General features: G+C 34.4%; 8 protein-coding genes and 1 pseudogene across 10 annotated transcripts; 3 read left to right on the top strand and 6 right to left on the bottom strand.

The window, feature by feature from the left end:
• Positions 1 to 42057: 42057 nt before the first annotated feature.
• On the bottom strand, positions 42058 to 43028 carry LOC125818222 (uncharacterized; annotated as a pseudogene).
• A 12974-nt stretch (positions 43029 to 56002) lies between these two features.
• LOC125818358 (uncharacterized) lies at positions 56003 to 56930 on the bottom strand. The gene is given in 3 exon segments (XM_049497881.1): positions 56003 to 56442; positions 56445 to 56531; positions 56852 to 56930. Coding segments are annotated over 3 exon segments (606 nt in total).
• A 13905-nt stretch (positions 56931 to 70835) lies between these two features.
• On the top strand, positions 70836 to 75108 carry LOC125818227 (uncharacterized). Of its 2 annotated transcripts, XM_049497774.1 has the most exons (4): positions 70836 to 71126; positions 71245 to 71365; positions 72903 to 73088; positions 74844 to 75108. In XM_049497774.1, exons 1-3 carry the CDS (start codon positions 70836 to 70838, stop codon positions 73073 to 73075), a joined length of 585 nt encoding a protein of 194 aa, XP_049353731.1. In that variant the 3' UTR covers positions 73076 to 73088; positions 74844 to 75108. The 2 variants fall into 2 exon arrangements, with proteins under 2 accessions (XP_049353731.1, XP_049353730.1); XM_049497773.1 differs by lacking the exon at positions 74844 to 75108 and having other exon boundaries at positions 72903 to 73175.
• Positions 74124 to 78425, bottom strand: LOC125818195 (serine carboxypeptidase-like). The gene is made up of 8 exons (XM_049497740.1): positions 78070 to 78425; positions 77037 to 77205; positions 75940 to 76059; positions 75670 to 75813; positions 75429 to 75579; positions 75234 to 75322; positions 74859 to 75120; positions 74124 to 74519 (listed from the first exon to the last, which is right to left on the bottom strand). The coding sequence occupies exons 1-8, from the start codon at positions 78417 to 78419 to the stop codon at positions 74299 to 74301; spliced, it is 1506 nt and encodes a 501-aa protein (XP_049353697.1). The 5' UTR covers positions 78420 to 78425; the 3' UTR covers positions 74124 to 74298.
• A 6705-nt stretch (positions 78426 to 85130) lies between these two features.
• On the bottom strand, positions 85131 to 91514 carry LOC125818224 (vacuolar protein sorting-associated protein 24 homolog 1-like). Its single transcript, XM_049497770.1, has 6 exons — positions 91184 to 91514; positions 90810 to 90886; positions 89170 to 89272; positions 87299 to 87420; positions 85552 to 85743; positions 85131 to 85456 (listed from the first exon to the last, which is right to left on the bottom strand). Exons 1-6 carry the CDS (start codon positions 91293 to 91295, stop codon positions 85400 to 85402), a joined length of 663 nt encoding a protein of 220 aa, XP_049353727.1. The 5' UTR covers positions 91296 to 91514; the 3' UTR covers positions 85131 to 85399.
• A 13263-nt stretch (positions 91515 to 104777) lies between these two features.
• Positions 104778 to 107354, top strand: LOC125818214 (xyloglucan endotransglucosylase/hydrolase protein 31-like). The gene is made up of 4 exons (XM_049497761.1): positions 104778 to 105052; positions 105495 to 105598; positions 105738 to 105955; positions 106584 to 107354. Exons 1-4 carry the CDS (start codon positions 104851 to 104853, stop codon positions 106948 to 106950), a joined length of 891 nt encoding a protein of 296 aa, XP_049353718.1. The 5' UTR covers positions 104778 to 104850; the 3' UTR covers positions 106951 to 107354.
• A 7089-nt stretch (positions 107355 to 114443) lies between these two features.
• On the top strand, positions 114444 to 120239 carry LOC125818207 (uncharacterized). Its single transcript, XM_049497753.1, has 11 exons — positions 114444 to 114768; positions 115663 to 115743; positions 115857 to 115952; positions 116047 to 116130; positions 116268 to 116337; positions 116477 to 116559; positions 118290 to 118369; positions 118595 to 118693; positions 118798 to 118897; positions 119692 to 119781; positions 119917 to 120239. Exons 1-11 carry the CDS (start codon positions 114523 to 114525, stop codon positions 119953 to 119955), a joined length of 1068 nt encoding a protein of 355 aa, XP_049353710.1. The 5' UTR covers positions 114444 to 114522; the 3' UTR covers positions 119956 to 120239.
• Positions 120240 to 120670: 431 nt separating this feature from the next.
• Positions 120671 to 132566, bottom strand: LOC125818202 (probable inactive purple acid phosphatase 29). Of its 2 annotated transcripts, XM_049497748.1 has the most exons (5): positions 132487 to 132566; positions 124863 to 125010; positions 123469 to 123863; positions 122888 to 123338; positions 120671 to 121156 (listed from the first exon to the last, which is right to left on the bottom strand). In XM_049497748.1, exons 2-5 carry the CDS (start codon positions 124999 to 125001, stop codon positions 121122 to 121124), a joined length of 1020 nt encoding a protein of 339 aa, XP_049353705.1. In that variant the 5' UTR covers positions 125002 to 125010; positions 132487 to 132566; the 3' UTR covers positions 120671 to 121121. The 2 variants fall into 2 exon arrangements, with proteins under 2 accessions (XP_049353705.1, XP_049353704.1); XM_049497747.1 differs by lacking the exon at positions 132487 to 132566 and having other exon boundaries at positions 124863 to 125269.
• On the bottom strand, positions 129877 to 132699 carry LOC125818203 (probable inactive purple acid phosphatase 29). Its single transcript, XM_049497749.1, has 3 exons — positions 132339 to 132699; positions 130790 to 131184; positions 129877 to 130659 (listed from the first exon to the last, which is right to left on the bottom strand). Exons 1-3 carry the CDS (start codon positions 132628 to 132630, stop codon positions 130192 to 130194), a joined length of 1155 nt encoding a protein of 384 aa, XP_049353706.1. The 5' UTR covers positions 132631 to 132699; the 3' UTR covers positions 129877 to 130191.
• Between the last annotated feature and the right edge of the window lie 11480 nt (positions 132700 to 144179).

The raw sequence follows: 144179 nt of genomic DNA, 5'->3' as shown, positions 1-144179 counted from the left end.
TGGGGAGGATAGAGTTTATGCGGACCTTACCATTACCTTGTGGAGATAGATTTTGGCCATTTCCGAATTCTTATATGCTGTGAACTTGTGCTAATTTTCTCTTTGATTTTGCTAGAGCCATTGGGTTCTATACAACTCTTTTTCTTATATGTGGGGATCTATTTTCTATATTATAGTTCTGCTGCATATTTCTGATTTTGGAGAGGTAAATGTCTCAAGCTTATTTTTTACCTTTGCCTGTCCCGTATTGGTTTAAAACTTAGGATTAAATTTGTTGGTGTATTTCTTATGAGAAGAAATAATTGCAATATACACCTCTTGAGCCGAGGGTCCTTCGGGAACAACCTTTCTACCTACACGAGGTATTGGTAATGTCTACGTACATTCTATCCTCTCCACACCTTACTTGTGGGATTTCACAGGATATATGTAGTTGTTGTTTCAGCCGTTTTAGTTCCCAGCATTGTTATGCATAATTATAATTGCCATCAAATAATTGATTAAACCAACATTAGTCTTTCAACTTGAGATATTTACATGTCTTTATTATTCAGTTACTTGCTGCTCTGCTTTGATGTGTTCTTTGAATTTATTTTTGTTACCCTTAGTGCCAGTTGATGAAGTTGTGCAAGTTAGAGATCTTATTGATCAATGTATCAATAAAAGGCTCGGCTAACCTCATTTTTTTGATTTGAGGGTTTATCAAAAATAGTCTCTCTACCCCCAAAGGTAGGGGCAAGTGCATGTTGTTGTTGTTGTACAGTTTTGGTGCACATGCTTGAGTTCTTAAAGGTAAATATCTGAAGCTTGTGTTTTTTCTTGCATGTCTTCTTATTGGTTAAAACATAATATAAGATTAAATTTGTTGGTGTATTTCATATGAGAAGAAATACTTACACACCTCTTGTTGGCCTTTTTAGTTCCTAGCATTATGCATAACTATAATTGCAGTCGATTAATTGTTTAAACACCCTCTAGTCTTCAGCTAGCAATATTCACACTATGTTTTTGTTGTTAAGTTACTTACTGCTCTCCTTTGACATATTCAAGGAATTTATTGTTGTTACCCTTAATTTCAGTTGATGTAGTTGTGCAAGTTAGAGATTTTGTTCAGTTGTTTCGTTGGTTAAACTTCAATTTGATCTTTTTGAAATTCAGTTTTACTTCAGTAGAACTTCAGCTGAACATCTGTAATGATTGTTTGAAACATCTTCTTCTCTGATATTGTCATATTTTGTTCTCGTGGAATGCTCCAAAGTTCTTCTATCTACAGTTGTAGCTGTATTATTCGAGTTTTGATTCATACATTATAAAACCCTAGAGTTTTACTTGGATTTCTTGTTTTTGAAATTTATGCCAAGTTTCCTTTGAAATCTTCCAAGTCATATTATAGATTATTATCATCCATTGAAATCTTAATCTTGAGCAGCAATTTTGCTTCTAAACTGACACCTTTCTTGTTTACGCGAGTGTTTCATGGATCAAGCTCAGATCAAGCGTTAAGTGCAAGAACGAGACTTCAATTCAAGTTTCAAATATGGTTGGAGATGTTTGCTTGACCATGCTTTCAGATGATGAGTTTTCTGACAAACATCTCCAGCGATATTTGAAACTTAAATTGAAGTCATCGAGCAAGGATCCAAGAGGAAAAAGCTAGGTTTTCAAGCCAATCTCTGTGTTTCCCAAGAGCTTTGTTCTTCCAGGTATGTATGGTTATTCCTAGTGATAGACTGAGTTCGTCCTCATGCCCTACATCTTAATTCAGGCAGTAAGAGTTAAATCTAGGATTATACCCTTAGCTTCAAGAGTCTCTTATATGAGTCGAGTTATTATTTATGAATTCTAAATTCTTGATTATGAGTAATTGCACTATATTATGCTTTGAGATCTTTGAGTAATTATTCATGTTGATAATCCCACTTGAACCCTGCTTTCTGAGTTTTGATTGAGAATCTTTAAAACAAGTATCTTTCCTTAAATTGATTTTTGAGAAGTTAGCATGAGTTCAATAGCAAGTTAAAGTATCAATGTCTATTTTGATAAGAGTTTAAGGGAACTAAAGTATTCCCAAAAGTACCATTTTTATGTTGAAAAGAAAGTACTATTTTTCAGAATGGTATAAAGAGCTTTCAGGGATTACAAGAAATTGAGTACAGAGCAATTACCTCTTAAAGAGGCCCTTTTGAGAACTTACCTCAACCCAGAGAGTATTTTTACTTGGGCATTGAGTCATATATTTGGGAATAGTAGTGAGTACCGATATGGGGAAGAGTTTAGTCAATTCACATTCCCCATAAACCATGTAGCTAGTGTGGGATAGGATCGTATCGACATTTGGGCGACTCCTCACTGCCTCTGAGAACGCCTATTAGATGGATCCATGAGTTGAGTATGTTCAATACCCCGACAAGGTACAAGACAATTCTGACAACGTGGGCGAGATGCTATATCATCTCAAAGCTCATAGTGATGGTTGTCGGTTAAAGAATCTCCCTGATTGAGTAAAGAGTATTTCATTATCATATTTATATTTAACACTTCATTGAGTTAACATTTTATTTGTAAATCTTTTAAATGGTTTTATTTCTACTTATGCTTTACATTCAGTTGAGTATGTTGCTTCAGCCTCTTCAGTTCAGTTATTTATTTTCCTCAGCTACATTCAATGTACTGATGTTATTCGACCTGCATCTTTTCATGATGCAGGTACAACTGTAGCTGTATTATTATTCCAGTTTAATTCAGACATTATAAAACCATAGAGTATTACTTGGATTTGTTGTTTTTGAAATTTACGTCAAGTTTCCTTTGCGAACAGCCTTCCTGTTAGGGTTCTCTTTTGGGGATTTTAGACTTGAGATTTCAATTTGCTGGTTCTCCTAAATCATTCTGGTGGAACTGGTATGACTGATACACCTGCTGGAGCTTGGCTATTTGTGGTTGCTCTAATCCTGCAGCATGACATATGAGTAAACATTTTACTAGTTGGTAAGTTGACAAACTCTCTCCTACCCTGTAAACATGGAGTATAGGAACTTTTAAGGTTTTAGTTGTGCTAATTAAAGTTGTGTGTTCTATTAATGTGTAGAAATAATATATGCTGACAGAATCATAAAAATGCTGATGTATTTTGCAATTCATGATTGTAGCCAGTTTGTATCATGTTTATTTATAGGACATCGAGTCACTTCTGTCCCTTTGGTATTTGCTCATTTCCTGCCAAGCTTGCTTCGTTATAATTCTACTAAATTATCCTGTTATGTGGCGGAGAAACTTTAATAATGATTATAACTTGTTCGTCTATACATGATTAATAAGCAATGATCTTAAATAAAGGTGTTTGAGAAGAAAGCCAAAATGATGCACAAGCCAAGGTTTCTTTCCCATTGAAACATGGAAGATTCTTTTGCTAATACCTAGGCATGATGCATGTGCCTCAACAATTATTTCTGAAACAAGGCATTGTTAGGTCGGATTGATACTGCATTTGCCTTTCAAAATTATAATGTGCAGAGGTAGGTCAAAGTTGATTAGGCTTTCAGTTCCATACTCAGATTGACCTCTTGGAAATCTTTAAGATGTTGTTAGGAATTTGCTTTTTCAACTGCACTTTTACTTTTACTGCATTATATTAGATAAGACTTAGTCAATTAGTTGTTAGCCATTTATTCCTATTATTTAGGAGTAAGTTAGTTAGGAATATGCTAGTAGTGGGTTTACTGCTTCTGTTTTTTATTCCAGTCTTATAAATGAAATCTGAAGACATCAATAAAAATGTTCTTCTACCAATATTCTTCTTGACTTCTCTGCTTTCTAAAACTCATACTACTAAAATTTACCAACAATTGGTATCTAGAGCTTTTTTATCTTGCGGGATCTGTGGGTATTTCTGTGAGTGATTGTTTCAAGTGACTCAAGCACCACAACCAGAAACAGCAAAAGATTTAAAATGGAAGAAAGCTCAAGTTTCTCGGTAATGGCACCTCCTGTCTTCAATGGTGAAAATTTTCACATGTGGGCAGTGAGGATGGAAGCTTATCTCGAAGCTTTAGATCTTTGGGAGGCAATCGAGGAAGACTATGAAGTTCTTCCGCTACCCGGAAACCCAACAATGGCTCAACTCAAAAATCACAAGGACAAGAAAACCAGAAAATCTAAGGCAAAGGCATGTCTTTTTTCAGCAGTCTCTTCAACAATTTTCACTCGCATCATGTCTCTAAAATCAGCAAAAGCCATCTGGGATTATCTCAAGGCAGAATATGAAGGAGATGATCGTATCAAAGGTATGCAAGTGCTGAATCTCATTAGAGACTTTGAGTTACAAAAGATGAAAGAATCGGAAACCATCAAAGAATACTCTGACAGGCTTATGAGCATAGCAAACAGAGTAAGATTACTTGGTTCTGAGTTTAAAGACTCGCGTATTGTTGAAAAGATTCTGGTTACTGTCCCTGAAAGATTTGAAGCCACCATTACCACTTTGGAGAACACCAAGGATCTGTCAAAAATCACTTTGGCGGAATTATTGAATTCCTTGCAGGCTCAAGAACAAAGAACAAAGAAGGGTTATGAGAGAAGATGGAATCAGAGAGGGAGCATTGGCGGCCAAACATGAAGAGAGTGGAAGATACAAAAAGAAAAACAATAAGAAGAACCAGCCAACAAATAGAGAAGGAGCAGCTCGCTACAACAACAAAAGCAAAACAGGTAGCTTTAAAGGAAACTATCCTCCTTGTAAGCATTGTGGAAAGAATGGTCATGCGCCGTATAAGTGTTGGAAAAGGCCGGATGCTAAATGCAGTAAGTGCAACCAACTCGGGCATGAAGCAATTATTTGCAAGAGTAAATTGCAGCAGCAAGACACAGATGCCCAGGTTGTTAATGAACAGGAAGAGGATCAACTCTTTGTGGCATCGTGTTTTGTAAGCAATGTTTCAACTGAGGCTTGGCTGATTGATAGCGGATGCACAAACCATATGACTCATGACAAAGAGATCTTTAAAGACTTGAAGCCTACTGGAGTTACAAAAGTCAGAATAGGTCATGGCGGTTATATTCCGGTAAAAGGAATGGGAACTATTACAATTGAAACACAATCAGGTACTAAAGCAATTTCCGATGTTCTTTATGTACCAGATTTAGATCAGAACTTGTTAAGTGTTGGTCAATTGTTAGAAAAAGGTTTCAAATTGTACTTCGAAGATAAACATTGCTTGATCAAGGAAGCCTCAGGACATGACTTGTTTAAAGTCAAAATGAGAGGCAGAAGTTTCTCATTAAATTCATTGGAGGAAGAACAAGTGGTGTATTCGGCAAGAGAAAATGCTTCCGAGTTATGGCATAAGAGACTCGGACACTATCATTATCAAGGGCTTCTCAAAATGCAAGAATTGGTGATAGTCGAGAACCTTTCTAAACTGGGAGCGAGTTCTAAAAATTGTCGGGCTTGTCAATTTGGAAAACAAAGTAGACTTCCATTCCCAAAGGCAACTTGGAGAGCAACAAGAAAGTTGCAGCTGGTTCACACCGATATTGGAGGACCCCAAAGGACTCCCTCACTTAAAGAAGCAGGGATTGAACGTCAACTTACTGCTCCTTATACTCCAGAACAAAATGGAGTTAGTGAGAGAAGAAACAGATATATCATGGAGATGGCAAGATGTATGTTGCCCGAAAAGAATTTGCCAAAAATGTTTTGGGCAGAGGCAGCAAATACAGCTGTGTTCCTACAAAATCGACTTCCCTCAAAAGCTGTGAAAGATCAAACTCCTTTTGAAGCATGGTATGGATACAAGCCTCCGCTGCATTTTCTTAAAGTGTTTGGTTGTCTTTGTTTTACCTATGTACCTCAGGTCAAACGGGATAAACTAGATAAGAAGGCTGCCCCGGGCATTTTTATTGGCTACAGTAATGTTTCAAAAGCATACAAAATCTTTCAACCTGAAGGTGAGAAGATAATTATCAGCAGAGATGTCCACTTCATGGAGAATGAAGAATGGGATTGGGATGACTCAAGGAATTCCATCCAGAAAACAAGCTCGTGGTTAAATGAAAGGGACGATGATCCACCAGTTCGGGGAACTCGATTGCTCTCTGATATATATGAGAGATGCAATGTTGCGATTCGTGAACCTGCTAACCCTAAAGATGCTCTAAAAGACCCCAAGTGGAGAAATGCAATGGAGGAGGAGTTGTTTAAGATCGAAAAAAATGATACATGGCAACTTGTTGACAAACCTCAAGGCAGAAAAGTAATTGGGGTAAAGTGGGTGTTCCGAACCAAGCTAAATGCTGATGGTTCAATCAACAAGCATAAAGCAAGGCTTGTAGTTAAGGGTTATGCACAGATTTTTGGTGTAGATTATTCTGACACTTTTGCTCCTGTTGCTAGGCTTGACACAATCAGATTGCTTATAACTGTTTCTGCACAACGTGGCTGGAAAGTGCATCAAATGGATGTCAAATCAGCATTTCTTAATGGCATTCTTGAAGAAGAAATTTATGTTGAGCAACCTGAAGGATTTGTTATAGATGGAAAGGAAGATAAAGTCTATCGACTACATAAAGCTCTTTATGGCTTAAAACAGGCACCAAGAGCTTGGTATAGTCGAATTGATGATTATTTGCTCGGTCTCGATTTTGAAAAGAGTCTTTCAGAATTCACGTTGTATGTTAAACATAATGGCAGTGAGATTCTTGTTGTTTCTCTTATGAGGATGACCTTTTGATTACAGGGAGCAGTGAAAAGCTAATTGAGGAGTTCAAGCAAGATATGATGCAAGCTTTTGAAATGTCTGATCTTGGTCTTATGACATATTTCCTTGGAATGGAGATTACACAAGGAAAAGATGAGTTTTTCGTTTGCCAGAAAAAGTACGCAAAGGAAATTCTCAAGAAATTCAAAATGGACAATTGCAAAGAGATTAGTACTCCCATGAACCAAAAAGAGAAACTAAGTAAAGATGATGGAGCCGAAAAGGTGGATGAGACTTACTTCAGAAGTTTCATTGGGTGTTTAATGTATCTTACAGCAACAAGACCTGATATATTGTATGCTGTAAGTGTTTTATCAAGATTCATGCATTGTCCTAGTGAAGTACATTTGCAGGCAGCCAAAAGAGTTGTGCGATACATCAAAGGAACCATCACCTATGGAGTCAAGTTTCAGAAGAGTCAACCTGTGAAGCTTTGTGGGTATTCCGATAGTGATTGGGGCGGTTCCGAGGATGATGCAAAGAGTACTTCAGGGTACTGTTTTAGTCTTGGTTCTGGAATTTTCTCATGGAGTTGTAAGAAACAAGATATTGTAGCTCAATCTACTGCAGAAGCTGAGTTTGTGGCAGCTGCAGCAGCAGTAAATCAAGCATTGTGGTTGAAGAAAATTCTGGTTGATTTGCATATGGAACCGACTGGAAGCATCAAAGTGTTCGTGGACAATGAAGCAGCAATGTTTCATGGAAGAACTAAGCACTTCAAAATCAAGTTCTTTTTCTTGAGAGAAGTGCAAAAAGATGGAGATATAACTCTTGTCTACTGCAAGACGGAAGAACAATTGGCTGATATATTCACTAAGCCTTTACTAGTCGGCAAGTTTCAGCTTCTCAGACAGAAAATTGGAGTTTGCAGTTTCCAAAGCAAGGAGGAGTGTTAGGAATTTGCTTTTTCAACTGCACTTTTACTTTTACTGCATTATATTAGATAAGACTCAGTCAATTAGTTGTTAGCCATTTATTCCTATTATTTAGGAGTAAGTTAGTCAGTTAGGAATATGCTAGTAGTGGGTTTACTGCTTTCTGTTTTTTATTCCAGTCTTATAAATGAAATCTGAAGACATCAATAAAAATGTTCTTCTACCAATATTCTTCTTGACTTCTCTGCTTTCTAAAACTCATACTACTAAAATTTACCAACACATGTGAAGTAGTGTCTTTCAATGGAATTTCATGATATTCTTTTTGCGAGTTCATTTTGCCAATCTAGGAGATCTGCAAATATAAATCCAAATTGACTCCTGGTTCAGCTGATTCTTCAACTTCAGATGTATCGTTTGTGAAGGAGTCAATTGTTGACATTGAATTTCTGGAGATGCACAATCCTCTAGGGATTATATTGGACAATTTCAATGTGTTATTGCAGAGACAACATGAGGCTCATTAAATCTTGAGAATCTTGGACTAGAGGGATCTGACATTCAAGGGGATATCTTCTTTGAACTTTGATGCACATGGCAGAGTAAGGTTGGCTCAACTTGAACAATAGACAAGATTCCATTATTAGCAGCGTCCTTGCTTGTTGGTGAGTACAAAGGTATCGATAGGGCTATGAATGACATCCACCAATCCAGCAAGCTGGGACGGAAATGCTAAAATCTTAGGGCCCCTACATGATGCCCAACCATACATGATCAGCAATGGAGATTTATGTAGCTGAGGTAACTTTTCAAAAGTTGAGACACATTTATACAAGTGTGTATGAATATTTCCAATATTTGAGACACTCTAAGCTTCATCAAGATTTCATGCACTTGGAGCCTAGTAATATATTGAGTTCGTCATTTCTTTTGATAATTGATTGCTTTTCTTGCAACAGGCTATCAGTGCTCACAACCATATTTACTGTCTCATCAATCTAAGGTACATGTTGTCATTGCTGACTGCCAATTTCTATGTATTTTTTTATTTCTGACAAACCCAAAAAAAAGAGAATGGTAGTAACAATGTATTACAAATAAATGAAGAAGCTTAAAAAGTTCCTACATAATATTCATAATGTGGAAAAGACAGCTACTTTATCTTATTGTGGAATGCAATACACAAAATGTGCAAACATATACTGAAAGAGTAGCACAAGAAATAAAAGCGGAGCGGTTCCCCTTGTTGGTGTATAATAGTATTGAAATTCTTTATTTCTCTGTTTCCTTGTGATTGCAAGTCATGTTTTCTTTAATCATTCAAATGTGCATTTAGATTCAGACGTTTAAATCTTAATGAAAACAAATGAGGCTTAAATGACACGTCTACCTAATGTTGTTGAGAGTCCAAATTGCCCTCAATATTGAATTTTAATTTGATAAAACAATCATGTTGATTCTAGATCCTCACTCACTCATCTAATATAGCAAATAATATATAATCCGACAAATGTTGAATTTGGAATGTATTAATAAAATTTATTTTCCTTAGAGAAGTCATTTTTCTAATTTTAAAATAATTTAGTAGATGTTTTCCTAAACAACTCAAATATCATGTATTCACAAACCCCCCTTGAGAGCTGTCTATATAAACCACTCTCCCTTTTCCTTTTTTGCTCATTCATTCTTCTTCTCTTCATATAAAAGGTTTCTTCTGTGTTTCAAATAATGCAGAGGAAAAATAAAAGGCGGCGATTCCATCAAGAAACCCCCCCTGAGAGACATCTATATCAACCACTCGCCCTCTTCTTTTTTAGCTCACTCATTCATTTCATCATATAGAAAATTTCTTCTATCGGTTTCAAATGATGCAGGAGGAAAATCAGCAAGGCGACGATTCCATCAGGTGAGATGCGTTTTAGGGGGTGCGAGGAAGATGCCACGGGGGAGGTACACAACTGAGATCAGTGATCCTGGCCAGAGGAGAAGTGTTTTGCTTGGAACTTTTGATACACTGAAGAAGCTGCTAGGGCTTACGACCGGCGGTGAGGAGGTATCACGGCTACATGAGGTAACTAATATTACTCTAGATAACCTCCAAAACACCCGCGATTTTCTCGAGAAGCTTGTTTGCAAAAAACCAACAACAAAGGAATGGAGCTCCAACATTCTTATGGATATTCAGAGCATTAAAATGATGATTCAGCGCGGAACCAAACATTGACTCACATTTTCGTGTTGATCCATGAATAAAATCTATACATCGCTATCAAAAAAGAATCAAGGATCTATATATCTCGATCGGGAAAGAATCAAGGATCTATACATCTTGATCGGAAAATAATTGAGGGTCTGTACATCTTGATCCGAAAAGAATCAGGGATCTATTCATCTGGATCAAAAAAGAATCAAGATTGGAAAGAATCAATAGAACAAGAAAGAATCAGAACTGATCCATAAATTTCTCGAAAAAAATGAAGTCGGTCCTATCTTATTTTTTTTTCCTTTTATATTTTTTGAATTTGAAAGGAAATTAAAAGAAAAGGGACTTATGAAATGTCATACATTCAATATTCGATGACGGTTTCACATGCTCTTTGACAGTGCAAGGGTGATTTCTGAGGTTATCTTGTGGAAATTTAGTTACGGCTCTGTGGCTGTGATACCTCCTCGCTGTTGTATCATAAGCCCTAGAAGCTTTTTTCGATGGATCAAAAGTCTTGAGCCAGAAACTTCTCCTCTGTAAAGGATCTTTAATATCAGCTGTGTTCCTCCTCCGCGGCATCTTCCTCACACCTCCTTATAACGCATCTCACCTGAGGGAATCGTCGTCTATCAATGACTATTCAATAAGTATGTGGTGCCTTTAAAACCATCTAAATTCAAGTGACATTTGAATCAATTCTTTGTGAATATATGACAGTTTAGGTGATATGCATTTGTTTACCAGGTAATCTCTTTGTACTCTTTAATGTCACTTATCACTTTATCCAACTGTGCAAATTAGTTTTAAATTTGATGGGCCTTCGTTGTTTATGATATCGGACATGAATGGAGAATTGAGCGGGTTCATCAGTACTTCACTGACGAAGGACTATATCTCCAATTAGAAATTATCCATCTCAACTTACAGTGACACATGAATGGTATGAGTTCGTTCATTTCATTGTGTTATTTTCCCCCATTTTGGTGATGTTGTTGCGAAATGAAAGTTCACAATTGGTGGAGTAATACCGAGCATATCGTATAGGTTAGGTGTTAATTAGTTAGTGGTAGTATAGTGATAAGTTGTAGTGGTTGAATGAGTAGTTCTCAGCAGGCTCTAATATTAACTTTGTATGTTTTCTTTCATTATTGTGACAATTTCTAAAATACTGATAATCTCTATTCACAAGTTCTTTCTTTTTTTTTTTTTTTCTTTTCAATTTTGGTGTGGCCGCCTCATGTGATGCATAACTCCAGAGACATATCGAATTAAAAGAGAAGACACCAAAGATAATAGGGAGTTTCTGATTTCTACTGCAGGGTGCGACATCAACCGGCACAGTATGATATACACTGAGCATGCCATGTAACGGCTATGGATGTTGTGTATGCCTTTAAGAGGCAGGGAAGGACTTTATATAGATTTGGAGGTTAGGGTGTTAGTGTTGTAGATTTAGTGTTTTAGTTTGTGGGGTTAGGGTATTTTGAAGTTGGGGTTACTTTTGTTTCTGATTGTTATGGTCTCCATAATGTAATTCCTTGTTACCCGATTAATGGAAAGAGATCTTTTTTCTAGTAATTATGTTTATAAAAAATTGTTGGGTGCCTCATCTTGGGAAGTTTGGTTTGTTCTTAGTATATGTTGCTATTCAAACCATTTAAACTCAGTTGATGACTGAATCAACTCTTTGTGAATGACCATTCAGCGAAGTATGTATTATTATTAAAAACATCTAAGTTAAGTTGATAACAGAACCCACTACTTATGGTTGAGAAGCTAATGATTTTTTTCTCTCTTGATTTTGCTAGAGCCATTGAATTTCTTTACAACTCGGTTTGTATTATGTGGGAATCTCTTTTCTGTTATTACAGTTCTGCTTCACGCTTCTTGGTTTGCTGAAACTTGTGCTAATTTTCTCTTTGAATTTGCTTGAGCCACTGGGTTTCTCTACAACTCTGTTTCTTATATGTGGGGATCTATTTTCTATATTATAGTTCTGCTGCGTATTTCTAATTTTTGAGAGGTAAATGTCTCAAGCTTATTTTTTTCCTTAGCCTGTCTACGTATTGGTTTAAAACTTGGGATTAAATTTTGTTGGTGTATTTCTTATGAGAAGAAATAATTGCAATATGCACCTCTTGAGCCGAGGGTCCTTCATAAATAGCTTCTCTACCTACATGAGGTAGTGGTAATGTCTACGCAGGGTATGTGGTTGTTGTTTCAGCCATTTTAGTTCCCAGCATTGCTATGCATAATTATAATTGCCGTCAAATAATTGATTAAACTAACATTATTCTTGCAACTCGAGATATTTACATGCCTTTATTGTTCAGTTACTTGTTGCTCTGCTTTGATGTGTTCTTGGAATTTATTTTTGTTACCCTTAGTGTCAGCTGATGAAGTTGTGCAAGTTAGAGATCTTATTGATCAATGTATCGATAAAGGCTCAGCTAACCTCATTTTTTTAATTTGAGGGTGTATTGAAAATAGTCTCTCTACCCTGTAGGGCAAGTGCTTGTTGTTGCTGTACAATTCTGCTGCACATATTTGAGTTCTTAAAGGTAAATATCAGAAGCTTGTGTTTTTTCTTGCCTGTCTTCTTATTGGTTAAAACTTAGTAAAAGATTAAATTTGTTGGTGTATTTCATATGAGAAGAAATAATTGCACAACCTCTTGATTTGGCCTTTTTAGTTCCCAGCATTATGCATAACTATAATTGCAGTCAATTAATTGTTTAAACACCCTCTAGTCTTCAGCTCGCAATATCCACACTATGTTTTTGTTGTTCAGTTACTTGCTGCTCTCCTTTGACATATTCGAGGAATTTATTGTTGTTACCCTTGATTTCAGTTGATGTAGTTGTGCTTGTTAGAGATCTTGTTCAGTTGTTTCGTTGGTTAAACTTCAATTTGATTCTTTTGAAATTCAGGTTTACTTCAGTAGAACTTCAGCTGAACATCTGTAATGATTGTTTGAAACATCTTCTTCTCTGATATTGTCGTATTTTGTTCTCGTGGAATGCTCCAAAGTTCTTCTATCTACAGTTGTAGCTGTATTATTCAAGTTTTGATTCGGACATTATAAAACCCTAGAGTTTTATTTGGATTTCTTGTTTTTGAAATTTATGCCAAGTTTCCTTTGAAATCTTCCAAGTCATATTATAGATTATTATCTTCCATTGAAATCTTAATCTTGAGCATCAATTTTGCTTCTAAATTGACATATTTCTTGTTTAAGCGAGTGTTTCAGGGATCAAGCGATAAGTGCAACATTGAGTCTTCGATTCAAGTTTCAAATATGGCCGGAGATGTTTGCTTGACCATGCTTTCTGATGATGAATTTTCTGACAAACATCTCCAGCGACATTTGAAACTTAAATTGAACCCACGTGGGTCCGCCCCTAATAGTGATGGTTGTTGGTGAGTATGTTGCTTCAGCCTCTTCAGTTCAGTTTTTATTTTCCTCAGCTATATTACATACGCGTACATTCAATATAATGACGTCATTCGACCTGCATCTTTTCATGATGCAGATACAAGTGCATCATACAACTGTAGCTGTATTATTCCAGTTTAATTCAGACATTATAAAACCATAGAGTATTCTTGGATTTGTTGTTTTTGAAATTTACGTCAAGTTTCCTTTGCGAACAGCCTTCCTGTTAGGGTTCTCTTTTGGGGAATTTAAACTTGAGAGTTCAATTTGCTGGTTCTCCTAAATCATTCTGGTGGAACTGGTATGACTGATACACCTGCTGGAGCTTGGCTATTTGTGGTTGCTCTAATCCTGCAGCATGACGTATGAGTAAACGTTTTACTAGTTGGTAAGTTGTCAAACTCTCTCCTACCCTGTAAACATGGAGTATAGGAATTTTTAAGGTTTTAGTTGCTCTAACTAGAGTTGTGTGTTCTATTAATGTGTAGAAATAATATATACTGACAGAATCATAAAAATGCTGATGTTTTTTGCAATTCATGATTGTAGCCAATTTGTATCATGTTTATTTATAGGACATCGAGTCACTTCTGTCCCTGTGGTATTTGCTTATATCCTGCCAAGTTTGCTTCGCTATAATTCTACTAAATTATCTTGTTATGTGGCCGAGAGACTTTAATAATGGTTATAACTTGTTCGTTTGATACATGATTAATAAGCTATGATCTTAAAAAAAGGTTTTGAGAAGAAAGCCAAAATGATGCACAAGCCAAGGTTCCTTTCCCATTGAAACATGGAAGATTCTTTTGTTAATACCTAGGCATGATGCATGTGCCTCAACAATTATTTCTGAAACAAGGCATTGTTAGGTCGGATTGATACTGCATTTGCCTTTCAAAATTATCATGTGCAGAGGTCAAAATTGATTAGGCTTTCAGCTCCATACTCAGATTGACCTCTTGGAAATCTTTAAGATGTGCAGTAGTGTCTTTCAATGGAATTTCATGATATTCTTTTTGCGAGTTCATTTTGCCTATCTAGGAGATCTGCAAATATAAATCCAAATTGACTCCTGGTTCAGCTGATTCTTCAACTTCAGATGTATCATTTGTGAAGGAGTCAATTGATGACATTGAATTTCTGGAGATGCACAATCCTCTTGGGATTATATCGGACAATTTCAATGTGTTATTGCGGAGACAACATGAGGCTCATTAAATCTTGAGAATCTTGGACTAGAGGGATCTGGCATTCAAGGGGATATCTTCTTTGAACTTTGATGCACATGGCAGAGTAAGGTTGGCTCAACTTGAACAATAGACAAGATTCCATTATTAGCAGCGTCCTTGCTTGTTGGTGAGTGCAAAGGTATCGATAGGGGTATGAATGACATCCTCCAATCCAGCAAGCTGGGACGGAAATGCTAAAATCTTAGGGCCCCTACATGATGCCTGTTATTTGAAATATGGGAATAGAAGAACTTGTATTTTACTATGTTAAGAAGTACATGTATATATACAATCACTAGAGGTTCTATCAAAGGTAAGTAAATATCCTACACATCTTTATATGATTTAGCTAGCTATATAAGGTAAGAGAATATCTTTACAATATCATATAATATTCTGTAACACTCCCCCTCAAGCTGGAGCATAGATATTGATCATGCCCAGCTTGTTGCATAGATAATTAACTCGAGCTCCATTTAGTGCCTTTGTGAACAAATCAGCTAGTTGCTCTCCGGTCTTCACATAGCTTGTGGAAATCAAGTTTTCCTGAATCTTCTCACGTATGAAATGACAATCAACCTCAATATGTTTAGTTCTTTCATGATACACCGGATTCGAGGCAATACGAAGAGCAGCTTGATTATCACACCAAAGTTTTGCTGGTGCATGATGTTTCAATCCAATTTCAGTTAAAAGATTGTGTATCCACATAATCTCACATGTAGACTGTGACATAGCTCTGTACTCAGATTCAGCACTAGATCGAGATACAACATTTTGCTTCTTGCTCCTCCATGATATTAAGTTTCCTCCAACGAATACACAATAGCCCGTAGTAGACCTTCTATCAATTTTGGATCCAGCCCAATCAGCATCGGCAAAACACTCAACACGAGTATGTCCATGATTATTATACAATAAGCCGAGTCCAGGAGCTCCTTTCAAGTAACATAGAATTTGTTCCAAAGCTGCCCAATGTTTGACCGTAGGTGCGGACATGAATTGGCTAACAATACTTACAGCAAATGCAATATCTGGACGAGTCACAATGAGGTAGTTTAACTTCCCAACTATCCTCCTATATCTCTTTGGATCATCAAAAAGATCACCATCATCTTTCATGAGATGCACATTGGGAATCATTGGGGTATTGCAGGGTTTTGCTGCCAACTTTCCAGTCTCTGCAAGTAGGTCAAGAATATACTTTCTCTGAGATAGAAGAATTCCGTTCTTGCTTCGATTTACTTCTACTCCTAGAAAGTATTTTAACTGTCCTAAGTCCTTCGTATGAAATCTCATATGCAGGAAAGACTTGAGGGATGAGATCCGTGCATAATCACTTCCTGTAATGACAATATCATCTACATATACAACAAGGAGGACAATGCCAGCGGTTGATTGTTGATAGAAGACTGAGTGATCACATTTGCTCATTTTCAAACCAAACTCTTGAACCACCTCACTAAACTTTCCAAACCAAGCCCGGGGGCTTTGTTTCAAGCCATACAAAGACTTCTTCAAATGACAGACTTTCCCATACTCCCCCTGAGCAACAAAACTAGGTGGTTGCTCCATATACACTTCCTCTTGAAGATCACCATGAAGGAATGCATTCTTGATATCCAATTGATGTAAAGGCCAATTCTCGGAAGCAGCTAGAGAAATGAACAAGCGGACAGAAGTGAGTTTGGCAACCGGAGAGAAGGTGTCTAAATAATCCACCCCATAAGTCTGAGCATACCCTTTAGCCACAAGTCTTGCCTTAAGTCTTGCCACAGAACCATCAGGATTAACTTTAACGGTAAAGACCCACTTACATCCTACTGATTTCTTCCCTTTGGGTAAATCCACCAAATCCCACGTGTGGTTTTCATCTAAGGCATGTATTTCCTCAAGCATTGCATTAGACCATCCCGTATGACTCAAGGCCTCTTTCACTGTTTTGGGTACAGAGATGGAGTCTATAGAAGCAATCAAAGATCTAGAAATGGAGGACAAGCGATCATAGGAAACAAAATTAGCAATTGAATATGTGGATTTGCAAGTACGTGTACCTTTACGAAGAGCAATAGGGAGGTCAATGTTTTCAGAAGGATCAAGCAAAGGAGGATCTGATGATGAAGAGACTGGTGCAGGACATGTATCACCAATATCTCTTCTCCTCGAGTAAACTTGAACAATTGGTGGTTTTGCTAGCGCAGCTGGAGCAGGGGGTAAAGGCACAATACTCGATTGGTGTTCAATAGGCAAACTGGGAGATGGAGAAACAGAATGGGTAACCTGATAGACTAACCACTCATCTTCTTCCTCTTGACTCGTACAAATGGGAGGTGCATAGAAAAATGGTGTAGTTTCTGAAAATACCACATCATTTGATACCATATATTTGCCAAGTTCAGTAAATAGCACCGATACCCCTTCTGGAGGCGAGAATATCCCAGAAAAACACACTTCAATGGCTTGGGATCCAGCTTGGTAACAGATGGTCGAACATCTCGAACATAACATGTGCTTCCAAATACCTTAGGTTCCACCGGAAATAATGCCTTGTTTGGAAAAAGAACACTATAAGGCATATCACCATTAAGCACAGTACATGGCATGCGATTAATCAGAAAACAAGCCGTTGAGACTGCATCGGCCCAAAACTGTTTAGGCACCTTCATTTGGAATAATAGGGCCCGAGCTGTCTCAAGTAAATGTCTATTCTTCCTCTCAGCAACTCCATTTTGAGAGGGTGTATCAACACATGAAGACTGATGGAGAATACCGTGTTGTCTCATATAGGACAAAAATAATTCTGACATGTATTCTTTTGCATTATCACTCCTCAGAATACGCACAGAAGCATTGAATTGAGTCTTGATTTCAGCACAGAAGGCACCAAAGTGAGTAAATACTTCGGAGCGGCTCTTCATAAAATAAATCCAAGTCATTCGAGAGAAGTCATCCACAAAAGTGACAAAATACTTGTGCCCAGTTTTGGAGACGACAGGACATGGTCCCCAAACATCAGAATGAACTAACTCGAATGCCGACTCAGCTCGCTTATTAACCCTTGGACCAATTGAGTGATGATGATGTTTTGCAAACCGGCATGACTCACATTCCAATGATGGAATATTCTGGAATTGAGGGCAGAGCTTCTTCAATAGAGGTAGAGAAGGATGTCCCAATCGACAATGTGCTTCAAATGGAGACATGACACTAGAGCAAGCAACTGACCGAGACTCCCTTTCATCAAGGATGTAGAGATCATCAGATACATGTCCTTTACCAATAACCTGATTTGTCGTAAGATCACGAAACAAACAATGATCGGGAAAGAACGAGATATAGCAGTTAAGGTCTCTTGTAACTTTGCTAACAGAAATCAAATTGAAGGCCAACTTTGGTAGACTTAATACAGATGACAGAGTAATAGTCGAGGTTGGTTTAACAGTCCCAAATCCAACACTGTTACAAGTTGATCCGTCAGCTACAGTAACGGGAGAGGGTGCTTTGTGTGATCGAAAGCTAGAAAAAATATTGGAATTACCTGTCATGTGATTTGTGGCCCCCGAATCAATCACCCATTTATTTGATGAGGTGATAAGACATGTTTTATCCGACTCAGTGAAGGCATTAAATGAAGTGGATTCCTTCAATGATTTCTGATATTGAGAGAATTTAGCGAACTCTTTAGCCGAAACCAAAACCATTTTATCAGCTAATGGACTAGAAGCCGTCATTTTCCCAACCAATATATTCACTGTATCAAAATAAATCGATAAAAAATCCTCCAAAATTACCCAAACTAGGTGGTGTCTACCGGACACAGCTACACAATCCAGTAAATCACTCAAATAGATCACAAAATTATCACAAAATTGAAGCCCTGTATCAGCCAACAAATATGAAACACAAGATGACAACCGGGAAATCAACTCCAACACTTCACTTGAAAGGACGAATCTTCTCAAATAAAAACAAAAGACTCAAACAGGTCTCAAACAAACAAAGGACTAATCTGATCCCTCAATTAAAATTCTGCTCAACCAAATCAAAATAGTAGTCTAACACAAAATAGTAGATCCTTTGAGAGAAATAACCACTTATAGATCAGAGAAACGATCAGAGAACGGAAGCAAAAATGAATGATCTCACCAGATCTGATCAAGAGCACTACAAAGTGTATAAGCCAGAAAAGGCAGGAAAACGTCGGAGAGGACAAGAAAGTTAGACCGAAACGGAGTCTGGTGAGGCAGTAAGCCTAACTCCGACGAAGCCAATGGTCTGGCTCTGATACCATGTTATTTGAAATATGGGAATAGAAGAACTTGTATTTTACTATGTTAAGAAGTACATGTATATATACAATCACTAGAGGTTCTATCAAAGGTAAGTAAATATCCTACACATCTTTATATGATTTAGCTAGCTATATAAGGTAAGAGAATATCTTTACAATATCATATAATATTCTGTAACAATGCCCAACCATACATGATCAGCAATGGAGATTTATGTAGCTGAGGTAACTTTTCAAAAGTTGAGACACATTTATACAAATTTGTATGAATATTTCCAATATTTGAGACACTCTAAGCTTCATCAAGATTTCATGCACTTGGAGCCTAGTAATATATTGAGTTCGTCATTTCTTTGATAATTGATTGCTTTTCTTGCAACAGGCTATCAGTGCTCACAACCACATTTACTGTCTCATCAATCTAAGGTACATGTTGTCATTGCTGACTGCCAATTTCTATGTATTTTTTTATTTCTGACAAACCCAAAAAAAAGAGAATGGTAGTAACAATGTATTACAAATAAATGAAGAAGCTTAAAAAGTTCCTATATAATATTCGTAATGTGGAAAAGACAACTACTTTATCTTATTGTGGAATGCAATACACAAAATGTGCAAACATATACTGAAAGAGTAACGCCAAGAAATAAAAGCGGAGCGGTTCCCCTTGTTGGTGTATAATGGTATTGAAATTCTTTATTTCTCTGTTTCCTTGTGATTGCAAGTCATGTTTTCTTTAATCATTCAAATGTGCATTTAGATTCAGACGTTTAAATCTTAATGAAAACAAATGGTGCTTAAATGACACATGTTGTTGAGAATCCAAACTGCCCTCAATATTGAATTTTAATTTGATAAAACAATCATGTTGATTCTAGATCCTCACTCTCTCTTCTAATATAGCAAATAATATATAATCCGACAAATATTGAATTTGGAATGTATTAATGAGATTTATTTTCCTTAGAGAAGTCATTTTTCTAATTTTAAAATAATTTAGTAGATGTTTTCCTAAACAACTCAAATATCATGTATTCACAAACCCCCCCTTGAAAGCTGTCTATATAAACCACTCTCCCTTTTCCTTTTTTGCTCATTCATTCTTCTTCTCTTCATATAAAAGGTTTCTTCTGTGTTTCAAATAATGCAGAGGAAAATTAAAAGGCGGCGATTCCATCAAGAAAACCCCCTTGAGAGACGTCTATATCAACCACTCCCCCTCTTCTTTTTTAGCTCACTCATTCTTTTCACCATATAAAAAATTTCTTCTATGATTTTCAAATGACGCAGGAGGAAAATCAGCAAGGCGATGATTCCATCAGGTGAGATGCATTTTAGGGGGTGCGAGGAAGATGCCATGGGGGAGGTACACAACTGAGATCAGTGATCCTGGCTAGAGGAGAAGTGTTTTGCTTGGAACTTTTGATACACCGAAGAACCTGCTAGGGCTTACGACTTGCAGTGAGGAGGCATCATGGCCACATGAGGTAACTAATTTTCCTCTAGATAACCTCCAAAACACTCGCGATTTTCTCGAGAAGCTGATTTGCAAAAAACAAACAACAAAAGAAGAGAGCTCCAACATTCTTATGGATATTCAGAGCATTAAAATGATGATTCAGCGCGGAACCAAACATCGACTCACATTTTCGTGTTGATCAATGAATAGAATCTATACATCGCTATCAAAAAAAGAATCAACGATCTAGATATCTCGATCGGGAGAGAATCAAGGATATATACATCTCGATCGGAAAATAATTGAGGGTCTATACATCTTGATCTGAAAAGAATCAAGGATCTATACATCTCGATCTAAAAAGTATCAAGATAACAAGAAAGAATCAGAATTGATCCATAGATTTCTCAAAATTAACGAAGTCGGTCCTCTCTTATTGTTTTATTTTCCTTTTATAATTTTTGAATTTGAAAGGAAATTAAAAGAAAAGGGACTTACGAAATGTCATACATTTAATATTTGATGACGGTTTGACATGCTCTTTGACAGTGCAAGGGTGACCTCTGAGGTTATCTTGTGGAAATTTAGTTACGGCTCTGTGGCTGTGATACCTCCTCGCTGCTGTATCATAAGCCCTAGAAGCTTTTTTCGATGCATCAAAAGTCTTGAGCCAGAAACTTCTCCTCTGGAAGGGATCTTTAATATCAGCTGTGTACCTCCTCCGCGGCATCTTCCTCACACCTCCTTATAACGCATCTCACCTGGGGGAATCGTCGTCTATCAATGACTATTCAATAAGTATGTGGTGCCTTTCAAACCATCTAAATTCAAGTGACATTTGAATCAATTCTTTGTGATTATATGACAGTTTAGGTGATATGCATTTGTTTACCAGGTAATCTCTTTGTACTCTTTAATGTCACTTATCACTTTATCCAACTGTGCAAATCAGTTTCAAATTTGATGGGCCTTCATTGTTTATGATATTGGACATGAATGGAGAATTGAGCGGGTGTTCATCAGTACTTCACTGACGAAGGACTATATCTCCAGTTAGAAATTATCCATCTCAACTTACAGTGACACATGAATGGTATGAGTTCGTTCATTTCATTGTGTTATTTTCCCCCATTTTGGTGATGTTGCGAAATGAAAGTTCACAATTGGTGGAGTAATACAGAGCATATCATATAGGTTAGGTGTTAATTAGTTAGTGGTAGTATAGTGATAAGTTGTAGTGGTTGAATGAGTAGTTCTCAGCAGGCTCTAATATTAACTTTGTATGTTTTCTGTCATTTTTGTGACAATTTCTAAAATACTGATAGTCTCTATTCACAAGTTTTTTTTTTTTTTTTTTTGCTTTTCAATTTTGGTGCGGCCACCTCATGTGATGCACAACTCCAGAGACATATTGAATTAAAAGAGAAGACACCAAAGATAATAGGGAGTTCCTGATTTCTACTGCAGGGTGCGACATCAACCGGCACAGTATGATTTGTGATACTGTTACATACACTGAGCATGCCAGTTAACGGCTATGGATGTTGTGTATGCCTTTAAGAGGCAGGGAAGGACCTTATATGGATTTGGAGGTTAGGGTGTTAGTGGTTGTAGATAGTGTTTTAGTTTGTGGGGTTAGGGTATTTTGAAGTTGGGGTTACTTTTGTTTCTGATTGTTATGGTCTCCATAATGTAATTCCTTGTTACCCGATTAATGGAAAGAGATCATATTTCTAGTAATTATGTTTATAAAAAATTGTTGGGTGCCTCATCTTGGGAAGTTTGGTTTGTTCTTAAGTATATGTTACTTTTCAAACCATCTAAACTCAGTTGATGAGTGAATCAACTCTTTGTGAATGACAATTCAGTAAAGTATGTATTGTTAATAAAAACATCTAAGTTAAGTTGATAACAGAACCCACTACATATGGTTGAGAAGCTAATGATTTTTTTCCCTCTGATTTTGATAGAGCCATTGAATTTCTTTGCAACTCTGTTTGTATTATGTGGGAATCTTTTTTCTGTTATTACAGTTCTGCTTCACGTTTCTTGGTTTGCTGCATTTTTTTCCTGAATAACTCACTTTTTTAGCTGAGGGTATGTTGTTGTATAGTTCTGCTGCACATGTTTGAGTGCTTGGAGGTAAATATCTCAAGCTTGCGTTTTTCTTTGCCTGTCTGCTTAGAGGTAAGTTTGGTTTGTTCTTCAAAGCTTATGCATTCTGTTGATGTTTATAAACCTATTGTGAATGAATTACTATTCAATAAGTATGTGTTTCTTTTCAAACCATCTAAATTCAATTGGTAGAAATGTCAAGAAGAGTGCTTAGTGAGGAGACAACACAGAATGGAGGAAATTTTTGCTAACAAGGAAGCATGTCGACTCAGAAAGGAAGTTCCCGATAGGGAAAGAGAAGAAACGAACCAATGACATCATCCCAGGCCGATTGCTTCTCTCGAGATAGTAGTGAGGAAGGAAAATTGTTTGTCTATCAATGCAGTTCCAAGTCTTCGATATCAAGGTAATTGTCATCAAGAGCAATGCATACTTCAATTCAAGTTTCAAATATGGCCGGAGATGTTTGCTTGACCATGCTTTCAGATGATGAGTTTTCTGTCAAACATCTCCAGCCATATTTGAAACTTCAATTGAAGTCTTAGAGCAAGGATCCAAGAGGAGAAAGCTATGGTTTTCAAGCCAATCTCTGAGTTTCGCCAAGAACTTTGTTCTTCCAGGTATGTAATACATAGTGATGGACTGAGTTCTTCCTCACACCCTACATCTTAATTCAGTCAGTAAGAGTTAAATCTAGGATTATACCCTTAGTTTCGAGAATCTCTTATATGAGTCGAGTTATTATTTATGAATTCTAATTCTTGATTATGAGTTTGTCATGATCCTGGATGGGACAGATTTTTGATAATCATCATTGGGGTCAAGGATTGTTTGATCTGGGCGGGAATGTCATGACCTGAATAAATGAGCTAAGTGAAGAATAAAGAAACGACGAATAGAATTATAATACCTGGACGCATGGGATTTAATTGGAGTTTATGAAGCTGAAGGGCTGTGATTGCACGTGAGCATCAACATCCTATAACTAAGTCCCGGAAAGAGCAAAGAGGGGCATCGATCAATTGGGTATTTTCCTCACCTTCCTCAATTCTCTCTAAACTATTCTTCCTCTTCTTCTCCTATCCCTAAATTCTCCTCTTTCTTCTTCTGTTACAGGTTACAAGTTTATCTCATCTATGGAGATTCCGTATTTCAGTTATTTCCATTTCATATTAGTAGTTTCTATTCTGTAATAGAGTTCAGCTTTGCTTAATATAAACCCGAGAAAATTCCCCAAAAAAACTGTTAAGAGTTTGATTTGCTTAGTTTAAATTCTGAGTTTAATTAGTTCGATCATAACAATTGGTATATGATCCTTGGTTCTGCGACCTGTGCGTGAAGATTAACAATGGACAATCCACTTAACAAACAGGGCGAGATTCTAGAGAGATTGACCACTGGCGGCAGAAAACTCAATGAAGCAGAGGTGGGCATTAGGGGAACACTAGAATTGATCCTAGAACGATTGAACGCCATAGCAAGGAGGTCAACACCAGTACCAAATCTGAACTCTGATGAAACTGAACGTAGTGTATGCAAAGTCAATTGCAAGTGCAACATTTGTATCGGAATTGATGCTACATCTTTGCGAAGTATAATATGTTGTGTATGCAACATTGATTTTGAGTGTACAATTTGTATCAAAACTGATCTTACATCTCCAGGAAGTGCAGGAGGTTGCTTACACAGCATTGATTGTGAGTGCGACATTCATAATGGAAGTGATACATCTCCTACATCTCTAGGAGATGAAGACCTGAACTGCGATGAGACAGAGATAATTTGGCCTCACGATTTTCATATACTTGACGATCCACAGGTAAAACTCGATTCTCTTATCTTTGAGTGTACTCGAGAGCTTGATCTGTCCAGTGTATGCCTTAATACATTACTTGAATATGTGGAAATTAAAAAAACTAGAGTTGCTTCTACTTGTTTGATAAAATGTCCAAAAGGGATCATGTCCAAGTAGTATATGTATTCGTAGGAATTAAGAGCAAGTTCTCTCTTGAATTAATTGGAAATGGACTGGTTGTTCCCATATGGGATCCAGGGATAAGTCTGAAGACCCTGAAGTTAACTGGTCATACAAGTAATGTTCGAGAAATTTTGATGGATATGAGTAGAATGTTTTGTTTGCATAGATCTTCTGATAACATCAATCGAATGTGGGATACGGGATGGCAGTGGTTTATGCATTCCCCTGCTGTGCATATTGATTCTATATGTTCAGTTGCTACCATTCCAACATATAGCCATGTTTACAGTGGTATAAGAAGTCTCTCCTTACACGTAACAACATGGTCCAGTAAGAAGATTATGTTATTTTGGAGCTCCACTTTGCCATTAACCTTGCATGATGACTCTAAAAGGATAGCCACAATTTATTTGTTTGTACATTATTGGTCAGTTGATGGGTGTACAATTTGGAAAGCTTCTCAAAGAAGAGGTTCAGTCATGGCTAGAAACTTGTCGACTGCTAGAGTAAAGGCTTCCTTGGAAGAACTACATGTGTGATAATTCTAGTTCTATCTGTCTTTCAAAAAACTCTATGCATCATTCTCTTGCTAAGCACATTGATATTAAACATCATTTTATTTGTGATCATGTTCTTAATGGAGACATTGAAATATCTTTTATTAGCACAAAAATTTCAACTGATTGATATTTTTACGAAACTCCTTCAGAAGAAAGATTTTGCACTCTCTGAAAATCTTTAAACATCATTGAAAATCCCTTAAATTGTTGAAGTTCTTGCGTGTATTGAATGTTTTCCTTTTTCCATTTTTTTCTCACGCCTGGTATATTGGGTTTCCTTACTTTTAATTACGTTCCTTCTGAATGTGACTCTTTATTTATGCAACTCTCTATTTCTTTATTTTTTGTGCAAACCTCCATTCTTCTAAGGCAGGAGAAATTGAATCTTTAGTACTTGGTAACCTCATCTTTTTTGACTGCAAAAAAATTGACTCTATCTTTGATATCTCTTGTTCTGGTATCATGGATCCTCCCAAAAATTGTTGGCCTTCTGAATGCGATGTCTCTTTCGAACAGGCCTGTTATTCGATAAGGTTTGGAGAGAATAACTTGTTTATTGCTCAATGATTACAGTGATATAAATACATAAAGAGTACTACTAACTATGGTAACTAAATAATCAAATCCCTACAAATCAGCTAGACTACCATATATACAATATTGTGCAGCTGTAAATTGATTCTGTAACACTCCCCTCAAGCTGGAGCATAGATATTGATCATGCCCAGCTTGTTACAAAAGTAATCAACTCGAGTTCCATTTAACGCTTTTGTGAACAAATCAGCTAGTTGCTCTCATGTCTTCACGTAACCAGTGGAAATCAATTTCTCCTGAATCTTCTCACGAATAAAATGACAATCGACCTAAATATGTTTAGTTCTTTCATGATACACCGGATTTGAGGCAATATAAAGAGCAACTTGATTATCACACCAGAGCTTAGCTGGTGTATGATGCTTTATGCCAATTTCCATTAAAAGATTATGTTTCCACATAATCTCTCAAGTAGACTGTGACATAGCTCTGTACTCGGATTCTGCACTAGATCGAGATACAACACTTTGCTTCTTACTTCTCCATGAAACTATGTTCCCTCCAACAAACACACAATAGCCTGTAGTCGATCTCCTATCAATTTTGGATTCAACATAGTCAGCATCTGTAAAACACTCAGCACGAGTATGACCTTGATTTCTATACAATATGCCAAGTCCAGGGGCTCCTTTCAAGTAACACAAAATCTGTTCCAAAGCTTCCCAATGTTTAATCGTAGGCGTGGACATAAACTGGCTAACAACACTTATTGCAAAAGCAATATCCAGATGAGTCACAGTAAGGTAGTTTAACTTCCCAACTAACCTTCTATATTTCTCTGGATCATCAAAAGGATCACTATCATTTGTCATAAGATGCACATTGGGAACCATTGGAGTACTACAAGGTTTGGCTCCCAACTTTCCAGTGTCAGCTAGCAGGTCAAGAATATACTTTCTCTGAGACAGAAAAATTCCCTTGTTGTTTCTATTTACTTCTACTCCCAAAAAGTATCTTAACGGACCCAAATCTTTCATTTGAAATCTGGTATGCATCTATTTACTTCTACTCCCAAAAAGATTGTGCTTTATTGCCCCCATTACCCTGCCTATTCCTTGGACACTCTCGCATGAAATGTCCATTCTAACCACACTTGAAACAACCAATGGAGCCCTCTCGACAAATACCTGAGTGATTCCTACCACACTTGGCGCAGGCAGGAGACTTACTACTCCCTTGCGCCACACTACCTGAAGATTGCGCTGGTCTAGCCCTGAAGTCCCTCGAATTCTGGACATTAAATTCACCTCTGTATCTGGGTGCAGGTGCTCTAGTAGATGATGGAGCAGGTCCATTTTGCCTTTGCTGAGAGGAGGAACGGTTTGAATTACCTTTCTGCTGCTCGGACTCATTACCGGACTTCGCTCTCTTATTTCTGAACTCTTCTCTGTCCCTCAGCTTCTCTTCCTCAACCCGTTGCACATAGACCATCAACCTAGATATGTCCATGTCCCCGATAAGCATTGCAGCCCTACCTTCCTTACTTGACAACCGAGACAACCCAGCAACAAACAAACTCATTCTATTCCTCATGTCCGCAACCATCTCCGGAGCATATCGGGATAGTTAGGTGAACTTCAAACTGTACTCATGAACACTCAAAGACTCCTGCTTAAGTGTGAGGAACTCACGTACCTTGGCCTCTCTCAATTCCCGAGGAAAGAAATGCCCCAAGAAAGCTTTCTCAAAAGAGGCCCAACTCGCAGGTGGTGCATTCTCAGCTCTGCCCTCTTTCTACTGGTCGAACCAAGTTCTAGCAACATCCTTCAATTGATACGCAGCTAGTTCAACCCGCTCAGTATCTGCCACATGCATCACATTAAAAATCTTCTTCAACTCCTCAATGAAGTCCTCTGGATCCTCAGTAGTACTCGAACCCATGAAACTCGGAGGATTCATCCCCAAGAACTCGCGGATCCTAGAAGTGTCAGCTCCTTCCTGTCGAGCTCCCCTTTGCTGACCAATCTGATTAGCTACAGCTTGACTCAACATCCTAATTGCCTCTTTGAACTCGGCATTAGAAACTTCCCCTTGATCTTACACTCCCGGTGCATAGGGTAACTCCTGCTTATCAACATAACGTCTAGAAAGACGCCCGCTACCAAATCTCCGTGGAGGCATGGCTATCTGAAACATGCGCAAGCACGAATTAGAAAGAAACTCCTTAGAGATAAACTCTAACGCACGAGATGAGTGTGAAAGAAAAGAGAAATCTTCTAAATGTTGTAGTATCCCAATTATAGATGTGGCGCGCTTCACACCGATAACTAGGACTCTACAGACACGGCTTCATAGACTCCCTAGGACTCCTGAACTCTGTGCTCTGATACCAAGTTTGTCACGCCCCAAGTCTACACCCTGGGCGGGACCGACTCTCGGTGACCATTGCTGGCCCCAAGCGAACCCTTGGCCTGGCTTTCTTAACTCAGTGGAAACCTAACTCAACAGAATAACTTCATGCAAAGCAAAGTCATAAGACAACTTAACTGATACAAATCTGGCCAACAAGGCACCTTGGGTCTCAAAATAGAATATTTACATATACATAGATAAGAGACTTAAAACTAACTGACTGACTGTCTATGAAGCCTCTAAAATACTGAGATGGATATTGGGACAGACCCCGCAACATCCTAATAGAACAAAACTAAGTACACAAAATAATTGAGTCCTCCGGAAAGCAAGGAGGCTCACCACTGACTCTGGAGTGCTCAGCTGGATCAACGATGTGCAGGATGCTGATCTGGGGTACCTGTATTTGTATCGTCATAAGATGCAGGCCAACTGGCATCAGTACATGGAATGTACGAGTATGCGAGCTGGAAACTAAGCAACAAAGGCTAGAAGGAAATCTGGAATAAACTGAAATAGCTTACCTAGCTCAACTCAACTCAACCTGACTGACTTCTTTCAATATAAGACAAATTTTAAAACAAGTGTGATATAAAGAAAGACTACCTTAAACATGCTATAAACTCTGTGTGTATACAAAGATACAAATGAACTGATGTATATAAAATACAATACTTTCTATGTATGAAAATACAATAACTGCTGTGGGAGTTTCTCTAACCGACAACCATCACATGAGAGCTATAGTGATGATACAACGATCGACCTCACGCTGCCAGAGCATCTTATACCCGGCCAAAGGTATAAGACCTAAACTGCCTAATGGATCCACTAGTCTAAATGGAAATGGATTCATCTAAAAAGTATGATCTTTTTCTACCCATGGTGGCTAACATGGTTCTATGGGGGCTGTGGGTTCTTTGAACGCTTCCCCAATTCGGTGCTCGATACTACTCCCAAAAATATACTGGCTCTTATGTTTTTAAAACATATGTTTCTCCTGCTGATTGAGATAATTACTCAAAAACTAGCCCGAAAGCTCTTTTGAAAATCTCAGTTTCCAACCTTGTTTAAATGTAAAAACATTTCTTTAAAATTTCCTTGGGAATACATAGTTCCCTAATAACTTTGAGAAATGAACTCAACTTGGAACTATTTACTCAACTTGAAACTCTTAACTGAACTGGAAACTCTTGACTGAACTTGAAACTCTTGACTTAACTTGACTGGAAACTTGAGCCTTAAATGAAGTTAAAGCATTCAATAAAGATTCTTGAATAACTTTAAAAACTCACTTGAACTTGCTTTTAAACCTTGCTTGACTTGACTCTAACTTCCCTTAACTTTGATCCTAACTCGGCTTGAATTGGATTATGCATTCAAGACATATAATCGCATGTTTATAGATGAGTTAGGGAGGTTTAGAAACACTTTGGGGTGTTGGAAACAACTAGGGAACATAGGTATAACACCTAGGAACATGCATGAGAAAGCATGGAAAGAATGGGAAAACTTGACGCTCTGAGAGGCGCGGAGCGCCAGACCCAAAACTTCAGAGAAGGCCTGCTGGCGTACTGAGAGGCGCGCCGCCCCAAGGGGAAAACTTCAGAGCCCCTTTTGGGGCGCGACGCGCCGACCCCTTGCCCCGAAAACTCGACTTTTCTCCATCTTTTCTTCAACTCTAAACCACCCTAACCTCAAGGGTTCCAATCCCAACCACTAAGGATCATAAATTCTCTCAACATACAAGAGATTTAACTTCAAACACACAACCAAATCATGTCCCACAACCAACTATAACTTCAACAACACAATCAACAACATCAACAACACAACACAATAACTTCAACAACATATCCAATCTTTCTAAATAATGAAAATGAGCTTGGTGTGTGGGGTAAAGGATCAACCCATCACTAAGAGCTCACATACCTTGTAGGGATCACCCTCGACGATTCCCACGACGATCTTTGACGGAAACTCCTTGATCTTCTCTTCTTCTTCTCTTCTTCTCTTCTTCACTCAAGAACCCTAACTCTTTCTCTTTTAAAATGGGATAAAAATGCTCCAAAATCAGCCTAACACACAATATAATCCCAAAAGAAATGGCTAGGGAAAAGACCAAAATGCCCTTAAAATTTTCGGACGGATTCCCTGCCAACTGCCCATCTTTCAGTGGCCATAACTCGCTCATACGAACTCAGAATCGAGCAAACTCGGCGGCGTTGGAAAGATCATTCCACAAGCTTCACAACCATAACTGGAACTACTCCTAACTCATCCTGAGCTAGGAGTTACGACTGCTCAACGTTGGCCAAAAACTCACTGATTTCCACACTTAGCCAAATTTCCAGATTTTTAAATTTTTCCAAAAGAAATGACTATTTCCAATTTCAAGTTTTTTTTTCATAGTTATTTCAAATTGCCGGATTGTTACAATATCTCCCCCTTGGGAACATTCGTCCTCGAATGAGGTTACTCTTACAAACCATCAACTCAACACCCAACAAGCAACTATGCAAACACAACAACAACCACAAGATGCTCATTATAATTAAAAGAGCACTAAGAAGGGAATTAATACCTTAATCTGCGTTTCCTCCGGATTCAAAGAGATGTGGATATCTCTTCTTCATGTCCTCTTCGGCTTCCCAAGTGGTTTCCTCAACAAATTGGTTTCTCCACAGGACCTTGACTGAGGCTACATCTTTCGTTCTCAACCTACGAACTTGATGATCCAAAATCTGAACAGGAACCTCCTCATAAGATAAATTATCCTTGATCTTAATACTTCCAGTCGGTAGGATCAATGAAGGGTCGCCTATGCACTTCTTCAACACAGAAATATGAAATACTGGATGAACTGCTTCTAGTTCCTGTGGTAACTCCAACTCATAAGCAACATTGTCAATCCTTTTGGCTATGCGGTAAGGTCCAATATATCGGGGACTAAGTTTCCCTTTCTTACCAAACCTCATAATCCCTTTCATGGGGGAAACTTTCAAGTATACCCAATCATCTACTTCAAACTCTAACGCCCTTCTCCTAACATCGACTCTGTGCCGTTTTTAACCTCTCTTGAATCACTTTCACCTTCTCCATAACTTGGTGAACTAAATCTGGTCCTATCAACTGTGCTTCACCAACTTCAAACCATCCAATAGGATATCTACATCTTCTCCCATAAAGAGCTTCGTAAGGAGCCATCTGGATGCTAGAGTGATAACTGTTATTGTAGGCAAACTCAATGAGAGGTAGGTGATCATCCCAATTACCTTTGAAATCGATCACACAAGCCCTCAACATATCCTCTAAAGTATGAATAGTATGTTCTGCTTGCCCATCAGTCTGAGGATGAAAAACAGTACTCAAGTTCACCTTTGAACCCAAGCCTTTCTGAAAAGATTTCCAGAACTGTGGAGTGAACTGTGCACCTCTATCTGAAATAATAGAGATTGGAACTCCATGAAGTCTCACTATCTCTTGAACATATAACTTGGCATAATCTTCTGCTGTATTGGTAGTCTTTACCGGTAGAAAATGCGCTGACTTTGTCATTCTGTCGACAATCACCCAAATGGAATTATGCTGTCTGCGAGACCTTGGCAACCCTGTGATGAAATCCATATTGATCATCTCCCACTTCCATTCCGGAAGTTCTATCCTCTGAGCTAAACCGCCGGACCTTTGGTGTTCAACTTTCACTTGTTGGCACTTTGGACACTTAGCAACAAACTCTGCAATGCCCTTCTTCATGCCATTCCACCAATAAACTTCTCTCAAGTCACGATACATCTTGGTGGAACCCGTATGAATGGAGTATCTGGAGCTATGAGCTTCCTCCATAATTCTTTCTTGGAGTCCATCTACCATAGGTACGCACAATCTACCTTGATACCTCAAAACACCATCTCCCCCTTGTTCAAAAGCTAATACTCTTTGCTTTTGAACATTTGCCTTCAACTCAAGCAAAATGGGATCTTGATCTTGTTTCTCTTTCACTTCTGACACTAGTGATGACTCGGCCCCATTTGCCACTGCTATTCCTCCTTCTGCGGAATCTGTAAGTCTGACTCCCAGGTATGCCAGTCTGTGCACATCTTTTGCTAACTTTCTCCTTCATTCTTCAATATGGGCGGTGCTACCCATAGACAACCTACTAAAAGAATCAACAACAACATTAGCCTTACCTAGGTGGTAAAGAATACTCAGGTCGTAGTCCTTGAGTAATTCTAACCACCTCCTCTGTCTGAGATTAAGCTCTTTCTGAGTAAGCACATATTGAAGGTTCTTGTGATCAGTGAATATATCAACATGCACACCATACAAGTAATGACGCCATATCTTCAAAGCGAACACTACATCCGCTAACTGTAAGTCATGGGTCGGGTAGTTTTTCTCATGAACTTTCAACTGTTTGGAGGCATAAGCTATGACCTTGCCATTCTGCATTAGGACACAACCCAAACCAATTCTAGATGCATCACAATACACCACAAGACCTTGAGTACCTTCTGGTAGCGTCAAAACTGGAGGTGTAATTAATCTCTTTTTCAATTCCTGAAAGCTTTTCTCACAAGCTTCAGACCATTGAAATTTCACTGCTTTCTTAGTCAACTTTGTCAAAGGAGATGCAATAGACGAGAACCCCTCAACAAACCTTCTATAATAGCCAGCTAAGCCCAAGAAACTCTTAATTTCAGTTGGAGATGTGGGTCTAGGCCAATTCTGCACTGCCTCAATCTTCTGAGTATCTACTTTAATTCCATCACTGGACACAATGTGGCCTAGGAATGCCTCAGACTTAAGCCAAAACTCACACTTAGAAAACTTGGCATACAACTCATTGTCTTTCAAAGTCTGAAGAACTGTTCTGAGATGACTAGCATGATCTTCTTCATTCCTTGAATAGACTAGTATGTCATCAATGAAGACGATAGCAAACGTATCTAAATAAGGTTTGAAGACTCGATTCATCAAGTCCATGAAAGCTGCCGGTGCATTGGTCAAACCAAATGACATGACTAAACTCAAAATGACCATATCTGGTTCTGAATGCTGTCTTCGGAATATCACATTCCCTTACTCTTAACTGATGATAGCCTGATCTGAGGTCAATCTTCGAAAAACAGGTGGCACCCTGAAGCTGATCGAAAAGATCATCAATCCTCGGAAGAGGGTACTTGTTCTTGATGGTAACCTTATTCAACTGGCGGTAATCTATACACATCCTAAGGGAACCATCTCTCTTTCTCACAAACAAGACCGGAGCACCCCAAGGTGAGACACTCAGTCGAATGAAACCCTTATCTAGGAGATCTTTCAACTGCTCTTTCAACTCTTTCAACTCTGCTGGTGCCATTCTATATGGCGGAATAGAGATAGGATGAGTATCTGGAATGAGATCTATGCCGAAATCTATTTCTCTCTCAGGAGGAATTCCGGGTAGATCATCAGGAAACACTTCTGGAAACTCTCTTACTACAGAAACTGACTGAAAATGAGGTATCTCAACACTAGAGTCATGAACTCGGACTAAGTGATAGACACAACACTTCGAAACTAACTTTCTTACCTTAAGGTATGAAACGACCCTTAGGCACTGCTGAACTACTACTCCACTCTAAGACTGGCTCATTCGGAAACTGAAACTTGACCACTCGAGTTCTACAATCTATCGATGCATAACTAGCATGAAGCCAATCCATACCTAGAATGACATTGAAATCTACCATGTCTAACTCAACCAAATCAGCCATGGTGCTCTTGTGATTGATAGAAACAGGACAATCACGATAAACTCTTTCCGCTAGAATAGACTCCCCAACACGTATAGAAACGCAAAAGGGGTCACAAAGTCTTTCAGGAAGAACCTCAAATTTATTTGCAACATAAGGAGTTACAAAAGATAAACTCGCTCCTGGGTCTAGCAAAGCATACACATCAAAAGCAAAGACTTTGATCATACCAGTGACAACATTCGGAGAATTCTCTTGCTCATGGCGACTGGTGATAGCATAGAAGCGGTTTGCTCCTCCACCTGTGCTAGAGGTAGCTTCTCTAGGTTTCGTCCTGTCAGGTGGAACAACTGAAGAAGACTGTGCTTTATTGCCCCCATTACCCTGCCTATTCCTTGGACACTCTCGCATGAAATGTCCATTCTGACGACACTTGAAACAACCAATGGAGCCCTCTCGACAAATACCTGAGTGATTCCTACCACACTTGGCGCAGGCAAGAGACTTACTACTCCCTTGCGCCACACTACCCGAAGATTGCGCTGGTCTAGCTCTGGATCCTCAGTAGTACTCGAACCCATGAAACTCGGAGGATTCATCCCCAAGAACTCTCAGATCCTAGAAGTGTCAGCTCCTTCCTGTTGCGCTCCCCTTTGCTGACCAATCTGATTAGCTACAACTTGACTCAACATCCTAATTGCCTCTCTGAACTCGGCATTAGAAACTTCCCCTTGATCTTGCACTCCCGGTGCATAGGGTAACTCCTGCTCATCAACATAACGTCAAAGAAGAAGCCCTCTACCAAATCTCTGTGGAGGCATGGCTATCTGAAACACGCGCAAGCACGGATTAGAAAGAAACTCCTTAGAGATAAACTCTAACGCACGAGATGAGTGTGAAAAAAATGAGAAATCTTCTAAATGTTGTAGTCTTCCAATTATAGATGTTGCGCGCTTCACACCGATAACTAGGACTCTACAGACACGGCTTCATAGACTCCCTAGGACTCCTGAACTCTGTGCTCTGATACCAAGTTTGTCACGCCCCAAGTCTACACCCTGGGCGGGACCGACTCTCAGTGACCATTGCTGGCCCCAAGAGAACCCTTGGCCTGGCTTTCTTAACTCAGTGGAAACCTAACTCAACAGAATAACTTCATGCAAAGCAAAGTCATAAGACAACTTAACTGATACAAATCTGGCCAACAAGGCACCTTGGGTCTCAAAATAGAATATTTACATATACATAGATAAGAGACTTAAAACTAACTGACTGACTGTCTATGAAGCCTCTAAAATACTGAGATGGATATTGGGACAGACCCCGCAACATCCTAATAGAACAAAACTAAGTACACAAAATAATTGAGTCCTCCGGAAAGCAAGGAGGCTCACCACTGACTCTGGAGTGCTCAGCTGGATCAACGATGTGCAGGATGCTGATCTGGGGTACCTGTATTTGTATCGTCATAAGATGCAGGCCAACTGGCATCAGTACATGGAATGTACGAGTATGCGAGCTGGAAACTAAGCAACAAAGGCTAGAAGGATATCTGGAATAAACTGAAATAGCTTACCTGACTCAACTCAACTCAACCTGACTAACTTCTTTCAATATAAGACAAATTTTAAAACAAGTGTGATATAAAGAAAGACTACCTTAAACATGCTATAAACTCTGTGTGTATACAAAGATACAAATTAACTGATGTATATAAAATACAATACTTTCTATGTATGAAAATACAATAACTGCTGTGACAGTTTCTCTAACCGACAACCATCACATGAGAGCTATAGTGATGATACAACGATCGACCTCACGCTGCCAGAGCATCTTATACCCGGCCAAAGGTATAAGACCTAAACTGCCTAATGGATCCACTAGTCTAAATGGAAATGGATTCATCTAAAAAGTATGATCTTTTTCTACCCATGGTGGCTAACATGGTTCTATGGGGGCTGTGGGTTCTTTGAACGCTTCCCCAATTCGGTGCTCGATACTACTCCCAAAAATATACTGGCTCTTATGTTTTTAAAACATATGTTTCTCCTGCTGATTGAGATAATTACTCAAAAACTAGCCCGAAAGCTCTTTTGAAAATCTCAGTTTCCAACCTTGTTTAAATGTAAAAACATTTCTTTAAAACTTCCTTGGGAATACATAGTTCCCTAATAACTTTGAGAAATGAACTCAACTTGGAACTCTTTACTCAACTTGAAACTCTTAACTGAACTTGAAACTCTTGACTTAACTTGACTGGAAACTTGAGCCTTAAATGAAGTTAAAGCATTCAATAAAGACTCTTGAATAACTTTAAAAACTCACTTGAACTTGCTTTTAAACCTTGCTTGACTTGACTCTAACTTCCCTTAACTTTGATCCTAACTCGGCTTGAATTGGATTATGCATTCAAGACATATAATCGCATGTTTATAGATGAGTTCGGGAGGTGTAGAAATACTTTGGGGTGTTGGAAACAACTAGGGAACATAGGTATAACACCTAGGAACATGCATGAGAAAGCATGGAAAGAATGGGAAAACTTGGAGCTCTTGGCGGTCTGAGAGGCGCGGAGCACCAGACCCAAAACTTCAGAGAAGGCCTGCTGGCGTACTGAGAGGCGCGCCGCCCCAAGGAGAAAACTTTAGAGCCCCTTTTGGGGCGCAACGTGCCGACCCCTTGCCCCGAAAACTCGACTTTTCTCCCTCTTTTCTTCAACTCTAAACCACCCTAACCTCAAGGGTTCCAATCCCAACCACTAAGGATCATAAATTCCCTCAAAATACAAGAGATTTAACTTCAAACACACAACCAAATCATGTCCCACAACCAACTATAACTTCAACAACACAATCAACAACATCAACAACACAACCCAACAACTTCAACAACATATCCAATCTTTCTAAATAATGAAAATGAGCCTGGTGTGTGGGGGAAAGGATCAACCCATCACTAAGAGCTCACATACCTTGTAGGGATCACCCCCGACGATTCCCACGACGATCTTTGATGGAAACTCCTTGATCTCCTCTTCTTTCTTTCTTCTTCTCTTCTTCACTCAAGAACCCTAACTCTTTCTCTTTTAAAATGGGATAAAAATGCTCCAAAATCAGCCTAACACACGATATAATCCCAAAAGAAATGGCTAGGGAAAAGACCAAAATGCCCTTAAAATTTTCGGACGGATTCCCTGCCAATTGCCCATCTTTCAGTGGCCATAACTCGCTCATACGAACTCAGAATCGAGCAAACTCGGCGGCATTGGAAAGATCATTCCACAAGCTTCACAACCATAACTGGAACTACTCCTAACTCATCCTGAGCTAGGTGTTACGACTGCTCAAAGTTGGACAAAAACTCACTAATTTCCACACTTGGCCAAATTTCCAGATTTTTAAATTTTTCCAAAAAAAATGACTATTTCCAATTTCAAACTTCTTTTTTTTTCATAGTTATTTCAAATTGCCGGATGTTACAGATTTTTTTCCCTTTGGTAAATTCACCAAATCCCATTTGTGATTTTCCTCTAAGGCATGTATATCATCTAACATTGCATTAGACCATCCTGGATGGTTCAAAGCCTCCTTCACTGTTTTGGGTACAGAGATGGAGTCTAAAGAAGCAATCAAAGATCTAGACGTGGAGGATAAGCGGTCATAGGAAACAAAATTAGCAATAGAATATGTGGATTTGCAAGTGTGTGTACCTTTGCGAAGAGCAATAGGAAGGTCGAGATTTTTTGAAGGATCAGGTGACCGAACATATGTATGACAAGTATCATCAGTCTCTCGCCTCCTTGAATAGACTTGAACAATTGGTGGTCTTGCTACCACAAATGGATCAGGTACTGAAGGTACAACATTTGGGTGGTGATCAACAGAAAGACTGAGAGCTGGAGGAACAACATCAGATTGTTTTGTCAAAACATGAGTGACTTGATAGACTAACCACTCATCTTCTTCCCCTGACTTATAGAATTAGGAGGTGCATAGAAAAATAGTGTAGTCTCTGAAAATACCACATCAGTTGACATAAGATATTTGCCAAGTTCAGTAGAATAACACTGATACCCTTTCTGAAGGCGATAATAACATAGAAAAACACATTTCAATACCTTAGGATCTAACTTGGTAACAGATGGTCGAACATCTCGAACATAACATGTGCTTCCAAACACCTTCGGTTCCACTGGAAATAGTGATTTATTAGGAAAAAGAACACTATAAGGTGTATTACCAACAAGCACAGTAGATGGCATGTGATTAATCAGAAAGCAGGCTGTAGAGATTGCATCTGCCCAAAATTGTTTAGGAACCTTCATTTGGAATAAAAGTGCCCGAGCTGTCTCAAGTAGATGTCTATTCTTCCTCTCAGCAACTCCATTTTGAGAGGGTGTATCAACACATGAAGACTGGTGGAGAATACCATGTTGTCTCAAATATGATTGAAACAACTCTGACATATATTCTTTAGCATTGTCACTTTTTAGAGTGCGAACCGAAGCATTGAATTGGGTTTTAACTTCAGCAAAGAAGGCACAAAAGTGAGTAAACACTTCAGAGCAACTCTTCATAAAATAAATCCAAGTCATCCAAGAGAAATCATCCACAAAAGTGACAAAATAACTATGTCCCGTTTTGGAAGTGACTGGACATGGTCCCCAAACGTCAGAATGAACTAACTCAAAAGCTGACTCAACCCGCTTATTAACCCTTGGACCTACTGAGTTGCGATGATGTTTTGCAAATCGACATGACTCGCATTCCAGTGAAGATATATTCTGAAATTGAGGACAAAGCTTCTTTAACAAAGGTAGAGAGGGATGGCCCAATCGACAATGTGCTTCAAACAGAGACACGACACTTGAGCAGGCTACAGATTGAGGCTCCCATTCATCAAGGATATAAAGATCATCATATACATGCCCTTTACCAATAACTTGATTTGTTGTAAGATCACAAAACAAGCAATGATCGGGAAAGAAAGATATATAGCAATTAAGGTCTTTGGTAACTTTGCTAACAGAAATCAAATTAAAGGTTAACTTCGGTAGACTTAATACAGATGACAAGGTAATTGATGAGGTTGGTTTAACAATCCCATATCTAACGTTGTTGCAAGTTGATCCATCAGCTACAGTAACCAGAGAGGGTGCTTTGTGTGATTGAAAGCTAATACATTAGGATTACTTGTCATGTGATTTGTTGCACCTAAATCAATCACCCATTTATTTGATGACGTGATAAGACACGACTCCGTAAAAGCATTAACTAAAGTGGGTTCCTTCACTGATTTATGATATTGAGAGATTTTAGCAAATTCTTCCGCCGAAACCGAAACCTTTTTATCATATAATGAACTTAAAGCAGTCATTTCCCCAAACTCACTATATCAAATCAGAATAATAGAGAACTTGCCAAAGCTCTCCAATCAGAATACTAAAGAAACTGCCAAAGCTTTGCACCAAAATTTTATCCCAACAATTATGTCCACGCCAGCAAGTTAGATTGTTTGAATCAACTCAAAAAGAGCTCCACTCACATATAAAGGTTTTAACAGTGAAGCAGCCAACTCTCAGCTAAAGGGTTCAAACTTAAATAGACTGAAACATGCAGTTGTTCTGGAGATGGTCCAGAAAATAAAATATGAAATACCCAAATGATCCAGATGTGAAACTAATTGAACAATGGAGAATAAAACTTGAACATCAACAACAAAATTCAAACAGCGTTGCAGCTCAAAACAGATCAAAGCGGCAGACAGAAATTCAAACTCAATTATGACCAAAAGAAATCACAGAACCTGGTTGTTGATGCTTATTCTTCAAAAACTTGGTCCAATATCCAGAAGACTACCATAAGTAGGCTGAGAATTTCAAGGCGACACCAAATCAGTTCATCTGGCTAATTCCGGCGACGACCAGCCATGAAGTTCGACATACTACACTTTCTAATCCGACAAAGCTCTGATACCATGTTATTCGATAAGGTTTGGAGAGAATAACTTGTTTATTGCTCAATAATTATAGTGATATAAATACATAAAGAGTACTAACTAACTATGGTAACTAAATAATCAAATCCCTACAAATAAGCTAGACTACCATATATACAATATTGTGCAGCTGTAAATTGATTCTGCAACAAGGCCAAACATGAACTCGTTATTTACCCTTCTGCTACCATTCCTTCTCATCTAGGTCCCAAATATCTATCTTTTGAGACACGTGGTATTGCCCATATTATTGCTACTACCCTCCATCCTAGAGTTGGTTCTCATTCTACGTTCACTCAGCGTGACACTCTGCTCACATACTGTCTTGTTTCTCAGATAAAATTTCATCTCTTCCCATTTATCCTCTCAGTCATGGTGTATGTTATTTCTTAACCCTCCAGTCTACCCTTTGGTATGCTCATAACTCGCATACTGGAATCTCACTTCCTGTGTCTTAGTGACTTCTCTCCTATTTTCATCAAACAATGCTACAATTCTCGTACCTTTGTTAGCATGGGATACTCTCGTAATGATTCCTCTTGGGTTCTTAAGAATGATTCAGAAGATGTTGCTGCAAAGAATCTGAAATCAAAACCCTCATCTCCCACCTCTGTATCCTCTGCAAAACTTAATGCTGCTCTGGAGAATCATTGCTTATATGAATGCAAAATTGGATGCTATGTCTATCACTTTCACTCAGGTAAGCGACCTTATGACCATGATGACTGCCATGGGGAACAGCCGAACAGGTGGACTCTCTTAAAGATCTCCTACTTGCTGCTCACCTCAAGATAGATAATATGAAGGATGTAACTAAGAAAACAGGTGCAGATGCGGCTCACATATGCTAAGGCTCGATCAGATTGTCAAAGAGGATATCAAAATTGTGACTAAGGTTCAGACTCCTGCTGTCTGTTTTGTTTTGCTACTCTATTTTGTAATAAGTTGTGTTGCCCTTCTTAAAACTGCTGTGTATTTTCTGCTTTTGTTGGATACTTTCTCCTTCTTTTTTGCTGATGACAAAGGGCGAGAATGAATACAACTGATGTTGGTTTGATTGCTTAATGGTTGTTGCTTTAGATTCATCAATCAAGGAAGATGACAATCAGCAAGAATTATATAAAGAGATCAAGGACAATCAAAAAGGAAATCAAAGATTAGCCTTAACATTATTCTTGGAAAATAAGGATCTCCATTGCCTTCTTTTACTAGGATCAAATCTATTGGGTTGTTATCTCTTCATTTAGAAGATTCAAGTCTCAACACTTTAAAAGTTGCGTCTATGAAAGAAGAAGGTGTACAACGAGTCTGAATCATCCTACATTATCTACTCTGCTTTTAACAAGCATTGTATTACTTAGTTTCTACAGTTTAAACAAAAAAAAAGTGTAGACATATGAACTATACTCAAACTTGTACTCAATACAAAGATTCTAAAGGCTAGAAGACAACACCCTTGCAACCCAATGGGACTGGACGTAAGATCCACACTGGATCCCTACCAGTATAAAGACATCGTGTGTCAATCTTACTTTCTGCACTTTCAAATTTGTTTCTTTATAGCTGGAAACAACAGTTGACTAGTTGGGAAGGTACGAGATAATCAGTATCTTTGCATGTTCTATAATAACTTTTGTTCTTTGATTTTCTTTTTTCCTTCTTTCATATTATATTATTCCTTCATAAAACATCAATAGAAGAAATCACACCAACTTCTTCACAAAAAATAAAATAAAATAGAAGAAGGCATGATGCGAGCATAATGAAAATTGATTAAAGAAGGTGATCCATGTCTTATGAGTAAAGCATACACACAAAATAAAAAATAAAATATTCATACAATCATTTCATATTCAAAAGAACAAAAGTTAAAGATTGTTTGAGTTCTACAATAGATCAATAAAAATTGTTGAACAACTAGGAATGTATGAGTTGACCTTTCCAAAAGGGCATGTAATCTAGCAAGTTGTAGGATCTGACACTCTGATTTACTAGCTTAATTTCAGCTCAAAATCGTCAAGTTGTAGAAATTCATTAATCCAATCATCGCACTCGTTCAAGGAAGAATCGTTTGAACTTGGTAAAGCTACATAAGGAACTTCTGGTGGTTGAGGTATGTCTGCTCCTTGAAATGATTCATTGACATCCGCAGAGAAGTTACTTGAATTCAACACATTGGATTGTTGTTTGTCGTTGAAGTTCGTTGAACGAACTGGTTGAACATTCGAAGCTTGTCGTTTTTGGAATTGGTATTTCTACATTAGATGAAAAATATTAGGAAAAATTGATAAAACCTTGAATCATAAATGTTTTTTTCATGCTTGGATACCTTTAGACGGTAGGTGAGACATCCCATAGTCAAATCCTGCACACACATCCTCTCCAACACATTTTTAGGACCAGCTAAATCAACATGGTAAGACAAATAATAAGAATTTAATAGTAAAATTGTGAACATTCAGAAAATGTCTACTTAAGATTTTCCTTAACCAACATTCTTATTTTTTCTACTTCTCTCGGCCGGGATAAAAACAAAGTCTTTGAACACTTACTTTTGTCTCCTAGCTCGCGAACAACCTCGTCTAATTTCTTATCAAGCTCTGCTGTCCATTTCAAGTTTCGTTTTTTCTTTTCTGGTCTTTCTGTACTTATTTTTGAAAGCAAAGAATGATCCTTCTCTTTTTCTAAAGGACCACTACATTTAACTTGTGCCGCCTCATTAGTACTTCTGAATCTCTTAGACGTTTTTGCCTCACCTTTTTCTATTAAAGAACCTACCTCTTGATCTTGATAAGTCTCAGAGCAATTCGCTATGCTTTTTCCCTTTCTGTCTTGCATTTTCGTAAGACAAAATGTGTTGTCCATTACATAAACTTGATTAGCGCTGTAGTGTTGTGATTTCTCATTTGCCTTTTTATTGTGCCACTTCACATGCTTCCATACATCCTTGAGTTTCAATGATGAAATGAGCGATTTCTTAAAAATGAAGCATATCCCTTGTGTTGGTGCTTCTTTTATCATTTCAATCGTCACCTCTGGAGACATCACTAAACCAAAAATAAAAAATCAAGAACAAAATACTAATTAAATGAGGTATCTAAAATTGTCGAGGAAGTTAGATGTTCAAATTTATAAACACTACTTTGTAGGGAACTTATATAAATAAAGAATTCGACCAAATATATATGTAACTAGAAACTACAAGTAACACTAATGTGTTTAGAAGTCAATCTTTTAATATTATTATAGTAGATAAAGTTTAATAATGTTGTCTTATATTAACACATTTAAATACACTTTTGAATTAATGAATAGCACACACTAAATTACGTAAAATAATTATGATTTTGAGGAGATGATCTTACAAATAATTGGTTTGTCTTTGATGAGTTGAGTGGACTTGATGAATTCAAGGTAGTCCATTTCAAGCATGTTGGCATCCACCATGACCAAGTCGAATTGGTCGATCTGTTCCCGAAGAATGGATAAAGCTATAGTTGCTTGTTCGATCGCAGTTACTATAAACAAAAATCAAGCTCTGAAAATATCACAAAAAAATATATGTATGTTGTGGATACTTTCATAATAATCAGTGATACACCTTCCCTTTACTTTATATTATTACAAAGATAAAGGTAGTATGAATTGATTAATAATATTACATTAGAAGTAAAGAAAGAAATATTTGATTGATCCTAGGTGACTAATATCATTAAAGTATTTGATAAGTTAATTAATTTAATCTTGTTGCCTAAGAATCCAACTGATTCTTTCCCAATTAAAGTACAACTCAACTTTGATAAAGTTGACGATTAAGTGAATGTAGTTTCATAAGGTTTGATATATCGATAACCTTTTACACTTGACAATAAATTTTATTTAGATATTTAAACTAAATATGCTTCGATTGAGCATTTAAACAAATGATTAAATGTTCTTGTTTGACAATTCAAATTAAAATTTTAGAAAAATCTTATGTTCTCAAACATCCATTACGTAGATTATTTAATGACATAAATTAACTAGTCATATCCATTTGTTATGTTCTCAAGCATCATAAACAAAAATTTCAACCATCAATTTATTAAAACAACAACAAATCTAACAATCTTATTAAGCATTGTTGTAATTTATTCATCCATATCTGCACATAGTCATACATGACTGAAACACATGTTAAAATTTGCTAAAAGTTTTAGTTATGTGCATCTCAATTTTTTTGCCAATAATAAAATAATTTTCTTCTTTGAATTTCAACACTCAAATCTACCCAAAAAAAATTAAATTCGATCCATAAGTTTCATGTATCTTATTAAACAAGCTTCAATATGCAATTTTACAGAAATTCACTTCTTTAACTATAGACTATAAGTTGAGAATTTACCTAGAAGATCCAACAAAAATTAAGGGGGAAAGGCTCAACAGATATGAGAGAAAACTAAAAGATGTCAAGTAACTGAAGGTGTATGAATCAACATACCAACAATGGAGAAAAACAGAGAAGATTCTGGGGAAGAAGAAGATATTTTCATTATTCTGTAACTGAATACATGTGCCTCTATATATACCGTACAAGTAGAAATGACAGCTCACTCTAACTAACTGTCTAACAATATTCCTAACTAATCCAGCTTAATGACTAAAACAAATTAATTAGCTTAGCCTCATAAACAGTACTAACTACTTTTAACTAATTAGTCAGTGTTTTAAGACTAAGGTACATTTGTGCATTTTCCAATTTCCTTTACACTCCCCCTCAAGCTTGGACCTATGAAGATGTTCTTCATTCCGAGCTTGGACATCATGTAAGTATGAGATGCTTTACCAAGGCCTTTAGTGAACAGATCAGCTGGTTGTTCTGATGAAGGCAAATAGGTTGTGACAATCAGACCATCTTGAATCTTTTCTCTAGTGAAGTGACAATCTATATCTATGTGTTTAGTCCTCTCATGAAACACAGGATTGACAGCTATTTGGAGGGCTGACTTGCTATCAGAAAACAAGGAAACAGGTGTCTTGACTTGCACACCAAGTTCTTTGAACAACCCTATCATCCATATCACTTCTGCAACTGAGGATGCCATAGCTCTATACTCTGCCTCTGCTGAACTCCTTGAGACTGTGGCTTGTTTCTTGGACTTCCATGAAATAGGAGAACTCCCATAGTGCACTAGATAACCAGTTATAGATCTTCTACTGTTTATGCAAGCTCCCCAGTCAGCATCACAATATACTTTCAACAGATTATCACCAGTAGCAGACATCAATATTCCTGATCCTGGTTCATGTTTTACATACCGCACAAGTCTCATGGCTGCCTCCATATGAGACTTCTTTGGGGAATGCATAAATTGACTCAAGCTCTGTACAGCAAATGCTATGTCTGGTCTGGTTGTTGTGAGATAGAGTAACCTACCAATAAGTTGCTGATAGCTAGTGGGATCTGCTAGTGTTAAATCTTCAGAAGTTGATGGTACATGTTGGTCAAACTCGACTGTGGTGAGCTTTTGATTCTGCTCCATGGGAGTTGTAACTGACTTAGCACCTGCAAGTCCCATGTCAGCCACTAACTCCAAGGCATACTTTCTCTGATGCATTAAAATCCCCTCATCACTTCTGGCAAACTCAATGCCAAGAAAGTATCTAAGTTCTCCTAGATCCTTGATCTTAAAAGCTGCATGCAATACTTCTTTAGTGTGTGAAATTATGGAATGATCATTACCAGTAATTAGTAAGTCATCCACATAAACCAAGACTATAGCAATCTTGTCACCTTCCCTCTTAGTAAACAGAGAATAATCACTTGAACCTTGATGAAAACCAGATGAGGTCAAGGCAGTAGTAAGCTTAATGTTCCATTGCCGTGAAGCCTGCTTTAGGCCATATAAGGACTTCAAAAGCTTGCATACTTTTCCAGCACTTTTCTCTTTCACAAAAAAACCTTCAGGAATGGTCATGTATACTTCTTCATACAAGTCTCCTTGTAAGAATGCATTGTATACATCCATTTGATATAACTTCCACCCCTTGACTGCTGCCAAGGAAATAACAGCTCTGACTGTGGCCATTTTGACAACAGGGGAAAAAGTTTCCTGATAATCCAATCCTTCCTTTTGACTATATCCCTTAGCTACCAGCCGGGCCTTTAGCCTCTCTATTTCACCAGTTGCCTTATACTTTATCTTATATACCCATCTGCATCCTATAGCCTTCTTGCCTTGTGGAAGAGACACAATCTTCCATGTGTTGTTATCCTCCAGTGCTTGCACTTCACACTTCATAGCATGCTGCCATCTAGCATCAGAGGCAGCCTCTGAATAACTGGCAGGTTCAGTTTCAGTGGAAAAATTTGCTACAAAGCTTTGATATTTTGAGGAAAGTCCAGTGTAGTCAACATGATTAGCAATAGAGTGCAAACATTTCTTGGAGCCAGTTTGAAGTACAAAGTCTTTGTGCCATATAGGAGGTCTTGAACCTCTGGCAGACCTTCTGATATTTGCAGCATTGTTTTCATTCACATTAACAATAGCTGGTATAGGGTCTGATACATCATTTTCCTGAGAACCTTCCATACTAGGTGAACCAAGAGGGGCAATCACAGGTTCATCACGTAAAGAGATGGGAATGAAAGTAACCAGATCATCATAGGAAAAATGATTAGTGGTAGAAACATCTTCTTTGTCATTCTGCAAGTCATTCTGAAATGGGAATATCGTTTCCATGAAAACCACATCTCTACTAACAAAGAAAGACTTGTTTTCGAGGTCATATAACTTGTATCCCTTTTGATGAGAACTATATCCAACTAACACAGCTCTTACAGCTCGAGGACTGAACTTATCCTTTTGGATGAGAGTGGTGGCAAAACACAAACATCCAATGACTCTTAGATGTAATAAGGAGGGAAGTTTATTGTAGAGCAACTGAAAAGGTGATCTCCCATTCAACACAGTAGAAGGGATCCTATTTAGAATATACACTGCAGCCTCAATGCACAACCCCCAAAATCTACTTGGCAACCCACTTTGAAACTTGACTGCCCTGGCAGTCTCAAGTATGTGTCTATGTCTCCTTTCCACTACACCATTTTGTTGTGGTGTGTATGGACAAGAGCTCTCATGTACTATTCCATAATGTTGAAACAATTCTGTGCAAGCATGACTATAGAACTCCCCACCATTATCTGACCTCAGCCTCTGAACCTTCTTACCAAACTGTGTCTCTACCTCATTAAAAAAGTTTTTTAACAACATCAACACATCAGATTTAAGTCTCATTAAAAAAACCCATGTCCACCTTGTGTGATCATCAACAATGGTTAGAAAATATCTCATTCCATCAAAAGTTTCCCATTTGTAGGGTCCCCATACATCAATATGTAACAATTGAAAACTAGAAGTAGATCTACTCATGCTATGTGGAAAAGGTAATCTGGTTTGCCTTGCTAGTGGACAAACCTCACAATTATTCAAAGTGAAAACAACATTCTTATTAAGATTCTGAAACATAGGTATTTTCCTAAGGACTTTCATTGGCACATGACACATTCTCTGATGCCAAGTAGCAGCATCTACCTCCTGTGTAACTGCAAAACATTTTCCAGTTCCATTCTTCTTGTTTCCTGCTTGTGAATATAGGGTATAAAGACCTTCCTCTTCTTTACCAATCTCCCTCACATTCCCAGAGATGAGATCCTGAATAACACAACAGTTTGGATAAAAAATGGCACAGCAATTCAAGTCCTTTGTCATTTGTGAAACTGACATAAAATTAAACTTGAAGTCTGGCACACACAAAACATTTGTTAAAACATCATTTCCACCTAGATGATAGTTCCCTGTGTGTGAAACTCTAGCTGATTCTCCTGTGGGCAGCTGTACATGGCCTGCATTTTCTATTAATCCCCTATCCAATAAATGTGTGTGATCTCCTATCATATGATTGGAGGCCCCTGTATCGACAATCCATTTTATGAGATCTGGGGAATGAGTAGAGAAATTACCTGCCATATGAGCACTACCATTGACATTACCATGTCCACTAGCATGTGCTTCTCTGCTATCAGAAGTGCTTGGTACATGTGAATGCATGTCCTGTTGCTGCATGTGTGGATAACCAAGTCTAGGGTGCATTGGTTGATGGTGACAACATTGAGAGAAGTTGTCTTGTTGTTGAGAGACCATCTGATGATGATGGTGTTGGTCCTGAGGACCTGCACAATTAGCATCAATTATAGCAGAACTACCTGAAACAGGGCCAGTCACAACATTAGCTCTCCTTCTTCCTTTGAAGTCACTTGGATACCCAATAAGTCTGTAACAATCTCCCTTCACATGTCCAGTGAGATGACAGTGATCACATTTCTTTAGCTTGTTGCAGTCAGCCTTTACATGACCTTTTATGTGACAATAATCACAGAAAAGATTACCATTGAAATTCCTCTTTGACCTATAATGATCATCACCACTAGGTTTAGAAGTGTACATAGCTGTAGGATTAGAGGTCAGCACCCTATTAGTCCCTGCGACAATCCTTTGACTCTCATCTTGATTGACCATTGCATAAACTTGGTTAACAGAAGGAACCTGTGGCATCATTAAGATCTGGCTTCTAGCTTGGCTATAACTATAACTCAATCCCATCAAAAACTGTAAAACTCTTTGATATTGAAGATGTTCAATGAATTCTCTAGATTTAGGGCAATCACAAGAAGGAGGAGGCATAATTGAATCATATTCATCCCACAAATCTTTGAGTCTAGAGTAGTATACAAAAACTGAAGAAGTACCTTGAATTGAAGTAAAAATTTCCTTGTGCAATTGGAAGGTTCTGGAACTGTTGATCTTGTCAAATCTCTCTCGTAAGTCCTCCCAAATCAAGTTACTATTTGAGCAAAATAGCACGCCACTGAGAAGATCATTGCTGACATTGCACATTAACCAGGAGACTACAATTGCATTACATCGGTCCCAAAGCTTAGCCAAATCTCCTGTGAACTGATTCCTCTTGACAGAACCATCAATGAATCCTAATTTGTTTCTCCCTAGCAGTGCAAGTTTAACAGCTCGACTCCACAATGTGTAATTGTCTGATCCAGTCAACATGATTCCGATCGAAAGAGAACCAGGAGCATCTGATGGATACAGATAGAGAGGGTGATGATAATCAATTGTAGTTGTAGCGTTCGCAGAATCATTTTCCCCCATGAATCCTAAATCTGGCAGAAAACCTAGCTGAAAATTGGCAGAAAATTTAGTAAACTAAGCGAGAACAAGCACACAATCCCTCGAATTCTTCACAGCATGTGAGCAATCCCCTCGATTTGCACCTGTCGTGGCTCTGATACCATGTCAAGTAACTGAAGGTGTATAAATCAACATACCAACAATGGAGAAAAATAGAGAAGATTCTGGGGAAGAAGAAGATATTTTCATTATTCTGTAACTGAATACATGTGCCTCTATATATACCGTACAAGTAGAAATGACAGCTCACTCTAACTAACTGTCTAACAATATTCCTAACTAATCCAGCTTAATGACTAAAACAAATTAATTAGCTTAGCCTCATAAACAGTACTAACTACTTTTAACTAATTAGTCAGTGTTTTAAGACTAAGGTACATTTGTGCATTTTCCAATTTCCTTTACAAAAGAGACATAAAATTATTGTACCTTTAAATGAATGTTCTTCAAGAGTTGCCGCTATAACTGATAAAGAAGATTTATCAGGATCAACCAAGAGAATTCTGAGGCCAATATAGGTTGAAGGAACATCTAAATTACGAATTATCTCACAATCCATCTCTTAGCCTTTGAAGATTTTGAGAGAAAAGAAGAAGACGCAGAAGAGATTTTTGAATTTTTGTTCTCTTTCTTTGGTTTCTCTTTTTTTGTTCTACCACCTTATACTAAATGAAGGATAAAATTTGGCCAAATAGTTACATATAGAGGGAGAATATTAGGTTTTGAAAATCTACATTTATAGCAAGTCAATCTACCTTTATAGCAAGTCAATAACTAGTGTAGTCAAAATCTTAGGGAGATGTAATTAAGCAAGATGTTGATAATCTACCAATTTGAGTTCAAAATAATTTAGTCTGGACTATTTTCGCGATACAGACAATATATATCATTTTGTCCCTCCATTTCAATTTTTGAATTTTACTTTAATTTTTAGTCCATTAAAAAAAATTGTCACTTTCTTTAGTTGGCAACTCCTTAATTCTAACTTTTTACAAGTCATGTTTAAAATTACAAGATTAAAGGACATTTTGGTACATTCTACACATATTTAGTTTAAGATCACAAGATTCAAAAGTTTTCTTTACTTTCTTAAATTTCGTATCAAATTAAAACAGAAAAACAAATTAAAATGGGGAGATTAGTTGATAATATCTTTTTGGTCATGCTTGCAAGTTCACTTCAAATAACATGTTTTTAGAAATTTTTTGGTCTTGTGTGAGATTTATATGCTAGTATAATAAGTACAGAACTTCTAGTACTTCTTATTTTTGTTTTACTATACTGGTATGTGATGTACTTTAATAAAAAGACAACATGGTCATTTAAGATTAAATTCATACAACCGATCTACTTTTTTACCATCTCCTCCATCGTTGTTATGTAAGAGGAAAAGAGCAAAAAACTTACTTTTAGGTAGTGGTCAAAGCGCTAAGAAGTGAACATCATGCTACTCATACAATATGCTTAACACATGCAAGTCGAACCTTGGTTTTCGGAGTTCGAAAGAGAAGGGAAAGAAATGGGGTAGAGGAATTGGTCAACCAGGCTCGTGACCTGAAGATTGCTTTAGATTAGATGTAGTACTAATAGTAGTAGTTGTTGTATTGTTTCCCTAGTTGTATATCCATACTGCTAGCGGCAAAGTCATGAATTTTAATTGGGGTGCTCACGATTTAATAAATGTACATAAATTAGTAGTAATATTGTATCTATATATACTGTAACATCTCGCACCTAGATACGACTATAAAGAATTTAAAATATGAAAATATTGATTTTTGGAAAGAATAATGAAGTCTGGAAATTGTCTAAGTTAAGAAAGTGAGTTTTGGCCATTTTCAAACGGCCATAACTCCTAGCTCAGGTGAAGTTAGGAGCAGATCTTGATATGTTTGGAAATCCCTTGGAAATATCTTTCCAACGCCGCCAAGATTGCACGATTTTGACATCGTATGAGTGAGATATGCCCTCCGGAAGTTGGGTTGTTGGATCGAGGAAAGTTTCAATCCGGAATTAGGGAAGGGCAAAGAAGTTTTTTCCCTAATTAATTTCCTAATTCGTTTTTAGGGATTTATAGGGGTAAAAACAGAACTTAATTCAGTTTTGAAAAGTTAGAATACGCTTAGGGCTTGGAGAAGAGAGAAAGAAAGAAAGAAAGAACGGGAGAAGAAGGCAAGAATTAGCCAAGATCATTCAAGATTTGCGAGTGGAATTCGTCGGGGGTGATCCCTATCAAGGTATGTGATATTTCTTTTGTGTTGGGTTAGTTCACCTACACACTAACTTGTTTCAATTCAGCGAAATTGTAGTTGTTTGAATGTTAAGAAAGTGAAGTTCCTGAAGAACATTGTTGAATTCTTATGGGTTGATTGTTGAATGCCTAGTGTTGAATTGATTCATGTTTCCGGGTTGTTTTTCTAGTTAGATTGGTTGTATATTGAGGGTACAATTGATCCTAGGGACTTGGGGAAAGTATCATGGAAGTTTGGAGGGTTTAGAGATGAAAAACGGAGGAGAAAAGTCGAGAACACCTGGGTACAGGGGTTGGGGGCGTTGCGCCTCTCAGCGCGCCCCAAAATGTTCTCTGAGGTTTGGCCTCTGGCACGTCGCCCCAGCCAGAGCGCCCCACCCAGCTCTCTGAGGTTTGGGGCCTGGCGCCCCACGCCTCTCAGAGCGCCAGGGAATCCAGTTCTCCCCATTTGTTCCCCACCATCTCGCACGTGTTCCTAAATGATGTACCTATGTTTCCTAGTCGATTCTAACATTCTAAAATACATCTAAACATCATGAAATCACCCATAAACATGAGATCATGAACGTTGAATCCATAATCCAATTCAAGGAAAGTTAAGACCAAACTCAAGAGAAGTAAGAGTCAAGTCAAGATGAGTTCTTAGAGTTTTCCAAAAGTCTTTTCCAAATGTTTTAACTTTGTTTTAAGACTTAAAGTTCAAGTTGAGTAAAGAGTAAAGAGTAAAGTTTGAAGTTCATTTCTTCAAAAGTATATGGGGACTAAGTATTCCTAAAGAGATTTAAAATGTTTTCACATTTAAATAAGAACGGAAACTGAGCTTTCCAAAGAGCCTTCGGGCTAGTTTTCAGAAAAGAGTAATAGCTTTCTAAATGAAGTAAGCCAGGGAACTTAGATTTCCAAGATAGCCTTTGATCTAAGTTTTTGAGCACTAATCTCAAATCACAGAGGAAATATGTTTTAAAAACATAAGAGCCAGTACATTTTTGGGAGTAGTATTGAGCACCGAATTGGGGGAGCGTTCAAAGAACCCACAGCCCCCATAGAACCATGTAGCCATCATGGATAGAAGAGGTTCATACTTTTTAGATGAATCCTTTTCAAATTAGACTAGTGGATACATTAGGCAGTTCAGGTTCTATACCTTTGGCCGGGTATAGGATGCACTGGCAGCGTGAGATTGATCGTTGTATCATCACTATAGCTCTTATGTGATGGTTGTCAGTTAGAAAAACTCCCACAACAGTTATTGTATTTCTACATACATCTTAGATTTATTGTATCTTTGCGTACACACAGAGTTTATAGCATGTTTTAAACAACTTTTCTTTATATTGCACTTGCTTTAAATTGCTTTATATTAAATGAGCCAGTCAGGTTGAGTTGAGTGAGCCAGGTAAGTTATTCAGTTTCTTTCAGATTCCTTCTAGCCTATGTGTGGTTTAGCATTCCAACTAGCTGCCTCGTACATTCAATGTACTGATGCCAGTTGGCCTGCATCTTATTATGATGCAGACGCAGGTAACCAGGATCAGCATCCAACACCTCGTTGATCTAATTGAGCAGCTCAGAGTCAGTGGTGAGCCTTCTTGCATTTCGGAGGACTCTTTTATTCACTTTCAGTCTTTCATTTATTAGGATATTGTGGGGTTTGTCCCAACATCCATATCAGTATTTTAGAGGCTTCATAGACAGTCAGATAGTTATTAGTTCAAATGTTTTTCTTTATCTTTCAGATGTTATTTAAGACTTAAGTGCCATTTTGGCCAACTTATTATTCTTTAAGTTATTATTTGAGACTGTTTCATTGAGTTAAGTCTTCCGCTGAGTTAAGTAAGTCAGGACAAGGGTTCGCTTGGGACCAGAAATGGTCTCCGAGCGCTAGTCCCGCCCAGGGTGTAGGCTCGGGGCGTGACATATACCATATAATATTTTGATACAGTATTAAACTGACAATGTTTCGTTGGTTGTAGCTCTAGTTGCACCTTTACTTATAACTTTTTTAAAAGGAAAAACCAGAAAAAGTTGAAGTTTGAAACATTGAGCAAAACTTTAATACATTTTCAAGCCTCTAAATATATAATTATCTCCCTCTATGGTTTCTCCTAATGCATACTATATTAATAGTATTCAATTCCTATATATCTCATGGTTTTCATTCTTCTGAAATATTTGAATTATATAATCGAAGACTTACTCTCTCTATATGTACCTCACAATTTAACTATGTTGCTCGAATTCTTCAAACTATATTGTCGCGTTCATATATGATCATCTAAAAATGTTTTTATTCTGTATTTGTTCGCTCCATTTTAGGGTGCGATGTAATTGACATCCGACTTTAAGTATTAATCGATCAAACCCTAAACCCAGTAATAGATAGATAAACTAATTGAGCTATTTGAATTTAAATAAAAATTTAATCATAGTGATTTTTAAAAAAAAATCTTGAGTTGATAATTGAATACTAATTAGTTATGCATGAGCCTCTGTAGAGTACAGAATAAAAATATGAAAGCATATGTTATTGGGGCATACCTTTGAATAATAATTAAAAAAATATATATAATAATAAGATTGAAACTCCCACGAAAAATAGAAGTATGTGGAAGCTGGATTGTGAAAGACAACCACAAGATAAACAAAAAAGGATTCATATTAGACTTAACATTACAAAACACTACATATATTTCCGACACTTTCAAAAATAGGAATGTAATCTAGCAAGTTGTAGGATCTGACACTCTGATTTTCTAGCATAATTTCAGCTCGAAATTATCAAGTTCTTGAAATTCATTAATCCACCCATCACACTTGTTCAAGGAATAATTCGTTTGAACTTGGTAAAGCTACAAAAGGAAATCTGATGGTTGAGGTATGTCTACTCCTTGAAATATTTCATTGAAATCCGCAGAGAAGTTACTTGGATTCAACACATGGGAATGACGTTCCTCGATGAAGTTCATTGATGTTCCTCCTTCACTTCAAGACAACACTCCAATACTTCAGGAGTTGATCGTCATGTTATTGTCTAGATTGGATAGTGCCCCTCCTTATGGTGTTCTTCTGGGTACTTCAGGTCCTCCTATTATAGTTGGTGTTACATCTCCAGTTCATGGGCCTAATGTGGGATTTCAGACTCCTGGTTCCTCTTCAGTGACTTCTATGGCACCTCCGAGATTTGTAGTTCGTTTTGCTAGTGCGGCCATGTCGGTTGCCAAATAAAAGAGCTTTGAGAGATTTGTTAGCTTGACACCTCCCAGACAGTACGACTGGAAAGTAGGCTTATGACTTCTTGACCGATTTCCAGGATAGGTTGTTCAACCTAGGTATCTTAGAGGCACATGGAGTGTGTTGCCCCTCATTAGTTTGCGGGAGTGGCGTAGGAGTGGTGGAGATCGGTTCTTGCTTGTAGGCCCGTTGGTTCTCTTGTGATGGGTTGAGAGCAGTTTACTAAGGTTTTTTTTTTGTATGCATATGTAATTCATGTCAAGTTTTTGTCAACATGATCATTGGTCAAACAGGTGATATATTTAGGTAATAACTGCCCGCCGACAGCGGGATTTCTTTGATTCTCTACCAAGCTCTAATATCATTTTGAAGGAAAATATTATAAACTCAATAGTACTTGAATCTTAATTAAAGTTCTCTCTATTTCTTTATAAATCTTTCTTTTTCCGTATATAATTCTGTGTATTGAAAATGACTAGCAAAATCACTATTTATAATGGTAGGAAACAAATTAGGTTTCATTTGTTTGCACTTAATGGAGGTCTGAATCTGAATGGTCCAGACATTAGGCCATTAAGTGCATTTGTTTTTTAAAAAAGAATTAAAAATCTTTTAATGGGTCTGAAAAGGTCTCAATGAATCAGATTTGTGACAAAGTCTTATTCTTATTCAGACTCTTTTAAACACACTTTTGTTTTCAGAAAAAAAAAATTGTGCTCCATATTTATTTCTAAAAAAAAAAATTTAAGTCTCGTTAATTCTCCAACTTTATTAGTTATCTAAATTATTTCTCTTGAACTTTTAATTTTTGTTCTTGCTAGTTGTTTACCAAGAATTGATAAAAATTATTTAATTAAAGTGCAAAACAACTTCATAAATATGTGTTAAAATTGGATTATTATGCCTTTATAAATTTGTTTAAAATCATTTGAATGTATCATATTCATTATTTATTTCAGAAAAGAGTACATGGCCAAACACATTATAGAAGGTGATCCATGTCTTATGAGTAAAGCATACATACAAAATGAAAAAAATATATTCATTCAATCCTTTCATATGCAAAAGAACAAAAGTTAAAGATTGTTTGAGTTCAACAGAGGCAGAGGCCAAACACAATAGATCAATAAAAACTGTTGAACATCTTGGAATGTTTGAGTTGAGCTTTCAAAAAAGGCATGTAATTTAGCAAGTTGTAGAATCTGACACTCTGATTTACTAGCTTAATTTCAGCTCGAAATCGTCAAGTTCTAAAAATTCATTAATCCAATCATCGCACTCGTTCAAGGAATAATCGTTTAAACTTGGTAAATTAGCTACAGAAGGAACTTCTGGTGGTTGAGGTATGTCCTCCTTGAAATAATTCATGACATCCGCAGAGAAGTTACTTGAATTTAACACATTGGAATGATGTTCCTCGTTGGAAGTAACTGATTGAACAACCGGAGCTTGTCGTTTTTGGGATCGATATTTCTATATAAGATGAAAAATATTTAGAAAATTTGACAAAATCTTGAATCATAAATGTTTTTTTCATACTTGGATACCTTAAGACGGTAGGTGAGACATTCCTTAGTCAAATCTTGCACACACATCCTCTCCAACACATTTTTAGGACCAGCTAAATCAACATGGTAAGACAAATAACAAGAATTTAATAGTAAATTTCTGAACATTCAAAAAATGTCTAGTTAAGATTTTCCTTAACCAACATTCTTATTTTTTCTACTTCTCTCTGTCGGGATAAAAACAAAGTCTTTGAACACTTACCTTTGTCTCCTAACTCGCGAACAACCTCGTCTAATTTCTTCTCAAGCTCTACTGTACTTATTTTTGAAAGCAAAGAATGATCCTCCTCTTTTTCCGAAGGACCACTACGTTTAACTTGTGCTTCCTCTTTTGTACTTCTCATTCTCTTAGACCTTTTTGCCTCATCTTTTTCTATTAAAGAATCTACCGCTTGATCTTGATAAGTCTCAGAGCAATTTGCTATGCTTTTTTCCTTTTTGTCTTGCATTTTCTTAGAACAAGATGTGTTGTCCATTACATAAACTTGATTAGCCTTGTAGTGTTGTGATTTTTCATTTGCCTTGTTATTGTGCCACTTCACATGCTTCTATACATCCTGAGTTTCATTGATGAAATGAGCGACTTCTTAAAAATAAAGCATATCCCTTGTGTTGGTGCTTCTTTTATCATTTCGATTGTCACCTCTGGAGACATCACTAAGCCAAAAATAATAAATCAGAACAAAATATTAATTAAATAAGGTATCTAGAATTGTGGGGAGAAGTTAGATGTTCAAATTTATATACACCACTTTTGTAAGGAACTTATATAAATATTGAATTTGACAAATATATATATAAACTACAAGTAACACTAATGTGTTAAGAAGTCAATTTTTTTATATTATTCTTATAGTAGATAAAGTTCAATAATGTTGTGTTATATTAACACGTTTAAATACACTTTTGAATTAATGAATAGCACACACTAAACCAAGCAAAATAATAAAAATTTTGAGGAAATGGTCTTACAAATAATAGGTTTGTCTTTGATGAATTGAGTGAACTTGATGAATTCAAGGTAGTCCATTTCAAACATGTTGGCATCCACCATGACCAAGTCGAATTGGTTGATATGTTCTCGGAGAATGGATAGAGCTATAGTTGCTTGTTCGATTGCAGTTACTATAAACAAAAATCAAGCTCAGAAAATGTCACAAAAAATATGTATGTTGTGGGATATTTTCATAATAGTCAGTGATACACCTTCCATTTCCTTTATGTTATTACACAGATAAAGGTAGTATTAATTGACTAATAATATTACATTAGAAGTATAGAAAGAAATATTTGATTGATGCTAGGTGACTAATATCATTCAAGTCTTTGATAAGTTAATTAATTTAATCTCGTTGCCTAAGAATCCAACTGATTCTTTTCCAATTAAAGTACAATTCAGCTAGGATGTTGATAAATTTGACGATTAAATGAATATATTTTCATATGGTCTGATATATTGATAACCTTTTACACTTGACAATAAATTTTATTTAGATATTTAAAACACAATATGCTTTGATTGAACATTTAAACAAATGATAAAGTGTTTTTGTTAGACAATTCAAATTAAAAAATTTAGAAAAATCTTATGTTCTCAAACATCCATTACATAGATTATTTAATGACATAATTTAACTAGTCACATCCATTTGTTATGTTCTCAAGCATCATAAACAAAAATTTCAACCATTAATTTATTAAAACAACAACAAATCTAACAAGCTTATTAAGCACTGTTGTAATTTATTAACCTATATCTGCACTTAGTCATACATGACTGAAACACATATTAAAATTTACTAGAAGTTTTAGTCATGTGAATCTCTTCTTTTTTTTTTTGCCAATAATAAAATAATTTTCTTCTTCGAATTTAAACACTCAAATCTACCCAAAAAAAAAAAATTAACTTCAATCTATAAATTTCATGTATCTTACAAAACAAACTCCAGTAAGCAATTTTACATAAATTCACTTCTTTAACTATAGACTATAAGTACAGATTTACCTAGAAGATCCAACAAAAATTAGGGGGGAAAGGCTCTAATACATAGGAGAGAAAACTAAAAGAGACATAAAATTACTGTACCTTTAAAGGAATGTTCTTCAAGAATTGTTTCTATATTTGATAAAGAAGTTGTATCAGGATCAACCAAGAGAATTCTGAGGCCAACATAAGCCAAAGGAACATCAACATTACGAATTATTTTATACTATATTAATATGTGATGTACTTAAATAAAAAGAAAACATGGTCATTGATGATTAATTCATACCGTCGATCTCAAATTGCTTTAGATTAGATGTAGTAATAGCAGTTGTTGTTGTATTGTTTTCCTTGTAGTATATTCATACTGCTAGTGGCAAAGTCATGAATTTTAATTGGAGTGCTCCCAGTTTAATATATGTGTATAAATTAGTAATAGTATTTGATCTATATACACTATATAATATTTCGATACAATATTAAACTGACAATGTTTCGGTGGTTGTAGCTCTAGTTTCACATTTACTTATTACTTTTTTAAAAGGAAAAGGGAAAATGTAAAAGTACCCCCATAGACTATTACCGAAATCCTAGAGACACCTTAACTAAACCAAGGTCCTATTATGTCACGCCCCAAACTAAAGAAGGCGTGATTGGCACTCGACACCTTATGCAATCGAGTTAGCCACTGAAACATACCAATTGACTCAACTGAGGGCCTAGAAGGTTGGGCAACATAACATCTAGAATACTACGACTGGACCCTTAATGTCATAACCTGAATATCGATAAGTCATATAGACGAAGGTAGACAAGCCAAAGATAATAAGGTACTAGCTAGCCGACAAGGCTGCAAATGAAAATATATATACACACACATACATATCTATACATGCTAAGCCTATGTGGCTGGAAGCTGTAGAAAGAAACCCAGAATAATGTGTCCACAATAGCCTCTATGAGTGACATAAGCACTGGTCGGAACAAGGCCCGAATTATACCTAAACTGTACAATAAAAGTAACATCTTATGGAAGCTCCAGGAAGAAGTGGAGCTTACTAACTTACAGCTGAACCCCGAATCCTAGCCGAGGGGTCAATTAGAATCCCTACCTGGACCTGCACGCACGAAACAAAAATACGTTCCCAGGCAATGGGACGTCAGTACGAATAAAAATGTACTGGTATGTAAGGCAGAAAATAGAATAATAAATAGTTGCTATAAAAGGGTAATAAAGATACCACCTGAAACAGAAACTCTGATAGCCTTCATGGCTGACATCCTACCTTATATAATTTAAATATGCATGGTATGCTCGCATAATCGTATGTCGTGAATACATATATATAGATGCAAATGCATGTCATACCCAACCAAGTGCTAGCAATAGTGGTGCCTCCCGGTAGTGAACCGGGATCATATTCGCCAACTTGTGGCCATATGTGTCTCATACGTATAAATATAGGCAATAGGTCTCATACCTTCCGATTATAGCTCGGAAGTAGAATGCATAGCATGTAATGTCATGGATCCGTAATGCATTTGTTACCTGAATCATGTTGCCAATTTGGCTCATTGGTACTCTTGTCCTCATAATCTCGTAATCACTTTCGTATCACATGTAAATATCTCGTGAAACTTATATTCTTGTAGATTAAACTGGAACACTTAACTTGGATTTATAAAGGAAACTTAAACTTGAGGATGTTCATAAATAGCTTAAAGTTCTTCACTTAGTATCTATATATGTTTCCTTAGTGGTTTGTAAAAGAAAGTATTTCAGAAAAACTCGTACTTTAGTAGTTTAAACCTACAATTTATATTTAAGGGAGATCAACGTTTTATTTTAAAGTTTTCAAAAATATAAATTAGCGAGGAAGGAGGACTGATTTCAAATTCATATTGTTCATCTCTAATCTTTTTAAGTTACTACACCTAAAGAAGAATAAAAATATGTACACATGGACATATAGTCAAGAGAATCAACAAAATGACATAATGACGCCAAATACCCTATCTAACCGAACGAGTGGAATAGCAACATAATGGAGTCACAAAAATACACCAGCTGCAATATCAATGCCTTTCACCAAAGGTCTTTCTAGTAATAGAGTAGTAAAACAATATAGTGCTTAGCCTTAACATACCTCGATTTTGGGTCTTGTTGTATCAATATGGATTGTACCCCTTCCTTACAGTATGTAGTCTACAGAAAATCATGTCACACAACCATTACAGGTAGAATATTAACACGTCAGGGTCAAAGTAGCAATTTAGAACTCACTAGCAGAGTAACTAGCTAGCCAAACCATTTTTAAATGTATGCTTCATTACCTTCTCTTCTCCAAATTACAACCTTAAATTAATGACATAACATAAATTTTTGCAGCAGCTATTAACAAGTGGAGGCCTACGCAATAGTCAACAAAAACCAAATAGAGTATGCATGCACAACAATTAAACCTCCGTGTATCGCCACACCCCTCTTTTCCAACCCAAAATAACCCTAACCAAATCCTAACCACGAGTCTTCAAACCATTTAAGCCATAAAAAAATATGTACAATACAGTCCTATAATTGTTCAACATAACCATAATAACTTGAACTCACTGCTTCCAATCATCATCCTATACGTTCGTCCAATAATTACGTTTGTAATCATGTCTTTCTCTTCATATGCAATAAGAGCTTAAAACGACAAAACCTTTGCTTAAACTTGATGGAACTTGCAGTAAATTAACATGTCTTGTCAATAACAAACAGTCTCCTTAAACGCAAGACGTTGAATCATGAAGAAACAATTTAAAAATTGCAATGCAATAATAGAACCAACGTTACACTAATTTATGTTACAATTAAATATCCATCTATACTTCTTCTTCTCTTCCAAACTCATATCAAAAAGAACCACACACATACAAAGCATTTCCAAAAAAATTCCAGCAACAACAATATCAGAAAATACTTCAAAACAGCCCAACATCACGTAACTGTCCAAATACAATTTTTTTCCAGCCGTCTACTCATGTTCTTGCTTATATAGCATCGGTATAACTTGGACTCACTCAGTAAAATGAAGGGTGAGAATTATTACCTCCAAACAGCAACAACACCACATAAAAAATGAGACTCCTTCACCATGAAGAATCCTTCAAATCACAACCAACGAGGAGGAAAGAAGTAACACAATCTCTATGAACGTTCCGAGGGTGAAACCACGTTGAAATATTGTAAATCTTTGCTTGGATGATAGGGGAACCTTTACAGAGGATTTAGGATTGTTTTCTTCTTATTTTGGTCGAAAAAAATGAGACAAAACGAAGGGAAATCTGATATTATAAAGCTAAACTGACATAGGGGCTAGGGGTCCACCTTCACGTGCTTGCTTGTACAGTCTCACTAAAGTCTGAATATCTCTCAATTCTGAAGTCGTATGAACAAATGGTTTAGTGCATTGGAAAGTAGACTCGTACACCTTCGATTTCATATAATGGGATTATTCTAAAGCTTTATAGATTGGGAGAAAAGCTCTGATACATTTAACCCAATTTTCAGAAAATTTATCAAAGAAACTTACTCTAATTTTTGCCGACATTTTATTTCTCGACTTACTTGACTTCAAAACTTAACTTACGATCATTGGGGGACTATATCACCTTATAAAACATCCTTATTAGCATATAAGACACTCTTTGTCTTATCCCCAAAGGTAACGATTAACTTAAACGTTTCGAACGGGCGGGGTTGTTAGAATAGATATTCTTTAACTCGAACTTGTTTAAGGACATCCTTGACCTGTAACGTTAGTCTAATTCTTTGGTCTTTTACCTCCCCTTTGCAAACTTATTCTCCTGAAATGATACACCAAGTCATATAAGCATCATACACTCATGCAATGATACACATATTATGCGAAAGAACCACGGGGTCTCACATATTACCCCACTAACCCATTTTTTTTTGTAATTTTGTATACCTTTTCGGCTTACGCGGCATCCAAATATCTCTCACGCGCTTGAACTGCATGGAGTCACGGAATGTGCCACGTAAGCCAAAAGGTGTACAAAATTATATAAAAAATGAGTTCGGGGGGTTAATAGGATCTTAGTTTAGTTAAGGTGTGTCTCTGGGAGGTACTTATGTCATATCCCAAAGGAAAAAGAAGAAAAAGTTGAAGATTGAAACATTGAGTAAAATTTTAATTCACTTTCAAGCCTCTAAATATGAAGTTATCTCCCTCTATGGTTTCTTTTAATATACATGCTATATTAAATAGTATTCAATTCCTTTATATCTCATAGTTTTCATTCTTCTGAAATATTTAATTAGATAATTGAAGAATTACTTTCTCTATATGGACCTCATAATTTAACTATGTTGCTCGAATCCTTCAAACTATATACTGTCGCGTTCACATAAGATCCTCTAAAAAAATGATTGCCTTAATTTTTTCTTATTTTATTCTTTATTTGTTCGCTCCATTTTAGGGTGTGACGTGATTGACATCCGACTTTAAGTATTAATCTAGTGAACCTTAAACCTAGTAATAGATAGGTAAACTAATTGAGCTATTTGAATTTAAATAGAAATTTTGTCATTTTTTTGAAATTTCTTGAGTTTGTACTGCATTTACTTCGGTCTGGTGTTGCCCCAAGGTCACATTTCTGAAATGCGTGTTCATCATATTTTGCATGAAAGAAATTTGGGCAGTCAGTATAGTTACCGCATCAACTTCCAATATCCTGACAGTCTTTTGTACCATAATTAAGTCTCAGGACTTCACTTTTCAATTTTGCGGTTTTCCCAAATGGAAAGAATCTGATCAAAAACATTCGAGAAAGATTATCCCAAGTTGTGATTGAGTTTGTTGGCTCTGATGACAACCACTGCCTTTCTTCTCTCATGGTGAAAATGGAAACAAAGTCAGCCTCACATAGTCAGAAGATACCCAGTTGGAATATATGTGTCACTGATTTCCAAGAAATTCTAGATATGCACTTGAGGATCTTCATTAGGGAATCTAGTGTATTGCCCAGTAGTGTGTATCAGTTGCACTATGTTCTATTTAAACTCGAATCTACCCCTAAGAGGTGGTTTCCGTATGCTGGAAGTAACATTGGTGGTGAGTGGGATTGTCATGTAACAAACTATCATTGATGTCATCTCTGTTAGGGTTTTGCCCTGATTTTCTTACCATAATTTAAGATTTATTTTTCCTTAAAGAAAAAATAAAACATTACCATAAATGTTTTTACTTTTCTTGAAAGGAAAATATAATATTCTTTCATATTTGGTTTATTCTCTCCTTTTAGGACTCTTTTTCTAGTAAGAAAAGGTTTTAGGACTCTATAAATATAGGTTTGTTTCTTCTAACACAAAACAATAACATCCACAATGTAGTCGTTTAAGAGTCTTGTTTATGGGGAGATTTATTCTCTCTAAAGTTTCAATGTTTTTCTTTATATTAGTTTTGATATAATAATATTTTGATTTTTTAGTATAAGTTTTTGTTATCTGATTTATCAACTATAGGATTTGCAAATTGTAAGCTTCCGCATGACTCTAATCACCCTTCAGAACCCAACATTGATGTCATGTAACAAACTATCATTGATGTCATCTCTACTAGTGCTTTGTCTTCAACCAGTTTAACCTGAGGGAAAGGGTACTGCAGAGCCGCTTTCCATCTCTGGTACGATAAGTATCGTTCAAACTCTACAAACGGCTCCACAAGTTATTCGTCATTAACTAGTGTAACTTTTTGAGTTGCCTGCAAAAAAAAAAAAACTAAGATCAAGTTATCAACCCTTAACACTGAAAATATATAGATTAAGAAAAATTAAATATGGACTAACTCTAAAGTCCCCGGTAGTGGCATCAAAAACTTATTGCTCCCAAATGTACAGTGTAATGTCTCATTTCTTGAGAAATTGTTTTTATTTGTGAAATGACCATTTTGTTGAAAAAATGATTCTAATATCTCAAAAAGAAGTATTCATAATATTGTCTAGGTGCATCTTTCTTATCTTGTTTATGAGTATTAAATATACATTTATTGTGATTGAATGCCTAGCCTTGATTAGCCACAATTCCATAATATTTTCCACCATTGAAAGCCATATTTTGGCAGTTGACTTTCAGGTTTAAGCATTCCCATTATCATCTTTTATGACCCATTAATCCTCTTATTATTGTCTTGAATTTACTGCAAACATTTGGGAGAATGAACTTAACTCATTTCCTATAAATGATTTGCTTCTTGGTTCATGTAAAGGAAGAAGGAAAGGAAGAAGTTGAAGAGAGATTTTCCTTTCTCCTTTGTCCATGTTTCATGTGCTGGATTTTCTTTCTATTGTGTATCTTTGTTAGTTTTTGGCTCCTAGTTTTGTACTAGAAGAGCTTGTTGAATCTTGGGGGATACACATATATAGGGTGAAATATCCTTTAGGACAATGTCTTTCGACAACACCTCAAGCTATAAGAATTTCCTATAGGTGTTATTGGTGAAGTACAAGCTTTGGTGAATTCGGTACAAGTGTTCGTAATGAAGGTATTTTTCGTAAGAATTACAACACATTTTACCCTTCTCCTTAGAGTTTTTCATGCTTAGTTTGTGTTGCGAGAATGGTACGTGTGGTCCCTAATGCGATCGGGTGAGATTTTGAGCCTTTTGATTTTAATTATTTTGATATAGTTGACTTTGGTAAATATTTTGGGATCTAAGCATCGAATGGTGATTCTATCACTTCCATTGCATCAGGAACATCGAGTTTGATCTAGTCTGCTACTTTCAAGTTTCAAACGATGAAACGAGCACAATTGTCCTTGTAATGAAAATGCTTTTCTCTGAAACTCGGACTTTTGATAAGAGAATAACAGTGCTTGCACAAATATTTGAAATGCAAGAGTTTATTCCACATGCAACCTCAATAGAATATCAACTATTAGTCTTCTGGTAAAACACAATGATTATTTAACTCCATTTCTCATAACGTCTCTTGTTATTAGATACAAATATGGCATATCTTTTCTTGTCATTATATCAATACATGATATGTCATCTCTTGTCATCATATCCATATAGGATATTTCATGCAAAGAGTGGTAATACTGATAATTTCTTATAGGCAATTGTTGCACCATATGTCCTTGTGATGATAAATTATACTGATCATGATACTAACAGACTGCTTTTCATTTAGCTCATTAGTCAATATAGAGTTATCATCATCCTTCACTAGCAATTTCATAAAAGAAAAATTTGATGTCACAGACCTTAATATTCTTTGCATGTTCTATCTCTCTTCATAAACTTATTTTCCTTTTCTTTTAGCATTATTGGCGCTCCTAGAACCAATAATGCTAAGAAAAAAAGGAAAAGAAGTTTATGGAGAGCGTCAGAACATGCAGAGAACATCAGTGTCTGCAACGTCAAATTTCATTTTTATGAAATTGTACGTGAAGGATGAAGATATCTCCACACTGACTAATGAGATAAATGAAAATAGTCAGTTAGTACTCATGATTAGTACGATTTATCACCTAAAAGAAAGATAGTGCAATAATTACCCATATAAAGTTATTAGTATAACACCTCTTTGCACGAAATATTCTATATGGATCTGATGACAAGAGACGATATATCATATATGGATATGATGACAAGAGAAGATATATCATATATGTATATGATGACAAGAGACGTTATGAGAATTAATTAAGCATCGTTCTTTATCAGAAGATCTAGTAGTTGATATTCTATTAAGATTGCCTCTAAAAACACTCTTGCACGTTTCAAATGTGTGTGCAAGCATTGGTGTGCTTTCATCAAAAATCTGAATTTCATAGAAAAGCATTTTCTTCACAAGAACAATTGTGCACGTCTTCTCGTTTGCAACTTGAAAGTATCAGAGGAAGAACACACCTTGTTGTATTCTCCTTGCTTCTTGAAAAAATAGTTTCGAGTGTATGTGAGAAATGAAAGCACAAAGAGAGGAATTCCCCTTTGAGTCTTGAGATATAGTGAAAAAATGAGGAGAAAATATGTCTATATTTATAGGACTACAAAATCTTCATATGAGAAAAGTGGTCAACAATGTAGCACTCTTATTTAATTTCTTACTAATTATATTATGGCAGTGGAAAAGTAGGAAAAGAATAACGACAAAAAACATCAATTTAAAAGATTGAGGATTTTCTTTTTAAATCTTCTTCTTTAATAGTAAGAACTATAATATGAATAAAAAAAGATTTTATCAATCTAGGAAAAATTACAAATATATTCCAAGTCAAGTAAAGTTGTTGTAATAGATAACTCAATGTAATATTTCAAATTAAGTAGAATATACATTATAGATTGAAAATAAATTTTGAATGCTATAAGTTAACACTTTTGTCGGTTAAAATGTACTAAAAATGGTCAAAATGCCCCTAAACTATGTGAAATAAACAAAAATGTCTCCCATTTATACTTTGGTCATAAGTGCCCTACTGGCAATACTTTGGTCCAAAAATGCTCTTGTCATTAATAGTTTGGTCCAAAAATGTCCCTATTGTTACTAAATGGATCAAAACTTCCCTTTTTTGAGTAAGTACATTATCACTTTTCTTTTTAAACACTTCTTGTTTCTAATAAAAATATTACTTTCAAAAACTCCTATTCTTATTTTCTTTTTTGAACCACTTTAACTAATGAAATTGTAAGAAATCATTTTTTTTCTTCTTAATCTCATATTATCAATTATAATAGAATAACTTGTTAATTTTTTTGCTGTTAAAAGAAGAAAATAACTTCAAGTACCCTTTTAACAGATCAGAGTAAATTCATCACTATTTTTTATTTAGATAACGATAAAAAATATTTTTCGTGTGTGTTAGTCATGAATTTTTTTATTTATGAATTTCAGTCACTTTTTTTCCAAAACTTTTACAGGAACCTCGTAATGACCTGAGAAATAATATGTATAGTCTCATAATGATCCACACTATATTTTTTTTAGTATTTAGGGGTCACTTAACAAAAATTAGACAATTTTCTCAGTTTTTTATCTGTATTAGTCAATGAATTTTTTGGTGATATGGTTTTCCGACACCTTTTTTTCAAAACATTTACAGGACCTTCCGTAATGACATGGGGGAACAATACGTATAGCCTCATGATCCACGTCATTTTTTAAGCATTTAGGAGACACTCAATAGAAATTAGGCAATTTTCTCAGTTTTTCGTGCGTGTTAGTCAATGAATTTTTTGGTGAATTTTCGGACACTTTTTTTAAAACCTTTATAGGACCCTATGTTGACCCGGGGGAACAATACGTAAAGCCTCAAAATGATCCCTACCAATTTTTTAGCATTTGGGGCCACTCAACTGGAATTAAGCGATTTTTTTTTTCGTACGTGTTAGTCAACGAATTTTTTGGTGATATAATGTCCAACACATTTTTTGCAAAATATTTATAAGAACCTTTGTATTTACCTAGGGGAACGATATGTATAGCCTCATTATGATCCACACTATTATTTTAGCATTTAGGGGTCTTTCAATAGGAATTAAACGATTTTCTCATATTTTTTTCGTGTGTTAGTCAATAAATTTTTTTGTGATATAATTTTCGGGCATTTTGTTTTCCAAAACCTTTAGAGGACCCTCCATAATAATTTCAGAGAACTATACGGATAACCCTGTCATTATCCGCCATTTTTTTAGCTTTTAGGGGTCATTCAACATGATTATGGTAATTTTTCACAGTTTTTTGTGTGTATTAGTCAATGAATTTATTGATGGTTTTCGGACACTTTTTATCTAAAAATTTTACGGGAACATCTGAAATGACTTGGGGAAACAATATGTATAGCTTCACCAGAATCCACACTATTTTTTAGCATTTAGGGCCAGACAATAAGAATTAGACGATTTTTTCAGTTTTCCATGTGAGTTAATCAATAAAAATTTTGGTGACATGTTTTTCATACTTTTTTTTCAAAACCTTTATAGGACCCTCCATAATGACCTAAGGGAACAATATGTATAGCATCACAATGATCCACGTCATTTTCTTAGCATTTAAGGGCCACTAAAGAGGAATTAGGCGATTTTCTCGATTGTTCGTGTCTGTTAGTCAAATAATTTTTTGATGATACGATTTTTAGACACTTTTTTCCAAATCTTTTACAGGACCTTCCATAATAATCTTGGGAATAATATGTATAGCCTCACCATTATCCACGTCATTTTTTGGCCTATCAAATGGGAATGATGGAGTCGATCCATAAATTTTCATTTTTTTTGGTAAAGTAATTAAATGATATTAGAAAGCATCAACAAGATGCAAAGTCACAAAGCACAATGTACAAGAAAGCTGCTCCAAACAGAAATATATGGAGCTAGCTTGGCAAAAACTTGAGAAACGGTCAAAAGGGCCCTACTACTCTATTGTACTAGAGGTAGAGAACTAACAAAATCCAAAAAGTTATCCACACTGTTTACAATGGCAAAAAAAATGTCAACTAAATAAACTAACTAGACATTATTTGGCCTTGAGTGCGCAAAAAGAGGTTGATACTCCTTCAAAACATCTGTTGTTTCTCTCCTTCCATAAGTTCTAAAAAATTATTGTTGGGATCATTCTCCAGATCTTTCTGATGGATTTGTCAAGTCTCCACAATATCCAGCTGGCATAGGCATCCTTGATAGTGTAGGGCATTACCCATTGTAGGCCAATCATAGAGTAGAAAAAATGCCATAGGCTAGCTGCTGCAGGGCAGTGCAAAAAAAAGTAATTAACACTCTCATTGGTCTGCTTGCACATGACACATCTGTTGATAAGGATAACACCTTTTTCCGGAGATTATCTTGTGTTAGGCTTGCTTCCTTCAGGGCTGTCCAGGTGAAACAAGATACTCTGAGAGGCTGCCTAGTTTTCCATACATGTTTCCAAGGCCAAAATTGAAGAATGCCATTCTAGGAGCTCATGGTTTTGTAGCATTTTTTCATAGTGTAAGCCTACTCCTTAGAATTACCCCAAAGAATCCTATCTTGATCTTCAACCACCAGTGTAGTGCTTTCCAAAGTTTCTAAGAGGTAAAGGATGTCATTGATCTCCCAATCCTGAAAGTTCCTTCTAAAAATAGGAGCCCAGAAGTTGTTGTCTCTGTACTGGGCTATAGTTGTTTCTTTGTTGGAGGCAATTTGGAACAAGGAGGGGAAAGAGCCTTTTAGCATAGAGTTCCCAAGCCATTTGTCTTGCCAAAATCTGATCTTGAGTCCATTACCAGCTTTGAAGAATACTTCCTGGAAGAAATCATCTTGGAAACTACTTCTATGTTTCCAGACCCCAACACCATGGGGTTCATTGCTTTCCTTTGGACACCAGTGATCTTGAATGTCATATTTAGCCTTGATGACGTCTCTCCAAAACCCAGCCTCAGTTTGTCCATACCTCTAGAGCTACTTCATGAGTAGACTGTTATTATGAAGTTTGAGATTCTTGATTCCTAGGCCTCTTTGAGTCTTAGGCTGAGTAATTGATTGTCATTTAACAAGAGAGTACTTGTGAGTGAGGTTGTTGCCTTCCTACAAAAATCTCTTTCTGAGTCTATCCATTGCTTTAGAATTGAACCTGGTATTGGAAATAAAGACATACAGTATGTAGGAATACTATCTAGGACATTATTGATAAGAATGAGCCTACCAACCATGAAGAGGTATTGCATTTTCCACGTGGCTAAAGTATCCATTTTTTCAATAACTTCATTCCAGATTCTAGAGGATTTGAAACTTGCCCCAGGGGAAGGCCTAAATAGGTGGTAGGTAATGACCTAGTTTTGCAACTACGTATGCTAGCAAGTTCCTCTAGATTGGCCGCCTGATTTACTAGATATATCACACTTTTGAGCTTGTTAATATGGAGTTCAGAGATGGCTTCAAAAACTATGAGAGTGGTGTTGATATTGGAGACCTGCTACCTGTCAGCTCCACAAAAAATGAGAGTGGCATCTGCATAGAGTAGGTGAGAGACATTGACAGTGGTGGTTGGATTTGCTGCCTACTTGGAATCCTTGAATCCATTGGAGTTCTTTAGCCTTAGTTAACAACTGAGATAGCCCTTCCATTGCAAGAATGAATAGAAAAGGAAAGAGTGGATCGCCCTGCCTCAACCCTTTTTTAGTAGAGAAAAATCCAATTGGACTTCTGTTGATCAGAACTGAGAACTTTACTGTTGAAATGCAAAAGAATATCCATTTTATCCACCTACTACCAAAGCCCATTTATTTCAGAATGTTGATTAGATAAGCCCAGTTGAGCTGGTCAAAGGCTTTCTCTATATCCAGTTTGCATAAGATCCCAGACTCGCCACTTTTCATTCTCCAGTCTAGCACTTCGTTAGCAATCAAGGATGCATCTGTCTATTCTTTAGGAATGCACTTTGCTGCCCTGAGACTAGAGAATTCATCACATTTTTCATCCTCTCTGCTAGGACTTTAGCCAACAACTTATACACTACCTATGAGGCTTATAGGTCTATAGTTTCTAAGCTCCACAACACCTTTCTTCTTTGGAATTAGAGCAATAAAAGAGGCATTGCAAGATCTCACCATTTGGCAATTCTGGTGAAAGAAATTGAGAGCTGCTAGCATATCATTTTATATCTTTTGACGACATTTCACTCAAAAATTTGAATGAAGATAGTGCATCAAATTATTCACAAATATAACATGATCTTCTTTCCCATAAATCTCACATGTAGAAATTCTGAAAGAGTCGCGACTTCAATTCTTTATAAAATTACATTGAATATATTAAAAACCTATTTTGTGGCAAAAAAAAAATACAATTTTTACCTCTGTTCCTTACCCAACACACTATTCCCTAAGCAAGTTCTTTTTTACTCACAGCATCAATCTTTCACCTTCCACTATACCATTTTCTTGAACAAACTGAATATTTTGAACAAGAAAAACTCCATCAATGAATCCAGAAAGCTCCAATAACAACAGCCAAACAAACCCCAGAAAAAGACCATTAGTAGAAGAACCTAACAATGGCAAACAGCCAATAACACTAAACTCCATGGTGGTAGCCATTGATCACAACAATCTCTTTTACACAGTCTGTTCTATATGTGAAAAAACTCTACCTGACCCTTCTCCAAATACCCATATCCCCAATTCTTCTTCTTCGTCTTCTTCAATACCCTTTTGCAAAAATTGCAACTTTAACTCTGCTTCTTCTGGTTCCAAACGCCTCTTTCGTGTTCTTGTATGTGAATTTTTCTTTTTCTTTTGTGTTGTTATATGCAATTTTGATGCTTTTTTTGTTGGTTTTTGTCAAAGATTTGATTTTTTTTTTGTGGGTGATTTTGGTTTTTTTTTTGCAGATGTCGATAGCTACTGAGAAAAGAGTGGTAGTGGTGATAATGTTTGATAGGGCGGCTAGGGTTTTGTTTGGTTGTTCTGCTGATGAGTTCTTTGATTTTGCCAAGACTCACCCTTTTGCTGGTAACTTTGATTAATCTCCCTTTTTATCTTTTAAAGTTGCACTGATGCATCATTTAGGAGGTGTGTGAGAGGCTGGTTATAGCGGTTTTAAGGAGAGGTAGAAGTAGGCTTAAGAAGAATTAGGGAGGTGATTAGAAAGAACATGACACATATTTTGCTTACTACGCCTTAACCCTACACAAGGAGAGGGAGAAGTAGGCTTAAGAAGGACTAGGGAGGTGATTAGAGAGAGCAGGACACATTTTTTGCTTACTACGACATGACCCTACATAGGAAGGTATGAAAGGCAAGAATTAGGTTAGAAGGGTAGTGAGTAGTCGAGAGGTTGTCTATAGCAGGTTTTAGGAGAGGTAAAAGTATGTTTAAGAAGAACTGAGAAAGGTGATTAGACAAAACATGACATATCTTCAGCTTATTGAAGATTTGGGAAGGTATGGAGGTCAAGTATTAGGCTAGAAGGGTAAGTAATCGAGTGTTGTTGTACTTTTATGTGGTTGAGACATGGGCTAGTCTACTCTCCATCTTCTCATTTAGTAGTATTAGTTAGTATACCCAATGGGATTTTTCATTGGTATGTTGTTGTTGTTGTTGTTACTATTTCCAGCTGCTTATTTTGTATTGTTTCTCTTGCTATTTTGTTATCGTTATTTTCTTTTCAATCTGGCTTTGAATTCACTTCTCTTGAGTGGAGGGTCTATCGGCAACAACCTCTCTACCTCACAAACAAAGGTAGGGGTAAGGTTTGCGTACATCATATCATACCCTCCCCAGACCACACTTGTGGGATTGTTGTTGTTGTATCTTTTATAATTGCATTCCAGTTTGCAGTTTACAATGGCAATTTCACTTATGCTTGAAATAAGTCAACTGCATTGTTTGCAGGATATTTTTGGCTGCTATAATGAGATGCTGTAGAGAATATACTAAAATATAATATGAAAGTCAGTTCCAAAGAAAACTTAGCCATTATTAGAGACAGGTTTGACTGTAGTAGTAAATGAAAAGTCACACTTTTTACACTTGCCTCTGTCATCAGTAAGAGTTATAAATTTTGTTTTCCTTACGCTTTAGGAATTCTATGAAACAAAAAAGAATGAAAGAAGTAGGAGATGATGGGAATGTTTCTGTAGGAATTGAAAATTCTAATGAAATTTACTCTCTGTCCCAATTTATGGCATAACTCTTTTTATTTGGAGATGTCCCAAGATGGTTGGCACTTGGCACTATTTTATTGCCACACGACTTTCTTGACTTTCAAGTATTCTAATTTATTAATCTTATTCAAATTTCATATTTCTGTTGAAATGTTTCTCCATCTTACTAAACTCCAACAATCATTTGATTATTTTCTTCTACTATTGCTAAATGTAATACATAAGTTCAATTAATATCTTAAAATTCTCATGTAAAATGGAACGGAGAGAGTATTTGGTCATGGTCCATGAATTTTTTTCCAAGAATCTTATAATTGCATCTTACAGTGTTTTGCTGGGCCATATGAAGAGGATTCTGACTTATTGAGAATTCTTTTATGCAGCAGCGTCTGCCGGTAATGCTTTGGAGGGAGAGATGCTGAAGATCACCTTGTCCCAACCAAAGAATGGGAATGCACGACATCTACGAGTGGTATCAGTTTTGCCATTGCGGACAGGTTTTCAGCCTGTGATCGAGACCTTGAGGGAACTATATCGAGCAAGAGGCGGTTCATAGCTATTGCATTCAGGTGTTTGTGTGTCAAATGTTCTTTTGAGCAGCCTTAATGTTTGTGTACATCTCCATCGTTCCATTGACAAAAAGAACATGAATGCATCTTTTGTTAAATATTAGTTTTCTCCTTTAAACACTACTGTGAGCTTAGAAGACCATGGGGTCCACTTCCATTATTATAGTTATCTATCTTATGAAAGCTTTAAACGAAATGTGAAATTTAAGTCTTGGGTAGTTTGCTTGATGTGCCATCTAACAAGATCAATAAACATGTGATTCTGTTTCCCATTCAATATGTTCAGTTCAATGAGGATATCTAAGACATAAATAAACAATCTTGATGTAAATGAACTTGTTTAATAGACCGGAAATGCATGGGACAAGTATATGGTTATTCAAATTGGAGAAATTTTCTTCAAGTTTGGTATGTCGAAACTGTCTGTTTCAGAGCCAGAGAAATAGGGGACCTGGATCCTGTGTATCATCTAGGTCTTTATTTAGCTGAATTGGTTGAACATACAGGACCTGTAGGGTATATTTGTTTTTTTTCAAGCTAGTCCAATATTAAGTGTAGAATTTCCTTTAAGTCTGGTATGTCAATGCACAACCTGTACCAGAGTCCGAGGAATCGGGGCATTGTACCAGCTGTTTATTTAAAAGTTTATCCTCTGACTGTGAAAATTTAACTTACGATCCTGCTGCTTGAGTATCACTGCTGAAGGGGTAAAAGTATGAAGTATTTGCAAGTATTGATCAATTCACTTCAGCGTTGAAAGTGTTAGTTACATGTTCTGTTGCTTGGGAAAAAATCAATCTGTTCTCTTCCCCAAGTGTCAAGGCACAGAAAATACGGAAACAACCAGTTCTTAACATCAGTTAAACTAGAATCAAAATTAGTTTTGTCAGTTGTTATATTGAATAGCTTGCCTGTTTATGCCCTTGTCTTATCCCCTGAATACTGTTCGACCACTGTGCTCCTTACAGGTTTGAAATGATTAATTACTTTGACACCGGCGTGATCAACATAATGCAGGATTGGAATAACAAATCATAAGAGTAAACAGTGTGGTTCACTATATGTTATAATGCTTAATCCAATATCTTAGAAGAACAACATTCACTTGAAAGGGTGAAATGTATCTACATGATTTTCTATGTTTTGCTGATATTATAAAGCTGGTAAATTGATAATCTGTTTCAGTATGTGTGGTTCTTAAATGGATTCTTCACAAGTTGCCATGAGTCCACCTCTGAAGCATTTCAAGTGCTGCCTTAGGTTGGTCCATCGGCACCATATGACCTGCATCGTGGACCTTGAGGAACATCAGTGGTCCATACTTCTTTTGAACGCCTTTCTCCTCACCGTCTACTGTGAAAGAAACAGATGGTGCAGCCTCAAAGCCTTTCTGCCCAGACCATTCTACTGCATGCACCCAATTTGAGTTCCCTGTCCATTTCAAGAAACAATAGTTTACTCGACACTGTTTAGATTTATCAGTGTTGTCAAAAGTGTGCTTAAGCCCTTAAGTGAGGCTCAAAACGTGTTGAGCGTTGTGCCTCGCTTAATGTGCGCTTCAGCGTCGTCATCAAGATTCTAAGGCATACTTTTCCTTGCCAATGAGCCTCTTCTGAAGAGGCAACACTAAACAATTGATATTTCACTTTGCCATTCATGCTTATTATTATTAATTTTGGACTAAAGCCTACGCTTTATTTGCACTTAAAACCCCAACGGACCTTTTAGAGTTTTTTTTGCGCTTTTCTTTTATAGGTGAATGAAGCTTACCAATCCAGTTGCAGATAAGGTCATACTCTCCAGCATAAATGAGTAGATTGATACCATCCTCAAGAAGTTGAGGAATACCGACTTCAAGATTCTTCATCCAGTCCTTCATCATCGCCCGATAAACTGAAGAACTACATGAGACAAAATCAATACTGGCGGGAACACCGAGGGCTTCTTTAACTTGGTTATCATTGAGGTAAGTTTCCATTCTCGAGAAGTCATAGCAGAGGCTACCACTGCAGGTCTTCCGGATATCATAGTACTGCAGGTGAAAAAGTCACAAATTCATCAGATTGTTATAAAAACATATTTGCTCGTAGTTATATGACACCCTTGTCTCGTTAGAAAAAACTGAAAGAAGTTGCACGTTCTTACATTTATGTCGCCAGCAATGTCCATTATATTGTCGAAAATGAGTGTGCAATCACTAAATCCCTTCATACATGCATCTTCCCTACCACTTGCTGCCAATATTTTCACACAACATGATGTCAAGAATATCGAGATAATTCGAAGGTTTCTCTTTTTCGAATTTAACTTGTTTTAGTGTTACGTGGGATAAAAACTTACCACAAAGCTTAATTTCTTGTTGACATTTTGGATATAATTTATTTATATCATCGTAGTCTGTTTGATTGATCAATTTCATATCCAAAGAATAGTCAGTGTAAGCTTTATACTGGATTTCTGGGTTGGTGAGGCCATTACCAATAGCAAAACCCTGATCAAAGTAGCATGTAAATATATATAGTCCAACCAAAACAAGTCGAAAAAAACCCCGAAAAACGACTTGTTATAGGAAAGAAAGTACCTTGAGGTTTATGTGAATTCCTTCTTTCTTTATGTTTCCTTGATGAACTCGAGAAGCAAATGCAGGAATATAATGTCCAGCATATGATTCTCCAGTAATGTAGAAATCATTATTTACATACTCAGGATGAGCATTGAAGAAGGCCTATCATATCGTAAAATACATCGTATTGATCAAAATACGGATTAGAGACATCAACAACGATGACATACTCATGTAATCTCACTAGTGGAGTCTGAAAAATATCGAAAAGAGGTGAAGGGAACAAACCTGTAGGAAATCATAAAGGTCATTGCTTACACCAGTTTCATTGTGACGAATGTCACTTTGATCAGAAGTATAACTGAAACCAGTTCCAGTTGGTTGATCAACGTATATAAGGTTTGACACCTGTCGATTCGTAACAAGTAAATGGGAATATTATTTTTCGAGTTTTACTTCTGGACATTGATAGTGTAAAAATTCTTTATACCGGCTATTTTATGAGTAAAATCCTTCTTATTCTTTTTTAAAAAATGGGTGTACTAAGTGCAAATAGTGAAGGGGTGTAAATGTAGGCAAACCTATCCAAACATTAGTGATTCATTTCATGGTTCGAACATGAAATCTATAAATCATACAGAAGTAACTTTGTTGTTGCTCAAAGGCTTTCCGTCAAAATCTTTCTTATTCCGAATTCATGATTCTTTTTAAAACAAAGTGGTTGTTTTTTAATAAAAGACATTTCTATGCATAAAGCATTCTGTGTTTACGAGTTGCAAAGCTCAAATGAAATATATTGTAGTTATGTAGGGTACTCTATCCTAAAGCAAACATCTATTAACCATAAGAAAATAATTAATGGTAAAGTGGAGCTAGAGTTTTCGTTAAGGAGGTTCAAATATATAAAGAAATTGAGAGGATGCAACATCTATTATATATATCGAATTTCCGACACATAAAATATAAATTTTAGTCTTTCAAGTATACAATGTCATTTTCTATTTTTAGAGAACTTTACTTGACCATTAAAAAAAGATTCTTTGACAAAAAGGAAAAAAAAGGGAGAGGATATTAGGTTTTTTATTTCTGTGGAGGCAATTAAATGAAAATAGAGCACTATATAAAATAAAATAAAAATCATATAAGTCAATAACAAGCGTTGAACTACTTTTGATTTCAAGATTTATTTATTTTTTTCTTCTAATTTAAGTCACAACTAATGAATAGAAAAAACAGTCGAAACAGATTAGTTAGTTGGTGAAAAAGAATGACTTTGCATGAATGAAAGAAAAAATAGTTCAATCAATATTAACAAGTTGCTAATATAATAAAAAATCTTGTTAATAATACTAAATATTAAATTAGGAAAAATCCAAAAAATTTACCTTGTCCCAACCAAAATCATTCCAGACAAGAGACATGTTGTTTGATATTTTAAAAGGTCCATTTTCATAAAATAAAGCCAATTCACTGCTGCATCCTGGTCCTCCTGTTAACCATATCACCACGGGATCATTCTTGTTGCTCCTTGATTCAAAGAAAAAATAGAACATCCTAGAATAAAACAACAAAAAAAATTAATAAAACAGTAACCCATGATGAACAAAAAAAAAAAAAAGTCCGATACATAAAGTATGTCGCGTTCGTGTAGGTTTGAGGAAAGATTACACTTTAAGTGGATGTAATGTAAGCTTCATATTAGTGACTTATAGGTCAGAAGAAAATAACTTTAGCGTCACTCTCAGCCATTTGAACAAGAAAAAAAAATCATTATTCTTATTAATAATAGGTCCTGGAGACTTTTTGGTTCATCATGGGGGGAGAGTATTACTCATTCATATAGGGTTCGGAAAAGGATTGCACTCCAAGGGGATTGTAATTTAATCATCCTACCCTTATATGAAGATTAGTACTATATAGGTTGACTTCACGGCTTGAACCAATGATTTATAAGTCAAGTAGATATAACTTATATTGTTACTTCAAGGCCTCCCTTCTGAACAAAAACAAACAAAAAAAAAGGGAAGCTCGGATGTAATATTCCGAGTCCTTTCTTAAGGTCCGGGAAATGATCTCATATTATAAAAGGAGTATAATTTAATCAGTCTACCTTGACACAAATTAAATATTTGTAAGACTGATTCCACGACTTAAATCAATAACCAATAGGTCAAACAAGAATAAAAAAAAAGTGGCAGCTCAGCAGCGAAATATTCCGCACTCATACAAGATTCGAAAAAAACCGTATCCCAACGCATGTAATCTAATCAGTCTACCTTGATACGAATATCAATCACGATAATTCCACGGTCCAAACACGTAACTACAAAAGGTTACATGATGAGAATTTTATCGTTGTTCTAAGGCATCACGAAAGAAAGTTAATAATATATAATGATGAAAGATAATTAATCAAACCTTGCAGCTTTAGTGTGTACAAGAGGAAAATAACCAGCATGATGACCTAAGTCTTGGACAGTGGAACCAGAATCACCAAGATAAGATAAATCCAATTTCTTCTCAAATAATTTATTCTCATAATTGACACTATTGTCCTTTGAAGAAACAATATTAATGTCATGTTTAGGGAACAAATTAAGTTGCCTAATCAATTTTTCACCCATTGTTAATTGAAATTTCTTTGGACTAATATTATCATTACGAGATTGTAAGAAAAAATTGGGTGATAATGAAAGGGCAATTTGGGAACATAAAACAAGAAATATAGCAACAAAGAGAAGAGAGAATAATGAAGATGAAGAAGACATTTTGTTTTTAATTTTGAATGAATAATTATTTGAGTTTTTGAGATTATTTATAAGGAGGGAATATAAGTGTGGAATTGACTATTATTATTTATTATAATTGTGTGAAAGAGGGAGGAAAGTGGGGGAAGAAACATGGGATTTAATGGTTTATTTACTATGCTATTAATTTGGACAATTATCAATTCTTCGTTGGAAAAAATTGGTGCATGAAAAAGGAAATGATATATATTCTATGTTCACATATTTTTGGGGTTTTATTATCTATTTTTATTTAATATATATAATAATATAGAGTTCGATATTTATTTAACATTTATAATCACAATAATATATACAGTGTGGTTTCACAAGTGAACTCTAGAGAGAATAAGTGTACATAGTTATAAAGTAGAGAGACTGATTTTGATTAAACGCAACTCAATTAGAGAATGATATGTATTCCTTATTCACGTCTTTATTCTACTTTTTGGTTTTATCTATTTGTATTTATTATATTATAATTTTACAGAGGGTTCGATATTAATTAGGGATTTGATTAAATTAAAGTAATTTCACATTTTGGGTTATCATCTTAATTCTACATTAGTAAAAATATTTAATACATTGTTTTTCTTAGCCCATTTGGTCCTCAACTATTGTTAATCAATAAACTATATAAATTTGATCATATTTTATATTGAATTTGTATTATTACTTCATATTTTGAGAATAATTAGTTTTAAAAGTAATGTAAATCTTAATTTTTTTTTATATTAAAGAACCAAAATAACATATTTGAATTAATCAAAGATCAAATGTGCTTAGTTATTACTTGTTTTATCTCAATCACTAAAGAATAGTTTACATGATTATTATAGATTGATTTGATTAGTGATAATTAAGGATGTTAAATAATACATAAATGGATATATAATATTTTGAAACTTTGAATATTGAAGGGCAATGTGTACACATTTTTTTTCTTAAATAAGAGCTGTTAATTCCAGTAATTGTAAGAATTATATATTTGGGAAATTAATACTCCTACTATAATTAATAATTTAAGTATGTGGCTTTAGTAAATCCAATTTAGTCACACAATTATATCGTCGTACAAGTGTATGTACTTTAATTAAATGAAAGTAGAAGTACATAACTCTTGCAATTCTCATTTTGTTGTCTATTCGATGTCTGATATTTGTTTAGGGACTCACCTAATCCGAATACGTATTGAGAAGTCGGACTTTGAGCTTCAACTAAATCAGATTAATATCGGAAAGTTTCATTTTATGTTTTAACTAATCAGTATTCATGTAACCTAAATTTATCGAAAAATTTTACTTTGAAATCAGACTAATTTATATTTACGTTGAGATACTCCACTCTGAAACCCGATTAATTCGGAACGCGATAGAAAATGCTACTTTAAAATAAAGCAATCTCTAATAAAAATGATTCTGTAATTAAAATTTAAGAACGAAATATCTGATTAAGGATTAATTAGTGAAACATGGCTCTTAATAAAAGAATACGCAAGGACTGTGTGCCCTTAAAGCAATGAGAAATTAATGTTAAATTATTCTTGATCAAAGAAATTAATACATCATTTAATAAGAAAACTTAAAATATTATACCAGCTTATGTTTCACGTAATATATTCGCATATATTACCTCGTGGCGTAGGGAATATTTTACTTTTAAAATTGAGTTGTTATTTTTTTTATGTGGATTCGAATTAATTTGATTTCAAAGTGAATATTAGATATCGAATAAGAAATCAATACTATAATAGAACAAGAATTAGCACAAACACCTTCTTTCGCAAAACAAAAAATATTATATCGGTCATCTTATTTAACGAACGGACTATTAAGAAATCTTGATAGTTAAAATTATGTAAATATGAAAAATTATTGTATATTTTTTTCTTTTTTTTTTTCTTTTAATGGAGTTGTCAATTATCGATACCTAAGATATGGGGAAATTGACTTGACCTAAAGAAAAAAAAAATAACTTAATTTTGTTTTATTCAAAGAAAAAAGGACTAAAAATAGGGGTCTCAAGTCATATTAAGATTGACGATGAAGTCTAAACAATTCATATTAAGATTGATGAACCAATTAGAATGGCTGAATTGGTTTGGAAGGTGGTTATTCACACGGATTCGGGATCAATCTCCCTCAATGCCTTATGAATCGAGTCTGTCACATATGGCTTGCCTAGTGTAGTTTGCAAGCTATTACACAGTGAAAACTTACCCAATGCGCACACGATACTCACCCGATGGGTTATCCGAGATCCAAAAAAAAAAAACCATATAATGGTCTAATTACAAGTCAATGACTGATTGATTATTATGTCAAAATTACAAGTCTCTATCACTTATAGGATATTCACAAGCACACTCCATATAATGCTTGTCAATTTATTTTTTCATAATAAGAAAACGACAATCTATGATCACTTACCATTTACATAAAAGAAAATATTTTAAATATATATTATTATTTTCAAAACTACGATTAATAATATTGTTTTAATACTAATGAAACAATATTTTAAAATTACAATTACTATAATTGATGATCTCACATAGTATTTTAGTTGAGACTAGAATTTTTGGTTTTATGTGACATCAAAGATATTTTATTTTTTTAATGTTTTTTAGCCTTAGTTCTTTGTGTAATGCACTAAATAACAACTAACATGAGATAAGATATACAGCTGCATAATAAAATCTGAGGAAGTATATGTGGACGTAAAATTAAAGAGATACATATAGTAAATAATGACTAATTTTTATAAAAAAAATATATAACAAGAAAATTGTATTTGCTTTGTGGAATGTCAATGTGGTCCAAAAAAAAAAAAGTGGAACCAAAATATAATTTGGGGATTGTATATTTTTTACTGGATGAAGTCTACAATGATATCGAAGAAAAATACAAAGAAAAAAAAATAAATTCTTGTAGGGAACGTATAGAAACCCCCGACTTATTTATTAGTATACTCATTTTTTTCCTTCTAATGATCGAGAAGTTCGTCTAGGGTCGATAAAAAACATGCACAACTTTTAAAATTCAAGAATAACAAATTGACTTCTCTATATAATAATATATCTTTCTTATTACTTGAAAAAGTAGTATTTCTTTTGTCAGAAGTGATTTTCAAAAAGCAATTTTGCGAAGTAGTTTGTATTTAGTTAATTAATTTGAAAAATACATTTATAGATATTAAAGTGGCAATTTATATCTAACCAATATTCTAAAAGTGTTTGTTTAAAAAAAAATATTTTTTTCATTTTTTAGAAAATCAATTTTTTCTATTACTCAAAGCCATTTATTTTTCCCTAAAAATTTGATCTCAATTTTTAGCTTTCCAAATAAATAATTAACGGTTCGAAACATTGACCTAACGATATTTATTTGTATTACTTTTTTTTCTTATATTATTTGGTTATGAAAGTTATGTTTTTATACTCATTCGAATTTAGAATATTTTATTTGCACATGGAATGTTACGTTGTCTTAAGTTGATTGGAGGTCCCACTAAGCTATTTGTATTAGATGTTTTTTTTTCTATATAATATAAATATAAATATATCAAGCAGCTTTTTCCCAAAAAAATATTTGTTTGACTGAAATTAGAAAGAAAAAAAAGATAACGAACTTTTTGGCGTCATGATAAACAATTAAGGTAATTATGAAAAAGAAATGATTAAAATATCCAAAAATGTTGAAAATAGTCCATTTAAACGGTTTATTAAATTCATGGAAATGTAAGACTAAAATGGCAATATTTAAGAAAAATCATGCATGAAAATGGCCGCAACGGCTAGAGATCGATTTTTCTGTCAATATCTTCTCGACTAAATTAATTTCGTGGCATCAAATATATCTAGGTATATTTATATTTTTTATGTGGTTTGTAAATTATTATACAAGAGTATGTTTATTCAGTGTGCATTCAAAGAATAGTGATTGTCGATTTTCCGCGGAACCAAAGAATATGGCTGTCAAAAAAATAATTTAATTAGTGGTATGTCAATTCAATTTTATTTGACTTTGTGATCATGTTTTTCAGTTGCTTACAACTATTGAACCACTAAACCTTAATCATGTACAAAAGTGTTGTGCAAGTTTTCATAATTCCACTTGTAAATTAATGTCCATAATTTAGGGATACGTGTTAAATTAAATCACCTAGCAAAGTTAAAATTAATTATAGTTCATCCGTTTGTTGACAAACTATAAAATTAGTTTAAAAAATTAAATTGTTGTTCGCCCAAAATTGGACGAACCCCTAAAAGATAGATAATTACAATTTGAGAAGACAGATGTTAATAATGTAAGTGATAATTCGCCAATTTTTAGGCAAAATGTTTGTTTTGATGTATGTTTTTAGAGAATGTATGTTTTGATACGTTGTATCAAAATAATTGCTCTTTTCGAATTGGACTCATCTATCGAAATTTAAGGCTAAGTTTTACCCCATAAGCTATTTCGTAAAATTTATTTAACTTAAAAGAGTGACACTAAAATAACCTATTTTAGTGTGAAAGGAGAATAATTGAATCTTCGATCTTATGATTTCTTTTTTTCTTAACACACTTTATTTACTACTTAGGACTAAATACATTTATAAGCAAATTACTCTCTTGCTTTTCTAATCTCATTATTTCCCAAAGAATATTCTTAAAAAAGAAGTTGTCCATAAACATCCATGTTGGGAAATAACTTTCTCCTCTTCATAGTCTGCACCTCAACTAATTTCATGAGGTACACGTTAACTCCCGTTAGCACAGATATTAGATAACTTTATCTATCAAAGCTTGGCAAATACAAATAAATCACCTAGTGTTTTTGCACATGAGACCTAATAGTTCGCATTGACAGCTAAGTCACACCCTCGAGTGCAAACAAATAATCCCATGAAACAAAGAACAACCCATATAGGTGCATGGAAGTTCAAAACTATGACACATTTTGCACAGCAGCACCATGTAAATATGTTGCATTTTGTATCTATTTACCATTTGTCCCAAGGCTTTCACATGAAGATGGAATGTTCATAACTAACCTCAAAGTGGTATTCCTGATAGTAGTGATTATCTATGTTTGCTCAGACTCTCCAAACATGTCTTGCACCCGTCTCGGATGCACTACTTTTGGAAGATTTGACATGCACGTGTCGACATTTTTGAAGGGTCCGAGAAACATATGACCGATTTATAACATCAGCAGCAGCAACAGGAACAGGATATGATATTACACTTTGGTGCCCTCCTTGACAACATAAATGATTTGCATCTCTTCTCCATTAATAGAGCATTGTGACCTCTGGATAAGACTTTCTGCCACAAAAATCAAATGTACTGGTGAGAGTGGATCTCCCTGTACATTCAACTAATACTGCTGGTTAGGAGAATTCAGCACAACTGTTTGATAGTAAACGCCTCATCGAATGTGGCTTTAGTAGAGGCATACAAAACAAAACCTCAATGTCAGACTATATTTGTCACATCATGTTTCCTCACAAGAACAACTAGATGATGTACTTACAAAAGGGATATCAATATCAACAACTAGAGTGCTTGTTATGTTATGATAGAGGAAACATATACAAAGAAGCACTAGATAAGATGCAATCACATTTGCATAAATAACTTAACTAAACTGATTGTCTTAGGGGGGGGGGGGGGGCTTTTATAGGATAATCTTTGTGAAATTAAATACAGTGTAAGGAATAAAGACACAGCAGATTTCTATAAAATTCAAAGATGGCAAACACTATATAATCACTTAGAACAGGACTCCATAAAGAAAGACTCTTCACAAGCTAGAACTTACAAAGTCCTGTTAGTCTATGTTGCTCAAACTCTTCAAAAATGCCACTGGGTGCATGTCAAATCCTTCAAAAGTAGTCCATTTTTGGATTTTTGGAGAATCCAACATGGGTGCGTCAGCATTTTTGGAGAGCCCAAGCAACATTGCTATAAGTAATACCTTAGCATCTCTATCTTGACTGCTGAATCTGAAGTCAAATTTCAAGCCATTCACCTGCAGGAATCCACAGGAAAACCAAGATCTAGGCAACAAAAAGCCCCAAAAGTCTTAGCAATCAAGAAGCTGTAAAGATTTCAAAACTATGTAAAAGAGGAGAGCAAGTCAAATTCTTGTCAACTTTATACCAGTTAATCATTGAGATGATGGATCTATATGTCTAGAAATTCTAGTTGGACATAGAGATGTTTTGACTACAAATACATTCTCCTTATTGACAATAATACTTACAGATCCAGATATTGTAACAATAGTAAATGCAATTGCCAGGAACCTAAGACTACACTCCACGGTTGATGAATGATAAATCGTAAGTGTTTATTGGCAAGAAAGTGTGTAAAACTACTCTAATTCACTAGAGGAAGTACTTCATTGCATTATTAAAAGTCAGCTGGGAATAGTAACAAGAACCCTACAACATCTGGAAGTCAGGGTATGCAAACGGCAAAGAGACAGCAGAAAGAAATTGAACATTCCAAGACCTTTTGCATAAGCAATTAACAAGGAAATTTCCGAAGCATGCTAGGATACAAATAGTTATGCAAAACAGGCATCAGAAAATTTGCTATTTTCATATTAATATTTACACACAAAAAAAAAAAAAATAGAAGTACATTAAAATTACAATTTTAGAAGGAGAGCATCCCACGGAAATACATTGAACAGCCAATTCTACTAAATAGCAAGAAATGTTGTTAGCATAGATTTTCAGTTTCCATACAGTGAAATGCATGGGCAAAGAGAAAAAGATCACAACTCACATTGATAATCAATACAAGAAATCATGAGTATTGATTCTAAGATATAGAAGGTACTTCAATATCCTCTCTTCCAGATAGAAGATGCAGCTCGTCAGACCATAGAAGAGGTCTGTGTTTCACACACAACATATTTTACATCGCAGCCTTAGAGGCAGTGCAAGTCAATTTTTAAAATCACTTAGGATCTAACTTTAGCAAGACGTGCCCTTAGTTCTTCTAAATCCTCCTCGTCATCCTGCAAGAAATAACAAATCAATCGTTAATCAATTTAATTTGCTTGATCATAGAAAGGATCGTTCTATACAATAAATCACAGATGAAAGGACATACCTCTGCATCCTCCACTGCCTGGGCGGGTTGCTTTAGCTTCTCCTTTCGGACTGCTTCAGGTAGTTGTGCAGTGGTTTCACCAGCAATTGCAGTCAAGACCTTGTCAACTTCTTCTTCAATTTCCTCTTCCATGTCTTCTGAATCCAGGGCACTGTCCACCGCATCATTGACCATTTCTTCCATGACACCAGCCTGCAATAACAAGAGAAAGGGTAATTTCCAGATAAAAAAGTGTGTGTGTGTGTGTGTGAGAAAGAGAGAGAGAGAGAAAAAGAGGGAGGGGGGATGACGTGACAAACCACAGACTCCCTTTTTGGTCCATTCTACAGTGAAAACGGTGTTGTTGATGGTGGCAATGGTGGTTGAGGGGGGGTGGCTCTACTGGTGGAAGAAGCAGTGGAAGGAATGAAGTAAAATGGGTTGGGGGGTGATGCGGAATGCCAAGTTATGTCCACATCACCAAATTGATCCTTTTCGCATAGAAGAGGGTAAAATTGATCCTTTTAACATAGAAGAGGAGCAAATTTAACCTTTTTCCCATTAACTTTTGTATCTATATGCACACATAGAGATGCCCATAGGCCACCCTTCCCCCTCCTGCCTCCTCCCAAAAACACTTTAGGGCCATCCTAGGAGCTATAGGGTCAATGTCTCAATTTGTGTTTATGTGACAAATTTTTGGAGAATTGTGATAGAAGTATTTTTGTGTTACTTGATTATTTTCAGTACTAGGTCATAGAAATAAAATCAATTCCCATAAGATATTCCCACAAAAGTCCTTAAAAATCATGATACGGCATGTGAGGACTTACGTGGGGCAGGATTTCTTCATATTTTTTAGCTAAACTAATTGAGATCAACATTCATCCTTTTTAGAAGCTCACTCTTTTATCTTTAATTTTTATTTTATAACTCAAATACATTGATCAACACTTCTATGTGATTTTTTAAAATTGTGTACTCAGTGCTGCAAGCTGGCTCATACACCACCGTTAAAAAAAAAAATGTATACTCATTGATGTGGGGTACACGCGCAATGCTCATACCTCTAGACTAGTTATGGAAGAATTTGAAGAGTCCAAAGCACTGCTAACTCAATAAAAAACCAAGAGCGTCCAAGGATTACAGATCAAGAAGCTTAACGAATTTTAGATACAACTAGAAGGGGTATTCAGCAAGTCACTCAAAGATTCATGCAAAGAATACCATATTTGGAAGCTTGAGGATTGTGTTGAACAACTCGGAGAAAAAACAAGCTGGTAAATAGTGCACAACGTGCTGCGTTGGACATAGATGCAACAAGATGGGGAGGCTTCTGAGGCAATGCAACACACTGGGACACAAGAATCAGAAAATGCTAGCAACATCAACACAGCGCGAGCGCTTGGCTTGAGACTTTGGCACAACACACCGTGCTGGCCCGCCAGAAGGAAAGAAATTTTGTGGGCAACTTTTATTATCTCATGCCTAGTTATTAACTATATATGTGGTCAAACTTCTATATAGTAATTTTTAGCATACCTTGAGACTGAAAAACATTTTTGTAAGGTTGGAAACCTTGTTGCCCAGCTTGAACTTCAGAATTACTTTTAAGATATAGTAAAGTGCAGAAGAGAGCCATAGCAACATCTAACATAATACACTATTTAAGAGTCCTAATCAAACTGGTTAAAAGGTGATTTCCCAACCAGGAGGAAAGCTCAGGAATTTCATTGAAGCTCAAAAAGCTAAAACCAAACTGATATACCTTGGTCATTTCTTTACTAAACTCCTGCATTGTCATAGCCACTTCTGGAGCCTTCATAAGATTATTGACGAGCTTCATGACTTCAGCACTCTTAGACAAATGTCCCACTGTGCGAGCAATGGCTGCAAAAGCAATTAGAAGTTCAATGGGACACTTGAAGAAGCCAACACATAACCTAACATTAAAGTAGAAAGCAAGAGGCCGGCTTCATTATTTTCCTAGACAGAAAAAATCAAAGCTACATAGGTCTTCTGTATAAAGCAGTTGACATGCCAACATGCTATCAAATATTTCAAAATATAAGACAATCTAGCACCAACTTAATATACATATGCAATAACTTGTTTACTAAGAATCTGTTACAGCATATAGCAAACAAAATCAATTCTGGAATAAATTGATTATATGGTAGTAGGAAGAAAAAAGTTCTCCTATCAGACATGAAAAGATGATTGCAATTTTTCATGGAGTTCAGATATAGAAAATAAAGTTGGTTTCCCATAAACTTAACAAATCAATAGGGGCTAAAAGTTCATAACTAATTGATCATTAAAAACTGTTTATAGGCAAAAGATGCTTTTTTCAGAATACGCATTTTCTAAGAATAAGGGGCATACATCAGTTCTACAACTACAGTAGACTGTATTAACGAAAGAAGAAATTCTCCTATATGAAAAAATAAGAATGATTCCTTTTCGTTTTTCTTTTGGAATTTCTCGCCAATCAGTACAACCAACTACTAGACTGAACACATGATCCAGTTCCACTTAAGATCAAGATTGGTACAGTCACCATCCATCATGGAAGTCAAGGTAATGGCAGCTCATGTTAATTTTGATAACCATGGCGTCCAGGCCAGCTTGCATGCACCTCGACTAATTGCATGGGATATTTGCTAGCTCCCACCAGCAGCAACAGGTACTGGACAAGGCTTAGACAGATGGGAAGAAATCACCTAGTGTTTTTTATTCCGCAGGGATTTGAACTTGAGACGTCATGTTTCTCCTCCTACTTCATTGATCACTAGGACACACTTGGGTGATACCTTATTATTATTAGGAAGAGGTTCCTTTACAAGTTCAGATATCAATGTCTTTGGGACAGCCAGTCATATGTAGAATGTTCCTACTATTTCACAGAATCAAATCAACAGAAAGAATTGTATTGCTTCCAGGGATTATCTCAGTTGGCAAAGGCTGAGGCACTTGTATCTTAGCTTACAAGTTTGAACCTTGCGCCAAGCGAACTAAGTTCAGTATTTGAGTGGAGAAGAGTAGAGGGGTGCCCCATCATCCTGAATTCCATAGGCTGCGGTTGGCCCAAAGGGTTGCTCCCTTCGGATTTTTCGGTCATAAAAAACGCAGAATTTTGTCAGTTTCACCACAATAACATCCAGTTGACCAGCATAAAGTGATAACTTTCACCTCTTATTAAAGAAATCGAAATCATAAAGAAAAATATGCAATCCTACTTCTGCATTTTGAACGTCTATATAATTACACATACATTATGCCTCTTCAAAGTTCAAACTACCTATTCAACAATTGAACAAAATCAGTAAGACATTTGATGTGAGTTGTGACTTGTATATGATGACACTCTTGAAACTCCCTTAAATAAGACATTGCATTTGCAAGCCAGCAACTGAAACATTGGCCAAGAAAGAGAACTTTTAAAATTGCTCATTATTCAACATGAGATGATATCCCTTCATCCCTGTCAAGAAGTAATGGTGCTACGTTCTCAATGGATGCATATTGTTCTAAAGACTGTTTGCTCATCCACAAGAACATAGGGGACCAAAGGCAGACTCCTGAATATACAACGACATATACATATATACAACAGGAGAAGCAAGACTTTGATCATACCAACACTTTCCCCAAGGTGCATGGATATTGAATTCAACTGCGCCTTATTCTCGTATAATCGGTTCACAGTTTTTTTAGATCTCACAATCTCTTTAGCAAGTGCCTATGACAAAAACATCAACACTCCGATATGAATAAGCAATGGGATGCCAAAAACCAATAAATCATGTCTCGTAACAATGTATAGTATCAGACTGAATGCAATATACACACTTGAAGAAAATCTTGGATGAGTACTAACCTAACTATTAAAATAGGCATTTCTTAGAAGTTTGTGAAAAAGCATATTGGTTTCTAAACCACCTGAAACTCTATCAATGACCCAAAATAGATGTTCTTATACGCCAAGTGTTATATGCAAAACATCTCAATGGTCAAGCACACTGTGACAGATGAAGAAAGTGCCTTTAAAGCAGCGCATTCATCCTTCCTCTCTTTCTCATTTCGCCAACATTTAAAAGACAAGACATGGGACATGGGACATGGGACATGGGAAGTAACTCCACTTGCATTGATGTGGATCATTTAGAGGAGAGGAATAGGAGAGCATTTCATGAAGTAGTAAATGGCGTTGTACCCTAGTGGAATAGTTCTTTGTTTTAGTTTTGGTATGCCTATGTGGTCCCTATTGGTGTAGAAGATTGGATGCAACTTGTAGAGAACCATATTGTTGTGTAGGTTCTCTACATTTTCTGGTTTACTTCTTGTATACAGGAGATAGCTCTAATTTAATGAAATTGCCTGGTCTGAAATAACAAATTTTCAAACATCAAGTTCGGTCTATTGACTATCTCTCAGTTTAACAGTGTTATAGACCGAGATTTTAAGCATGACAGGGAGAGGGGGGTAGGTAAAGCAATTAAAAACCTTTTTTATTGATCTCAGAGGTCCTTTAGCAAATGCCTAAGATCTAAAATATGAACAAGCAACTATGAGAAAATAACACATATTGGAAGTTAATAATTTCCAACATATTCTACATACTAAGAAAACTTTCCAATATCATCTCGCAATTGTTAGAAGGCATGAGAATAACATATTGAACCTAATAACTAGTATAATAAACAAGACCAATAAGCCATGAGCACAAGTTTGCAAGAAGCCAGAGCGAAAAAAGCGGGATAAAAAGTAGAAGCAACTTAAAGATCCATAATTTAGGTAATTTAATCACATCAATGATCTAACTATAAGAAAACATCAATATTCTTCTTCTCCTAGCTCCAAAGTGGCACAATTTCTATGAACTTACTTTGGACCTATGTTGCTCGAACTCATAAAAACTGTTGACAGGTGTGCGTTGGATACTCCAAAATCATGCATTTTGGAGAGTCCGAGCAACATAGCTTTAAATTATTTTTCAGTGTATAGCCTTTGAAGAGTAAGATTATAAGCATCAGCAGGCAACAAAAAAGCAGTCATCACCACCAAAAACTAAAAATGTGATTGGTTTTTCAATCTAAGAAGTTCAACTACAACAACATATCCAATATAATCCATGAGTGGGGTATGGCTACCTTTGTAGGATAGAGAGGTTGTTTCTAATAGACTCTTGGCTCAAAAAAGTGATCAAAGAATGATACAAAGGAAAATAACTACAGCAAAATAGCAAGATAAACAATCTACAAGGAGCAGTTAGTCACCTTGGCAGAACCCATATCATTTCTCTTTGCTGCTTCTTTAATTGCTTTCTGTACATTCTTCTCCTCCCTTTGTATATCTAATCAAAATCCAAAAAATTCACAAAACCCAAAATAGAACAACTCAAAAAACCAACAACATACACACTGTAGTCCCACAAAGTGGTGTCTCGGGAAGGGTAGAGTGTACTCAAACCTTACCCCTACCTCAAATGTACAGAGGCTATTTCCGATACACCCTCAGCTCAAAGAGAAATCCACAAACCCCAAAACAAAAAATATTCAAAAAACCCAACATAAAAAATTAAAATTTTACAATAACCCAAAAACCCCATTTCCTTCCTGACTACAAACAATTAAACAGAAGGATAATTTACCTCGAATTTGACGTTCAATATTCCGACACTCTTGCCGTAGCCGACGTTGCCAATCCCTCAAAATCTGTTGAGGATTCGGTTTTGGCTTCAATATATTCATTACTTTCTCCATTTTCTGAAAAACCCCTTTGAATCAGAAAGCTCCCAGAAATCGATGAACCCTTCAATGGAAGATCAAAACAAGAATTTTTCGCTATCGCGAATTTTAATTATTTTCTGATCCAAAAAGAATATTATTTTTTTTCCAATTAATTCTACCGTAGATTCGAAGAATAAAAGTGGGAAATAAATATTTTTTTAAATAGGTGACATTTTTTTCTCTTTCAGCCGGTGGACGGAAAAAGTCGAAGTCGCCGCCGTCCGGTGGCTGATTTCCGTTTTTTTTATAGTTGGAGGATTCTAACTTTTTACTTTTGTACTATTTGATACTTGAACTTCTATTATATGATTCACTTTGTGGTAATTATAAGGGTTATTAGCACTTTTAGTCCTTTGATTAGGTAAATTTTGATTTTAATCTATGTGATATTTGATTAGATATGTTTATTTTTTATGTGAGTGAAATATGCATTTTTTATTCAAGTTGGTGAAGAAATTACCAATATGATTTAAGTCCCAAATGGAAACATTCTTGAACATGTTGTGATGAGAGATGGTTCCTATTTGTAGTAATATTCTCCCTCATTTTTGTTATTTGAACTGAGATCTATTGAAAATTAATTTTATCTTTTAAGATAGAGATAAGATCTACATATACATTATCCTCTTTCGATTTTATTTATGAGATTACACGAGATTTATTATTATTGTTGTTATCTCATACACATTATAATGGTATTTCAATTCACTAAGTTATGACTTCCTCATATATTGCTAGTTGCTACTAGTCCTTCAAAAAAAAATCTTTGGAAGTAATATTGTAAAATTGTAAGCGAAAATTATGCGGATAAGCAAATATATACTAGTTAATTAGCTAATATAACTCTAGTTTGAATTAATTACGATTCGCAGTTTAATTTTGGCTGTAATTATGTGTTTCTCTCTCCTCTACTCCTCTCTCTCACCTCTCTCGTCGCTAATACAAATACAAATTATACATATACATATATAATTATATGACAGATATACAAATGCAATCGTCTTTTACCACTCTCTATGTCATCTCGCTCTCCTCTCTCCTCCCTCTCTCAATCTTGCTCATCAAATATACAATACATATGTATATCATTTACATATATACAATTATGTGACAGATATATATATACAATTCGACAGATATACATATACAATCCGCTTCTCTCCACCCTCTACACTCTCTCGCTTGCCTCTCTCCTCCCTCTAACATGTAGCTATGAATCTTAATTAACAAACTATAGCTATGGAGCCTAATTAAAAATTATTTTAGTGGCTATTTGTGAAGTTTCCCAAATTGTAATCAACAAGCTTGTAGATAAGAGCCCAATAACTTCCTTTTTTAAAAGCCCAATAACTTCTTTCTAAAAGCCCAATAACTTGAAAACAATTTGAAAGAAAACATATCATATATACACTAACAGCCATGCATATTACATACATACAGTTATATATGCATTGCATGAATACATATATTAGTAGTGAGGTAGAGAAATTATTTTCGATAGACCCCTAACTAAAGATAAATTGTGTTTACTAACATATTTACTAGAAATTCATGAACAAAATTATGATGAAATACTGAAGAAAGAAAAATGGAGTATTAACACTAGCTAGAAATATATAGTGTTGATAACCAAAGTAAAAGTAATAACTATAATAACAAAATTGAGGAATAAACCAATGGTAGCATATAGCATGTTAATAATAATAGTGATAAGGGAGCAATAGTTGCTTCAACTAGGACTATACTTTTCCAATTTTATTTTTTTTTGTTTATAACCTCTCATTGTCAATCTCTCGCACTACCTTACTAAGTCATTTGAGCTCCTCCTTTTTTACATACACCAAACCATATCAACCTCGATTTCCACATGTTGCCCTCCTCCTCCTCTTTTACATACCTTAATGATCTCAATCTCGCGTCCGGTATGTTGTCCTCCACATGAGAGACTACATCGTACTTTATCTTGTTCAATTTTGATTTAATTTCTCCTAGTTATGGTATACTCACACATTCATCTAAACATTCTCATGTATGCTACCTTCGTCTTATATTATCATGAACGTGAGATTACTTCTTGACTTACCACACTCTATCCCGTACAGCATAATCGATCTACTACTCTAAACACTAAAATTTCTAGGACCATTTCAACATATATCCCACCCTCTCCAATCATATCCCTTCTACCTTCTTCCAACATTTTTTAGTAAAGAAAATCTAAGAGAAAGACAAAAATGTAAACTAAGATAACTTATCCAATTATTAAATTTTAGTTGGTTAGAACTTAGAGCATCACTCATTTTGCTTTTTTTGTTTTGTTCTTTCTTGACCTCCCATTTGGAATCTCTTTATATTGAAAAAAACAAACAATTGGATCTGTTTATAAAAAATCTCAACTGAAAATTTTAAAACAATTATTTATTATATATTTTATCTTATCCCCTTTTTCAGCCAAAAAAAATGAAAGAAGGAAGAATTTTCCCCTCAGCAACTTTATTCAACTTCCAATTAATTTCATCTATTTATTAATTATTATATATTTGAAAAAAGGTCAAATGATGTTTTTCCAAGTTATTGAATTATTAGTACTACATATTTTTCTATGCATGGGGCCTTGCTATATAACGTAACGTTCAACATCTAATTCAAAAACGCAAATTGGAAAATAACAATATTATTTGGCCATTGAATTCAATGGTATTATGGGCAAGTGCACATAGCTGATTTTAAGACGATTATTTATGCAAGCAAACTTTTGATTAGGGGTGTTCGCAGGTCGGTTTAGATTGGTTTTTGGTCAAAATCAAAACCAAATCAACTCGGTTTTAAAATTATTAAAACCAAACCAAACCAAATATAATATACATTTATCAGTTTGGTGGTTATCAGTTTCGATTTGATTTGGTTCGGTTATTCGGTTATTAACCATATACAAAAATAAAAGAAACAATTCATTCAAAATGTGAAAAAGTGATAACAATCCATTCAAAACGAAAAATAGTTAGAATGACTTAAATTACTGAACTTTCGATCACTAAATTTACTATCAATAAAGCTTTAAAATTCACTATATTGGCCTAGAATGAAGAGACAATAATATTTTCAGTCCCACAAAGAATTATCATATAGACACTCATATACATGAAATCAATAAGATAAATGTTTTCATTTTGGGCATTTTTGCTTTCAATAAGTAAATTATAATGAAAATATATATAAGATCTTTAAAATTGTTTATAAAAACAATATATTAAGTATGTATATTAATAAAATATATGTATATTATTCATCGGTTCGGTTCGGTTATTTTCTTTGGTTTTTTCGAATAAAACCATAACCAAACCAAATACTATCGGTTTTCAAAAATCTAAAACCAAACCAAACTCAAATAAAATCGATCATATTTTATCGGTTTGGTTCGATTTTTCGGTTTGGATCGATTTATATCCAAACCGCGAACACCCCTACTTCTGATATATAAATTTTGAAAATAAAATCATTCCCTTATATATAAAGTTTAACATATTGATTGGTCAAATAAACTTTTAATATTTTTGCCTTTGTTTATATAGCTTAAATGGTAAGGTAATATTGGCTATGGGTGCAATTAATGCCCTAATACCATGTTAAGCAATTAAGATATATAATTATTTGTAAATTGTAATTGTTTGATTAGAATATGCAAATTTGTCGTTTATATTTAACTAAATTAATAGTAATATATTAAGTCCAATCACAATATTATTCTTGTTGTCTCATCACAATTTATAAAAATGTTAGGAAGGCCCACACATGTCATATATAATTTTGTCTTTTTTTTGCTTATAGGAACAAATGTAATTAGAGCTTTTATTAGGGATTATTATAAGCATACTTGGTGAATTATTGATTTGTGATATCTTATATTTGAAATATTTTTTTTTGGTTAAATAATTTCTTTGTAGTTGTTTTGAAACAATTAAAAGATTCTCTAGAAAGAAATATATATTTGTTCATGATTATGGTTTAAACAGAAATGAGTTGATTTTGTTGGAAAATTCAAATTACAATAACAAATTTAGTTTTTAATTATGTGTAACGATCGGGTTTCGTCGTTATAGAAAAGTCAACGGGAAAAAAATTTGGGTTGGAAAACTTTTTCGTAGTAACTTGGAATTTCCCAACCTAGTCCAGATTTGGACGAAATCGGAGTCTTTGAGGTGTATGGAAATGTGGTAACAATCGGGTGAATTATTTATGACTTTGATTACATGAGTAGTTAGATAAGTCGTTAAGGAATCCGTATGACTTTACGAAATTCAATTCGGGTGAGTAGAACTCCCAAAATCGATCTTAGCGTGAATAGTATTTTCTGAGCGTCGTTGGTTAAAGGTGTGTTGTGAAATGGGGGTCTTGGAATTATTAAAATAGCTCACTGTTTCATGCAAGCTGTTTTGGCCGTGGTTTTGGTCGCTTTGGCGGTGCCGCTGTAGCGGGGTGAGGGCCGCTATGGCGGGCCAGACGCGACTTAAAGTCGTAAATAAACCCCAAAATGACTTTATTCTACACTTTTCGACTTTGAGAGCTAGGAGACGACCCCATACGAGTTCTTGACCCTTTTTCACCATTTTTGTGGCTAAAGGTAAGATTTTAACTCTCCGAATTCATTTTTTCGATCCGTAAAACATAATCTAATGGGTAAATATCGATGGGAAGGGGGGGTTCTGATCTAGAATTTATGGTGGAAACAACCCGAATTGGGATAATTGGGATCATGGGTATGATCTAGGGTTGTTAGAATTGTTAGTAATCCGGGTAATTAGTGATTGTTTATTGATTCCCGTATTAGATTGATTGTTTGTAGACCAAGAACAAGCAGAACGAATTCGAAAAGAGAAGGATCAAGTTTTTTAGGGTTTCAAGCTTGTTTCGAGGTAGGTTATAGTTGTGATTTTATGATGGTGTGATGTATGTGTGTTCTTGCTTCATTATGATACTTGTATGTATGTGAATGTTGCATTATTGATCACGCTTGTTGTAAATGAGATAGAGGAATGATGAATGTCATGAAATCATGACTTAATTGTATGATCTTGAGGATATACTTATGATTGTGATTGTGGTGTGTTGAATGGATCGGTTGCCACGTTCCGGCATAGTTAACTTGGATCGGTTGCCATGTTCCAGCATAATTATGGGATCGATTGTCATGTTCCAGCATAATCATTGGATCGGGTACCACGTTTCGGTATGCTAATTGTTTGGGTTTGGGTTCCATGAGAGGACCAGTGACTTGTCATAATTGTGTATTTTGAAAAATGTGAAGTTGTTTGTAAATGTTGATGATATTGTATATGTTCGATATAAGCATGTGATTATAATGTTGTACTGACTTACTTATGTTACACTTAGTGGGATAGCCGCGTGATCCTACCAGCACACTGTGTGGTTGTGTACTGATACTGCACTTGCTTTTTCTTTGTTGAGTACAGGGCATCTTCAAGCGGCTATTGACAGACCACTCTTAGAAGATCAGTGATCGTTCGAATTCAAGGGTGAGCCAATTTTTCCGGGATGCCATGAGTTCTCTTTCGTCAATGTCCACCATTTCAGACTTAGACTTTCTAGTTAGTTATTAGTCATTAGTTTGGGGTTGTATCCTTCTTTGTTTAGACTTGTTGAACTTTAGATGTTTTGGTACATTGACTTTCAGGTTCTAGGTGTATTTTCCGCATTGTTAGTTGTTAGATCTTTTGTTTGAAGTTTATGGGAACTTCAGTTTTAGCTATTATTCTTGTTTTCGTATCCTTGAATGCTTAGTTTTTTGTTTAGTTGCTTGGTTTGGGTTGTAGTAGTGGTTCTCCCACCGGAGGGTTAGTGTGGGTGCCAATCACGGCGGGCTGGATCGTGACACTATGAAACGTTTAATTATTCAAATATATCAACATAATCATTTTTTATTTCTACTATTGAATAATCAGAGTTTTTTTAATGGTTTGAGTACATGTGAGATTATTAATAGTATTATAATTTGTTTTAAAGAATGTTAACAAATTTTTAAAATTATTTTTCATTGTTTAATAGTGTTGACAAATTTTTTACGGGACTAACATAAATAAAAGGGATTCACCGAAGAAGATAATTATCCTTCCCTTCTCTTTTTTCTTTAGAAAGGTGGGCTTCAGACGAATTAATAAAACGAAAGAATCTAAGTGAATGAAAAAGACAAAATAAAAAATAACTTATTAAATATTACTCTTACTTTATATAGACGGAGTATAATTATAATTCAAAAGTAAGGTGTAAAAAAATAAATAGGCCAAAAGAATAGGTTATTTTGGAGTTTATTACAAAATGTCCAATCATCAAAAGTTATATTTAATTTAAGGTATAGATTTGATTGAAGAGATGATATCTCTATGAAAAAATAAGTAGCCATTGATATTAAATCTCTTGTAGATTATGTGAAAGCAACTTCAATTTTCAATCCCATTCCATAATTTTTTAAATATTTTTTTTGGTGGAATCGAAATTACTGAATTTTATTGAAATCATATTTCTATTACTAACTTTGTCCCTGCCTCAACACTATTATGTAAAACTAAATTTATTGAGTTCGTACTTTCAATGTTGTACATCCCTACCTCTATACTATTCCCTCTGTTTCACAAAGAATAGTCTAGTTTGACTTGACATGAAGTTTAAGAAAATAAAGAAGATTTTTGAATTTGTGGTCCTAAATTAAAGTTATGTCAAATATACAAAATTGCTCTTTAATCTTGTGGCCTTAAACATGCCACGTGAAAAGCTAAATTAAAATGTTACCAAAAAAAGAAATAGGTCATTCTTTTTTAAACTAACTACAAAGGAAATGAGGTCATTCTTTGTAAAACGGAGGGAGTATTATATTCACAAAGAAAAGGGAATAGAATTGTTTTTTTTTTTATGAATATAAACTATGAAGAAACTTTGATCTGGAGTCATATATTTAAGGACATAAAGTTTTTTCTTTAAACAGACTAAAGTTGTGTGTCTTATGAACGATTTTAAAATCTTGTTTGTTTTTCCAATTTATCTGATGAGGTGAGTTTAAAAGGATTATTGAAATTTTGTTTCTTACTCTTTTAAACTAATATGGCTTATCCTTAAAGAGAAATAATTAAGATCCAATTCCTCAACTACCAATAATTAAATAATAGTTAAAAATCATAATTGATATACTAATAATATATAGGACTTTGCAATATTGGCTAAGCATTATTAAATTGTAACTAAATACTTTTATCTTAATTAGGCCATGTATCATGCTAACCAAACTCCATTTGTAGTTTGGCAACAAAGTTTTATGTGTTACTAATTCCAATTACTTCTCTATTTTTAGGTTATTAACTAACATTTTTTTTGAATTTAACTAATGTTTCTTAAATTATAAGTAATAATTATCTATATTTGTTCTCATTTCATTACACTCCATAAATTTCCACTTAATACAAAATAGAGAAATATTAACCACTTAATTCTTGCTGACTATATGCAAATCTTGTCTGCTCTAAATCAAATCTTTTCTGAAGCCCCACTATGATATAATAATTATTTTTCTTTTTAAAACAAAAAAAAATCACAATTGGATGGCCAAGAGGGACCTAAAAGTGTCGGCAAAGAAGGACCTAGTTCCTTTTGTCTCAATTTTCATACCTATTTTACAGTATTTTTGAAAATTATAGCCCACCTAATTTAATCATTTTATTAATCACTCTAAATACTTCTTTCGTACATAAAACAATTATTGGGGTATCTTTATATTTGACCATGCACACAGAAAATTATGGACCCTAGTTATAATACATGGACGTTTGAACATAAAAATTGTAATATTATCAACAACAATTAAAAAAATTGATAAAATGTATTTGAAAATCAAGTTGTGTTTGAATATGAGTATGTTAAAAGTTTCTAAGTGAAAAAGGGTCAAATTTCAAACTTGAACTTTCATTTTCAAATTTTTTTTTTATCAAAAATCAGTTCAATGTATAATCAAACAATATTTCGATTTTTTATTTTTTATTTTTTGAAAAAAAAAGTTTCAAACTTTTCTACCTTTTTATTATATGAGGCAACGAAAAAGTCATCTTGATTGTGGCAAGAATTTATAATTGGATATAGAAAGATTAAAGTAATATTTTTCGTTTAATGTTCCTCAATAAAAATTAATAAAAAAATTAAAAGAATTTATCATCTATATATCCATCTTGTGATAATTAGTGATGAATAAAAACTATGTGCAACGTTCATTCATACTATCACGCAATGTTTTTTTAAAAGAGCCTAAGTAATAGATATTTGTGCGATTATGATCCGCCAAGATTGTTACCACACATACATCAATTGTTAGCCTCAAGTATGTAACATCTCATAAAAGCATTGTGTAATAATGTTCACGTTCTTCTGATACGTAGATTTAATTTTGTTTAATAGGTTTTTTTATTGTTTAATAGGTTAATTAAACACGTAACTCTTTTTAAAATTATACATGATAATCGATAGCAAAAGCTTGGTACATCGAGTTGTGTTTTTTTTCTTTCTTTCTCATCAACTCAATGCTAAATCTCTTCATTTGAAAATTGCACCCATTGCATTATTAATGTTATAACATAGGATTCTACAATTCTTTGACATGTTATACAAAATTGATTCTCAACATTATTTTGAGTATACTTCATGAAAAAATAGTCATCCCTCCCCCCCCCCCCCCCCCGAAAGGATGGAGGGGGACCAAGATATGTAACATCACTTGAGCTAGAAATTAATTTTAATATAAGCTATAGTTAGCTAGGTTAATTAAATGTGATTGATGTGTTATATTTTTTAACGTCCAGCAATTTGGCTTTCTTTGTTGACAAAAATCTAATTAAGTTCAATTCAACACTTGCACGAAATCTCTAAGTCTCATACATGTAACATGTTTCATATAGCGGCACCAATAGTCGAAAATTTACTGAAAATAGTATTATTTTACCTTACAAAGATACTTACGTATTCAGATCTCATTTTTAGAATTATACTAAATATTTTTTTATTGTTATTATTGTTGTATAGCGATAGAAGCGCACGTATAGGCAATATTAGGACCGATAGTATAAGACATAGCCGAGATATATAACCTTTTTTTTATATATAAGTTTAGACGTCGCCTCAAAATCAACTTTAGACGTACAAGACTGAAATTAGGAAAAGAAGTTTGAAGTTACAAACTTTATCATATATATGGATATATGAAGTTAGGCATGTCAAAATCAAACTCAAGACAATTTTGTTTTTGTTTTTTTTACTTCCCCTTGCTAGAAATGATGATAAAATAAATTCATATCGGAAGGTCTGATTTGCCATTTACTTCTAAATACACTGAAATCTGACACCATACACATTCATGAGTAGATAAATTTAGATAACTGAGACTCCATATAGCTTAAAGGGGGGGAAATGCTAGTGTCATATTCATAGAATTTGGCAAACAAAAAAAGAAAAAAAATTTGAACAAAGGCTAAAAATCCAATTGTTCTCCAACTAAATTAAATAAGTGGTAAAGGGTCAAAAATGCTGCTGAACTATGTGACGTAGAATTATTTATATCATCTATTAGATTTTAGGATTAAAATTACTTTCGTCATTATCTCAAGAGACCACGAATACCCTTAAGAGTTAACTACCCAAATTTTTAGTGACGTGGCAAGCAATATGGGACTAATTCTTCCACCTAAGCATTGCCAACTAGGATTTACTATAAAAGAACTAGACCTTTAGTGGTGACAAAAGTCACCATAAAATCCCAAAATATTGCCACGAATGATTTTGAGTGATTTTTAGTGGCGACTAAGACTGCAACAACCATTCGCTAGTAAAACCTATTTTTTCAACAAAAGAATATGATAATTAATTTTCGATTGCAACCTAATTTTCTAAAATAAATAACATGCACTATCTATATTAAAATCATCCAATATTATTACTAAAATCATCAAAATTACTTCTCGATTCAAATATTCTACTACATAATGCATCATTGTACATTTTATACATTTACATACATAAAAATAAAATATATAGTGTCTTCAAACTCCTCCTTGATCGATATCATTTGTGATTTTTCAAAAAAAATGAAGAAAAAAAACACAAAATCAGAATTGAATGCTAAAAATCAGGTAGTGGCGAATTATGGGCTTTTGTGGCGACTTATGTCGCCGCTAAAAGTCTAGTTCTTTTATAGTGAATCCTAGTTGGCAATGCTTAGATGGAGGGATTAGTCCCATGTGGCTTGCCACGTCACTAAAAGTTTTGGGTGTTAACTCTTGATGAGGGTATTTGTGGTCTCTTAGGATAACAACGGGGACATTTTTTATCCCAAAATATAACGAAGGGTATAAGTGATCCATTTCGCATAGTTTAGGAGCAATTTTGACCCTTTTCCGTTAAATAAATGGATATGAAGCTTCAAATTTGACATTGAGTTACAAGTTGAGAACTTATAAACTTCAAATTCTGACTTTATCCATGACCCTTGAACATTGTAACAAATTAAATACTAAAGAGGCAATTGTTCTCCATCTCAAAATGAATGCAGAATAGACCTAAAAGAATGATCTACATTTGGGATTGAATGGTTAATGCATATAGAAAATATGTGATGAAAATAAATTTAAGGAACTTCAATATATGATATCTTTAATTATTATATACCACCAACAGATGTAGTGCAGCGGATGAACTACTTCTTTCTTGATCAGAGCTTTCGGGTTTGAGCCTTAGGTATGAAAATATCTTTGATAAGAAGTGTTTTTATCCGAACGAAATCCTATGCGGCACGAATCCAAATTAATTTGATACCAATACGAATACCAAATACCCGTGGGAAACAAAAAAAAATATCTTTAATTTCTTATTTTAATTGTATTTTGCCTTCTTGGTGACATAGATTATATAATATTACAAATTGTTGAATAAGCTTTCATGATATTGCTAGCTAATTGTGAAATTAAATGTTCAATTAAATATGAAATAAAATAATTTTATATTTTATTCCAAAATCGTTATTCCTTATCCTGCGAATCAAGCTCTCCTAAAATAATATTATGTCAAATATATATGAGTAGGGAATTGTAAGTAGCACTATACAACTTTCATTAATAACCAATTATTCGTTCAATTATGATAAAATAAAATAGTGATAGAACATACACCCAAAAATATATATCATATCATATTGAAGAATAAGAAATGATGATGCACCAAATGGATATGTACAAAGTAATGTCAAACTCCAATTTATAATAATTGAAGATTATTATTGAGTTTGATGTTTAATTAATTTGGAAATAGGCAAAGTTTATATGAAATTCTCTTTAATTTGATTGTTGATGTTAATTAAAGTTTATAGTAGCAAGAAATGACGGTTGAAGTAAACAAAACGGAAGAAAAACAAAAGATAAGTTCGCTATAAGGTGGGAGTGATCTTTATGGTGGCAAGAAAAGGAGAGTGACATTGAGATAATTTAAACGTATGAAGAGGAGCTGCATAGATGTCTCAGTAAGAAGGTGTGAAAGATTGAATATGTGGATATAATCATGAGAGGTAGAGGTATAGGACGAAGAATATTGGGAAGAAAGGTATTAGACAAGACATTGGCGCAACTTAATTCAGCTTACCGAGAATATGACCTTAAATAGAAAGGTACGAGGTCGGGTATTTAGGCAGAACATTAGTAGGTAGTTGTGCTTTGACTCGCTTTTTGGCGGGTTTGGACCTGGTGGGATCTAGGGAGCACCAGCCACCATGTATGTCGTAGTATTTTGTTTTATACGTGTATTATCTTTACAGTTATCGTGTTATTTGTTGTTTTTACTATTTCTTTTCTCTGAATTGACTGCTTGTACTGTTTTTCTTATCAATTGACATGTTTCTTTCAAAGAGAAATTCTTTTTTTGTGTATATTTTAATTTGTTAGTTGCACTTGAATGAAGGGACTTTTGGAAACAACATCTCTATCTATCTCTATGACCTAGGAATTAGGTCTACGTACACTATAATATTTCAAACCCCACTTACAAAATTACAATGTGTATATTGTTATTGTATATAGGTGTGTTAGGTGTAAAGGAAAATATATTTCACGATTTTTTTTAGAAAAAATAAAAATTTCTTATTTATTTTCTAGTACTCAGTACGTAAAAAAGATGTATTATTCTAAAAATAGTTATATATAATTTTAAAATATTTTCCTCCGTATCAAACACACCGTTATAATAATAATAATAATAATAATAATAATAATAATAAAAAATAATAAAAAATAAGTGGATGAAAAGGAAAGAAAAAATAAAAAAGGAAGAAAGAAACAAGAATGCCACCTTATGACATTTTCTTTGTTTAATTTTGTTAGCTTCCCATAACTAGTAGAAATCCTAACCAACTAAATTTGCTGATAAGAGGGGGGGAAAGGATAGATACTTATTAACATATCACTTTTTAGAAATATTTTTATGTCATACTAGAGGATATATCAAGAAAAAGGAAAAGAGAATATATATATATATATAGGGGTACGTAGTTCACTGCATAAAATATTTTGATTTTAAATATTATTTGAGAAAGCACCACATTTTTAAAGTGTGATATAGATAACATATACCCACAAAGCACGCATTAATGTAATTGATTCTATAGTTCGAGTTGTAAACTATAAGTCACAACAAGATAATTTTATCATTACTTTAAGAATTTAGAATAAGACTACATTGATATCCCAAAAAATGTAATATAAACACTCTATTCTGACGCATTCACATTCATAGCTGATTTCACAGCTTAAACAAGGAATCATTTATAAGTCATGTGAAAATAATAGTGATTAATTCAAAAGAAAAAATATATAATGAAAATTGAACTCACACTTATTTTATAAGATATTTTCACCAAATACTAGATGTTATAAACTTTGGTATTTTGTTGACATATGACTTGATTTAATACAATGTAGGAGACTAGGGGTAAGGTCTGCATACACTTTATTATGTTCAGATTCTCATCTTTTGAAATCACGTTGAATATATTGTTACTGTTGGCGACTTCATTTAATACATATATATTCATAAAAAAACCTTATTTTTTTGTTTATATTTGTCATTTTGTACAACTCTCATCAACCAGGGGCGGAAGCAGCATATAATGAGGGGATTGGAGAAAAATATTACTATTTATACATGGTTAATATTATTTTTTAGGTATGTATAAATTATAATAGATGTCGAACCCCCTTCCACTAGTTCGTGTGTTTACTTCTCAGATCTTGAACCCCCTTATTAAAATTTCTGGTTCCACCACTGCCATCAACCATTCTAATCAATTCAATTTCTTTAGTAGTAGGACCCTCTTGTAATCTCCTTATATACCCCTCTCTATGTATTCTTCTCCCTTCAATTCACAACAAAGAGTACTAACACTCACTCAACCAAAGTGCCATTAAAACAACTTTTGGATTTTATCCAAACAATTATTATGGAATTTCTTCTTTCTTTACTTCTATTTTTCTTATTCAATTCAAGATTAATCAATGCTCAAGGCCCCCCTTCACCTGGCTACTATCCTAGTTCTAGGGTACAATCTTTAGGATTTAACCAAGGTTTTAGGAACCTTTGGGGTCCTCAACATCAATCATTGGACCAAAGTACCTTAACTATATGGCTTGATAAAAATTCAGGTTTCACTTCTTGTCTTTCTTCTCTCTCTTTTTTTTAGAAGTACGTTTAACGTCTCTCAAGTCGATAGTTAGGCTCTGAGGCCTTACTACCATGGCTACTATCAATCCGAGCCATATGTAATTGTTTAGAATTCTTGAAGGGATTAATGTGTATACATTGATGATATACTGTATCAATATAGTTTAATATGTGATAATACTGACATATAATTATGATATCAATTAAAGGTGGAGTGAGAATTTTCTTTCTAAAAAAGATAGAGTTTTGACTTTCTCTCTCGCTCCGTCTTTGTTATCAATTAATTCTATTATAGATACTTTTCTTTTATTGTAATTATGATGTTCATATCAACTTGCATCGTCACACCTAGACTAATTACATTTTTTTTACTTCCCTTTATTACACATTTGTTTTTAAATTTGTTCTGTATTCTAAATGCAGGAGGAAGTGGTTTTAAATCTCTAAAAAATTATCGTTCTGGTTATTTTGGGACTAATATTAAGCTACAGCCTGGTTTTACTGCTGGAATTATTACTTCTTTTTATGTGAGTATTTAATTTAATTTAATTTATTATTACCCCCTCCCCCCCCCCCTCCCCCCCCAAAAAAAAAAACAATTTTAGTTTTATTGATATATTATTATTATTATTATTATTTTTTTATTTATTTTTTTTTTTTTTGTAGCTTTCAAATAATCAAGATTATCCAGGGAACCATGATGAAATTGATATTGAATTTCTTGGAACAACACCAAACAAGCCATATACTTTACAAACAAATGTGTATATAAGAGGAAGTGGAGATGGAAATATTATTGGAAGAGAAATGAAATTTCATCTTTGGTTTGATCCAACAAAAGATTATCACAATTATGCAATCCTTTGGGACCCCAATGAGATCATGTTAGTATATTCTTTTTAATTTTTTTTTACTTATGGTCTATTTTTTTAGTCTTCTTCATAAATAGTTTAGTGTTGAAAAATATGTTCCTTAAGCAGTTGAACAATTCAAAATATTTTAATGATTATTGAAATCTATGACAGTGTCATACGAGATTCAAATTTGAGAAAAGATGAAACTAAAACATTACAATGTTTTAGATTTTAAATTCTAACAATTAATTATTTTTCAATAGCACTTGAATTTGTGTTTATTGTTTGATTAGAAATGTGAAAATAACATGTCTAAATTGAGTGTAAAAGAAATTTTAGTGCTATAGAAAATCAATCACTTTTTATTTTATATGTTATACCAATATAGAAATTTGTGATTAATTCATAAGTGATCTGTCGGTGTAAAAGATTGTATATTAAACTATAAATATAAATTTAAAAATGTCACAACCATGGGGTCATGAGATAATTCTATATAGTTATGCTATTTTTGTCAAAAAGCATTATTTTTCATTAATGTAACCAACATGACCCCATGTCCAAAAACAACAACAACTACTACCACTTTTATTTTTGTTTTTTTCTCTTATGTATCTTTGCTATTCTTTTTTTAATTTATTTGAATATGACTTTGTAGATTTTTTGTCGATGATGTCCCAATTAGAAGATACCCTAAGAAAAATGATGCAACATTTCCACAAAGACCTATGTATGTATATGGTTCAATTTGGGATGCATCATCATGGGCAACGGAGGAAGGACGAATTAAAGCCGATTATCAATATCAACCGTTCGTTGGAAAATACAGTAATAATTTCAAGCTAGTGGGTTGTGCGGCCTACGAGAGCCCCTCTTGTCGTCGAGCGCCTTCTAGTTCTCCTTCAGGGGGTGGAGGGCTCAGTCGACAACAAATAGAGGCTATGTTGTGGGTGCATAGGAACTATAAGGTGTACGATTATTGTAGGGACCCTAGGAGGGACCATACTCACACACCTGAGTGTTAGTGAGTGAACGATCGTAAAAAAAGAAACTAAATTGCATCGAAGTGATTGTGTGAATATAAGGAAAAAAATTAAGAATAAAAGTAGCCTTGAGATGATCCCATTTGCCATTAATAGTTGCAAAAAGTAGTTGAAGCGTCCAAGGTGTGTTTTTTTATTTTCTTGAAATTTATATAAATGTATTAAAACTGTTTGATTTAAGTTATGGGAAAAATAAGGTCAAGAATATTGAAGAATTATAGAAGTTGATATATCTTGGCCTATTTTCTCAAGAATTGCCTTTTAATTGTATTTTTTCTTTGATCAAAGTGTGTATTTGTTTCTTTATTTGTGATTGTTGAAGAAAAAAAAAAAAATATATATATATTATATAGCCAAAATAAAATCTCTTGAGTGAGTTCATCTTTTTTTCATTTTTCTATATATTTTGTTCGTCCTATTTTAACTATCGTTTTAGCTCTTTTTAAGTTTATTAAGAAAAATAATAAATACAAGGTGTAGTTACTAAGTTATTCCAATTCATTAGTTAATTTATTTTCTTAGAATTGAGTAGCATTAAAATGAACCATCTCTTACTTTATTATATGTCATTTTATAAAGTGACAAATAAAATGGGACGAAAGGAATACTTTATTATAAGAAATCAAAGCTGAAAACCTTTTGCAAATGTCTTGAGACATATACGTCTTACTTTCTCCGGCCTTATGAACTCTGAAACTTTAAGATAATGACTATTTTTTAATTACACGAACTAAAAACATGACCATTTAAAAAATTTACTGATAAAATACTCTCCTCTTAAAGAATATTTATTTTCAAGCTCGACCATAAAACCTTTGAATATGAAGACTGTGAAATTATGATATACAACCTAGATCTATTGTAGCATAGCTCTCACTTCTTTACGATATTTGTTTAAAGGTACTCAATACAGAGTGAGCTATGAGCTTCACGTAAATCTATGATTTTATATACAACAATTAATATATTTATACAATGTATTCATTTTGATCGACAAACTTTCTATTTTGAATTTGCCTTTTTATTCTATCAAAATTAAAGTAAAACTTTAGAATAATGCATGCAATTATGCTAGGTGAGATGTGATGTTGCATATAGTGTATGTTTGCTAGTGACTAGTGATAAAGGTGATAGAGCAACGTGTAACCACACAAATTGTGAAAATGACCATTTTGAAAATGAAATCCATAACCAAAAATTGTGAATATTATATTATTGTTGCTAGTGTTGGTATATGAAGAGACCATCACTCTTGAAAAGGACTACTTTTTAAAACCTTATTCACACAAATTAAAAGTGTACACTTTGACGAATAATGAAAGTTTTGGGCCCAAAGATATATGGACTTGACAAAGCCCATCACTTTCATTTAATAATGCGTAGACCATCTTCAACCTACCTCTATTTTACTCTCTATTCTCTATATTTAGAGAGTAAAATAGAGAATGAGCTCTCCAACCCCCCTCCATATTATTCTCTATCCTCCATTTATAAAGAGGTGAATAGTAGTTCTCCAATTCACCTCTCTATTTCACTTTTTAATTATTTTAATATTATGTCTATTGTATCATTAATTAAGTCTTTATTAATTGTATTTAATTTTCTATATAACATCTAAAAATATATTATTGATAAGTTACTATTATTATCCGAATTAATAATTTTCTATTTTATTTGTTTAAAAATCACTTTAAATATGTAATTTCAAATTATTTTAATATTATTTATATTATATGAGACTGTTAATTAAGTCTTTAATAGTTGAATTATTTTCTAAGTAATATAACATCTAAAAAAACATACTATTGATAAGTATACTATTTTCATCCCGAATTAACAATTTTTCTAATTTTTTTTTATAAAAAAATTGTCACTTTAAATATTTAATTTAAAATTATAATTATTTTTCACTATGAAGAATACACAAAATCTACATGATAATTCAAACAATCTACTTTTATGTTATAGTGATAAATTATTAAACTACACTTTTTAATGAGCATGAAAATATTGTTTGCAATAATTCAAAATGGAATAGGGGAAGTAAATTTGTACACAAAATAATTGGATACAAGATGAAATTGTTAATTTAAACAATTTTTAGCTACACATAAAAAAATATGCTCATTTTGAACTCCGTAATGCATTAATAGAGCATTATGGGAGCAACGTAATAGTCTTGAAAATCGAGTATTTATGTAAAATTTAAAATTAAATTTTATGATAATGCATTTTATATTATGTAATTGTATTTCATTAATTATTATCACTTTTAATTGAATTGTTTGTTAGTATGTATTATACATAATATTTGTTGTAATTTATTTTATTTAAAAATTTAGAATAAAATATAATTTTATATTTAATGAAAATTTTGAAAAGAACAAAATTATATCATACGAAGATTATATAGATTATAGGGTAATTATTTCCAAAAAGAAGAAATGATTTATATTATGAAATAAGAAAATAGAAATAATAATATAATATTGAGGAGAGAGAAAAAAAATCTTTTTTAGAGAGTAAAATAGAGAATTGGGTTGGAGTTGGTTGTCTGAAAAAATAGAGAACTCTATATTTGGAGAGTAAAATAGAGGGTAGGGTTGGAGATGCCCTTACCATATTCGTACTTTTTGTTACTTTGAGGGCCATGATTATTTTAATCATGTAAACTAGTTAAAATGGCAGTTCGGTGGATAAAGTATTCCGCGTTCACGTAAGAGGAAAGAGTCGCACCCTAGCAGGTGATAGATGCGATGTATACCGTCTATCTTAATGCAAACATAAGTAATTGCTTATACGGCTCAAATATGTGAATTATTGATTACATAGATTTAAAATTGTGAAGATGGATTTAAAATTAAACTACTTTGCAATATTTTTTTGTAAAGAATAATTTATGCAAAGTTAATTTTCATTTGTATATTTAAGTTTTTGACCCAACAATACATATTTTCTTCTTTATGTAATCTCATTAAGTGATGATTAACTTTATAAATGAAAATTAACTTTGCATAAATTATTCTTGGGTCAAAAACTTAAATATACAATTTAACTACCTAAATAACCCCTATATAACAATCGTTTAACTTTGCATAACAATAGAATTTTTACAAAACAAAACAAATCAAAAATAAATAATAAATAAATCGATAAATTATAAAACAACAATACACGTTCCTATATTAAATAAAATTTCATTCCTTAAGTTTCTCTTATTTTGTTATTTACCTTCCACAAATCTCTCAATAATTAATCCCTCAATATTTTTATTTCCTTATTTTTCTCCTCTTTTTAAATTTGTTTCTTAAAATATTGAACAAAACAGGTTTTCTTTTTCTCTCTCCACCCTTTTTTTTCTGAATTTTTTCTCTCTCGTTTTCTTAGTTCTCTCTCTTTACGTCTCTTTCTCCTCTCTCTGTTTTTTTTTTTTTACCATTTCTCACCCCATTTTATTTTCTGAAAAATTTCTTTGTTCTTTTTTATTTTCCCCCCTTCAATTTTTTTTTGGTTAAATTATTTTTTATATCAATGTAGATGGAATATATAATCAAAAATTAAATTTATCATCAATGTATGAATTTATTTATTTTAATTTATTTGGTTATAATTTGGTATAATATATTCATTATGGTAAAATTGAATTAGATTAATTTGAACTTGACACCAAAGTTAAATCATATTGTACACCATGTAAATTAGTTTAATGATATTAAAAAGTTGGGATATATATGATTAGATTATGGTGTTACGTACTATAGGGTTGTAACATATAACTAAAATTAACTTTACCATCAATTATAAATCAATATCTTTTATAGTTCTAATCCAAAATATCACCAAAAAATTAACCATGACATACATCAAAGTATATACATTATAACATATTGCAACTTTAAATCAACAAATCACCATTATTTTTTAACCAACAAATCTACCAATTATTTTTAGTTGTTATAGTTATTAAAATTTGAATTTGACACAAAGGTTACACCACATTGTACACAATGTAAATTAGTTTGATGATACTAAAAAGATGGTATATACTTGATTAGATTATGATGCTATGCATTTTATGTTTGGAACATATAACTAAAATAACCTTACCATTAATTATAAATCAAGTTTTTTTTCATTGTTCTAAATCAACATATCACCAAAAAAATTAGTCATACCATACATCAAAGTATATACACTATAACATGTTGCAACTTTGAATCAACAAACCACCATTATTTTTTAACCAACAAATCCACCAATTATTTCAGTTGTTATAGTTATTAAAATTTGAACTTGACACAAAGTTACACCACATTTTACACCATGTAAATTAGTTTGATGATACTAAAAAGTTGATATATACTTGATTAGATTATGGTGTTATGCATTTTAGGGTTGAAACATATAACTAAAATCAACCTTACCATAAATTATAAATCAAGTTTTTTTTTTATTGTTCTAAATCAACATATCGCCAAAAAATTAGTCACACCCTCCATCAAATTGAAATCAACAAAGTACCAATATTTTAACTATATCATCCATTAAAATATATACACTAAAACATACCACATTTAAAAATCAACAAATCTCCAATTATTGTACCAGATTATCTACCAAAGTCTATTCCTTAATACATATCACTATTTAAAATAACATATCATCAATAATTGTACCAAATCGGCCATCAAAGTGTATACACTAAAATATTCCTGTGTTTAAAAATTATTTTAATAATTTATGGACCACATGATACAAATCATATTCATTATAATAATGCGGATCTTCTTCAAATTAACAATTGTAAATTTTGGTGTTGAATAAACAATTGAGCTGTTGACATCGGTATTAGCCTTCATCAAACAAGGACTCTTTCGGGGAGTATTATCAAAAGTAACTTTCGTACTCATAATTGATTTATTCAAGAAGCAAAAAACTTTTTTTTTTTGTATTGTAAGAGATGATTTTGAAAAGAAACAAAGAGATTTTCAAGAAGGAGATACAAACCTTTTCTTGAAAAAGATGGAAAAAAATGTGTGCAACAATGTGTTAATCTCGAGGAAAAAAAGAGTTCATCAATGGTATTTCTTCGTGTAAGGTTAACAAGAGAGAGAAAGTGAGATATTTATTAAAGGAACGTATCCAAATATAATTGTGATTGAGATTCTAAAAATTTAATAAAATAAAAGATAAAATATGACTCCTAAAAATTCAGTCCACTAACCAATAAAATAGGACATAAATCGTGTAGATATTTATATTTTATAATAAATTGTCATAATTGTAATTAAAATATTAATGTTGTAAATAAAAAGAGTAAAATAATATTATGTAAATTAAGGTCTTAAATAGTATATTCTTGTAATTTTAAATTATGCTAATTCGCGCATATTAAATAAAAATAATTAGAGTGAAGTATTGAAAACATCCCTGAACTTGACGCAAATTATTAGTTTCAACTTCCATCCCCGAACTATTGACAGCCTTAAGAACACCCCTCTACTTGACTAACTAAACTTAGATACACTCTCGATCACCCCAATTTGCCACATGACATCCAAGACGTCTCAGACTCTTGTAGGAGCATGAGACTCTTAATAAAAAGAGTGAAAAGATGTGTTCTTTTCAAATTACACTGCAAAATGCCAATATTAGTACAATAAGCATAAATTATAAAATTATCCATTATCTTTTCATTAGTACCTTTTTTCCTCCTTTTTCTTCCTACCGTCAATCATATTATTAATAGAATAGAACAAAAACCCATCAATTATTTGACAAAAAGAAGAAGAAGGAAATTAAATATAATACTAGTGAATTTCTTTTATGGATGTCCACCTTCTCATATTATTTGATATGTGCGGTGTATGAGGAAGGGCTTCCTCAAATAATTTAAATTTGTGTTATGTAAAATTTCTAAAATAGGACTCATTCTTTACTTGCAATTTCTTCATTAGTATAAAATTCAAAATTTCTTAGTTAACCGTGAAGGAATTTTGTACATTTCATATCATCATTAACAAGTTTTTGTCACATAATTATAAAGAAGTAAAGCTTTCCAAGTTTCGATAGAGTAACACTATTTATGGTGTAATCATGTGATACTACATTTTAAATTGTGACACCTAATCACTCAGCAATAGAAATTTATTCGTACTCAATACTTATATCAACTTAACAAATAACATCGGTTAACTTATTCTTATTTTACTAAAATCATATATAGTTAATCAATATGACATTCATATTTAACTTTTCACTTATCTATGATAAAATAATATGAATCGATTTAAACATCAAATACAATTTTTTTTTATCATCACTAAGCTACTACTCCAAGACAAGGTTGTGAACCCTCTTCATTTGCTTGTCAAGTGTCAATTAGAAATTCTAGCTTCCGTTTGATCAACTTGAAAACTTGAGTTTTTGAATTTGTAATTTTTCGAACTTAAAGTTTTAATGGATATGCAGTTTATTTGAACAAGAATTAAAGTTTTATGAGTAGAAGCCTCAAAAAATTTAAAACTTATATGAAGCAATTTTTTGAACTTGAATTTTTTTTCAATATAGATTTTAAAAAGGGCAAATTACAGAAATCACATACTTTTAAGGTAAAATTACAATTTATCCCGAAAAGTTTATAATTATAGAAATCCCTCAAACGGATACAATAATATAAGCGTTGATACATTAATCTGATGCGCGAGATACATTAATCGTTAAGTAAGATACACTACATTTTATACATGATACACTAATCTGATGTGCGAGATACAATAATATAAGCGCTGATACATTAATCTGATGCGCGAGATACACTAATCTGATGCGCGAAAATGAGGGATTTTGGAAATTTGTAAAACTTATAGAGGATAATGGTAATAAGTAAACTAAAATGTAAGATTTTTGTAATTTTTCCTTAAATTTCCATTTGAAGATAAATTTTCAAAATATATGTCCATCAAATTACCAAGTGTTCCTAAACAAAGAGATGCAATTTGGGCCTTGGCAAGTGGGGCAGTAGTATTTGGGTTTAGAACTTTAGACCATGGGCCTGTGGATAGTTAACTGCAGTGACAAGGGTTAGGCTAAAACTATTCTTTTATGGAATATTATTATTTTTTATAGTGGTATTTTTTTTAAAATAATTATAAAATATAGTTAGATTAGTAGTTTTACAATATACATTATGTATTTGTACATCTAAAAATTCTAGTAGTTACCGTCAAACACATATATGCCCTTGCCTCGTGAAAGACTAAATAGAGACACGTGACGCAATTTTATTCGTCAATTTAATATTTAGTAAATATTGAATCGATGGATAAAATTATGATACATATATATATTTTAGAATAAAAGGGTATATATGTTCACCAATATCCCAAAAATATGATTAAGGGTATATCATATTATTTACAATAGTTGGATATATTTATCCTTTTTCCATGTTTAAAGGAAAACAAAAGCGCCGTTTTGCCCACTCCAAAACCTTCTTCACTTTTGCTCTTCTCCATTAGCTCCGCCGCGGAGATCCTTTGTATCACACTTTCTATGGGGAGAAAACGGAACTTGAGCGAAGATGGTGGCAGGGAAGACGAAGAAGAGAAGCCGATGAAAGAGAGAAGGGTGCAAGAGAAGCAGGAGGGAAGAGAAAGTATGCGGCCTTCAATGATTAAGAATAAGGAGAAAAGAGCAGCTGTACATGCTAAGTTGAAGCAGCAGAAGAAGGTTGAGAAGAGGAAGAAGGTTAAAGCTCGCGAAGCTGCTGAGAAAAAAGCGCTTGAGCTAGGGGAGGAGGTAAAGCCTCTGCTGAAATTTACAGTTTTTACGGATTTGGGGTTTAGGGTTTTTAGTGTTCATTTCGTGAATAGACATAATGGAGTTGTTTATTTGTGGGAACTGATTGATGGATCGATGTTGTTTCTGTTTAGTTTAAATATTTGGTTCTTAGGGTGTAGTGTTTTGATTCTTGATTGTGAGGTTGGGCATTGTGGGATTTTTTGCGCCCATAATCTTTCTAGTCATCCAGCTCGCTTGACTATGGGGAGTCCATGGAGTCTGGGGAAGGTGATGCAGCCCTACTCCTATCTTACCTTCACAACTTAAGGTTTAGTATGTGAAGCAAATAGAGTAGCAAAGAAACCATGTTGAAAACAATTAAGAAGAGAACAAGTAGCGACAACAAATAACACGATAACTGATGCAAAGGGGAACTAAACAATGCTCGACTGCCTACCAATTAAAAACCAAACCACAGAGCAAAAAGTTAAAAACCTTACCTGTTAAGCAACTCAGTCATTTGGCCCATATAGTATTCATTATACTAAAGAGTCTCCCCATAACATTGCTCATGCCTATCCCATGGAGAAAGGTACAAACCCAATTCCAGACTATCATGGGAATTAATTAATGGGTGGATGTTGTTTTTTTGGAACCGTCACGTCTAAAATTTAAAAATATTTGGTTCTTAGGGTGTAATGTTTTGATTATTGATTGTGCAGTTGAGCATTTTGGGATTGTTTGTTAAGGGTACTTAATTAATGGGTGAATGATATTTTTGTGAACAGGCTGCCTAAATTTCCAATATCCAGTTCTTAGGGTTTAAGGTTTTTGATTGTTGATTGTCTGATTGAGCATTTTAGCTTTTTTTTTCCAAACTGCTTAACGGGTCGATGCTCTTATTGTGAACAGCCTCCACCGAAGATGGTACCCCGTACGATTGAAAATACAAGGGAGTCAGATGAGACTGTCTGTTTACCTGATGATGAAGAGGTTTTCTCTTATGCTTGTTTGATTCTTCAAGTTAACAATGAAATATATGTAGTTTTATCATTGGAAGTTTGGCCATTAAATATTCTAGTGTTCTTCCTGATTTGTCTTTGAAGCTATTTGCTGGCAACGATGTTGATGAATTTAGTGCAGTTCTGAAGAACGAGCGTAGTCCGAAAATATTGATTACAACATCCCGTTATAACTCTACAGTAAGCTTGTATAATTTGTGCTTCCCTATTGCTTTGATTATTGATTTGACTTTGAATTCAATTCCACAAATAATTTCGTTATTCCATTCTTCAGAGAGGACCAGCATTTATTTCCGATCTTATTTCTGTGATTCCTAATGCTCATTACTATAAACGAGGAACATATGACCTGAAAAAGGTTCTTTCTTGCCTTCTCTTTTCTCATTCCTTTTATGTTTCTTGGTGATATGAATGAATGCCTTTATATTATTCAAATTCAAGGAGTTTTTCCATTGTACTAGTTCGAAATGTTCATTGCCTTTCTAACTTTTGTAGATCGTCCAATATGCAAATGAGAAGGAATTTACTTCTGTTATTGTAGTCCACACCAATCGCCGTGAGCCAGGTCATATTCTTGAACACATTGATTTTTTAGATTCCTCTAATAATAGCTATGGATTGTGTTCTTGCATTCATTCACCTTTCCAGTTTCTTTGTCGGTCTGAATTGCCAGCTTGATCATTTTTTTCATTTTCTTTCTTTAGATGCTCTTCTTGTCATTGGTTTACCTGATGGACCTACTGCTCATTTCAAGCTCTCAAAGCTCATGCTACGGAAGGATATCAAGGTTCGATAGTTTTCCTTCTAAATGGATCTTTCTCCCCTGCCTTCACTGAAAAAATGACGGAAAAGAATAGGAATGTAGTAAGGGAACTTACGAACTTATACTGTTGTCTAATTGCTTCTGATTGATACATTTTACACTATACACTACAGTTTTATTAGATTCCTGCAAAAAGAATCAAATGAGCATGAGCTTGTCTTGACGATACTAGTCTGTAATTGATACTTTGACATCAACTGAGTTGTATGAGTGAAATCAACATTCAAAGTTATTTGGTCCTCTTAGAAATTACTAACGATTTCAAATGGATGATGTTGCCTCTGACTTTCTTGTGGAAATTTCATCCTATTGCATTTCCTCATGCCATATTTTACCTTTAGTTTTTCCTTTGCATTTTTTGTGAGTGATTTGCACGTATGTCATGCTGTCTTTGCACTGTGATAATCAATCAGGTATCAAGAAGTTGTATTATGCAGGACAAGATTAAGTGCTATTGAACTTTTTGAATTTATGTATCATGTATTAAAACCTTCTTCTTATGCTTAATTGGCATTTTTTTTTTCCAAAGATGGTTCAGTTTTCCTTGGCTTATTTTTTGGAGACTAGTTCATACATGTCGTTGCACATAATAATTAATAAGTAATCAGGAATCAGAGAACTGTATTGTAAAGGTTTAGAATGAGCGTTAATAAACTTATTTAATTTATGTAACATATGTTAAACCTTTTCCTTATGCTAAAGTGACATGTTTGTTTACGGTCTATCCTACTTCATTTTATTTAACATCTTAGTCCTTGGATGTACAAAGTTTTTTGTGCCATTATTAGCTCTTAATTATCCTAACATTGAGAAGTGGTAGTGGAGTGTTATGCAATGGGAGAATACCTACCGAAGTGAACGGGGAGTTCAATGAAGTATGAACTATTATAAGATCATCACTATTACATGGGAGTGAAGGTTGGGCTGCTAAAGTTGAGATGTGAATGCTAAGATGGATGTACCGACATACGAGATTATATAAGATAAAAAATGATCACATTCGCCACAAAATGCAAACAGCACACATTGAGGATACGATGAAATGAGATGATTTGGTCATGTGCTGCGTCGACTCTAGATACACCATAGTAAGTGAAGGTGTTGTAATAGATGAGATAGACCTAAACTTAAATGGAAGAAAGTTGTCTCAAAAGATCTAAGATCTCTTGGAATGAATGCTGAATTTGTGAAAGATAGGACACAACGGTAGAGAAATATTCATATAGGTGATATCAATTAATTGAGAATATATATTCTTTCCTTGAGGCTAACACTTAGGACCATCTGCAGCCTTTGAAACTCGAGGATAATGGACAGAAATATAATCTCAACTAATAGCTCTTACAACTTGGTTCAACTGGCGAAGGTTGAGTGACTTGTGAGTTGTGACTTAGGTCAGAAGTTCAAGTCCCACACCAATTCGAACTAAGCCTGGTACTTAAGTGGAGAAGGGTGGAAAAACATACTTAGTGTCACCGGAATTATTAGGACATGCTCATTTTTCATGTGGTTCTAATGCTATTACTGCTGTGTGATTCATGAAAAAATTAATGCTAACACTGCTGTGTGGATCTATGTATAACTCAGCATAAGATGTTGTAAGTTAAATCAATCAATCAATGAGGTTAATTTGAAGCAGAATGTATGTGTATGACTAGTAGATATTCAACCAACAACTCCTTTTTTTCTTGCAGAATCATGGAAAGCCAACCAGTCACAAGCCTGAGCTGGTTTTGACCAACTTCACAACACGTTTGGGGCATCGAGTTGGGAGGTAGAGCCACTATGATTTTCCTGGATTACAATAATTCTTGTAATTATTTCCAGCGACTGAGTATCTGAGACGTTTTATACATTAATAAAAGTTTTGATACCTTTTACTGATAAAGAGATCGAAATAAGATGAGAATCTCTCTTTAACTTATAGCTCCTCTTTGAGAAACTTACGTTACAATTGATTATCTAAGCTACTAAATGTCTGCTGATTTTGTTCATGCAGGATGATACAGTCACTTTTCCCACAAGATCCCGAATTTCGTGGACGTCGTGTTGTGACCTTCCACAACCAGCGTGATTTCATATTTTTTCGCCATCATCGGTATGCCCTCATTAACCCTTGTGTATTCCGCTTCTGTTTCTAAATTTGAATAGTAAGACTCTTACTAACAGGTTCTGCTGATGAACTTGTTTGCTTTTGTGAAGCTACATTTTTGAAACCAAAGAGAGCAAACAGAAAGAATCAAAAGGTAAAAAAAGCAAGGATGAGAAGAACCCACAAGAAAGGACAATTGCCCGTCTGCAGGTTTGTGGTTCTGATTCTACTGCATTGATTTTAGGAAGACAGGGTTATTTTCAAGATATGTAGGAATCTTTTCTCCTTGAATGGAGCGGGTTGCAACTAATGGGGTTGTTGGTAGTTAAAGGGAGGATAAATCTTTGATGTTGGATTGGAAAGAAAGGAGCAAAACTATTTTCATGTAATACTGAATTTCTGCTGTTTTTAGACAAGTCTAGTTGTCCATCTGGAACCTCTGAGAAAAATTCAGCTCTAAATGAAAAAACTTAATGGGAGTGGAAAACAACAGAGCTCAAAAAAATTTGCATTGGCACAAAATTGTTCACCTATTGCAAGTATATCTACTCATAGCTTGTGCAGCTAAAGACCTATACACAGCCTATTTAAGCTTCAATCCAACAAGAAGGATTTCTAGTTGCTGTCCGAAGCAAACTGAAAAAGATTCAATGTTGTAATAGCTAATTAACTTGGAACCACAATTGAATATCCGTGAAACAGCTTTGCAATTAGCTACAAGTGGAATCCCAAGACAAAATCATGTTTTTCCTTTCCATTTGGGGCGAGGGGACGGAGAGAGGGTGTGAGCTTATTTCATCTCTTATTTGGCCTTCGTTTGTCCTTCCTATCTACAAGAGCTGTCATTATATTTGTCCTTAGTGATCAATCCGATTGATTCAATCAGTAATATTTTGGATGAATGAATATAGTTTTGATGGTGTCCATAGCTATTATTTTTTTGTGCATGCCAGCTTCCAGCAATGGACATATAGCCTGACTTTTTGGTGTTTTCGAACTTACAGGAATGTGGGCCTCGATTTACTCTCAAATTAATCAGTCTCCAGCATGGTACTTTTGATACCAAGGGTGGGGAATATGAATGGGTTCACAAGGTAATCCATGTCGAAAAAATGATGTCGTTTGTATATACATTTCAACTGGAGCTCATGCTTTTCCATACTTTAAATGGATTCTGAACTTGTTTATCATTGATGATAAATTCTCTGATCCATCCTGTTTTCATTCAGCCGGAGATGGATACAAGTCGACGGAGATTTTTCTTGTGATAATGTTGGATGTCTCTGCTGCTGGGATTTCAAGGTCTTTGTACCCAGACCATGTAAAAGAAGAATATCAACTATCTGAGGATGAAGTTCACTATGAAAATTTTGATCTTTTCTAATTAACTGCTTTTCTAGGGGTTGGGGTTGGGGCACTTTTGTAATGGACTATCTCCTATAGTAATTTATTAAAGTAGAAAGGTTGGGTTTTAGTTTTTGTTTTCAACATCACAAAAGTTGTGACCTTTAGTAACAAGATGATTAATTACTTAATTTAAGGTTGCTGATGTGAAAGCTATCGGAAACAACCTCTTTACCTACCAGAGTAGGGGTAAGGTCAACAACGTACATACTATCCTCTCCGGACCTCATGGGATAACACAAGGTATGTTGTTGTGAAAGTTGTGCCCTTGGCTCGGTAGCTACTAGAAGTTGCTTCGCTCCTCAAATGGAACTAAAAATACTCTTTTTATAGCTATAAACTTCCCTTGCCCAGTATATTGACAAAACAATACAAGATTCGTGGATCTCACGAGTTGAAATTGGCTATACGAATCTTCATTTTCTCTATAGATTTCTATATTTTGTAAGTTTTTCATGTGATGAAAAGGTCAAAAGAATCTGGCAACCAATATAGCAAATTGAAAAGCTAAATCCCAATAAAACAAAGGAAGTTGCAACTGGAAAGAGCAGAATTGACAATCCTCAGATACCATATATCTTAAATAGAACAATCATATGGAAAAAATATATAAAAGGAATAGCGTCTGTTATATTCAGACATCGGTACAAGTTACAACAGAATAGTTCACGTTTTCTAGTACAACAGCAACATACAACAACAATAAACCCAGTGTAATCCCACGTGTGGAATCTTGGGAGGATAAAGTGTACACATACCTCTTGCCCTACCTTGAGAAAGTAGAGAGGCGGTTTTCGAACTATATTAATCTTTCTTCACTTCATAAGTGGGTCCCTATTTCATTCTCTGAATGTGACCTACATATATAATATATTGCTTGCTCCTATATCACCTTTAACATTACACATTAAGTAATTTTTGACCCTAAGTAAATAACCCATACAACAGGTATAAGACCTTTCCAGTAGATGCAAGTTGAAGAATAAGCTTCTGCTACCAATTTGTGCTCATGCTTCAGTAATAAAATTCTTTAATGGTGGCCGATAGGCTTTTTTCTACGAGCACCTGTCGAAAGAAAATCCATACACATTAAAAAGAGAAACATGGTTGGGAGAGATCAAATACGTACTAAATTACCTGACTAAGGTAGTAACAACTGCTAGGGGAGCCAGACATATTATACACATTGAAACATGAAGGGAACGGAAACAACAGATGAATCCAACAAAAACATACTCAGTGTAATCCCACAAGTGGGGTCTCGGGACCTTACCTCTACCTTGGCAGGTAGAGATGTTGTTTCCAATAGACCTCTGGCTCAAGGAACAAACAAAAGAAAAATCCATGAAGAAGTGAGGAATATCTACTACAAAACACATATACTTTAATTACACTTGACAGATAATTAGCCGAACATAGAAACTAGTCTGTTTACATCATTACGATGGAGATCAAACAACAAACTCTTTAAAAATCGACTCAACCCAGTTAATACTTTTGACATTACACTAGAGTCATACTCTAATTTGAAATCTCTTCCACACTGAACATATCTTTTCTACTACCCAACACACAAGCGTAAGGGGTTGTTTAGTTTACAAGCCTCATTCACAAACATAATCCCAACATAAAATTTCTGGTCATACAAGAAATATAGGCACTACATAACATAATACAACATTCACTGGCCTTATTAAATCTGCTATCGTCAAAACCAACACAGCATAAAAAGGAAATTATGTATTGGCAAATGCATGCAAAAGAGTAACTAAAGTCTAAAGATAAACAAGCCCTGCTCCACATAACAACACTTGCATTATTCTTCATCATGTAACAATTCCTACATGATTATATCACTGTATAAGCAATTCATGCATTATAATCCCTACATAACTAGTTCGCAAACTAAACAACCCCTAGACATACTAACACGTTAAGATACTTCGGTTTATATACTAATCTAGAAGCTAAAATAATAGTCCTTTGATGAAAGAATGGAATAGTTTTATCATTTCACTTGAAGGAACTAAAACTGGGCTTATAAGTTTCCAGTATAAAACAAATCAGTTTGCAAACTAGGAGCGTCAGTTTCCTGCATAGCATACTCAATCTTCTGGGTTAATCAGACTATATCTAACAGTTAATATTTTAAATTTATTGTGGAAAACATTAAACTGATAGAGATTTCTATGTACTTTAGATAATAGACAACATAATAGCAGCTCCTACTAAAACAAGAAGCTTTTCCAAGGAAAACCAAATACACCAATCATGCAGATGCTGCCTCCTCCTCTCACATTAAAAAATCAAATAGGACATGCTCGAATACCAAAAGGTCACATGGTTAATTTAAACTAATTACTTGAATGAATTTCTACTCTTTAATCCTTTGATACCTACTAACCAATATACCTCTATGTATCAATTTGGAAAACGGAAAATACAGATAGTCGACAAGAGCATATGCATATACTTAGTTACTTTCATAGTTATACACATAGAGTCAGTCCTTAAAGTGATTTACGGGTGGTGAGGAGCACATACAATGTCTAATGAACACAATTTCTTCACTATACCATGCAGAATACTAAAAGATCTAATGCTCAGTTTGCATTTGGAACATAGCTCAGATGAAAGAGCAATAGACAATATCAGCACACTTTGACTGAACACCAGTACCAAACAGTTTTACATGTATCAATCCAACTAAATTAACAGAAAAGTACCATTGGAATTATATTATTACTTGGGACAGCCCAAAGCCTGAGATGAGAAGTTACATTCTCAGAACCTTACCGGCAGACCTCTTGCTCCAAAGCACCTGAGTATCGATGGTTGTAAGATGTTCATCATCAAGTCGCTTCCATGTTTTAATAGATTTGACATCTCCCCACCCTCCTTTCCCTGTTTTCTCCAAAGATGCTACTACCATCCTTGCCCTCCTTGACCATCCAGCCTTCCCATAAGCGTGATATCCAAATCCTCCAGCATAGCAAAGATTTATGTCCATCAACTTGCCACAAAAATCATTTATGTGATCATGGCCAGCGAATGCTGCCTTTACATCACCAGCTTCCACCATAGTGGTGAAGAAACCTGAATTTATTGAAGCAGAGCTTATGCCTTCTTGTCTAACCCCTGTGAAGTTTGATGAGTCAAAGCTCACATATTCAGGAAGTGGAATATGAAAGTAAGCAAGGCCTGGAGCAGGAGCCTTCATAGCATTTGAAGTGTGCATGTAAGTTTTCTGCATTTGAAAGGTTAATTAAGTTAGTGTCAATGCTCACAAGTTAAGAGATACAGTGACTAATATATATTTTTTGAACAAGAAGAGACAATTGATTAATATAACAGCACCAAAACAGTAATTGTGGTACCTTAAGCTTCCTAGAGGTACGTTGAAACCAGAACTGTTGAGAGGGTTTAATCCAACCATAACCAGGGATGGATGGAACAGTAGAGTAATCTCCACTGTCAAGGAAATACAGATTGAGAACGGACTTATTAGTCAGCTCGGAGCCCTCAATCCCATGGACTTCCAGATTATAATTCCCAAAACCATCAATATCAGGAACGTCAGGAGGATTCAACTGAGATAAAGTACTTTTCATGCCAACAATATGTTTCATCACGCCTTCCCTTGAGAGTGTAGATTCCTGGTCATGATTTCCTAGTACTGCAGCCCATGGTATGTTTGAAGATATTGCAGGAGCAAAAGCAGCCTCCATGGATTTTACAGGATCCGTAGCATCAAATCCAAATATGTTGTCCCCTGCAATGGTTAAATTGGTTTAATAAAAGGAAAGGTTTTGACACAGCCAGTAAAGGGCAAAGCTTAGGGACGAAATTTTGATGTAATATTATTGAGTTGCTATTAAGAGAATACTGTAAGTCCTTAGATTTCAGAAAGAATTCAAAATGATGATTGTTCTATACATAAGGTACAGTTAATTGTTCAATAAGTGAGTTCAAACCTGCACTAAATCGAAAGGTCAGGAACAAGTAATAGTATTGAGTTCAAATTTGATTCCCATTTACGGATATATACTATGAAACAACTCAAAATGCACTTCAATCCCTTGCTCAGTTACTCAAAACAAATAATTAATCAATTTAATGCATCTAGTTCAGAAACTTTACAAACTTTTTGACAATAACCAAACTCAAACAACTTCAAAATTCGAGATAAGTGTAAATATTCACACTCACTCCTCTTCCTGAGCAAAGACAATAACACTTAATAACAATATTCACTCTAGCCTGTTTGGCCAAGCTTCTGAGAAGCCAAAAGTGAATTTTCTTTTACAAACACATGTTTCAGAAAATCAAGGCGTTTGGCAAAGCTTTTAGAAAAACAACAAGTGTCTTTAAGAAGCTCAAAATATCAGCAACTCTCAAGAAGTATTACTTATTTTGTATGCTCAGCCGGAGTACTTTTCTTTAAATGACTGTGGTGTCCGTGCCAGCTTTCGCACAGACTAATTCACTTCCCACCAGCAATAGGCACAACATGTACCTCATGACTCTCAACCACTTCATCGACAACTAGGCTACATCCAATTCTCAGTCTGAGTACTTTTTCGAAAATTACTTTTAACAAATGATCTATGCAGTACAAATCAGGTCTATCATGAGGAAAAAAAAAACTCGTAATCCATATTCAAGTCCATCAACAGCCAAACACAACGCTAAATATGAACATCAACAACAAAAATCGAAGACAGAGCGAGAGAGAGAGAGAGAGAGAGAGAGAGAGAGTGTGTGTGTGTACCGGTGAACACAATGAGATGAGGCTTCTCGGCGTGAATCATCCTGAAAATGTAATCAGTAGTATTGAGATCGGAACACGAAGACATCTGCTGCGGCAACACATCTTCACACGGCGTCGTTTTTCCATCTCCGTAGTGCATATCCGCCACCTGCAAAATCCTAAATTCGCCAGTTTTTCCGTCGAATCTCAACTTCGCTAGCGAATTAACAACTCCTCCAAATGCTTTACACAGTTGAAATGAGCTGAGAAATAGGAGTATTAGGAATAATTTTCTCAAATTCGAAATCTCCATAGCTGTAGCAATCCTCACACTTGTAAGTTTTTTGAGAAGGAAAAGAGAGTAGGAGGAATAATAATGAGGAAGTAGTTCTTATGATGGCCCTATAATTAATGTGGATATCACTTTTCTGAGTTAATTTAATTATCTAATAGACGAATAATAATATAACCAAAAAATTTAAATTGAAAGTATTTAGTTTAATTACTTACTAGTTACTCCCTCTGTTCGGTTAGTTTGACTTGATAGAAAATTTAAGAAAGGAAGATCTTTTATATCTGTGTTTAAAATGAGTGATAGATATTTGTGTGATTGTAAATCATTTCACTAAGAGTAAAATGTGTATTTCCAAATTAAATTATTACTTAATATAAAGTATATCATTATTTTTAATCGACTAAAAAGAAAAATAATCATATAAATTGAGACAAAAATGATAAAAGTTAAGTAGAATGTTTTTGTAATTTTGTTACTACTTTTCTAGACTATTTTTCATGGGAGCACAATGACTGAGTCATAATTTTTATTAAAATATTTAAAATATAAAAAATAAATACACCATTATATATTTTAACTATATATATAATAATATAAAATTTAATTTATTTTTTTAAATAACCAGGAGATGAGGATTGTTTATTTTTTTGTCGGATTCCATGGAATTGTCCTCATTCTCAAATTCTCAATCTTGTCCGTTTACTCGTGCGCATACGGGCCACCTAGAACTAAAAAATAATTGAAAGTGTCTAATTTAATAATTTTAATTAAAGTTAAATTATTTAATTGAAATAAAATTTAGTTCAAAAGTAGAATATTTTAACAAATTTAAGGAATTGATTATATATTTCGTTCTTGTAGTTTAAATTAGTTCTTTTTTGAACTACTTTTTATAGAATTAAGTACAATAGAGAAGTCGAAATTTTTATTAAGAGGTTAAAAATATAAAAAAAATAAAGCATGTATATGACAAAATTAAGTAATCACGAGATGGTTTGTTTCCGATAGTCACGGCGGCTGTTGGATTCGGTGGAATTATCCTTATTCTCAAGTTCTCAATCCTGTCAGTTTACTCGTGCTAAATTAGAAAATTATTCCATTTTATATATTTTTTATTTTTATCGGTGTTTGATATTTGTATAGAAGTTTAATTATGTTAAATTTGCACCACGTAGAGCTTAGGAAAATGTTTTCTATCAAAGATTTTTTCATACTCAAAACTTAAACTTGAAACATTTAATTAAGAAAAGAACAGTTTCATTCATTGCATCACCGTATTTTATTTTATATTCAAGTGTGTCTGAAATAAGTTTTAGGAGTTTTTTTTTTGTTTTCTAAAAATCTTTTGTGTGACGTGAAAAATGACTATAGTAGAAGTTATTTTCTTTTTACAACAAAATAACATTCTAATTATTTAAAATTAATTAAATATAAATTTATAAAATAATTCGTATTATATTAATTTCATGAATATATTATTCCAAATAAATATTATGGATTAATATAATTGAGTTAATTATTTAAATCTAATAAGTATGGATTTAATTAAAGCTCATTCCATAAAGCGTATATGTCATGGCTGAAGAGAATCATGTTTCAATTTAAGAATTCAAGCATTAAAGTTCAAGAACGATCAAGATCAAGACCATCAGATTCAAGAACAAGCTCGAAGCCCTTAAATTCAAGTAGAAGTCAAGATCAAGATAAAGTTCAAGTTCATCGAAGGTTTATGAACAATCCTTAAAGCCTTGAATCCAAGATCAAGTTCAAGACAAATTCAAGATTAAGCTCAAGAGGCCTTGAACTTATATTTGAAAAGGCGAATTCAGAGGAATCATAGAGATTGTAACACTCGCACTTTGAAATAATAAATACGATTGTTGCATAATTTTTCGTTCTTGATTATTATTTTCTCGACACGAATTTTATTGTCTACAAACATATTTTTGATGTAATTTTACAAATGAAAATTGGGAGAAGATAAGGTGTATGTAAATGATTTTCTTGACTTTTATATATATATAAAAAAAAGAGGAAAAATTGTATATAATAGCAAACTATTAATTCAAATTAAATGTTATAAACATAGTTTGATTTAATTGTACCCCATAGCAAATTGTTGCTATTTCGCCTCTCTCATGGTGAATCTCGCTCGCCACTCTCGTTCTCTCCCTCGCCTCTCTCGCTTTTATACAAACGCAAATGTATAAAATGTGTTTGTGTTTGTATAAAGCGAGAGAAAATTGTATGTATACATTTTTTTTTTCCCTCTCTCCCCTCTCCCAGATCTCGCTCGCTACCCTCCTAGATCTCGCTCGCTAGTCTCTCCATTGCCTCTCTCGCTTATACAAACAGAAACGTATAAATTGTGTTTCTGTTTGTATAAAGCGAGATAAAATTGCATATATACATGCAAATACATATATCTTCGTCCTATACACTTATAATTATACAGTACAAATATTCCCCTGCTCAGATCTCTTTTGTCTTTCTCTCTTTCTCACTTTATACAAACACAAATTATACAATTGATCTTTTATATATGTATACCAAAACAAAAACAGATTATATACAACTGCTTTCTTTTGTATATGTATAACGAAATATACATATTTATGTTTGCTATGGAGCGCAATTATGCAAACTATAGCTATAACATACAAATATAATTTTTGTGTTTGCTATATGTGAAAGTTGCTCAAAAAAAAATCATCGATTCAGGTAGGGGTGTGCTCATTTGGATTAAACTGAAAAATCAAATCAAATCGAACTGAATTCTAATTTGGATTGGTTTTTTAGTTTGGTTTTGGATTAATAATTCACTTTGTTTGGTTTCGGATTCAAAAAAATAAAAACCAAATTATATATATCATTTTGATTAAGTTTCTAATTATTGACATAATTGAACTGAAAAGAGAAAAATCAAATCAAATTTATTTTGGTTTGGTTTGGGTTACACTTAATTCAATGTCAAAAAACAGAAAAACTCAAATCGAATAGTACAAAATCAAGCCAAAAATCGAATACACACCACCAAAGTTATTTTTGTTTATCATTTTCACCCCCCCACCCCGCACACACAATTTTGTTTTAGTAATTAACACCCCCTCAACTTTAAACAATAATTGAACTCCCCCCTTAATGCATTGTCTATTTCTTCCCTCTTTTACTTTATGAGTTTCGTATTACTGAATCATTCTTGATATGATATCCCTTGAAAAAAATAATTAGAAGTGTATTTTACCAAACTGACAGACACTTGAACTTTGTGTGTTTTATTATCTCCGTTATTTTTCGATCAGTCCCAAATTTAAAAAGGCAAATGATATTACACATCAATCATTATATGACACGTGTTAATTTAATTTTAAATACATTTTTTTTTAAAAATTTCTTTACATATATTTTTTTTCTTTATTCTTTTTCTCTCTTACTTTTTGAATTATTTTTTTCTCTTTTTTACTTTAGTTTTGATTTCATCTCAACACATTTTCAATCCCACCCTCAAGTTTAAGTTGAGTTCCTTTCCCCATTTTCTACTTTCTTCTTCCTCTATACCTCACACGCACTCCCACCCTTCACCCCCACGTTTAAGTTGAGCTCCTCTCTCCATTCTTTTACTTTCTTCTTCTACTTTATCGGAACCACTCCCACACTCCACGTTCAAGCTTAGCTCCCCATTTTTTCCTTCTTTCTTTTCTTCTTGTTTAACCAACTTTTCTCTCATGATACTTTTTTTTTTTAAAGATCATACTATTTTCTAGAATTTGCTGAGTTATTGATAGCAAAATTAATTATTATTTTTAACAAATTCAAAATTTGGAGGTATCATCAATTAATTTATCTCATTTTCATATAAACTCATAATTAAAAATAATAATCAGAAAAGAACTAATGAAATTCCAAAAACTGAAAGAAGCTTGACTGAAATTCGAAAAAAGAAGAAGTTAGATGATACCTCCTTATCATCTTGAAATTTAATGGATTTATCAGATTGTTCGAAATGTAAAAAAAATTATATAAAATTTTAGAATTGAAGAGACAAACTAATAATAGTAAAAGAAGAAGGGTAGAGTTGTGATAAAACTAGCAACATGGAAGTGAGGAGTTTCAATGGAAATGACAATGAATTTTTGAAGAAAAAGGAAAAGAAAAAAAAATTAAAAAATATATTTTCTAATCAAATACTTGTAAAAAAAAAACTATATTCATTTTCTTAGACTGCTCATGTTGTTTAAGAGAGTACATACACTTTTTACGTCATATGGACAAAAAATGATATAAGAATATTAGTTCAAATTATTTAAGGAGTAATAAGTCCCTCGCAAAGTAAAAGTGTCTTCTTAAAAATCAAACATTACTTCAGGGAGATAATTATGCGTTTTCTCTTAATAATGCTTTTGAAACTTTAAATTTTGACTACTATTAATTTATGTAATTATTTAATACTAAGGGCAGAAATAAAAATATGTTAAAAAAAATTGATTTCATAAATTGGACAACTAAATTAAAACAACTATTTTTAGAATGAAGGTCAAGTAGTATAAAAGATGGGCGCATTCTCTATTGTTTATATAAGGGAGAAGGGTTTGAAATATATTCAAATTTTGATCGAAATTGCAGTAACGATACCAAACTTTGGAAAGGACCTTTTACCCCCCTATACTATTCAATAGTGTATTTTAAAGGCATATATATGACATCATAAATATTGCATAATTATAAATAATAATGTGCAAGTTTTTCTATAAAATATAAAAGGCACAATGTCTGTTATATTCAGACATCGGCACAACAGAATAGTTCATGTTTTTCTAGTACAACAGCAACATACAACAACAATAAACCCAATGTAATCCCAACATGTGGAATCTCGGGAGGATAGAGTGTACACATACCTTGCCCTATCTTGAGAACACAAGTACCAACAGCACACTTTGACTGAGCACCAGTACCAAAGAACAGTTTTACATGTATCAATCCAACTAAATTAACAGAAAAGTACCATTGGAATTATATTATTACTTGGGACAGCCCAAAGCCTGAGATGAGAAGTTACATTCTTGGGGTTCCGGCAGACCTCTTGCTCCAAAGCACCTGAGTATCGATGGTTGTAAGATGTTCATCATCAAGTCGCTTCCATGTTTTGATAGATTTGACATCTCCCCACCCTCCTTTCCCTGTTTTCTCCAAAGATGCTACTACCATCCTTGCCCTCCTTGACCATCCAGTCTTCCCATAAGCGTGATATCCAAATCCTCCAGCATAGCAAAGATTTATGTCCATCAACTTGCCACAAAAATCATTTAGGTGATCATGGCCAGCGAATGCTGCCTTTACATCACCAGCTTCCACCATAGTGGTGAAGAAACCTGAATTTATTGAAGCAGAGCTTATGCCATCTTGTCTAACCCCTGTGAAGTTTGATGAGTCAAAACTTGCATATTCACGAAGTGGAATATGAAAGTAAGCAAGGCCTGGAGCAGGAGCCTTCATAGCATTTGAATTGTGCATGTAAGTTTTCTACATTTGAAAGGTTAATTGAGTTAGTGTCAATGCTCACAAGTTAAGAGATACAGTGACTAATATATATTTTTTGAACAAGAAGAGACGATTGACTAATATAACAGCACCAAAACAGTAATTGTGGTACCTTAAGCTTCCTAGAGGTACGTTGAAACCAGAACTGTTGAGAGGGTTTAATCCAACCATAACCAGGGATGGATGGAACAGTAGAGTAATCTCCACTGTCAAGGAAATACAGATTGAGAACGGACTTATTAGTCAGCTCGGAACCCTCAATCCCATGGACTTCCAGATTATAATTCCCAAAACCATCAATATCAGGAACGTCAGGAGGATTCAACTGAGATAAAGTACTTTTCATGCCAACAATATGTTTCATCACGCCTTCCCTTGAGAGTGTAGATTGCTGGTCATGATTTCCTAGTACTGCAGCCCATGGTATGTTTGAAGATATTGCAGGAGCAAAAGCAGCATCCATGGATTTTACAGGATCCGTAGCATCAAATCCAAATATGTTGTCCCCTGCAATGGTTAAATTGCTTTAATAAAAAGAAAGGTTTTGACACAGTCAGTAAAGGGCAAAGCTTAGGGACGAAATTTTGATGTAACATTATTGAGTTGCTATCAAGAGGATACTTTAAGTCGTTAGATTTCAGAAAGAATTCAAACTACTGTTTAGTTGCTCAATAAGTGAACTCAAACTTGCACTAAATCAAAAGGTCAGGAACAAGTAATTGTATTAACTATTCAACCATTTAATAAATAAACACGCGAATCCTACTTGGCAAAACGCGTAATGTGCACGTATTCTACGCGAGTTAGGAGTAATTTTCGAGTCCCACAACAGTAAAAAAATGCTGAAATGATAACTCTACCCCTCGGATTCCGGCCAATCTCCGGCAACCCAAAACTCCCGTTCATTTTCTTCTTTTTCAGGCAAAACGCCACCACCAAATGACCCCAAACAAGTACCTCCAACCCAGCCGCTCTCCTTCTTCCTCCACACCGGAGCACAACCCATGAAGCGAATGAGCTTCGACCTCGCTAAACCCACCAAATACCCGACCCCAAACCCATCAGATCCGCCATCTCCAGCGAGAATCATCACGAAACAACACTGCTGCAACCAGCAGCTCAAATCAGACACAAAACAGCAACCAAATGACCCCCCAAACCCCATGAAAACAGACCCAACAACCACAAACACCTAAACCAAGAAGCCAGCCATCAACAAACCTCTAAGCTCCGTCAAACAATGCGCTCCAAGCTCTAAAAACCATTAGGAGGAATTAATTTTGATTCTTGTATATAAATTTAAATTAATTTTGATTTTTTTTTAGTTCTAAAATGACGTGTAAAATATTTAATTAGTTGGCAGTCATTGAGTGGCTCACTAATACACGTTAGAGCGTTTGCATTTCACACTCTTTGGCTGCAAAAATTGTGTGTTTATTTATTTAAAAGTTGGATAATTAAAGTGTCTGTTTGTGCACTATGAAAGTTGGAGGTCAAAGTTAAAATTTGAAGCCAAGTTTAAGATCCAATATATGTATTATGCCAAAAAAAAAAAACTCGTAATACATATTCAAGTCCATCAACAGCCAAACACAACGCCAAATATGAACATCAACAACAAAAATCGAAGAGACAGAGCGAAAGAGAGAGTGTGTGTGTACCGGTGAACACAATGAGATGAGGTTTCTCGGCGTTAATCAACCTGAAAATGAAATCAGTAGTATTGAGATCGGAACACGAAGACATCTGCTGCGGCAACACATTTTTACACGGCGTCGTTTTTCCATCTCCGTAGTGCATATCCGCCACCTGCAAAATCCTAAATTCACCATTTTTTCCGTCGAATCTCAACTTCGTAAACGGATTAATAACTTCACCAGATGCTTTACACAGTTGAAATGAGCTAAGAAATATGAATATTAGGAATAATTTTGTCAAACTCGAAATCTCCATTGCTGTAGCAATCCTCACACTCGTAAGCTTTTTGAGAAGGAAAAAAGAGTAGGAGGAATAATAATGAGGAAGTAGTTCTTATGATGGCCCTATAATTAATAAGGATATCACTTTTCCGAGTTAATTTAATTATCTAATAGAGGAATAATAATATAACCAAAAAATTTAAATTGAAAGTATTTAGTTTAATTACTTACTCTCCCTGTTCAGTTAGTTTGACTTGATATGAAATTTAAGAAAGAAAAGAAGATTTTTTTATATCTGTGTTTAAAATGAGTGAAATATATTGTGTGGTTGTAAATCATTTCACTAAGAGTAAAATGTGTATTTCTATATTAAATTATTACTTAATATAAAAATATGTCATTTTTTTTAATCGACTAAAAAGAAAATAATCATATAAATTGAGACAAAAAGGGTAAAAGTTAAGTAGAATGTTTTTGTAATTTTGTTACTACTTTTCTAGACTAATTTTCATGTGAGCACAATGACTTGAGTCATAATTTATTTTTCAAATAATCACGAGATGAGGATTGTTTATTTTTTTGTCGGATTCCATGGAATTGTCCTCATTCTCAATCTTGACCGTTTACTCGTGCGCATTACGGGTCAACTCGAACAAGTGTCTAATTTAATAATTTTAATTAAAGTTGAATTGTTTAATTGAAATAAAATTTAGTTCAAAAGTAGAATATTTTAACAAAATTAAGAAACTGATTATATATTTTGTTCTTGCAGTTCAAATTAGTTCTTATTCGAACTACTTTTAGTAGAGTTAAGTATAGTAGAGAAGTTGAAATTTTTATTAAGAGATTAAAAATATAAAAAAATAAAATTAAGCATGTCTATGACAAAATTAATTAATCACGAGATGGTTTGTTTAATTTTTTTTTGGGATTATCGTGAGGCAATACTCACGGCGGCTGTTGGATTCGGTGGAATTTTCCTTATTCTCAAGTTCTCAGTCAGTTTATTCGTGCTAAACTAGAAAAATTATTCCATTTTATATATTTTTTTATTTTTATCCGTATTTGATATTTGTATAGAAGTTTGATTATTTTAAATTCGCACCACGTAGAGCTTAGGAAAATGTTTTCTATCAAAAAAAATTTCATACCCAAAACTTAAACTTGAAACATTTGATTAAGAAAAGAACAGTCTCATTCACTGCATCACCGTATTTTATTTTATATTCAAGTGTGTCTGAAATAAGTTTTAGGAGTTTTTTTTTTCTTTCTAAAAATCTTTTGTGTGACGTGAAAATTGACTATAGTAGAAGTTATTTTCTTTTTACAACAAAATAACATTCTAATTATTTAAAAATTATTAAATATAAATTTATAAAATGATTCGTATTATATTAATTTCATGAATATATTATTCCAAATAAATATTATGGATTAATATAATTGAGTTAATTATTTAAATCTAATAAATATGGATTTAATTAAAGTTCACTCCATAAAGTGTATATGTCATGGCCGAAGAGAATCCAGAATTCAAGCATTAAAGTTCAAGAACGATCAAGATCAAGACCATCAGATTAAAAAACAAGCTCGAAGCCCTTGAATTCAAATAGAAGTCAAGCTCAAGATAAAGTTAAAGTTCATCGAAGGTTCAAGAACAAGCCTTAAAGCCCTGAATCCAAGATCAAGTTCAAGACAAATTCAAGATTAAGCTCAAGAGGCCTTGAATTTATATTTGAAAAGGCAAATTCAAAGGAATCATAGAGATTGTAACACTTGCACTTTGAAATAATAAATACGATTGTTGCATAATTTTTCGTTCTTGATTATTATTTTCTCGACGTGAATTTTATTGTCTACAAACATATTTTTGATGTAATTTTACAAATGAAAATTGGGAGAAGATAAGGTGTATGTAAATGATTTTCTTGACTTATATATATATATATATATATATATATATATAAAGGAGAAATTGTATATAATAACAAACTATTAATTCAAATTAAATGTTATAAACATAGTTTGATTTAATTGAACTCCATAACAAACTGTTGTTATTTCTCCTCTCTCCTAGTAAATCTTGCTCACCGCTCGCCACTCTCGTTCTCTCCCTCGCCTCTCTCGCTTTTATACAAACGCAAATGTATAAAATGTGTTTGTGTTTGTATAAAGCGAGAGAAAATTGTATATATACATATATTTTCGTTCCCCTCTCTCCTCTCTCCCAGATCTCACTCGCACTCTCTCCATTGCCTCTCTCGGTTATACAAACAGAAATGTATAAATTGTGTTTCTGTTTGTATAAAGCGAGAGAAAATTACATATACACATGCAAATACATATATCTTCGTCTTATACACTTATAATTATACAATACAAATATTCCCCTGCCCAGATCTCTTTTGTCTTTCTCGCTTTATACAAACACATATTATACAATTGATCTTTTGTATATGTATACCGAAACAAAAACATATTATATACAACTGCTTTCTTTTGTATATGTATAACGAAATATACATATTTATGTTTGCTATGGAGCACAACTATGCAAACTATTGTTATAGCATACAAATATGATTTTTGTGTTTGTTATATGTGAAAGTTGCTAAAAAAAAATCATCGGTTCAGGTAGGGGTGTGCTCATTTGGATTAAACTGAAAAATCAAATCAAATCGAACCGAATTCTAATTTGGATTGGTTTTTTAGTTCGGTTTTGGATTAATAATTCACTTTGTTTGGTTTTCTGGTTTGGTTTCGGATTCAAAGAATAAAAACCAAATTATATATATAAAATATTTGATTAAGTTTCTAATTATTGACATAATTGAACCGAAAAGAGAAAAATCAAATCAAATTTATTTTGATTTGGGTTGGGTTACACTTAATTCACAATCAAAAAACAGAAAAACTTAAACCGAATAGTACAAAATCATGCCGAAAATCGAATGCACACCAAAGTCATTTTTGTTTATCATTTTCACCCCCCCCCCCCCCCAATTGTTTTAAAAATTAACACCCCCTCAACTTTAAACAATAATTGAACTCCCCCCTTAATGCATTGTCTATTTCTTCCCTCTTTTACTTTATGAGTTTCGTATGAATCATTCTTGATATGATACCCGCTTGAAAAAATTAATTAGAAATGTATTTTACCAAACTAACAGACACTTGAACTTTGCGGGTTCTATTATTTCCGTTATTTTTCGATCAGTCCCAAATTAAAAAAGGCAAATGATATTACATATCAATCATTATATGACACGTGTTAATTTAATTTAAAATACAATTTTTATTTTATTTTTAAATTTTTCTTTACATATATTTTTTTTCTTTATTCTTTTTCTCTCTTACTTTTTGAATTATTTTTTTCTCTTTTTTACTTTAGTTTTGATTTTATCTCAGCACATTTTCAATCCCACCCTCAAGTTTAAGTTGAGTTCCTTTCCCCATTTTCTACTTTCTTCTTCCTCTATACCTCACACCCACTCCCACCCTTCACCCCCACATTTTTTTTATTTTTAAAAAAAAAAAATTAAAGATGGGGCAAACCCTTTTTATTGATGGACAAAAATTAAGCCCAAAGAGGACCCGATCCAACAACTAAACATTTAGGAAACCAACATAGAAACAAAATGAAAAGGGGAAAGGGGAAATAGGAAAGTGAATGGGAGTATCGAAACAACAAAGAGAATCGGAGCAGCATCCTCCATCGTCGCCGTGCTCATTCCGTCAAGCATCTTCCACTGAACTGAAACCACAACGGCAGTACTTTGAGTTTGGGGTGTATTTCATCTCGGACGTTGTCTAGTCTTACCAACATATGAAATCATCCCCATCAGAGACTTCTCCAGCTCAGGGTACCTCAATCGAAGCTTCAACTCAGGTGATAGCCTCACCCCCTTTGTGAAAATTTATTATCTTGTTAATCAACATATACCTAAAAATGACCTCGCAACCTTCATTCCTTAGCTTTGACAGGTTGAGCCCAACAAGGAGCTAATACCACTGTCGAAAGCCTCGCAACGATATTACTGCCGCCTTCTCAGGTATTTTCCAATTTCTGCAATCTGCTCATAGCCATTTTACCATTTTCTCTCCGATTAACACTTGTTATAGTCGCAAACTGCAGAGCAGTGTATGAATGTTCCTGCAACCCTTTTATGTACTTTTCTTGACCTGTAATATGAACTGTAGGAAGCCCGCAGAAAGAAAAATGCTCACTGAGCAATCTTGTTGTATCTATGTGCCCAGTACTGATGCTTTGTTCACATGTCATTTATTTTATGTGTATGAACTGCTTCCTCTTATGTTCTGATTTGTCTCATCTATCTTGTGCGAAATTGCCATTCTGAATCTTCCTTATCCTTAAAATAGGAAGTTGTATTTTATCCATATTTAGAATTGTCTTAGCTTCACTAGGTAAATATTGAAAATCATTGTAACATATATAATTTGTACCTGCAAAAGAAAACACAATGTTAGCCATAAAATCTGCCAGTTTGTTTCCCTCTCTCGGTGTGTGTACTATGGCCACCTCCAATCCTTCCTTTAAAACATGTATCCTCCTGACCTCCATAGAGACCTTCCAAGGGATGTGCCAAGCCCTTTCAATCATTTTCAATGCAGCTAATGAAATCAGTTTCTATAATCAAAGGGAACAAATTGTGTTTCCTACAAAATTCCAATCCTAGTCTTATAGCTACAGTTTCAGCAATTAGGTTGTTTGAAATTCCAATCAAATTTCCTTCAGCATACACCAGGTTGCCATGATCATTTCTAATACAGAAAGCTGAAGAACTTGGTCCTGGATTCCCTTTTGAAGACCCATCTGTATTGCATTTGAAAGAATCATGTCTAGGTAATTTCCAATAGACCACCTTACAACCAATTCTAGGAGTATACCCTGTCAAATATCTGACCAAATCAGGCCAATTATTAGGCAAGTTATGCATCCATAGATACAATTGCTTAGGTAGTAGACTTAAATTATTTGTTATCCCTCCTATCAAACTCAAATAAGACATTGAGCCACCAAATTTTAAGGCATTTCTTCTCTTCCACACGTGCCAACAAATAAACAATGGCACAACCATTAGCACTGGTTTAAGCTTTGCATAAGCATCTACATTCCACCATTTATACACAGTATCTTTCAACTGCAAGAAAGGACCCTCTACCCTGTTGATCCTGCAAAGTATCTCCATAAAGAATTAGATAATGAACATCTAATAAATAAGTGTTCACTAGTCTCCTGAACTCCATCATCACAACAACCACACACTACCCCATCACTCATTCTGTTCCTGACAAGAACTACACCAATGGGAAGTCTTTGTTTCCATAATCTCCAATTGAAAAAAGATATCTTAAAAGGAATTCCTGCACTCCAGATATACTTATATTTTAAACAGACTTCCTACTTCTCCCTTATAAAATCCCAAGTAGAACCCACAGTGAATTTTCTAGAAGCATTCAGAATCTACTATGGTTTATCCTACTGCTCTTCATCTTCTGAACTCCTCAGGAGTTGTATTCCCCATTCCCCATTCCCCATTCAAAAAACATTGTTTCACTTCATCCAACTGCACATTTTTAGCATTGTCTATAGGAACAATATAATGTAGTGCTCCTAATTGTGACCAATATACCAGATACTTGAATGGCCACACTTAGGTTCCCACCAAATATGTTGATCTATCAAATCCCTAGCTTCCATCATATACTTCCAAGTTAAAGATCCATTCTTCCATTCAACCACTTGAGGTCTCTCCTTTTTACAATATTTATTCTACATAAAGTTAGACCAAAGAGTCTTCTTTGTTCTAAAAACCCACCATAATTTAGCTAATAAAGCTTTAGAAACATCAAATAAAGATCTAAATTCCACACCACCTTCCTTCTTAGGTCTACATAGATCTGACCAAGCTACCCAATACTTGTTATTTCCTTCTTCCCTAAATTTCCAAAAAAAAATTGCAAAGACTCTATGCAAGTCATGAATAACACACCTCGGTGGATTAATAGCAGACAAGAGATATATAGGTATTTTTTTAACACATTATGAATTAACACAACCTTACCTCCAAATGACAATATTTTCCCTTTCCAAGCTTGCAACTTATTGTGCACTTTTTTCATCAATTCTGCAAAGTGTACCTTCTTCTTCTTGCCATGACCAATTGGGCAACCCAAGTACATTAGTGGAAACAAAAAAAGAGTTTTTTTCTTTATTAATCATCTGCCCTGACTGCTTCTCATAATCTCGCAAAGTTGCCATTAATACATCTAATGAATTGCCATCTGCTGAAGTAAAAATAATAGTATTATCTGCATAGGCAAGATGATTAATATGATCACTCCATTTGGGTAATCCAAATCCCTCGTAATCCTCATGACAAAACAAAGCATTTAAGCTTTGAGAAAGAACTTCAATAGTTAGAATGAACAAGGCAGGGGATAAAGGATCCCCCTGCTTCACCCCCTTAGATGAATGAAAGAAACCAGTAGCCTGCCTATTGATAAATATAGAATACCAGCTGTTAGCAACTAGCCTCCAGACTTTATCAACAAAGTTAGCATCAAAACCCATTCCTTCCAGCACCTTCATAAGAAAGCTCCAATCCACCCTATCATATGCTTTTGTCATATCCATCTTGATCACCACATTTGCTGGCTTACCCCTTTTGCTGATATCTGAAATAATCTCCTGAGCAAGTAATACATTTTTAGTAATGCTTCTTCATTTCACAAAGCCAGACTAATTTTGTGAAACCAAGGAGGGGAGAAGAACCCCAACTCTATCATTCATCACCCTTGAGATCACTTTATTAAGAAAATTACTCAAACTAATTGGTCTCATGTCTGAGAAAGATTGACAAATATCTTTCTTAGAAAGTAATACCAAATTAGTATGTGTAATAGACTTAGGAAAGGTGACACCATTAAAGAAAGCACCAACCACATTAACCACATCATCCCCAACTATATCTCAACATTGTTGGAAAAAATGTCCAGTAAACCCATCAGGACCACCAGTACTATCTCCATTGAGAGAAAACACTACTTTCTTAACTTCCTCCATTGAAGGATAATCATTTAATTTTTTGTTGTCTTCCTCTATAACCCTTTTCTGAATATATCTCACTATGGGGACTTCTTCCATAGTATGGATGCCTGTAAATTGCTTCTGAAAATACTCATGAGCGGCAGCAGCCACTAGCTTTTTACCTTCTACCCATTCTCCTTCCATATTATGAATTCTGTTTATACTCAATCTTTTCCTTCTACCTCTCACTATACTGTGAAAGAACCTTGTGTTTTTCTCCCCATCTGTAAACCATTGAATACCTGCTTTTTGTCTCCAATATTCTTCCTTAAAATGCATATATCTTTTTAGTTCAGCTTGGGCTTTCTGTAAAATCTTTCTATTTTCTGCTGTAGGGCTAGTTTCAAATAATACCTCCTTCATTCTTACAATCTCCTACCTGATAGATAACTGTTTGAAAATATCTCCAAAAATTGATCTACTCCAATTAGACAAGGCAGTTTTAGACTTCTTCATCCTATGCCTTAACCTAATAAACACATATGTTTCTTCTGAAACACAGCTATCCTTCACTACCTGCTGAAAATCAGCATGTTCTGACCAAAACTTAAGAAATTTGAATGGTCTCCTAGCAGCATTTGTCTTCTGTGCACAAGTAAGTAGCATAGGAGCATGATCAGACCTTGTTCTTGCCAGATGTTCAAATTCCACCAATCCAAAATAGCCTATCCCAGTCTGGTTCATCATGTATCTATCCAGTCTTTTAAATATACATTGATCATCAATCCTCCCATTCCACCAAGTAAAAGGACTCATTTTGTAACTGACATCCACCAGGTCACAGGAGTTCACACAAAATGCAAAATTTTCATACTCATTAGGATATATAGGAAGACCCCCAATCTTCTCATTTTCACTCATGATGACATTAAAATCCCCCCAATCAGCCAGGGTGAATTCTGAATATCATTCCATAATTGTATCATCTCCTCAGCATCGCACTTTGCATACACAATAGAAACGAAAAAATGTTGATCGTTCTCCAGAAACAACAATCTCAGAGTCAGCATTTGATCAGAATCAGCCAACACCTCCACCTGAATATGCTCCTGAATGAACACCCATATTTTACCATTGCAGTTATAGTTAGTATATTTCATACCCAATCTTCTTTTGAATCTTTGAATGTTATCAGCATTTTGAAAAGGTTCCATCAATGTTGTGATATTAAACTTGTGATGTCTATGTAACATTTAAATTCTATGGAATGAATTTTGAGATCTAACAGACCTCACATTCCAAAATAAGGATTTCAACATCATTTGACCCTATTCCTATCCCCTCTCCTTGGATTTGATCTTGTAGGAAGCACTTCCCCTTTATTTTTGCCTTTATGTGTGATTATTGTTGTAGGTGAAACACCTGCTTCATTAAACACCATTTTCTCAACCTGCAGGTTCTCCTTTTCATATCTTTCTTTTACATCACTATTTTGTTTGCAACTTTTATCTTGTACCTTCATTGCCCCTTGATGTAACACTATTTCATGTAATGTTTGAACTGGTTGTGATTTTGGACAGACCACTGCCAGCTTCTTAGATTGTGATCCTCATTAATCTCTCCATGTATTAAAGCACCCTGAAGTTGTATTGGATACCATGTTTCTTTTGGGTCCATAATTTTTAAAGGAACAGGATAATCGACATGCTGTAAATTCAGTCTAGTAACCAATTGATTTTATGATGTTCCTTCAACCTCTTCCTCTCCCCTCTGCATTGCACTGTTAACTCTTCCATTAAGAAGCATGATATCTCCAGTGTAAACAGTAACCACCCCATCTTCTTTGCCACAAACTTCAATTATTTCTCCATCTTCGTTGTCTTCAAATTCAAGCTTTTTTCAGTTTTGTCGGCTATCCCTTGAGTATTTTCAACCCTTGTATCCACCAGCCCATCTGTCTGCTTGTGATTGTCTACCTCTACCTCTACAACCTCCTCCTCCCCTAGAACATTTTGATTAAGAATAGCAAAATGATTGATATTCTCGTTACTTTCCTTCCTTTGCAGACCCTTAGCAGTCATCAATTCCCCAACTTTCTTTGTAAAACATCTGTTTGTAGGCTTCTATCTGCTCTTTACTACACCCTTGTATAATTGTTTGTTGTCTATGAGCTGTGTTGCGTTTTGATTATCATCCTACTTTTGTACTAATTCTGGATGTAAGACCTTACATTCTTCTTCACCATGCCCCTGTATTTTACATGTCATGCAATATGCAGGTAATGAATCATATTGTATTCTCACAGTAACAACTCTATTCTCAAGAGTGTTTTCATCTTCTAATTGCATTTGAACAACCTCAGGTTTGTCAGCAAGCAGATCCACCTGGACCTTTATCCTAGCACAACTTGGCCGAGTCTTATTTATCGTTGCAAGATCCAATTGAAGAGGTTTCCCCACCACAGAAGCAAGTGAGAACAAAACTTCTTTCACAAAGAAAGTTGGCAGCAGATCAGGGAATGAAATATATGTCGTGGCCTTGGTTGTCTCTTCACTTGCTTTGAAGTTGCATCATAAATAAACGGCCTCATTTGATACGTATATTCATCTTTAGCTATTATGTAATAAGAGTTTTTCGATAGGATTTTTATATAATCTTCCATGCGATCACATCTGATCAGAACATGTCTATTTCGAAGCTAGCCTATCTGACAAGACCCTGATAAACAACATTGTTTTGGAATTAAATCTCTAATTTCATTTTTATCAGGAGCTCCATAGGAGAATTTGTCTACCACTGCATATTACAAATTTTCTAAGATATTCATTCGTTGTATTTCGCTTGCTGACCAATTAATGGTAGGTATACCACCAATGAGAATTGGCTTTTTCATAGGAATAGGTTGAACATCCGCAACAATCTTCTCTTTACCTGAACAACTATGTCCTTGAATAATATCAGCAAACTTATTCATAAATGGAGAACTAGGGAAAATTGTATTTTGACCAGTGTGAATTTTGTTCGGAAGTGGTGGAAACTGAGCTGATGAGGCAGAGTCCAGCCCCGCCATCAGAGGTGGCTGGCCGTCCGCCGGCAACATTCAATCAATGAGTGACCTAGTCGCCATCGTTCAGAAGTACCTTTTAAAATGATCACCCTCACATTTAAGTTGAGCCCCTCTCTCCATTTTTTTACTTTCTTCTTCTACTTTATCGGGACCACTCCCACACTCCACGTTCAAGCTTAGCTCCCCATTTTTTCCTTTTTTTTTTCTTCTTTAACCAACTTTTCTCTCATGATTCTTTTTTTTTAAAGATCATACTATTTTCTAGAATTTGTTGAGTTATTGTTAGCAAAATTAATTATTATTTTTAGCAAATTCAAAATTTGGAGGTATCATCAATTAATTTATCTCATTTTCATATAAACTCAAAGTTAAAAATAATAATCATGAAAAGAACTAATGAAATTCCAAAAACTGAAAGAAGCTTGACTGAAATTCGAAAAAAGAAGTTAGATGATACCTCCTTATCATCTTGAAATTTAATGGGTTTATCACATTGTTCGAAATGTAAAAAAAAATTATATAAAATTTTAGAATTGAAGAGAGTTAAACTAATAATAGTAAAAGAAGGGTAGAGTTGTGATAACACTAGTGACATGGAAGTGAGGAGTTTCAATGGAAATGACAATGAATTTTTGAAGATGAAGGAAAAGAAAAAAAAATATAAATAAATAAATAATATATATATATATATATATATATATATATATATATATATTCTAATCAAATACTTGTAAAAAAAAGAAGAGAAAACAGTCTGAAAAATACTTCAACTTTGGCCGAAATTGCTGTAATGGTACCAAACTTTATGGAGGACCTTTTACCCCATGCACTATTTAATAATGTATTTTAAAAGTATATATGTGCCCACGTGGACACATTACTATTTAAAATGATGCAATATTTATGATGTCCACGTGGGCACATATATACCTTTAAAATACGCTATTAAATAGTGTAGAGGGGTAAAAGGTCCTTTCCAAAGTTCAATATCGTTACAGCAATTTCGGTCAAAGTTCAAATATATTTCAGATTTTTTTCCCTAAAAAAAACTATACTAATTTTTGTAGACTGCTCATGTTGTTTAAGAGAGTACATACACTTTTTATGTAATATGGACAAAAAATGATATAAGAATATCAGTTCAAATTATTTAGGGAGTAATAAGTCCCTCGCAAAGTAAAAGTGTCTTCTTAAAAATCAAACCTTACTTTAGGGGGTAATTATGTGTTTTCTCTTAATAATGCTTTTGAAACTTTAAATTTTGACTACTATTAATTTATGTAATTATTTAATACTAAGGGCAGAAATAAAAATATATTTTAAAAAAATGATTTCATAAATTGGACAAATAAATTAAAACAACTATAGTTAGAATGAAGGTCAAGTAATATAAAAGATGGGGGTATTCTCTATTGTTTATATAAATAAACAAGTTTTGATTGACATTGATGGAGTATTACATAAA

Source organism: Solanum verrucosum, unplaced genomic scaffold, assembly GCF_900185275.1.
Source record: "Solanum verrucosum unplaced genomic scaffold, falcon-dt-bn FXZP01000253.1, whole genome shotgun sequence".
NCBI lineage: Eukaryota > Viridiplantae > Streptophyta > Magnoliopsida > Solanales > Solanaceae > Solanum > Solanum verrucosum.
Note: the sequence above shows the minus strand (reverse complement) of the source record. Positions and strands in the feature narration are given on the sequence as shown.

What these genes read in the sequence shown, in the direction of transcription:
- LOC125818227 (XM_049497774.1), top strand. Translation starts at nt 70,836, where the DNA reads ATGAATCCAGAAAGCTCCAATAACAACAGCCAAACAAACCCCAGAAAA. An exon ending in AACGCCTCTTTCGTGTTCTT is followed by an intron (nt 71,127 to 71,244) that starts GTATGTGAATTT and finishes TTTTTTTTGCAG; the next exon opens with ATGTCGATAGCTACTGAGAA. An exon ending in CAAGACTCACCCTTTTGCTG is followed by an intron (nt 71,366 to 72,902) that starts GTAACTTTGATT and finishes TCTTTTATGCAG; the next exon opens with CAGCGTCTGCCGGTAATGCT.
- LOC125818195 (XM_049497740.1), bottom strand. Translation starts at nt 78,419, where the DNA reads ATGTCTTCTTCATCTTCATTATTCTCTCTTCTCTTTGTTGCTATATTT. An exon ending in ACCTTTATGATTTCCTACAG is followed by an intron (nt 75,814 to 75,939) that starts GTTTGTTCCCTT and finishes ACGATATGATAG; the next exon opens with GCCTTCTTCAATGCTCATCC. An exon ending in CCTTATCTGCAACTGGATTG is followed by an intron (nt 74,520 to 74,858) that starts GTAAGCTTCATT and finishes TGAAATGGACAG; the next exon opens with GGAACTCAAATTGGGTGCAT.
- LOC125818224 (XM_049497770.1), bottom strand. Translation starts at nt 91,295, where the DNA reads ATGGAGAAAGTAATGAATATATTGAAGCCAAAACCGAATCCTCAACAG. An exon ending in ATGATATGGGTTCTGCCAAG is followed by an intron (nt 89,273 to 90,809) that starts GTGACTAACTGC and finishes TTTTTGTCATAG; the next exon opens with GCACTTGCTAAAGAGATTGT. An exon ending in TTAGTAAAGAAATGACCAAG is followed by an intron (nt 85,744 to 87,298) that starts GTATATCAGTTT and finishes TTGTTATTGCAG; the next exon opens with GCTGGTGTCATGGAAGAAAT.
- LOC125818214 (XM_049497761.1), top strand. Translation starts at nt 104,851, where the DNA reads ATGGAATTTCTTCTTTCTTTACTTCTATTTTTCTTATTCAATTCAAGA. An exon ending in ATGGCTTGATAAAAATTCAG is followed by an intron (nt 105,053 to 105,494) that starts GTTTCACTTCTT and finishes TTCTAAATGCAG; the next exon opens with GAGGAAGTGGTTTTAAATCT. An exon ending in GAATTATTACTTCTTTTTAT is followed by an intron (nt 105,599 to 105,737) that starts GTGAGTATTTAA and finishes TTTTTTTTGTAG; the next exon opens with CTTTCAAATAATCAAGATTA.
- LOC125818207 (XM_049497753.1), top strand. Translation starts at nt 114,523, where the DNA reads ATGGGGAGAAAACGGAACTTGAGCGAAGATGGTGGCAGGGAAGACGAA. An exon ending in CACCAATCGCCGTGAGCCAG is followed by an intron (nt 116,338 to 116,476) that starts GTCATATTCTTG and finishes TTCTTTCTTTAG; the next exon opens with ATGCTCTTCTTGTCATTGGT. An exon ending in ATATTTTTTCGCCATCATCG is followed by an intron (nt 118,694 to 118,797) that starts GTATGCCCTCAT and finishes GCTTTTGTGAAG; the next exon opens with CTACATTTTTGAAACCAAAG.
- LOC125818202 (XM_049497747.1), bottom strand. Translation starts at nt 125,154, where the DNA reads ATGGAGATTTCGAATTTGAGAAAATTATTCCTAATACTCCTATTTCTC. An exon ending in TCATCTCATTGTGTTCACCG is followed by an intron (nt 123,864 to 124,862) that starts GTACACACACAC and finishes TAACCATTGCAG; the next exon opens with GGGACAACATATTTGGATTT. An exon ending in TTGGAGCAAGAGGTCTGCCG is followed by an intron (nt 121,157 to 122,887) that starts GTAAGGTTCTGA and finishes TTCTTTCGACAG; the next exon opens with GTGCTCGTAGAAAAAAGCCT.
- LOC125818203 (XM_049497749.1), bottom strand. Translation starts at nt 132,630, where the DNA reads ATGGAGATTTCGAGTTTGACAAAATTATTCCTAATATTCATATTTCTT. An exon ending in TCATCTCATTGTGTTCACCG is followed by an intron (nt 131,185 to 132,338) that starts GTACACACACAC and finishes TAACCATTGCAG; the next exon opens with GGGACAACATATTTGGATTT. An exon ending in GTACCTCTAGGAAGCTTAAG is followed by an intron (nt 130,660 to 130,789) that starts GTACCACAATTA and finishes TTTCAAATGTAG; the next exon opens with AAAACTTACATGCACAATTC.